Here is a 121,896-nt window from a genome sequence, read left to right as displayed (position 1 = left end):
GCCTTCTGAATAAAACAGTTGGTTTGGTTTTTTTTTTTAAGAGTAGAATTCGTTTTTTTGCCATTTAGGTGCTGGAAGTATGAATTTTCCGTTGTGTTATGGAAATAAAGATTAAAAAACCCAAAGAAAACCAGCTGTAAATCTGATGTGACACAGTAATTAAACTGATAAATGAATTCTGGCCTAAACACAAGGCTCATGGAAAACATTGAGAAACCACAATCTGATAGACCGTGTGCTCAAGAAGAACCAAAAACATACATCTTTTTCCATTCAGCTAGCAAAAGGCTGTAAGAAATTACTTCAACCAGCACTTAAACACAACAGTTTCAATAGCCTCTGAAATGTTCCTGTCAAATTATTTTTAAAAAAGCAAATAAAGCACTTTGCTTATACTCATATTTATTCTTTGCTAAAACAAAGAACACTTTTCTCCCCCATTTGTTTTTCAAGCAAGAAGTCACTACAAGCAACAAAAGTTACAGTCTTTGTTCCTATTGCCATCATCCCTTTACATACATCCTTTGCTTAATAAACGGCTAGAGACTGGAGTTTCATATCATTGCCTTTAAAACCAACAGGTGACTAAAATCGCACTAGGTCAATTCCATAGTCCCACCTGGTCAGCATGGTAGACACTGAAATCTTGTGGTTAACTTGAAAAGATCTTAGTAGTCTGACTATACTCCCCATCGCTTTTAAGCATTACTATGTATTTCTCATAGTTCAAAGTACCATGTGTTTTTTTCCATTTTTAAATCAAAAAACGAATTGGGAGGAGCAAAAGCTGATGCACATGGCTGAGTGTCAGTTACATGTACATGTAGTTTTATGACATAAACCTGCCTTTCCATTTAAGAATGGCATTAAACGATGACAACAACGTGAACAATTTAAACTTTTCCGGGACCTTCCTGTTAGACACAACTGCAGATAACCAAATGACAGCAAGGATATACAAGCGCTAGTAGTATTAAGCTGTAATTCTTGTTTTGCTTAGGCATGGAGGATTACATTTCTTGGCTACCAGGGCAAAGCTAGGGCACTCACAGAGTTAACCGTGCCCCGCCCCCCCCCCCCCCCCCCCTTTCATCACCCCCCTTCTCCCCCATCTCATTCATGCCACATTCCACAGTGGCAGGGTCCAACAACAATATAGGAGGGTACCCAAAATGAAGAGGCAGGGCCTTCCATTCTTCTGCCTCTCTTGAATTAATTAACTGGAAATGAGTTTTGTCAATGTTTTGGAAAGGCAGAGGGGTGAAAAGAAACTGCTAGAATTAATCACAGTGAGAAACTACCTCTTCAGCAGTCTGCCAGAGTTCAGAAAACCCATGAGAAGTGCAAAATAAAAGGAAAGTGGGCTGACTTACCATCCAAAGGAACAAATAAAATTCAAACAAACACCCAAGTCTCCAAAACAGAGACATGCCCCAGTGCAAAGGAATGTAGCATCTGTTGCCACAACAGCTTCAGCTTTGTCTTTAATATACTTGTCATGAAGACTGAAAGGTAACAAGGTAGAAAAGACAATTTACTAATAATTTAAATACACAGAAGGCATGTTGTGTTTAATTCACTATTTATGTACATCCAGTGTTCCACTGATCCTTATATAAGCAGAGATATTTAAGCACTATGATTGAAAACGAGTAACTTTCATTGTTTAGCCCTGACTCAGCATAGATCTTTTAAATGGAGAAGGCAGACTGCAAAGCAGTTATTTCTTTGTTGAGTTTTTAATGATAGTTAACTCCAGGTTCAGCAATGGAAATTATAACAACTCAATACTGCACGCATGACATCTTTCTACTAACAAAACAAGAAAGTAATGAAATTTCAACCATCCGAAAAGAAGGATTTTTTCCATAGGTTAATTTACCTAGGTATTTAGAAAATGCGTAGGTGTCCTTTTGTTTACAACAGTGAGGCAGAAGTATCATTCGGCAGTTTTTCTGAGAATGAATGTAACACTTCAGCAGACTGGAACTAAAACTGAAGAAATCTTGATTGCCTGAGCAGGGAAAAATATGTTAAAAGAGAAATCCTCTTTTAATGATTTGACTGTTCTTAATTTTTTGTTCACGAGGGCTTTTTCCTGACAGATCTCAGAATTAACTTGTCATCTCGTTTCTCTGTCTCTAAACCCATACTCTCAAGGGCACAATTGTCTGCCAGCCCCTTCTCCTCCATCTGTGCAATAAGCTCTTGGTTTCTCTCATTCTGTTCAGTGAGATTTCGGATAGCATATACTGCCCACTGGTTCACAACTGTTGAACAAAGTTAAGGATCATTTATCTATTTAAAGATGAAGCAATGCTTATTCTAATTTATTACTGCATTCCCCTCCCCCTGCCGCCCCCCCTTCCCCCAATCCCTCAAACCCAGAAAAACAGTAGAAATCTAGGGTTAGAAAAAGTAAGACATTTACAGGTCATGACTCTGAACCTGCAAATACTTGCATATGAGGTAATTTAAGTTTAAATGAGGTATGTCCATTAACTTCAGGCAAGTTTACTAGGTTTTATCTTGAATTAAAAAAACCAAACATAACACAAAGGAACTGCAGGAATTAAAAGGACATATTGTTTTAAACCAAAATTACAGTTAATTGAAATGTTCCAATGATCTTCCTAGTGAGATTAAAAAAAAAAGTCAGTCACTGTGTTTACGATCCGAACACTTCAATACTACACTTCCAAGAACTGGCAAATAAAATGAGCTGTAAACCAGGTACAAGAAAGAAAACAACTATTATTTTCACTGTACAAGTTGAAGAAATGTAGTAAAAGAGAAACACATCTTATCCAGGTTAACAACTGAAAATGGCACAAATAATGTGGGAGACACTTAAAAATACTTAATGTTACCTAAACTCAGTTCTTTGTGCCTGGGTGCTTCTACAAACTTGCCAACAGAACAGACAGTAAGATCACCAGCAGGTAGCTCCTGCTCATGTTTAAATGGGCACAAGCTGCAACTCATTCACCTTCTAAGGTGGTCCCTTGAGGCCAGGATTGAGGCACATGTCAGGGCCATAGACGAAGGATTTAAATTCCCAGGATTATCAGTCAGGCATCTTCCAAGTGAACTACAGTGTTCATTTTATGAAGCGTCAGAGATGTTAGCCCCAATTCTGCAGCTGAAAAGCTATGTTATGATATAATCTTTCCCAAGTCACCCAAACGGGAGGCAAGCCATTCTGAATCACACAAAAGTGCTTTTTGCCTGCAGGGCACCAATTATTTACTACATGTAGCTTCACATCCAGTAGAAGAATATGCATAATTTACTCATCTCCTTGACGTCTTTTGGGTTGGACAGTGCCTAAGCACAGAGATAAGATAGTGTTCTTATGGGCATTTGCCAGGGGGTGACTGGAGGGGAAAACTCCACACTTGTGGAAGACGGGAACTTCAGCCAAAACAATAAAATACAGGAACTGGACTTTCTTACACAATCTATTATGACAGCATTTGGAAAATCCTGTACCACTACATGCACATTCTTACAGTAGCAGTCTTGCCATTTTCTCTGTGCACCTTGCACTGGCTGTTGTGCCTACCTTGCTGCCACCTCCAACTACCGCTTAGGCTTACACACTTTCAGCAGAGGCAGTCTTTCATGCTGGGTTGTTGGATGCACCAGGAAATGTGGATGAACAACAGCACACAGCAGAAGCAGCTTTCTTAATATAAGACTAGGTCCCGCCTTCACAAGCTTACATTTTAAGAGAGGGGAAGTAATAAACTGGGAATACAGGAGACAAAAAAAAAAAGGTCTATGACCATACCTAACCACAGCGCTACTTAGATGCCAAAAGAGAATAGAGAAGGGACTGAAATAAAAAGCACATGAGGAATCCTCAACAGAGAGAGAAAGGTTTAGATGAAGTTTGCCTGGACAAACATCACAGGAAACATACATGCTAGGGAACAATCCTGCACTGGCATGCACCACTGAAACAGCCCCCTGCCTTTCAACAGCAGTTTATATTTATTTTCACATTCAAGCAGCCCAGAACTGAAAATCCAAAACAGCAAAGCAGTAACAACTATAGGGCTTTTTTCTGACAGAGTTCTTCAGACTTCGTCAGGAAACATGCTGCACACCTCCTTCATTCAAAAAATTCTGGCATGAGGTAATGACAGAGGAGAGAAGTTAAAAAAAAATAATAATTATGTATCACATCAAAGCCTTAACAGGTGAACATGACAGAGAATATAAATGTATTCTCTCCTGTCAGTGCATCACTACTATAGTTAAGTGAAAAGACAAGTGCCAAGCTACATTTAAGTTACATAAACTGAATATTTCCACTGAAGATAACGTTTGAGTATATAAAACAACAATAAAATACCAAAGAAATAAAATCATATATGAGCAGAATCTCACCCATCAGCTCCAATGGTGAGAATAAATTTCAGAATAGTAAAGTATGCAAGCTGATGAATGCAGATGAACAAAGGCTGATACCTAGCAGATCTTTCTGAGGTCTGATTTAGGGCATTTCACGAGTGCCAGAAAGTAACATGAAGTTCTCCCAATGGACTGTGAGAAACATGCTACCACCCTCCCTGGCTCTGCTCCTGGGATGAGGAGCAGACTTCTCTTGTTGTGTTCCTAAAACACAGCTCTGCATAAAATACAGCGCTTGCATAAAAGAATACCTCCTAAAAAAATAAAAGTAATTTTCAAAGAGTGACAGTTCTCAATCACGCAAAGTGCCACACAGAGAAAAAAGTACTCTCAGAATTTTTTTTTTTTTTGTATTAGCCTTGGGAATAATCCTGTTACCATCATCTTTATGTCCTTCAACACAAAAACACTGCTAAACCCCACAGCAAATGATGTTTTCCTATTATCATATCCATTCATGCTTACATAATATCTAAGACATTCCCATTCTCTTATGAACTCTATCATCATTATGGCATTTATCATTATTGACTACTGTAGCTGAAGCTGCAAAATGGTTTCAATAACGTTTTCACTCATTCAAAAACTCCTTTCTGTATGTAGGTTTTCCATTGTAAATTCAGTCATGAATATGCATGATTTCCCTTGTTCGCATGCTGTGTGGGGCTAAGACCTTTGGATGGCTGTGTGCAGACCTAGACAGACTTAAGTGTCAGCAGAGATTAAAGCTAGTCCCCAGCTAATATTCACATTACCCTCTTGCTCCTCTCCAAAGATAGAGACACAGAGAGAAAATTAAACATATTCTAGAGTCTCTAATCCTACCAACACTTTAAGCACTTTATTGTATGCTCAGCTTTAGAAAAAGAGCTTCTAAAGTTTCCATAGTTACTACAAATAAGAGCATGAGCCTGTTTGTTGTGAAACTGCATAGAAGAAAAGAAATGCAGCAAGCACAGCAGATCTGATTGCATAGATCTCTCTCGGTTTTTCCAACAGGAGATACTGCACTCTCAAATTAATTAATATTATAGACAAGTGAAGATTACAATTTCTCTGTCACAGTGCAGAGTGCATACAAAAGAAAGAAAAAATTTAATTTTATTTTGCAGGAGCTTCATTACTAGACCACCTGTGTTTAGGGAATGAAAGCAAACACTTGTATGCATTTATAGCAACTTTTTTTCAAAATCCTTCAGTACTGTATGCTATGGGATTCCTATCTTATTTTGACTTATACAAACAATAACAAAACTGTATCAACTTGCCCTGTGTTCCATACTTGTGTAACATCTTCATACAGCAATTTAAAATTTATCATCTAAACTCCGCTGGGTTGTAACTTCAATTGCCACGGAGGGGGGAGTATGGGGAGAAAGGAAGAGAGGTGGAGAAGATGCGCTAGCAATCTGCCCTAAAGGATGAAAAATTTTACTATCTGGAATCAACATAAACCATGAAAATCTATGCCACTAAAACCTGTGGAACTTTTGCCATTGATTGCAAAGGGAACTTTTCACAATTCTCTTGTTTCTTTTCATATGGATTCTGCTACAAGAGGTTGCTAGAGTCAATGCTAGCAATAGCACAGTGATTTTTTAATAAGTTTAATGACTTGTGAAAATACAGCCACATACTGTCAGGAGTGGCTAACCAATATCCTATTGCGATACATTACTGGAGAGGAGGACTTACAAACCATTTCCCAAAGAGAGTATTCCAGCTTTGCATTCTCATATTAGGAGGTCCAATTTGGACTAAATGTTATTGGCAAGTCTATTGCAGCCATCAGGACCTCTATGAATTGTTCTATAAAACAATTTGGATTCTATGGATGAAAGACAGTAGACATAATTATTAATGAGGTCTGAATCTGACGACGTAGATATACAGCAATGCATAAGTAATGTTGAAAGTATGTTGCTTGAAAAAGGCAAGTAACTTAAGTTTTAAAACTTAAGTATTATCATTAACTAATGTAGGATACTGAAGAGTGGTGACAAGGAGAATGAAATACGTACATCTGTTTTCTTAAGTCCCCTTGATATTTATTGTAACATCCTTGCTGGGGAGTTTGATTTATTACCTAGCGTAGATACTTTTTTTTTTTGTTAGACCATTTCCTGCACTACAGTTATTTTCAATAATTAAATGATTACTTAGGAAACTCTCTTCCTTAAGAGTCATTTGGCCTAATGAGAAAAAGAGGATATTCTTTGTCCAATTCTAGTACCTCATTTAAATCAGATTTTTTACTATTTAAATATTAACTTCATTTCAATCAAATATAGGAAGAGATACAAAACCTTATCAAGAGAGACAACTCACACGGCTTGGAACCCTAGTCAAACGGGCTGTTTATGCAACAGCTAAAGCCACCCAACTTCTCTAAGAGCTTTTCTGGAACAGGTCTATAGGGCTAAAAACCAGAGAAAATGAAAATACAATTCTTGTTAATTACATTTCTTTCTGGTCTTCAACAAGTAATCCAATTATCACTAAAACTTCTGTAGACAGAAATGAAATACTAAAGCGTCACGTTAGAAGAATCATTTCCACTTACAGGCCTGGCTGGACCACACTGAAAAAACATAAACCATTTCCCCTTCAAGTCTTTCAGTCCTTTTAAGTACTTTTGTTTCACAGCCACTTGAAGATAATTCTTCTCACCATTAAAAGAGGTCTCTAGACAGCTACCACAACTGTTATTCACAGTTCAGAAGATCAATGTGTCGTGATTGACCACACGTAGTAGACAGTCAGGATTTTGGTCCCTCACAGTCAGCCAAATTGCTTACAAAGCTCTACAAGTTTCTTCCTGTTGGGGCTTTTAGTAGTTTTATGAAGTCCTAGAAGCTCTATAAAACGATAGCAATTCCTTACAAATCCTCCTTTACCTTTTTTACATAACTTTTACTTCTGTTTAAGACGTAACCAAAAAAGTAATCACAGAAAGTGTAAAAAACTAAATGTATTATCTTAATTTATTTACTTATTTTAAAGAAGCTAATTCATATTTTTAGAATTAAAATTTTGGATTCTATTTATTCCCGACATTAAATTATCAGCACCAGAAAACTTCAGAAATTCAGCCTGTACAAACTTAAAATACTCTGCCTAGAAGTTAGAATAAAAAGGTCGAAAATATTTTGGTTGCCCTATTTTTATTTATTCCATATCAGCTATTATCATCTATTATTGCAGTCACCACATTCTGGGTTTAAAGGCTAGAAACAGGCAGTGTCGTTATCAGCCGGGAATGTTCTTCCTTCCCCTGCTTGACCTAGCTCTTGCAGAGCAGACACAGCACAACTGCTCTAACCTAGAAGCCTCCAAAATGGAGAGGCACCATTGGATGCTGGAAGAGGCATTTATTCCTGATCACACTTTTTAGGGATAAGATTTGTAACACCGGGGAACCTAAAGCACAGGTTCATTTCTGCTACAGGTACCTGGTCCAAGAGATCAGTAGGAGGGTTGGACCATCCACCGCCAAACAAGCTTCAATCTCCACCACTACGTGGCAGCAAAGCTTCACTGGACGTGCATGAAATAAGGTGCCTGCAGCCAGCACTTTCCTACTCCTTACTGGGACAGGAAGACTAGGGTGGGCTGCTGATGCTTACTGCAAGCACTCCCCATACAAATTTGCCTCCACAAAATATTTTGGTAAAGGCAGAAAGCCTATCCCCAAAACCCCGAACTGAGGTTTGCAGCTCGAATTCCACTCTGTAGAAGAACATTGCTTTGCCAGAGAAAGATCTCAAATGACACCATCTCAGAACAGACAAACGGGCAAGACTACTCTCAGTTTAAAGTAATCAAAATAGTTTCAATACTAAGGCAACATTCTCTGTAATTCACAGCCTACAGAAATCAGGAAACATCCGTAGCAGAAAATAATTCTACATTAAATATTTTTTTCCAGTTCCCACACCTTCACTAACCTCCCACACCAGTAGTTATCTCTTCCTCTAGCAGACAAACACCATCTTTCTGGCTACCTGCATTTATACCAGTCTCTGAACATCCTACCTATCATTTGCAATGATGAATCCATCTCCTACAGTGTGCCTTGTGGGATACAGGTTTCTTTAAAATGGGACTGATATCTTCTGCATAATCAGACAAGCATGTTATATCTTATGTATAACTTTCAGTGAAAGTTTGCCCATTTAAGTATCTGTGGCCAGCAAATATACTTTAAGACCAGAATGGATGATTATACCTCTTTTGCCCAACAGTTCTGCACAGAACACAGACGATCAAAGGTCAGTCACTCTTGAAATCAAGCCTCTCAATACTGTTTCATGTACAAGACATTTTCACACCTTTTTTGGAAAGACATCCAATCTTGACCGGGAGATTTCACTGTGTCCCTAAATAAACTGTTCCAGTGTGTAAATATCTCAATCATTACAGCCTGTGATTTATTTCTGGTTTAGATTTGTTTAGAATTGTTTCCAAGCACTGATTTTCATTACAGATTTTAAAAAAATAATTCACAGATCATAATCAAGGCACTTGGTAAGCATCTTTTGCATGAACTAAAGAGAGAAGCTGAGGGAGATGTTCCAAGCTTTGCATAATTCTTCCCTCCATTTGTGTTTTTCAGCATCTCTTTTGAAGCATAGGCACCAGAGCTACGTAACAAATTCTTCCAAAGTTTGCTATATGGCTGATTACAGATACAATGCAGTTGCCAGCTCCTTCTGGCTATTAATAATTCAGAAAAAGCGAAAAAGAAAAGCTCACAACACTCAGCTGCCCTCTCACTCCCAGCTACACTCCTGCAAGAGTCGTCCCAGCTCTTTCTCCAGGTTACTCAGAAACACATTTTCAGCACTGTCTAATTCTGACACCCAGACCCAAATAATGAGGCTCATTCTTAGTTCCAAGGCTTGACTGTTTTTAACTACATACTCACTTCTGTGACGTCCAGCTAAATGGTACCCAATGTTTATTAAAGTGCTGTTTACTACTTCAGCAATTTGGGTTACTAAGACATTTCTTACCTAGGGCAATGTGGGGATTTTTCTCCCCAGATCACTCGTATTTCTAGGTTAACAGATTACACAAGACACCACTGAACAGTATTATATACCCGGATTGCTATTAGTTTTTAATGTCTGCCAGCTAAACAACATTTAATCCATATTCTATGTGCCTCCTTTCATGCTCTGTGGGATTTAAAAGCACAGTGCCAACACACCTTGGTGTACTATGAAATGAAACACAGAACTTCGGTCAAGTACTCCAGAGCTACAAAAGCCATAGTACATGCTTAGCTATGTCAGGTTATTTTTATTATAATGTCTCTTATGCCAAAACTTACAGAACTTTAAAAAAAATTAAGCCATAACCTCTAGTTTGTTTTACTTTTTCCTATACTCAGACTTGTAATACTAGCTTAAAACCATGAATATGACACATTCATTTTCGCTGCTTAGGCTGCCAATTTTTTTTGAAATTATGACTTTCATTTTTAATAGAAACCCGTAATTTATGAGTAACTATAAATCATCTGGTTTTAAAACAGAAAGAATCACACTCTTGATCAATCTCAAGCTAATGCTCCACAGTTACAATAGTCTGTTTTTACAGTCCCTTCTATTACGCTAATCCCATTTTAAGAATTCATGACAACTAAACCTTAGTTATCTATAAGAGGTACCAGAGAGTTAGCAGGTTGTTACGTTAAAAAGCAAAAGCTTCAATTGCTGTTACCTAACTGTTAAAAATGCCTTAGCTTATCTTCTTTTTCCAGGTACAGAAAAAAATGCAAAATTACATTAAGTTGAAACTCGTGTATCAAATTACTATTAAAACCTACCGCAAACATTGAGATGTAAAGCACTAAAGCATAGGGGGATGGTAATTGTGTTCACAAACTGATTAGATATCAGGCAGACCATAGTCATTTTAAATTCCCTTGGACATGTAAAGAAAAAAGATCCACCTACACACAGAAATATAGTCATGTGCATTTATATGCATACAGATAGAAATAAACAGCTTTTCCAAATCACTTTAAAATGGAAATTACAGAAGTCAAATAAAACTTTCAAAAATTTGGCACTAGACTCAAAAACCCAACCTAGTTAATATCTGAGATGTGGTCAAGCTAATTACAAATCATCACTCTAAGGTAGATGGCACGATAAGCTGACTCACAATCTGGACAGAAGCTCTTTTTCTATTTATAATCTCTGGAGATTAAGCTATTTATATAGATTCAACAAGGATCTGTATGCCATCTTATCTATCAGCATTGTACTTGAGTATTTTATTGACTCAGGGTCTCTGAATTACTTATGTGGCATAACTCCCACCCCTGCTCTTTTTGGTAATTTCAAACGTCACTTCATGACAAATAATCAAAACAACGAAGGTAAATGAAACTCCAGTTCCAGTCTCATAGACACCAGATGATGCCCAGTGTGCATCCAAAAATAACAACGGTTAAACAAATGGGTGTTTTGAAAGATGCAACTAAATTATAACCAACTAAGGTTTTTCTCCCATGTTTTGTAAAATAGCCATTAGCCACAATTATATCTTCTACAATTTCAGGAAATGGTTGCATCTCCTTGAAGAAATCTCAGAACACCAAGAGACAAGAACAAATCAACAAGGTCAGTGGAATGGACTGCAAACACATCCTTAGTGAGAAAGGAAAGGTTGGATTTTGGAAACCATTTTGGAAATAGAAAGAACAAAGTCTAAACAAAGATCTGGGGAAGTGAGGGAAAACGATTTAAGGATCAGGAAGGAGCTACATAGGACAATGCATTCATCAGCTGAAGTTACAGATTGTTTTAATAATAGAGACCAAAAATGGGACAACAGAAAAATGTCAGAATAAAGATATTATGCAAAGCATTGGCCATATGACATCTGAATATTCTTTGGAGGCATGCAAGAAACAATGTCAAGAAGACGGACTGAAATATGATAAGGCGGTTGTAGAAGGCATTCCATTCTCAACAATATTTTTGAACCACTCCTAGCTTTATTTAAAAAAAACAAAAACCTTTGGGTCTCAAATTTCTAGTGCTCCGTCTCAGCCCAGAGGGGAATTTTTCAAAAGAAAGTCTACAGAAAAATCAAGCAAGCTCTTGAGCTATAAAAGCAGTGAAATATTATATTTTCTCAGTTTCTTTTTTTTTTTTTTTGGTGCTCCTGGTAACTAAAGATCTGCTTTCTTTCAAGAATTCAAGCCTGTCATGGATTTAAATCCACCGAGAGGATTAGGGCAGAGGACAAATATGACAATATTTGGTTTAGAAATAGAGTTATTAACTTTAATTCCTCACTTTTACATGCATGAGTTGGTGCCTACAGAGATTACTCTTCTCAAGGGATTAGAAATATTATAATGTAACATTTGAAAGAGCCTTCTTGCATTCTGTATACCTCTGTTAAACTTTCTCCAGCTCTAAGAGGGACCCTGTACATCACACAGGTTTCTTAATGATGGTAGTTGTCACTTACTGGAGCTGGTTAGAAGTGAGATACTGAAGAATAGACTTCATATTTCCATCTCTGCAAATTTGCTTTAATAATTCATATACTCTCAAGAACATTAATAGTCCCCCCCCGCTGCCCCAAACTCTGAATTTCAGTATTTTAATCATCCTGAAATTATGGAATCAGCAACCTGAAATATACCATTAGGAATTATCATTTTGTTAAATGTCCAAACACGAAATTTAATCTGTGGTCATTTCTGGAAGAAAAAAAAGGGACAGCGCTTTCATTTCCCCGAGTATCTTTTCCTGTACTGCACACTGCATTCCTCCTGTGGTCTCAGTCTTTTTCATGTTAAGGAGAACTTTGTATTTGACAAGAGAAAATTTGTTCTTGGGGAACAGTGTGGATTACTGATATAGCTAGTAGATGTAGAATATCTCACAAGAAAACTTCACTTTTTTTTTTTTCATTCTAAAGTAAACATTTTCTTACAACAAACATTTCAGAAGTGCAGTCTGAGTCAGAAGCTAAATCTACCAAATATGCTTAATCCTGACATGGTAGGTTTTTTCCCTTGGTTCTTCACCTTTAGGTGAGTTCTGTTCCAAAGAGTTTGCAACATAGAGAAAAGATAAACAATGGGTTAAGACATGGAAGTTGTATTATCCCAACTCTTCAGATGTGAAGCCAATGTCAAGAGAGACTTAAAATAGGATTACATTACACGAATGCCTCCTGTACCCTTCTCAATAGAGACCATGCACCTAGTTCCTCCCCCTTCAGAGCTTTACAGTAATCCCACCTTGGAGACCTTACTCAATATTGTATAGAAAAAAGCCTACTTAGAATGAAATCCAGACCTCTTTAGTCCATTAATGCTTCTGTAAGAACAAGAGCAGTTACTTCCAATGCTTCTTTCAAGAGTGTAAATATGATCTGATGCATAGTGACAGAAATAGGCATTGGTGGGCAGATGACCTTCCCGAATAAAACCAAAAGCAGTGTTTGGGAATAGCTGTGTTTTTCCCCTTTCACCATGAGAAATAACAAGAAGGTTGAAGCATCTTGGGAATCATTTTGGGAAACTGGCCCACCACTGCAGCTAAAAAAACCCCGTATCATACAACACTGAGGGATTCCCTTGTGAACCATACAGACCCCTAGGCTCCATTAGTGTCTAACAAAATATAGCTACAAAGCATTCACAGCAACTTGCAGGAACAGGATAGGTTTTGGTCTGCTGAATAAGGTGGAAGAAATAAGTCCCTCTCAGAGACTGTTCTTGCTCAATGAATAACCACACTTGTACCTGTTCCAGTTTCTAGTCTGACCAGTTCATCTGAATAGAATTTTAAGATAGAGAAGGAGCTAAGTTTTGTGCATATGCCACGAACCAAAAATCCTCCACTCTCTCCAGGGTTTTAGAGACGAATTCTCAGCGTGTAGGAGTTGGATTTGACTGAATTGGAGTATGGCAATATAGTGGTTTCTTGACCATTTTTTTCATTCTAGCTCCATCTGTGGTAGTTGGCTGCTACTCAGTTGATATTTTGTATCGTCTTTGGCACTAGGAACCTAAAGGTTCAGGCCAACACATTTCTGTTCTTTACCTGTGCTGACAAGTCCCATTCTTCCACTGCCGTCCTCAACCACTGCTGGGTCACTAAAAGCTTACTATCTACTTTTTTGTTAAAGTCATAGTGACAATCAGTACTGGTTTACAGAAAGTAAGATTCTAATAGTGCTCTGGGTCCGAGGATAAGGGCTGCAGCAGCAGCAACCTGTGATAATGCAAAACTTTAGTCATCTACCAAAGAATACACTTCCATTTGGACTTTGGACTTAATTGTGCAGCAAGGCAAGTGTCAATGGGATGAGGAAAAGGGTAATTTCTTCCAAGTGAGCAGAACACGACTGGGCACGAGGAGGTCATTACTGTTTTCCTCAGTAGTCTAGGTCCTTTGCGCTGACCATATCCACTGAAGTAACATGATTTTATGTCTGCTAATGAAAATACAGAATCAAATAGGTCACCTCAAACTACTAAATGCATTGGCAGTGCCTAAACTGAGCTTTCCAAAGAAAGGCAACCATTACTGATGTAACATTATGCTGTATTTTCTTGCCAGCATACATGAGATAGCCGCATTTACGTGAAAATGCTCAACTGTATGATGGTTTACTCTAAAAAGTCCACTCTCACTCCTATTTTTGCTTTCTACTGGCTTCTATTCAGCTGTGAGGCTTTTTTACAGTATGTGGCCTGTTTTAGGTTGCACTCTGTAACTCAGAAATAAAATGTCTGTCAGCTCCCCCAAAAGCCTTTGCTGGCATCTCACAAAAACAAACTGCCATTGTTGTAGACCATAGCAACTTGATTTCTTCTAGCTTTCGCCAGAAGTTTCATGAACCACAATTATACTTGCTGCTGCCATGAAGTCAAAAGTATTTTCAATCTACCTCTCAGATGACTTTCAGACTGAATATAATAGAAGAAGCTTAGGGAAGTAGTATCTGAAAATTAACTTATATTTTCTACGTTTTCATCCATTATTCAAACTAAGGGGCCTGTGTATGGATATCCACAGCAACCACAGGTTTTCCTTTCACAAATGCTGAAAATTCTTACTCCTAAAACATAGCCAGCTGGGTGTTTACTCATATATATAAATATCTGTATGTGTCTGTACGTACACACACTAGACAGCAGGCTATTTTTTCTTCAAGTATGCACTTTCAGCTAACAGAAAAACATGCTTGATTAGGGGTTAATATAATATGGACACTCATATATGGTCATTCCAATTAAATTCAGACATTCATAAAATCAATTTATCAAGAGACCTACTATAAGAATCTCAAAAGGGTAAGACTGGCAAGCATCCTGGAAAAACAAGAATATTCCATCTTCAAAACTGCATTTCACTTCTGATTTTCAAGTGTTACCAGTTTAACTAACAGCTATTACATTGTAGTACTTTGGATAATATGTTTTTCCCTAAAATAGTAATAAATATTTTTAAGGACAGCCATTAAATTAAAAAATAAAAAAAAAAAGAGAAGGCACATCTTTGTGTGTTACTCATGAGCCTAAATGTTAGGAAGGAGCGAAAAAACACAACTTAAGTAAACTGAAAAATCTTCAATAATAAACTGGTTAGTTTATTTAAAAGTCTTTCATAAGCACCTTTTTTGTATGATTAGGGTCAATAATCTTTTGATCAGAATGGGCTGGCCTCCCTCCTTATGTTTGCCTTAAGCAAGTGGAATCTGTGAAAGGTCAGAAATGAAGCTGGAAGGAGCAATAAGAGCTTAGGATGAGGTGAAAGTCAGGAACAAAAAGAAGGGCTCTTGTCTGATGCTACAGCCTGTCAGAGATGAGGGAGATGGTGGCTCAGAGAGCAAAATAGAAGATATTTTAATTTAGAACACCTTTTCAACCCAAATAACCTGAAAAGCAGGATCTGGAGTAAATTTTTTACTGGTATTATCCAGATAGGCATCTCCAACCCACTCTGCTATTCTGTGGAAGGTTTAATTTATTGGTTTTTAAACACAGGTTACATAAGTAAAGCACAACACTCCCAACTCTTCAGAAGCAGAACAAGAAACTGAATTTTCAAAACCAAAAACTTATCTCATGAAAGAACCTCTCTTTAATCTAAAGGCAAACAAGCCCACTTGCATTTTGAAACACCCTTTTTTCTTTTGAATACAGAAGAACAGTTATGATTAGGATACAGCCAATTCAAGATGGAAGATTTAAAGGGAATAGAAAAAGTTAAAGTGACTTCAACCTTCTCTGAAGTTTAACTCTTCAGACCCCAAGGGCTATAATGAACTGCATCTCCCCGGTCTCACTCTATTTACCTTTTCCCCTGTGCTAAAAGCCTGACAGCTAGCAGCTGAAAATCTAGCATCTTTCAGCATTTCTCCATTGAATTTACTTGGAAGCATGGAAAGTTACGGTAGCTGAAAATTTAAAATACTAATTCAAATAATCTTTGCAAGAGGTACAGAAAATTTATTCTTAACTGTCCATAATCATCTTCATGTCTGTTACTAACAAGGTTTTTTTTGTTACTTTTACTCATAAAATATCCTGAAGGAAAAAGTACTATTTGTTAGTATAAGTGTAAAAGATGCAAGTCTGCCCGAGACGTAATTCGACAAGATAACAGTTCTCCCAAACTGGGCACTGAAAGATTAATTCAAACCTAAAAAGCTAAAGCAATGCAAACATGTCAGTTGAACTTCAGCTAGCAGCCTCAAAAGTGATGAACCTCCTGATATTTCTATGCACGTTACAGAACTGTTCAGGACCTCAAAGGATGCAATTTTAAGGTAATGACAGGTTTACAAAGGAATTTATTTTAGGATAAGAGCAGACCCATTTCCTCTTTCAGTATGCTTCCATACGCTACAAATAAAAAGATTTATCAAAGGATTTCTCCTCTCAAAGGTAATAAAGAGCTCTTCTAACATCTAACATGGCAGTCCAGCTTCTCTTGATGAATTGCATACTTTAGGGAAATTATTTTTTTTTCCATCCAGAAAAAGAATCCCATCACTTTTATCACAAAAGTTACATTTTTCTTTGGAAAATTTTGTTTGTGTAATTTGGAGGCAGAACTCAGTTACTCAAATGTAGAAAATCAGTATATCAACTCTGTTTTCAGTAGAAAACATAACAACACCTTAACTGTAGAGCTTGGGTGTCTCTGAAACAGATAAAGCTCAAACAAAAATGTACATCTACAAAGACTATACTAAGAAATCTAAGAAGTTCTTATAAAAAAGGAATCTGGATGAAACTTTTTCCAGTCAGCTTTATCCAAGGAGAAATCCGAGTAACACAGCCTGAAACCACAAAAACAGGCATTAGAAACAAGAATGTAAAGAGAAGTTTCTGGACATGACTCCCCAAAGGAACCCTGGCTGAAGAGCTACACCGAGCTGTCCCTCGCAGCTTTCTACATCACCTTGGCAAACTGCAGCACCACTGAGTGATCATATTCGAATTTCAGCAACTCTCTCAACAGCCAGCTCAAGAGCTGCCTAAATACTTCCTTTTAATTAATCTTCCTTGAAAAGAGAAAAGAGATGAAATATATTCACTCTGGATCACAAAGTTACAATGCAGACAATTTTAGGATGTTTCAATTTTGAGCAAGTAGGCTTTCAAATCTTAGTAAGAGCATTGCTCTGGTTTACAAGCATCACAAAATGGATTTGTGCCAGACAGGACTGGGTGCACAGAGAGAGGAGAAAAACAGTTGAATCTCTTCAGAGGAATGTTATGCAATGGAGTCAGGCACCTACATGCTACTAAGGACTTGGTTTGTGGTGTCTAGAAGTAGCAGAATATGCTGCAAAGCAGGTGAAAGTAGAGACAGATACAAACTGCAAACTCCTCTTCTGCTTCCCTGCATAAGACATGCTGAGAACGCAGCAGATGAAGAACAATAGAGGCAGGAGAGAAGCAGGGAAGCATTAACTTCATGTAGCCCAAGAGCACCTGGAACAGCTCTAGGTCAAAACGATAAACCGAGTAGTAGCCAGCAGCTGTGCTCCAAAAGCTGACACAGCAAACTTCATCACAGCAGGCCGGTCCCCCCTCTGCCCAAGTGCTACTACTTTCTCATATACCTGAATACTGTACACTATGGATCAGTGGTGAAAGCTCATATTAAGAGGTGTCTAGTAAGTCTTTAAAACCAAGTAATCAAAGTTTTATCTTCTGGTAAATAGTTTATAGTTCAACCATAAAATGTCAGCCTGTATCAAAAGGTGTCAGAAGTTCCACATTGCCCAAAATGCAGTAAAGGCTCCTGTGGTATTTTATTTTCATTTCATTCAAGATCGTAAATTACAACTCTACCCTTTGGAGGCCTCAAACTTTATCCTCTTTTACTAACAGCTAAAATGAAGGATTGATCCTAGAAAGAAATTCTAAAAGTCACTGCACAGCTGGGCTTTCCAGCAAAGGAAGAGTTACTTGGGATCAAAACTCCTTACTAGGTTTTCTCAGGGCTGCGCTTCTGTTTTAAGGAAAGGTAACTTTCCCTGCCCTTCTCATCACAGCCAGCAGTGCCCCTTACCAGAATCGGACCATGGAAGTATAACTCTGCTATTCGGTGTGCGTCAAGAGACACACTGTCAGGTCTCCAACTATAGGAACAGCGATGAATGTAAAAACCTTGCATATAAAGCAACAAAGTGAATAACTCACAGGATACTTAACACCCATTGCTCCTCCACCTCGTTAATATTTTGCTATCACCTGTCCCTACATTATTTCATCCTTTTAAGAGATGTGTATACGTAGATGATGTTCTACAGCACACAATTATGAGAATATGTAACATTTTCACAACTTCTTTTTTTTTTTATGATATTTGTTAAAAAGTGAGCTTTTTCTGACAAATTAATTTAAAAAAACCTGTTTCATGTGTTCAGTATAAGAAAGCTGAGATTTCTCTAGACAGGAAAGGCATCTGATTTCCAGATGCACTTATCAGAAACTTACAAGGAGCTAATGATTAGATGACAGAAAATAATAGCTCACCCACTGAACACACCAGCAGGATTACTACTGTCATGGTTTAATCTCAGTCGGCAACTAAGCACCATGCAGCCGCTCGCTCACTCCCCCCCGGTGGGATGGGGGAGAGAATCGGAAGGGTAAAAGTGAGAAAAACTCGTGGGTTGAGATAAAGACAGTTTAATAGGGAAAGCAAAAGCCACGTGCACAAGCAAAGCAAAACAAGGAATTCATTCACTGCTTCCCATCGGCCAGCAGGTGTTCAGCCATCTCCAGGACAGCAGGGCTCCATCACGTGTAACGGTTACTTGGGAAGACAAACGCCATCACTCCAAACGTCCCCCCCTTCCTTCTTCTTCCCCCAGCTTTATATACTGAGCATGATGTCACATGGTATGGAATGTCCCTTTGGCCAGTTTGGGTCAGCTGTCCTGGCTGTGCCCCCTCCCAGCTTCTTGTGCACCTCCAGCCTTCTCAGTCGGCAGAGCATGGGAAGCTGAAAAGTCCTTGACTGGTGTAAGTGCTACTTAGCAACAACTAAAACATCGGTGTGGTATCAACATTGTTCTCACCCTAAATCCAAAACAGAGCACTGTACCAGCTACTAGGAAGGAAATTAACTCTATCCCTGCCGAAACCAGGACACTATGCAGTTCATGAAGAGATGGGTAAGTCTGCTTAACAACTGTTTATCTTCAATATAAAGTTATTTCTCTCTAACAGCAATCTATCTTGGAAAGTCTCTGCTCTTAAACCCCAGGAAAAAAATCCCAAATATGAAGCACAATACCATTTATATTAAAATATTCCCAACATTTCAGTGATCTGCATCATTAATTCTCTCAATTATACACGTTTTCATTACAGCTTGCTAGCCTTGTCTCTGTGCTTAGAATAAGTTCTCCAGTCAGATTTAATAAGCATGTAGAATTGATGGGGTACTTATTTCAGTCTACTGAAGAGATTTCAGTTGAAGCAAAAGCTCCAAGATCTGATACTATGACCAAACACAGTCTTAATTCAGATTTCTATCACAGCTTGCTCTCTGAATTGACGTTTGTAAACCAGTAATATTTATAATTTTAGGAAACAGAATATAACCACAATTCAACTTACTTAGAATCCAGTTCATGAAAGCATATTTATGCGTTTGCTCACTTCTGAGCCAAGCATTTAAATACAACCTAGAAACTCTTGAGGCCAGTTAGACTTAGGTACCAAGTGAAAGCAATGCTGGCATAAATATATTAAACCCCCACACCTTTTCTTATGAGGCATATTCAATAATTAGAATTCTTTTGTAAAGGATACAAGGATTGTTGTCATCAATGCTGCAGTTGTCCAGGATCAAAGGGATGCCATCTAACTCATAAACCTAAATCAAAACAAAAGTTTAATTTAACAGATGTCTCAACAATACTAATGATGCTTCATGCAAGAAATATGTAAAAACATAACAGGGATGTTTGTTTCATCAAAAATATTAAACTTGTTAACATAATACCAGATTTACTCTGCAATTTATCAACAGTAAGTATCACAAAATAGTAACACAAGCAGACATTAATTTCACATTCTTCCTTCATTTAGCCTGTGTTTGACTGAGGTATTTTCTATGTCATGCTTCTCACACTGAGCTATGTCAAAAAGCTATGCTTATTGACGGTTCATGCTTGCTTCCAGAAGGAAGAACCACAAAAAAATACTGAGTGAAAAAAATAGGAAAAAAAAAGTTGAAAAATATTTATACGCATGCACACAAAGTTAGCATGGGGTCACGTGTCTTCTGTATCTATGCAACCTTCCAAAGCAATGTGTTACCTCTATGTACCTAAGCACCAATTCTTTACATCAAGTAAGAGCCACTGACTTTTTTCCTCTGATAAGGTGTTCATTATGTTATTAGGAAACCAGCAGAGATGACATCTGTCATTTTTTATTTCCTATATATACATACACATGTGAATTCACAAATTACACTAATACATTTGTGTGTGTGGATGAGATAATAATGTATAATCCTAATAGACTCATACATACATACACACCCACACTACCGAGAACTCAGGACAAGCTGATATTAACAATAAATATGTAGCATAATTATCTTAAGTATATTCCATAAGAAATTCATCTAGACTTCTAAGGTACACAGTAACACCACACATCATGATGCATACTTATAGTTTTAGAAAGTGCTACTTATTTAAATGAAAATCTTTTCTAAATTATCAGCAAAATTTCAGCCTTTGAAATACCTTAAGACACATAAGCTTTTTTTTTTAAATTACAAAAGTAGTTTTAAAAAGACTTGAGAGCATGAGGATTAATTGTTTATATTCTTATACCCATATATTATTTATATTCTTTAAGCCATCTGGACATGGTCCTGGGCAACCTGACCTGCATTTAAGCAAGGGAGTTGGACAAGAGGTTCCTCCAGAAGTCCCTTCCAACCTCAATCATTCTGTGATAGCCAAGCCATACTTGTCCAAATCTTAAATTCTTTAATTCCTTAAAATTTAATTTCAAACCAAGAACTGGTGGGCAAAGGAATTCAGACAGAACGTCAATTTAGCTTGTGGCTTGATGATGGGATTCTCTCTTTCCACCTTTTTTTTCCAAAATAAGATGCATTTTTATGTACCATGTAAAACAACAAATCACAAAGTTTACACTGCAGGACGGATCGGCTTTCTGAAATGCAAGTTCTATGGTAAGAGAGGAAACTTGGGTTGGAGGAGATTTAGATGTGAAATCCAAAACAGACTATCGATCAGTAAAACTGAATTCAGAGACAAATCCCTCTTACAAGTTCCTTTTCAGATAATCTCATTGCAGAGTCTCAAGCTATAACATGAGAAAGTAACAGTAACAGAGGCTAACATGTAAGAAAAGCAAGAGCATTGCTAGCTCTTGAGACCTAACCAGCACATCTGTGCTAACATGCATAACTATACCTACATGAAATACAGTTAATAACGCAAGTTTTAAAATATCCATTCTTTCCACATAATTTTTGTGTGTTTTCCAAAGGTCATGCATCATATATGATGTCATACTTCAAAGCTTGAACAAGCAGTGACCTTTCCGTAATACAGTACTTGCGCGTGCTTGGGAAATGTTAGTTCTTTAAATTTTACGCTGTAGCCAAACTCTGATATGCCTACAATGTTACCTTTTATTTTCCATCAATGAAATGCTGAATAGTACAAATTAATCTAGATTAAGTACTGTCAACTGAAATAAACCATGCAATCTGTTCCAGTTCAATTCAAACGAGACGTTCAGTTAACAGAGTAAGTATTCGGGGAAAGTAAAATTTTAATTAAAATCCACACATGCTTCAAAATGTTACTGTGGGAATATAATGAGATTCCTTCAAAGTTAAGTGAGAACAGAGGCAGCAAACCACAGCATTAGTGATACCTTAACATAAAAACCAGTTGCTAACTACCACTGCCTTACACACCCACTGAGAGTCTCTTGAACAGCATACAATTAAACTGCACATATAATTTGACCAGGTTAGGTATAGCTTTTGTCACCAGTATGCCAGCTTTAGTATGTCACCTGTGACTTACTACACAGTGAAATGAAGCAAGGAAAAGAGACCTTACAATATACCCACCCAAGGCAAATCTATATACTTCTCAGAAGACTCATGAGGCGAAGAGCTCCGATTCCTGAGCAACCACTGCTAGAGAAGTTCCAGTCCATGCCAGCTGTTCGTGAACCACCAGTGATCCACCGAAACAGCATTTTATGGTAACCTAAAATCCATGCCAATGTACTGTAATAATCTGGGCTGCAAAGTTGAGTGTTGTGGTTTAACCCCAGCCAGCAACTAAGCCCCACACAGCCACTCGCTCACTCCCCCCCGGTGGGATGGGGGAGAGAATCAGAAGAGTAAAAGTGAGAAAACTCATGGGTTGAGATAAAGACAGTTTAATAGGGAAAGCAAAAGCCGCCCACGCAAGCAAAGCAAAACAAGGAATTCATTCACTGCTTCCCATCGGCAGGCAGGTGTTCAGCCATCTCCAGGAAAGCAGGGCTCCATCACGCGTACCGGTTACTTGGGAAGACAAACGCCATCACTCCGAACATCCCCCCCTTCCTCCTTCTTCCCCCAGCTTTATATGCTGAGCATGACATCATATGGTGTGGAATATGCCTTTGGTCAGTTGGGGTCAGCTGTCCCGGCTGTGTCCCCTCCAACTCCTTGTGCACCCCCAGCCTACCCGCTGGTGGGGTGGGGTGAGAAGCAGAAAAGGCTTTGACTCAGTGTAAGCACTGCTCAGCAATAACAAAAACATCTCTGTATTATCAACATTGTTCTCACCCTAAATCCAAAACATAGCCCCATACTAGCTGCTATGACGAAAATTAACTCTACCCCAGGCAAAACCAGCACAGTGAGCCAGTTCAGTAATTGCTCTGCATGTAGCGGAGCCATTTCTGCAATAAGAGTGGCACAGATAGTCAAAGGAAGGAATCACTGTCCCCCACCAGGCTGTCCCACTTGCACGCTGAGTCTCTCAAATCTTCTCACTCTCATATGCCTGTAATCTCCCACACCAGCAGATTTTGTAAATATTGAGAAACCATCACCCTAGGACTCAACCTCTTGCACAGATTTACTGGAACTATAATGCCCAATACAAAGGAGGTTAGTGAATTTTTCCAACTAATTATTGGCCTCAGAGTTTTTCCTTTGAAGAGAAAAGCCTGTGAAATGCACAGTGCAGAGTAAGGCAGCGGACCTTTTGCAAGGATCTTCTGCGGGGCTTGGGAAAGGAGTTGATATTGCATAAGCCTCAAATCTCACTTTAAATAAGGTGCAAAAATATCCTGGGAAGAAAACACGTAGTGGCTGGTGTGAAACTGGCCGTAATCCATCCAGATTTTGGGAGAAATCAGAGACAGAAACTAAGGAATAGGACAGTTGTGGTGTCTGTCTGGTAAACATAATTGCTCATATTGGCCTGTGTTACAAAAGATCACTAAACCTATTCTCCATTTACGTTATCGGCAACATAGCTGACCAATAACATGGAACTGCACTGGACTGTAAAAAAACTACAAGGTTATTTTATTATGAAGAACTACAATGCTTCATTCTGAACTACACTGAAACAATAAATGAAGCTGCAACCTATGTGTAGGCTGAAATCTTGACCACATTTACGTTAATTACAAAGGTTACTTAAGACAAGTTAAAAATTAAAACCATATAGCTCTGCGCTAGTGATCTCTAGTGCTTCAGTCAAGTCAGTACCAAAAATTTTGCCCTAATGTTATTGTGTCAGTTTCGCAATCTGTTTTCTAAAAAGCAGAAAAATAGAACTTCCACCATTCAAAGGCAGGTGTCCATCTCCACCAGTTAAGAAAGATATCTTTCACAACATAGCTTTATATTGCTGTCCCACTTGTTTTCTGTACTTGCCTTTGAAACATAATGAAGATCGGTATTGTGCCAGTGAGACATTTAAATGTATTACACTTAGAAGAAAATGCCTTCCCCTGTGACAAAGTGACTGCTAGGTTTTTTCTCTTTGTACCTGGAATTTAATAATCTATTTCAATTACTTAAACCAGACACTAAACAGAAGCCCATGTAGGCAGAGATGCTATATAAATATGAAACAAGAGCTTATGAAAGTGACCAGCCCAGACCATATACGCCCACTGCTCTCACGGCCAAGGAGCAATATAGCGTTTTATTCAGATGGTTTGGGACATGTCAGTCCTGAGGAAAAAGCTACGCTTTTTCTCTTGATAATCAGTGAAAACATTCAGACCAAAATTAAAGCTTTTATGTTACCTTATAGAATTCACATTTATTGACCAATATACAAATAAGGTCACTAGCATAATTAAGGATTACCTGCTTGAACAGAATTACCTCTGATAATCTCCCAGTATTTTCTTATGAAGTTCACAGAAGTAATTATCATTAACGTAATCATTCACAGCAGAGCCCAGAGAAAGCAGGAATTAACCGTAGATGGTTTCTTGAACCTTTCCCTCTAGCAGCAATGGAGCCAAGCTCAGGGGTAAGAATGCAAGTTCTCCAAGCATGACAGTGCTTGTTGCTGAACAAGAAATCTGCATACATCTAGTAAAATGCAACTACAATCTCCAGGTCCGGCAACTACACAGACAGTAACAGAAAACCTCCAGCAAAAATACTCTCTTCAAAGAATCATTAGCACTTCAGGCATTAGAAACATTACCTAGTCAACTATAAGAACAGTATTATGCAAAAAGTACATTTATGCCTTTAGATAATAACAGCTTGAACGTAAATTGTTCTTCTACCAGAATGCAACTGATTCTCAGTCTCCAATCAATGCAGAAGGCAGAATGAGAGATGTGTTTGTTTCAGCCACAGAAATACTTCTATTTCTTAGAAGTTTTGTTTGGTGTAACTATAGATAACAAAAGGAAGTATGTTCTCACAAATAGAAGTGGACTACTAACAGTTTGAGTAATCCATGCTAACACTTGTTCTTCTTTTTCCATGTTACTGACAAATACATTGACATATAGAAAGACAAATTTCTAATTTAAAAAGCGGTTGGGGGGGGGAACACTCTAGAAACAAGTCAAAAAATGGGAACAAGCAGGAACCATTTATATGGAAAAATTCCAGATATGACATTCTTTACAGATCACCAGTTTCCTACCAGAGAAAAAGTCTGTCTCCAACCACATTTAGCTCCAGAGTATTAAATTTCAATTCACATTATGGAACTTAAAAGAAAAAAAGGTTTCTGTGAGCAACAAAACTGGCAAACTTCACGTTTTTATGGACTCGGCTCCTTCACTTCACTCTTTGCAATACTCCTAGTTCTGTCACACAGCTAAAAGTGTCAAAAAACACGCAAGTAGCAGCACATGGTTCATAGGTACAGGTGTGCTGACTGGTTGCCAAACATCAGCCTTAGTTTGCAGTGGATCAGGGATTAAGCTACCACCACCCAACTTCCCCTCTTCAGGAGCACTACTTTGGGTTTCCCATTTACCTATTTGCTGATTCTCATGAGGCAAAAAGTAGGAGTATAACAATATTTCTGATACCCATATTTCTCTGACAAATTTGATTTAAACTGGCTAATGGATATAAATCTGGAAGAGGTAAAGTAAGGGGGAAGGGGAAGAATAACACAGCTGGGATGGCATGACCACAGAAAACCTAAAGAACGTATTAAGGTTGCAGAAAACAAACCTATTGACTATATTTTCTGTTTTCTCTTAGTACCATAGATTACTGAAATTATCTTTCAACATACCTCTCAAGAGCTGAATCATCAAGATATTAACATCCATCTTACATGAAACAACAGTATCCTAAGCTGTATCAACAGGAGCATGGCCAGTAGATCAAGGGAAGCAATTACTCTCCGTGGTACTCATTAGACTGCAACCTACTCACAGGGCTGAAGCTATGCCACGTGAAGAGAGATTGAGGGAACTTGTTTTTTTAGCCTGGAGAGGAGAAGGCTTCAGGAGAACCTCATGGCAGCCTTCCCATACCTACAAGGAGCTTACTAAGAAGACAGAGCTGCTCTCCTGACTTGGGTTCACAATAGTTTAAATAGAGAAAATACGGTCATAAAAATGAAACTGAGAAGGTTCTGACTGGGTAGAAGGAAATTTTTTTTACTACAAGGATATGGAGCAGGTTGCCCACAGACACTGTGGGCTTCGTGGAGGTCTTCAAGACTTGTCTAGATAAAGCACTGAGCAACCTGCTCTGAATTCAGCTTTGAGCAGGAGGTTGGACTATAGACTTCCCAAAATCCCTTCCTGCCTGCCTGACTGTGCAAGTCTAAGACTTTTCCATCTCACTCCAACAAAAATGAAAGGGCTAAGACCATGGAAAGAAGCATAAGTCCATTCTTTTCCTCACATTAGTTCAAGACCAGATTCTTTCTACCCTAATATGACCTTTTCTTGGTTATAAAGCTGGAAAAAGTTGTCAGAAACAATTTATCAGAGTGCGTAACAAACAAAGAGTTCTAAAAAAAAAAACAGCTTCAAGGAATAAAGTATGATCTATTACCTATATTCAGGAGGACGAGAAGTAATGGGCCTAATGAACAGAACATTCACCTTACACATTGAGAAAATATTTTTAACAATAATGGTTAGTCAAGCACTGCAATACACTGAAACATGAGTCTCAAAGACTCCTGGAACAGTCTCCAATATTGCAAGTCTCCACAAATGACCTAACAAATCTCAACCATGAATACTCTAACCAGTCATGCTCTGGACAGGTGAATCGTTATGAACCTTTGAGTCCCTTCTGTCTCAAAGTCTGCATGACTTTCTCAGACAGAAAATCATACTAGAATAAATCATGCCAAAGAAAAGTGATCCAATGAAATACACATTGGGGATTTGTTGCCAATCTTTGGTCATCATTAAAGATATATTTAAGTCTTACTCCTTCTGATGTACCACATGAGGGCTACACAATGACTACATAATGAGAAATATATCCTTCAGGCCCTGCCACTAAACAGGCTGACCAACAGGAGTCAGTTTTCCTCGAAGACCTGCTCAACAAGATAGGTAATTAGTAATTAGACATCTGGGCAGAATCCAGCATTTGATTTGAGTAACAGAGCAGCTTAATAAGAGTAGAAATATATTAACTGGTTAGGTTCACAAATTGGCTCCTCTGCAGCTATGATGATGCTGAGAAATATTATTTCATTTTGTTCATTTGTGAGTCTCGGTTTTGGGGTTTTTTGTTTGTTTTTCCAAGCAGCAGAAGTGACAGGAGATACACAGGAGATTCTACTTCAAAGGACAAAAGAATACTTTAATCCCTTAGTGCTAGTGGATTCCTAGGTCTACTGCAGACTGCAGGCACTTTGGCTTAGAATAGAGGCAGCTGTGGCTTGCGGCAATCAAGTCTATTATTGGAGTTCACCACATCCTGTAGATCTACTGAAATACTTGTGGACAGAGGCTTCTTCTCCAGGACATCACAGCAGACTTGCTTAGCTAGTTTGAGAGCTCCTTGCACCAGTGTGAATGACTTTGAGAGCTAAGAGAGATCTTTATGTCCATTTCAGCCAGGGCAGTGTCCCCAGAATACTCTTCCACCTACTACACTGTTTAGGTAAGCACATATTTAACATTTTAATGTTTGAAATTCAGAAATCATGGCAACAGAACTTGTTGCTCCTGCTACATTAATTTCAAATACCTTCTCCCTCTTTCAGCTTTATTTCCGAGAGAGACACGAAGTTTATTTCAACTCTCCCAAAAGAGGTGACCCTTGCCTCTTTCTGGGAGATTAAAAAAAAAATTAAAAAAAGAAATCTTAGAATCTAGAAGTGGGATTCCTTTGTGATGTCCTAAAACTCTCCAAAGAGAATTGGTTTAGAAGATGAAGGTTTTGGCCTTACTGAGGGGGAAGGGAAGAGAAGAGAACACGAAGGTACCAAGCACACAATCATGACCGAGCCAAAACAAGCAGAAGCTAGAGTGTCCAGCTACTAGGAGAGGGTAACAAGCCATCTCAGTTGCTGAATAATTTTTTCCACTAGTCTTTCCAAGAGCAAAACACAGGAGTTTCCAGCCATTGAGATGACAATATAAACACTTGAGAATTCAGAATAGGTTCCCGCAAGAGACAGTAACACAATTGATTCATTTGTTTTTTAAACAATTCAACTTTCATCATTCACTTACTTACAGTTCCTGAAACAGAAACCACTTTTCAGTAACAAATAGATGCTGCTATGAAGAGCAGGCTCTTAGCTCTCTTTAGGTTTAGATCTGCTACTTAACATGGATAAAGTAAGGTCCAACACAAGACGGATTTCACTTGAAACACCCACTATTTGCTAGTCTGGTCCTTGCCTATCCTGGCAGCAGCAGTAAGAGAAAACAATGGTGCTAAGCATCATCCAGTATTAAACCCCTCTGCTTTCTATCAGTTGAATTTGTACAAATTTGCATCAACAACAGATGATATGTTTCTCTACTTCTAGTCACTCACTATCTTATTCTCAGTCCACTAAACCCAGTAATCAGACGGTCTTAGTTTGCTGATTTTCAAATCATTGTTACAAAACAGGTTCTCTTAATTTTCTTTTTCTTTCACCAGAACAAAAAAAGAAAGTTAAAGGAAATTAAGTGTAAGAATTAGCTATGTGACCAGAACTGGACTGCAGACACAACTTATACAAGATCATCAAAATTTCAAAATTGTATTTTGTTCCAAAGCAGAGTGAAAACTGAAGACTTCAAATTACTCCAAAGTCCTGAAAAAATACAGAGATAAAGGTTGGGTAAGTCACATGATTCATTTCAGCCGTTATAATCACCACTGCAATAGGAAGTTCCAAGTCATTCCGGCAAGCTGCCACTGTTTTGGTGGCTACGGTATTTTTGTCTTCCATGTGAAGCTTAACAAAGCATTTTAAGCATCTCTCAATTAAAATGAGGGACTTTGTTTTGTTGGTTGTGTGTACTGGGGTTTTTTTGGGGGGGGGCGGGGGGGGGCAGGGGGTGTTTGGGTGGTTTTTTTTTTTTCTTTGCAGTTTCACATTTTATATTATGTTGGAATAGCTTTCCTTCTGGAACAAAATTCCAGGCATTCCATAAAATATCCCAATTCTGAAAATCATTGACATTGACAGAAAAATAGATTACCACAGAATGTTTCTGTTGAAGATTTCCTCATTACCGTTCTACACATGATCACACACTCTTCTAGCCAAAAATCAGCACAACAGTCTTGTGACTCTCTATTAATCTCTTCACTCTATTACTCATGCCAACTTTGGTACTTACTTCATTTTTACCCCAACAGCCTGCATACCTGCTTTGCTGCTACCTTCTCTTAATATTCCAACTGCTCCTTGAAACTCAGTTCAGCTGAAATATCCCCCAAAACCGCCAGCTGCTTACAACTTAGAGTGAGCGGGAATGGAAAAGGAGAAAAAGCAATTCAAATTCATACCCTCTTTTGCTGAATACACACCCTTACTGAGGCCACGTGTCACCACTCTCCCACATTACTACTGTATTCCAAAATTGCTTCCACTCCTAACATCAGGGATTACAACTCTTTCTTGGAAACTTCTGAATTCAGCAAGCAACAATAAATGCCAATCAGATGTTCTGTGCTCTAATGATGACTTTTGTTGCGTCCAGCTTTACTTAGCATTCTCCTTTTATTTCACTTTGAACCAAGGGTTTAAAAAAATTCCATGTCAGACATATAAATTCATCCATGGCAAAGATAACAACACATAATACTCCAATGATGAAAATAATGTGTGAGAAAAGATCTAGGATGGTTTCAAAATGTACAATGTTTTGTGCTGGTGATTGCTGCATTTCATTGTAAAATTCTGCAGCTAAATACAACAGCATGCACTTGGAGTGCACTCTGACAGACTCAAGAATAAAAGCAAAGTACCACAACCACCCAAGTGGTGGCAGTTTCCCATAATTCCCCAGAGCTTCCTATTGCAATTATGAAGTGATAAAATTTTTTAAGGAACTGTAAAGAATAAGTTATTGAGTATATTTTTATCACCCCAAACTTCACAGCCAAGGGTGGTGGTGGGAAATAAAAGGAGAAAGCTAGTAGGCTTGAAGATTGAAAACAGCACACAGACATTATTAATGGCATTCACTACTATTCTCTGTTTCCACATTCCCTCGTATGCAGAGCTTCCAAGATTTTAGTGACGGGTCAAAGAACAAACCATTAATTTTCTAGTATGTGTGTAAAGGACGTGCACTCCATTACACGTTAAGTATAAAGCTATCCTTGATGCTAATTACATTTTTCACTAGGTTAAAGCATAGTAAAATAAAGCAAGTGTTTCAGGAAAGGACTGTAAAATGCCTTTCTAGAACTCTACAGAAATTGTAAATGGTAGACTGCGGGACCCGGCTGACTACTAAAGCCGGAAGACAGTTTAATGGTGTTTGCTGCTTGTGTTTTAAATCAGAGCAGTCAGGGAAGCCTTCAGAAGTCTGCAGCCAGCCATACAACTCCATCACTTAATACCGCAGTAAATAATACTTCTCACTGAGCAATGCCAATTTCACGCTCCATTTTATATGAAATGTTACATTTTTCAAGAAACATATAAATAACAGAATTACGGGTCCTTTCGAAAGAAAAAAACCCAAAATCTTGCAATTAAAATAATTGCTTTGTTTCAGGACCAACAGATGCGGTCTCAATTCACTGCAGAGCCATACATAGAGCTTACTGGGGATGGTTTCAAAGGAGGTTAATGCAGGTGCAAATCAAGTCTCCAGTTGGGAGGAAAGAAGCTTTAGACATACACTGTTCTGTGTGAACAGAATAACTTTTTCCTTTATGATACCTTCAAGTCACAGAATATTCTTCATCCAAAATAGAACAGGTGGCACGTCATTTCAAATACAAAGCCAAGCAAGTACACTTTCTTTCATTTTTCAGAAGTAATTCATTGGCTTCCTTTTTATTTTATAATCCTGTACAAAATACCAATCCTGATATAAGTAGTTCCCTGTAAAGCCCTTTCATTTCTTCCTCCAAGTCATTTTTATAACCAAATTCAGTACAATTTTTATTTATTCAATGCTCAGTACACAAATAAATCCCAACAACTTTCACTGGAACATTCAGGAAAGGTCAGAGAAGGTTGAAGTGTTCAGCTTAACTTCATAACAAGGACTAGGTCCTCTTTTAAACATGATCAAACACCAAGCTGCTTTCAATCATCTTTCACAAGGTCTATATACTCAGCTATCGGTTTCTGGCCATATTACCTAGAAGAACAGCAATCAAAACCTACCACATTTGCTTCATATGTGCCAATAACAGACTGACAGGTGCTGGTGTTCACATGTTTAATTTTCTTATCTCTCTTTTTGGTATTGTGCTTTTGTAGAGAGCATCTACTGCAAAGTAAAACAAATTGTTTGTAAGCAGTGTCAAAAGTAAGAAATTACCAGAAATTGATTATAAAATGAACAGAGTAACTTTTGGTTCAGTTTAGCATTGTTTACAAGTCAGACTGAATTTACTTCTTCATGACTGAAATAATGCCACAAACTACTTCAGCCACATTTTTACTAAGACAACTATAGTCACACATTTTATGAATAAAAAAATCTTGTGGTTAAGAACTTTGCCTTAAGAAGATACTCTCTTGAAAACAGAGTATCCCAGACAGACTAAATGATTTCTCACACGCTGAAACCAAACATTAAAAGAAAACAGAAGACTTTCATTCACATATTTAAAAGATTTCAGAATATTAACGCAAGGGAAGCTGTGGCATGAGAGAAACACTTTTATATGGAAAAGGTGTTCAAATACATTAAGAGAAGCTTTATTCAAGTTAACAATAAGTAATATGATGCGTCCGTTCTTCTCACTTTATGGCACCCTGTGAAAAACAATGTCTATTTCAACAAATGTTATTTTATAAATTTTTTTAAAATCAAATTTGGTTTGATTTCTCATCAGCTGTGTCATATAAACTAGTCATTTCATGAGAAGTAGGGATGTACTAATGAAGGTGTTTTGAATTGCCAACCTATTATGGAGTGGCTAGCAGCACTGTATGCTAATATGAAGCTTGGAAAAATATCAACGTACAGGAAGATGACAAACCAGCCTTTTCTGTCATTTAAAGAGAAAAATATTAACCTAAGGTTTGTAAACCAGTATAGTTGCATTAAAGTGTTATTCTCTATCAGCTTAACTAAATAAGCGGGGGAAATCCCTGTGCACGCATACTAGTCAAGCATTTAATGTTCCTCACATTGCAGAACAAAAAGGGTTTTACTTTGGTTTGGGGTCTTTTTTACAGCTGTTATAAAAACAGAACCAAATCCTCAACAATTCCAGGATTTTGCTAGTGATGGTGTTTCATTTTTAACTGAAAAAGAAATCTGAATGTTGATCCTGTAATGACTATTCATCATTCTTGATACTTGCAACCCCTTTTGCTAATGTAACTGCAGTTAAAAATAACTGCTAGAGAGCTTTCCCACTGACAATCATTACAAAGTGTGATTCTGGTGGCATAAAGTTTTCATAACTTTTCCATTACAGTTTTGGAAAGTCCCAAATTGCCAATGGCAAACCACAAAAGGATTCAGAAAGCAAGCCAAATTATACTCTAGGTTACACTACTGTAGTAGTTCACTTGGCCCCTTCCAGCAGTTATCTGCAAACATACCAATATGTAAGAGCGGAACAAATCCTTGCACCTTACACTAGACCTCCATGACAGCTGAGGAAATCAGTTATCCAATGACATAGTCCACTTGCTACATAACCCAGCTCAACTGCATTCTGAAATGCCACTGCTGACTCTGAATACCTATCCCCCGGAGCACCCTTTGATAAACAGATAAATACCATTCTTAACAAACCTCTTCTGCAGGTTAAGAGCTATCTGTGTTTTTCAAGGAAAACAAACTACTGAAAAGGTTAGGAACTAGAGAGTGTCATGAGGTTAATACAGGAGTAGGGCATAGCAGCTTCAAAACCATGTGCTGCAATTCAAGAGATCTGCAAATGAACTAGCAATGAGTTGTCAAAAGTTCACCTGCACAGAACATCTTGAGGTGGGGGTCTCCATGGCCCAAGCCAATGGGACCCAAGGTCTAATTCCTCTTACTGTGATCAAAATAAGTACAAGAATCATTACAGGAGATGCAGAACATAGGGTGGAAGAAAGGAAAATCAACCTCATCTTAGGTGAACAATACACTAGTGAAGTCTGAGGGCTGCAACAAACTTGGGTAATTCCAACCCATTTCAACAGAGCTTCTAATTGCATTAGTAAGAGATGCAGAGCCAGGATGCCGGCCTTCAGCACTGGCTTGCGGTTGCCCTTTCTTGCTCTACTTTTAGGATGGTCCCCAGGGGGCTGCTGGCTCATGACAACTAGCACTCCTCTGGACATTCAGGAATGGTTGGGTATATAGTGTAGGCTACGGGCTCTTCCCAAGGAGAGGTATGGGAAAGGCAGTTCTATGATTTGATTTTGGTGGGGGAAGATGAAGGAGGAGAAGCCCATAAAGGAGAATTCCGTCACGCGGATGTGAGCCATGCCAAACTCTGCAACTTGCCCTCAAGGCTAGAAACGGTCCCTAACACATTGTACTTGCTGTACCCACTAGGGACTGTCCCAGTCCTCACATGACATTGTGTGTCTTTGCTGACTATCCAGACTTACAGGAACTTGAGCAATTATTCTCTACATTTACCTGAAATTCTAAGAATATGCATTTTCTTGTAATGATTCACCAAGCATAACCTTTGCACAGGATCAGATTCTCTTATTAAAATAAATTTAGCCACCTTGTTGAGATTAAGATCAACTTTACATTTAGAAAACACAAGAATCCTGATGTTGTGATTTATATGTCTATAAAAGCCATATATTTAGTATGCATGATATACAATAACTCAGGTATGCATTCTCTAGCACTAAATTTCATGCTGATAGCTTGCTAATGCCTCAGGCGATTGAGCGAGATGATACATGAAGCTGTACATAAGGAGATTGCATACTAGTTTCTTAATTTACCTCTAAATTACGACTACCAGAGGTTTTTTTGAGTATTTGTGTCTCTAAATGTCTTGCTGTCTGGTAGTAACAACTGCAGGTACTATGAAAGGAAAATTCCCAGCTTCTAGCCGAACTCATATATCCATGATGAACAGAATTCTAAGATTTTAAATTTGTAAAGATGTTGTTCAAATTGTTTTAAAAATTCCATAATAAATGTATCTTTTCATATGGTCAATTTACATGAAAATATTATTGTGCAAAACAAGATGCGTATATATATATCCTCAGGCACTAAGCCACCTGTTCATAAAATTTTAAATATTCTGTTTAGTTTTATTTATATTGTTATTTCCTTTCTTGCAACAGATCATTAATTTGATTACAGGTCTGTACCCATAAAGTCAAGACTGCAGGTTCTAACTGAAAACTAGAAAGAGTTCTTGTTTCAAGACACAGTTTCATTACTCTACATTAAGTATATACACCATGCTATTAAAACTTCATTAAAGGAAACCTACACATGCACAGCAACTCTTCCTAGCAAGTCCACTGAAGAAAAAAAGATCTCATATGAACAGTACATTTCAGTAGCTGAAATTTGTACCAAAATAAATGCAATCATAAAATTAGAAAAATTTTTTTTAAATTCTTAAGATCAACTAGTCACTATTTTTTATTACTTTTTTTAAAGAACAAAGAAAACTTCTATAGGAGTTTATTAATAAACACTGTTTTCTTTGAAGTTGATTTTCAAAGGGACAGGTCGAGACTTTTATAGAAAAGCCTGCAGGAGCAGGTTGACAGTAATGGTGGGTCAGAAGGTGAGAGGATACAAAGCGTTGAATCAGAACCTCAATCAGCTGCCACGAGACTGATCTATTGTAGGGGCATTAAAAATGACATTTTTACTTTTAAAATTAAGAAAGCATTTTTAAGCTTTTTTCCTCAGCAGCTACAAATTCTAAAAGCACTTTCAAAAAATGCATTAAATGGTGAGGTGCTCATGAAATTGTAGACTCAAGAGCTGGAATTAAAAGAAGGTACTCCCAAGCACCAAATACTCCAACTGGATTGCAAGTTCCAGAAGACCTGGCAGTAGTGAATGTCCTCTCAAACTGCATCAGCTTCTCATGAGTGGAGCTGTGGGGAACAGGCAGAGCTGAGACACCTAAATAGACCTGGTTGAAAAATACCAAGGTAGTGATGTCTAATTAAGTTCAAGGGAACATAAGTTAGACACAAGTTCAAGGGAACTTGCCAGTTTATTACTGATTTTCACTGAACTGTTTCCATTTTTGTTGCAAGCAAAACACTGCATTTCTTTGTTTGTTTGTTTGTTTTGGTTTTTTTACTACAATACTGAACAATTGCCTGAAATAATGCTCTTCAATATTTCCAAAGCCAAATGCACAACCTTAACTTTGCTGGACTAAAGGGTGAAAGGATTTTTAGACAAGTTGGAAAATGTCCTATGGAAAATTCCAAGCCCTGAACAGCTCCATGGGTAGCACCCCTCCTTTTCTAAAAAGACAGGAAAAAAATCAATTTGGAGGTAAATGTTGCAGTTTACCCTTACTAAAACTCAGCAGAAATGTCACCAACTTCAACATGAATTCACTGAGCTCCATAATTGTGCTCTAGAACAGTTATTTCTAGACCAAAGTCTAAACCCTTATTTTGTCACAGTTAAGACTAATGTCAAACCAAAGCAGACTGTAATGCTAAAACAAAAAAAAGAAAGCAAGCAACTAGATGCTTATTTTAGTTTGTGAATACAAAAACTTTTTATTTTCAAGATGAAGGTAATCCTCATATTAAGTCCGGTTTCAATATTTCACTTCAAGTATCAGTCAGATTGTAGTAACTTAAAAATATTAAAGCAACCTTAAATATTGCACATATCACCTCAAAAATTATTAGACTGAAACGAAGCACGCTGGGTATTTTTACTTTAGAGGCAGTCAACTATCTAAAATTTTTTGCTACACTTAAAAGCAGCAAAATTATTACTGAAGTTACACAAGCAGGAGGAATCTCAAACTCAAATTAAAATACTGCAACAGCCTTGGCTGTACCCAGTCATACTGCAAATAGATCCCTTACACTGGGTGTTCTGTTCCTCAGGAAACCGTCATCAGGGAAATATAATTTCCATGGTTTGTATCGTATCTAAATTGCACAGTGGGATACATACATTGTTCAAGACTCACACATTTTTTGGCATTCATAGTTTTCAAAGTACTGCTGGCTTGCAAAGTAAGATTTTTCAGCCTCTGTAAATTCATATAATTTATGTTCATATGAAATTTTTCATGTTTTCAAGTATCAGTGTTGTTTTTCTTTTTTCCTTTTCACATCATTAAGACTGCTCCATAGCTCATTTTTTAACAATGTTCACCGAGAGATGCCAAAAGACAACATCTTGCCACCAATGAAAAAAAGATCTAACAAGGTACATAGAACTTATTCTATTCTATTTTTTTTTTTTTTTTTAAATTTAACAATGCAACTTTTTTCCCCAGGAATGGAACAAAAGTTATGATTCTTACTCGAGAGATTAATTAGTCTCATATTTGAAAATCTCTTTCACAGTATATATGAGTAATACAATCTAAACACTGCTTGTGGGAAGATTAGTAAATCAAAGATGTACAATGCAATTAATTTCAACTAAAGTAATACTCTTCTGTATTTTTTCCAAAGAAGCCCACACACAGTAGTATATTGAGGCAACTAATCAGTCTCTGTGTGTGTGTGTGTGTGTGTATGTACATACATATACCTATGTGTGTATGTATATAGAATCATAGCATGGTTTGGGTTGGAAGGGACCTTTTAAAGAGCATCTAGTTCCAACCCCTCTGCCATGGGCAGGGACACCTTCCACAAGATCAGGTTGCTCAAAGCCCCAGCCAACCTGACCCTGAACACTTCCAATGATAGGGTATCCACAACGTCTCTGGGCAACCTGTTCCAGTGCCTCACCACCCTCACAGTAAAGAATTTCTTCCTTATGTCCAATCTAAACCTACTCTCTTTCAGTTTAAAACCATTAACCCCTTGTCCTTTCACTACAGGCCCTGGTAAAAAGTCTCGCTCCATCTTTCTTGTAAGTCCCCTTTAAGTATGGAAAGGCCACAATAAGGTCTCCCCAGAGCCTCTCTCAGCCTGTCCTCATAGGAGACGTGTCCCAGCCCTCTCACCATTTTTGTGGCCCTCTTCTGGACCCGCTCCAACAGGTCCGTGTCTTTCCTGTGCTGGAGGCCCCAGAGCTGGACGCAGGGCTCCAGGTGGGGTCTCACGAGAGCAGAGTAGAGGGGGAGAATCACCTCCCTAGACCTGCTGGCCACACTTCTTTTTCATGTATGTATTTATATAGTACATATTTATATATTATATATAGACACAGGTGCCTCCATATATATATATAAAAAAATACACATACACACATGCCTATATATATGTATATATAAAATTATACAGATTACAGATAGTAAACCAGAAAATAGCTAATTTCTATTGATTATCAATTTCGCTATTCCCTAGAATTATGGACAATATTCCATTTCATAAATGAGAACAATGAACAATATGACAAGAACACTACCTTGACAGAAAGGCTATATTTGCAATTTCAGAAACAAATTGTTACAAGTATGCAAATTTAGTGCTCAAAGTACCTGCAAAACAAAGTACAGCTGTCTTCTGTACCTCCTCCTCAGATCACTATACTTTTACACCTACAGGACATTTATGATAACCCACCAGAATGATTACATATTAGTTATTATATTGAACTTCAACCTTGCTTTATCTTGCAAAGAATGACTTTGATCAAAACTGTCCCTTATTTGTGTATCACAACTACCAACAATTTCTATACCTATTTTAGCCATTTGGAACCTGCACACAGACATTTGTTTTCTCTCAATCCTCAATCAGTGGCAAAAAAGTGCATTTCAGAATTTCAGACTGTGAGGATGCATCTGAAAATTTAGTAAGTCAGTCTTGGAGACGAGGATTGTTTGGGCACACTATGTTTGTATTATCACTGTTCTTTTCCAAGCAGATACAACCCTGCTAGAGTCCACAGGAGCCTGTTATCAGTGCCTGGAAGGTGGATAAACAGATGTGCAATGCTGTTGTCTGTTCAGTTACTCTCTATCACGCTAAACCCATGGGGATCCTCTACCTGAATATACACTGATTATTAGCAAACACTTAATCTTACCCTACTGAGTGATAACCTTACAAGCAAGAAATAGAATCACATTGGAGGCGCAGGTTTCTTCTTTCCTTAGAGAAGAGCTTAGCATCAGGATATGTGATGGAAGCAACCAGTCCTGTAGTATTTTCTGGTGGAAATGCTTAGAGGCAAGATGGAAGGGATCTCGCTAGCAGTCTCTCATCAACTAAAGCTTAATACATACAATCCAGCCTTGGCTTTTGCAAATCTAGCTCATTCTGCATTTCACAAACAGCAGAGGATTAATTCAACAGCTTCTTGGTGCTCTGACTTTCAGCACAGCGATCACTTGACATAGTACTTCGATGTTCCTCCCACTGTTGCAATATCAAAATATAGGCAGTGCTCCATTCAAGGAACTTAAACTAAAACCCAATTGTTTTTGCAGTATCTTTACTAGATCTTCGGTCAATGTCACTTTGAAATCCTTCCAGCAAACCACTTCTGCCATAACAAAGTGAACAATTGCAAACTGATTGATTGCAATTATGATGTGTGAACTTGGAGACATGCAGTTTTAAACATTTAAATGCTCACTAATGAGGCAATTTTTATCTTTGCCACTTCTTTATGGAAATACTGAGCTTTTTTGATTAAAGAATAGAAATTTTTCAAAAAGCACAGTTAATGCGAATTGCTAAAATAAAGATATCAATAGACTGTAAAGGGAATATTAAGTCTGTTCTCCCTCAAAACACAGACAGAAGATCCTCACTATTTATGAAGTCCTTAAACAATGTGAGAACTGAGATGCTTTTCTAAAATCTCCTTAGAGATTACAAGAAGTTTTCCTCTCTTCATCTGTTCTGCCACTGCACAGATAAAAGAAGGCATGAAAAGCTACATAGATTTCTTCCAATCATTGGCTGTTGATAGCAAGGAGATTAGATCACCTATAGTTAATAAAAAGGATGCAAAAGTGATCACCACTTATTTTTATATTATTGCAGCCCTTTAACAACATCAGGGCTCTTCAAAGAGCCCTGCATTTCAAGCAGAAAAGATAACTGAATGGAATCCTGCAAATAAGAGCTGAACAGGTAGAACCTTTGCCTACACGGACATATGCATCCTCACGTCCAGTCCCCCTCCCTCCTTACCACATGCAAATGAACATGCACATGTTCACCTAGTGAAGACAATACTTAATACCTAGTTTGTGACAGTGTGCAGTGGAAATCTCTCTCAAATGTCTAGTTTAAGAACAAAAAAGCGAAATGTGGACATGGTGAATACTGAATGCTAACTAGAAAGCATTTTGATGCAATAGTATTTTATTAAACCTTCAGCAATGGGCAAGGAAGGACTTTGGCTTTCATAATATTATTTTGTAATTCTGCCTCCTCAGAAACATCTATTCTTATTATTCATTCCTAATAAATATCTCAATTCATTTATCAGAGTTGACGTAAGAAAAAGAAAGGATGGGGATTTCTACCCCTCTCTCCCTCTCCCCCCCCCCCCCCCCTTCTGGTTCTGCAGCCTTTAAAAATGAGACTATTCAAATACTTTGGTTCCCTTTGGGCACCGGCATCACCAAACTTCACTCAAGCATTGCCACACTGAACAGCAAGGAGCAGAATAATGCTCCTTGGTCTACAATTTAGAACAAACAGCATCACCCAATGGCAGAAATTCAAAACTGCAGATGACAGTCACTGCAGTTTCCTTTCTCTTCCCAAAGACACAAAGAAAAACAGGAGAAAGGGGGGAAAAAACCTAAGGAAACCAAATGCTTGGTCTCTATCTGAAGACTAGGTGTTCTGATATGGCCTCATATGCTTCAATGGGAGTTTTAGCAAACAATTTTCAGGGCTGGTAACAGAAGTTATACTGGCTCGAAGGCACACAGGCAAAGAGAACTGAAGGCTCACAGCTGCTTTTTTGATAAGGCAAAGCCAGGCTGAAGCCTGCAAGACATTACACCTCTACTGAACCTGATGATGAGCTGCCACAGGAGTGGAGGGAGTTAAGTAACTGAACCCCACTTCGATGAAACAGAAACTGGACACCAGACTTCTGTAAGCACATTTGTAAGCTGTCTTCTAGCTTGATGCTTCTCTGATTTTGGTGGGAAAGTTAATGTCAGGACTCAGTGGCATGCGTTCAGCATCCTGCTTGCTGATCAATGGTAAGGGATCTTCCACCAACCCCTTCCACAAGCCTCCACAAAAAGTCTCCTTCATGTCCTCCTCACCCTGAATGTAGCACAGTGTACCACTAAAACCAAGAGTTACCGCAGTAAATTCATCACAAAATGTAGTCTATCACATACGCCATGTTTCATTATTTCCTCAATGAAACTATTTTACTGGTGCTTCCAAAATGTGAACTGAATTGACAGATTACAAGTAGCGATCGCCAAATCTCAACACCCAACAAAACAGAAAAATCCTTTTTTTTTTGCTTGTACCTATGTTTACAAACTTTAGGATTGCCATAAAAATACAAGCTGAGAAACTTTAATATCTCACAGTAACCAAAATTTAGTAATTACCCAGGAAACAGATGAAAAGATGACTGATTCCTGTGCCTCACAGGGTAATTAACAGCAAACACAACCTCTTGTAAGTAGAAAGGAAGAGAAAGTTTTATGTATCCAAAAGGGATCATGTTCAACACTCAGAGCGTTATAACATCAGCCCATTGTGAAGTCTGGTGCAGCTTTAAAAAAAAAAAAAAAAAGAAAAGAAAAAAATCTGTACGTGGGGTGGCAGCTAAGAGAAGACAGGGAAACTCAAAGTTCATGCTGAGGTTAGAACAATGAAAAACAACATCGAAAACTAATGAAATTCCTTGTTATAGTAATGGAAAATATATGTCACTTGTATCTGACACCAGTAAAATTGGAAAGAATTTGGATTAACAGCTCACATCTGAGCTGGAGAAAAAGTATTCAGAAAGGTAGACATTCTTCCACATATGGTGGTCTTGCCCCCAGCAATCAATAACACTGGCAAAAAGCAGGAAACACAGATAAACCCCCTTCCTGCAATACAGGGTACTGTATGTCTTCTGAGCCTTTGTTTTAATATTGTATTAGCCACATCAGAAGGTGGTTATTTTAGTAACAGTTTTCCTAACATTGAGTACCCCAAACAAATTCAGTTCTTCACCACCTAGTAAGCTAGCAAGACACATTTTTGGTTGATACGGTGCTCTTAACTGACAACGATATATGGAAGAACAACAACAAAAAAAAACCCCATCTCTTAATACCTCAGAAGATTTAGCAAGCTACTAGAACTTTTAACAACCCATGTCTTACTAAAGGATCTGAATCCAAGCTGGAGAAAGGAAAAAAAAGTTGTCATGACTCCCAGACTCCTTTTTCTAGAAGCTAGGTCACATCACCTCCCATTCCTTATAGGTCTCAAAATATACACCCAGAAAAAAAAATGACGAGACTGATTGAGATCGCTGATCACATTTTCTGATTTCAGTGGACTTTAAACCAGGGCATTTGCCCAACAGATGCTGAGGCTACTTCTGAAGAGAGAAAGCGCCTGCAAAGCCCAGGAGAACACTCGTCTGTTTTACAAAGGAGGTAACACACTAAGAACCACCTGCAATACCCGCAGTGCAGCTGTAACCCCCTCATTATATAGGTACCGGTTCATTACAGAAATTACTCCAAGCAGCAAGGACTGCCACACAATACACCTTTCAGGTAAGTACTACATCAGGCCATTCTGCAAACCAACAAGTCTAGAAAGCCTGCAACAGCACGGAACACACTCTGGTGAACACCAAGTTTAATTCATGTCTGCCACATATGTGGTAACTACTACTCAGCCCATCGGACCAGGAAAGGAGTCGCAGGAACCTCTGAGAATTCTTCCATATAAAGGTCAATATCTTATTTTTAGATTTCAGTCTGGCTTAAAATGAGTATTTTTACATGAGCTGCTCATCTTAAATGGGCACATTAAATATCAATGCTATAGATGCAGTTTCAACACTTAGAATAAGTGCTTATTGTTGAGTTTGAAAAAGGTCTGGAAATGGCTGTTTGACAACGGCGTGCTGAGCTTTCCTTTAAAAAGGGATACAGTCCTGTGCTGCACCGCAATGGTAACAGGGTTCAACACCAAATAGGGTTCAAAAAACCGTTCAGAATCAAGAAGAGGCCAACAAGCCTGTAAGTTGGTACTGACTGTTTGGAAATGTATGCAGAGCCAGCTTGTTTTAATTTTGAATGTTAGAAGACATCTAGTCATCTTAGTCTTTCCTATCTTCCCTCGCCACTATAAATCAAAGCAATTAATTTAATTTCTAGAGCTATCCAACATCTTAATTTAAAACACTATGAACTTCACAAGAATAATCCTCCTCCCACAATCCTTCTTTTACTCCAAAATGTCCAAGTCCTGTTCTTGCTTTTGGCAAAGGTATGTTGCATAAAATCATCATTCTACAGACATCTTCACATTGGCAGAAGCCAATGTAGTTTACATTTATGTATATTCAAGGTTTGGTCAAAGTCTGGTCAAAGTCTCAGCCTATGATTCATGAGAACATAATAATATACAGATTGACCTTTATACTCCTTTATCTGTTAGATGGTAATTATGATAATCCTCCACATGAAGCAGGCCAATAATATACTAGAAGGGAAATATGGTACTGTGCGTATGTCAGCCTTCACCCAATCATTGAGGATATCCAGACAACCAATATGTGAAGAGGTCTCTATGTAGTATGCAATTTAAACATCAAATGTAAGCTGTTTAAAATAAAACCTCAAGAAAAACAAAAAAATAGCTTATGCACTATTAAAAGTACCTTTAATATGAAACTTTGACTGTACCTAAGTGCATCTAAGTTCCTTACAAGAGAAAACTTTCTGTGCGTTGTATGATCAAGGCTTCAAGTGAAATTGGTCAAACTAGACAAGTCACAAGGAACAACTGGATCAGCTGTATCAATTGCCAAAAATTGGTGGGGTGGAAGGGGGAATAGGAGCAGGACAAGAGGGAACATTAACTCATTGCCTATAAAGGGGCAGCACAACAGAATAAAGTTTTGTATTATTCTCTAACAACAAATGAATCACATTGTTATAAAAATAATTCAGCGCTTTACAAACTATACTGCATTAGACATGCATCTCTGACCTCAGGGCAAAAAAACTCCACACTAACCCCTTATTACTCATATTGTCCCACCACTTAGAGATCTCATGATTCTTTTTTGTTTAACAGTCTCTAGCACTTCGATGAAAATCTTCACACTTCATTAAGGATTCATGATTGTGACAGAGCTGAAGACTAACATAAAATCCGTATGGGACCAGGACTAGAGACAGTTACCTTATATGTCACAACAGATACTTTTAAAGACACTCTTGAACCACAGATGCTTTTCTACTTGGGGTATCTCTATACTAGTTAGGTAGAGATCTCATTTCCACAGCAAAACCTAGGCTTTTAAAGCACTTCTGTGAGAAAGTCCATTTTAAGCTCTACTGCTGACTTTTACAGTGCTATACCTAGATAAAACTTACCAATTAAAGGGCTCAGTCCTGCAACACCCTGAATGTTTTGTCCTTATCTAGCAAAGCATTAAAACATACAGATAGCTACAACATTAGAATAGCCCCATCCAAACAGTGGAACCATGGAGTGGTGTGCAGGAGCTCACCACTTCAGAGCATCCAGATCCAAGAGGCTCCTCTTTTGCTCAACTCTAAACCAATAATCTCTTCCATTTTAGGCTTATGTTTAAAATCAGGAAAATATAATAATCACAATTATGTAGGTTTCTAATGACAAAATCAAAGTGGTTTATTTCTCTCCTCCCTCTCTCAACAGCATATGCAGATAAATGTGGGATGCTCTTCATTGCAAGTAACTCCAAATCCTGCCGTGCCAGGAAGAATGTAATTACTTTAAAAAGTTAAACTAATCCTGAAGAAAAAGAACAGATAAGCTCATACAGTCTTTCTGAAAATCTTAGGTGAGAAAGAGCCAATTGTTAAAGAAAACAAAGTATTTGTCTTTAGTTTGACGTTTTCTATTTTGTAATCGCTACAGCAAGAAGATTAAGTTAAGGAGCTGAACGGTGACAATTTGATCTATGGATGCTGGCACCTTTTTCTAACTGTATTCTAACTGGATTCATTGCACACCCTGCCCCAGTGAAAAAAAAGAATGGAAAACTGAATTCCAAACAAGTCAAACCTTGTTCATACTTTCAGGCAGAACAGTCTTCAAATTAGGGAGCTAGTCTCATATAAAACAATTTGGCTTAGACATATATAAAAAAAATCCAAGTTACATTAAACACATTAAACAGTATCCAGATGTTTTACTTGCTACTTTTACTAAGATGAATTTTAACTGTAGAAGCTTTTTTTTTTCCCTCCCAGAAGACTTCTTTTCTCAACTCTGCATTGACAAAAACCAATATAATTGCATTAGAGGAAGCATTGCTGCCACCTCAGATAAAAAACAGGCACATGAAAAAATTTCCCTTATAAATTGTTCACCTCATTAGAGCGATTCCATTTAGGTAAGAAGGTGCCAGGTGCCAGTACCAAAGACAATTCTGTATTTAAAATTTTTTCCCTACATAAACAACAGAACAACTTTACCAATGAAACACACACATTCCGAGATTAATATCCTATCATTGGGTCCATCAGCATCCCCAGTATCCAAAACGTCCTTGGCATAAGGATTGCTTTCTTTACCTGAGGGGATCGGTTTTGCTTTTAACAGGCTGATTAAGAAAAAGAGACACCTCAAAAATATACTTGTGCGTATTCACTTAGAGATCTCTCAGCGTGTATCAAACTGTCCTAGCACACTAACTGTATTGCTAGACAAAGTAAGCAGGTAGCAATAAACTACCTATCCTATCAGTAACAAGAGTCAGTTAAAGGTGGCAAAGCAAATGCAACCAGATTACAGCACCAAACCCAAGCTAAGTGCTTTGTTCTTACTGAGTTAGGCTTAACTTTGCATTCAGAAACGTCACCATTTTTCCCTTCAGGATCCCTCTCAAAAGGCAACAGTACAGCATGATCTCAGCATGCCGATGTTCTGCCAGCTGGCTGCTCCCCCACTGCAAGGAACACGGCTCATGTCTCGCATCTAGCTTGTTCCAGACAACGCTGCGTCCTTAAGGAACAGTCTTCACTGGACAGAACCCCCAGGCAATTCAGATTCCCCCATTTGATCTCAGAGGTAATAGTGAACAGTGAATAAAGTTGTGAAATGAAATGAAATAATGAAATAAAATAGTGAAAGTGAATAAAGACAGCAATTAAACTTTGTCAAGCTTTCTACTTCCTTTCAATTCCCTATTTACTAACTCCAGCCAGGTTATGTGATTGAAGTCTATGTAATTCCTCTCTCTACAAGAGAGGAAGGGAAACAATGCAGAAGCATTGTTGTAACAAAGCAATTATTCCGTTGCTTATTCAAGTACTGATGACACTTGCAATTAAATCAAGTATTTTAAACAAGTCATACTGCACAAACACCTCACAACATAAACAACAGTTTTAGGGAAAGGTAATAAGGTTGTGCAGAGCAGTGCGATCTGTCACAATAAGGCAGAGATTAGTCATCTCACCTTCCAGTACATATTCTTGTAAATGAACAAAAAAATAGGGGTGCAGACTAATTGCTATGACCTATTTTGTATTTGTTTCATTTCGACAATAAAGGATTATATCCTCTATACTTCATTCATTAGGTTTCTTTCATAAGTTTTATTCTTTATTAAAACAGTTCTACTATACTAAACAAGCAGAAAGAGCTGCACTGAACCCATCACTCATAGCTTTAAAAGCGAGAGTGGAGAGTAAGTGCCTAAAGCCTCCCCCCAAGAAAACAGTATAAATTCTGTCCAGATGATAAAACTGAGGTGTTCAGAAGGCAAGTCAAACAAGGTGAGGGGAGTATGGAGGAATTTTCACTTTTTCCTTCTGATAACTTCATTCATCAACTACCAGCCAAAACCTCTACTCCTTGCTCTGCCTGAGAACCTGCTCCTTCCTTCCAGTATATTTAATAAAAACATACAATGCATCTTTGTGAAGAAGACATAACAAAATACAAGCCACAGGACTGCCTTACATGTATGACAATAACTCTTGACAGCTCTTCCTCCTACAGAGAGAGAAAGCACAGGAGAACTGCACATCCATTGCAGGCCCTTGGCAGGTTCAACACGGAACTAGCTCAACACTTGGTGTCTTAAGTACAGCACTTTTATTTGTTCTTCTCTCCTCTTCATGCAGGAGTGTGTGCAACTCAGGACATGGATGTACCCAATATTTATCAGTCCAAAATGAACATTTTATCAGACACTTTTCTTACAAATACCAACCCATCCAGCCTCGCAAAACATGCAAGTGGGCAGTAAGCCTGTCAAGACCCATTTTAATAACTGCATCTCAGTTTACGGCTTGTCTGCCCACTCCCTTGTATCTTAAGAACTTATCACAACAGTGTAAATAAAACTATGAGGAAGAAAAGATGTAAAGAATACATTCCTAATGTTAAGAGAGTACAAGCTAAAGAATGCTTTATTAAAAACAAAGAATGGTTTTAAACAGAAAGTGAAGAAGCAATAAAGCACTAGTAAGATATTTCTCTGTTCCAAAGCATTACAAGATTCTTCACCACTGCCAACAAACCAGTGCACTAATCCCCTGAAATTATTGTTCTTATAGCAGGTGGAGACCATAAACAGACATGGAGAAGCAGCCTTTGCGGAGCAATTATCCTCCCACTCCAGGCATTCTCTGTTGCTTTAACTCTGTCACTAGTGGCCCATGCAGTAGGACTGCACCATCATACTTCAGGAGACATGCACTGCATGAGGTGTAGGCTGGCTCAAGACCCACCTCCCAGAGAACAAGCAGGTTGTCACTCAACTCTTGAAGAAGCTCCTGAAGACAGTGATATAACTCTGTCCACTCAGAAGGCTTAGCCCAAGTCACCGTTTGAGCCCCAAGTCTTTTGGGACTACTTATGGTTTTCAGAAAAAGTCAGGCAGACCAACACCACGCACTAAGGTTATATTATAAAAATAGGGGCTATATTTTTTATTATTTATTAGTAGTAGTGTGCTCTTACCCATTTACTAATGCATTATCATTGTTACTGGGAGCTCTACTGGGACTGGAAGTTACAGAAAAATACTAGAGAAAACAAGTGTGAAAGCCTCATTAAAGAGTCAGAATACTAACAGTGCTGTTCAAGAGCCTTTGATAACTGTTGTGCAGCCCTCTCATGCCAGGCAACCAGCTAAACTGACTGAAGAGAAAGCCACTTTCCCCAGCTTGTGCCTACAATTCAGACGGTAAGTCACACAAAAGCAACAGCCAATGTTAAAGCCCAAGGTGTCTCAGATGCATTGGTCAGTTGGCTTGTTATTTAAAAAACACAATCTACCCTGTATTACATTACTTTTGATTGAATAGAGAAAGTAAACTCTGTGTAAACCCAATAATGGATATAAAATAAGACCTCTATTGTGAGATACTACTCTGAAGAGAGATGTGGGAACTAACCCCATTTTCACTGAGTTCTAGGTCTGACACATGCACCACTTTGAACAATTCACTCCCATCTCAAAACTTCAGTTTTCTTATCTGTGCAATGATATGGGCTGCTTGCCCTGCCCTCATAAGCATGTGTTTATGTATGTAAACTGCCTTAAAAATGACAAGTGCATTTATTAGAACCAATTTAAATGTATGAAATAAACTGAGGGTACAGACAAGATATCATGCTATTGGCATTTCTAAAGTTTCAACGGCACTTAAATAATGTTCCATGATATCGCACACAAGAATCTAAGTAATTTTCAAGACAGCATAAAGCAATAATATTTGCAGGCAGTTTAAGGCAAGTTAATACCCAGCTTCCACTGAAAACACTAAGCCTGCATGCCTAATTGCTCCAGGGGCCTTTGAAAATCCCAGCGAAAATGAACAATAAGCACTAAGTCAACCCTTTCAAAATGAAAGCAACCCCCTCCACTATCATAAAGTATTCCACAAAAATGTATTTCACGTACATAAACACATATTATACATCATAACGGGTCACAGCCAGAGCTATGCAAGAGTGATTAATAGGATTAATAATATTTTTCAGAAATATTAAAACCTTTTATTATATACTGTAATATGAATGGGGAAAGGAAGGATCATTACCATATTTCACATCTATATGCCCATATTATTAGCATTTGTCAGACAAAGAGGGTAGCATTCCTCAGATCTGCCATTTCTCTACCCTGCAGAAAAAGAAAACCCAAGGAAATGGGAGCGCTCCCCTCATACACTATGAAAGTACCCTGCTGCCATTATAAAAGTCTAACTTGGTAGACAGTGCAGCAGTTGAAACCAGATTTGATGGCATCAGTACAAAAGAATCTATTATCTTTGTAAAATCAAGTAATCAACAACAAAAAAAAATTTCGGACACAGAAGCTTCTAACAGATTGATTTTGCAGTACTCAATGTCTCAATAGCTCCGTGGCAACACAGAATTAGACTCAGAGTATGTCATCACATGTAACTTCCTGTGGAGTAACCAGTATTAATTACTGTATTTTTGGTACTTGCTGACATGGGCCTCACTTGACATCATAAGAAAGAAGTAAAAATACTCCATTATCTCCTTTACTCCTTCTTCGGATACAGCCTTTCTTCTATGTTTTTCATTTTCCAGCCTATAAATTGCTTCCTTGAAAGCAGGTGAAAACTTTTGATTCAAATTAATGAAGTAAAGAAAGGAAAACAATCCCAAATTTCCCTATTCAGTAACAAAGGCTACTCAAGACCATTTCCTTCCAGGACAAGGCTGCCATAAGGAAAGACACTTCTAAGAGAAAAGCAAGATACGGGAATCAACAGAGGGTTTCTCTACAACAAGAAACTCACAAGGAAGAACTAGAGAAACAGAAAGCTTTCGTTAAGCTGAGGCTACTGTAATACACTACATGGTTGCTTAGGCCAAATGAAAAAAGTAACCTTGATTTTTGGAAGTGGTCAGATGAACCGTAAGACAATATTATTTCATGACTGCTATTCCTGCTGAAATTAGGTTAGTCTAACAAGTCCTGGAGGAAAGCCACATCTTTTATCATTCTAAGAAAAAAAGGTTTCATATTTAAAAACATGCTGCTGTTTCCTCTTTTTCCTCATTGTGGAAACAAAACTAATTTTCCAATTAATTTTCCAAAACTAATTCCAATCCATTTCCCTTCAAAGTGAAGATGAGGTTTAGTCTCAGACATTCTCTTTTCAAATAAAGTGCAAATGTGAAAACAATAAAGGAATTAGGCACTGGCTTGCATTCTTTAGGACGGAAGTAAAAGGTAGGCAGGCACACATCACACTGCTATTAAAAAGTTAGCATACCTGTTATAGTAACTCAAAGACACTAAAAAAAAAATTACCTCCTTTACACGACCAATTCTAATCTCTATTTGTAGAACAACAATATATTTTCGTCAGTAAAGTCATGGTGAGGCATACACGGCTGTTCGCATGTCAGAGTTCTGCCAGAAAAATATAAAAACTTACCTTGTCTTGGTTTTCCTTATTTTTGTAACACAAATTTCCAATCAAACGAATGAGATGAGATTTAAAACCCACAGCTGGGTGTGAAATTTCTTCCTGCCCTGTCATAGCATGTGTGGCAGTGAAAATATTTACAGCCTGTTTCCCAGCAAGATGAGTTAATCTCAGGGTATCTACAGAACACAAGAATATTTCAATTAATTACCACATGAAAATTAGTATCGCTTTGCACAGAGCTTTACTACTAATTGTTAGGTTCAAAGTTAATCAACATAATTTCAGATATTCAGCAATATGTCAAAAGAACTTTAAAAGTTTTCTTAATTTCTTAATTTGTGCTAGTATAACCATAAAAGGCTGTCCCAAGGTCAGAAGGTATTTTTACATCCTTTTTACACACTTAGATTGTTCAGACATGAAGTCTGAAGGCTGGTGCTATTGGTCTCTACTTGAAGAGTCAGAATTTGTAGGCTGTTGATGATTCTGGCACCGCAAATATATTTCTAAAAACAAGGTTTTTAGAAAATTTCCTTTAGTTCAAACTTGTCACAGCAACACATACTAATCACAGAATTCCTTTTTTCTCTCTTCTCCAGTCTGTTCCTAGCTCTGTAGTATGAGAAAAGATTTCAAGTACATCTACCACCTTGACACATCTTTACAAATCCTTCAGTGCCATAATCTTGTCAACGGAGAAATACTAATGTCTCTGTATGGTAAATGCTAGTTTACAATGCTCGAGAGAGAAATCAGGGAGAAGGGAAGCTAAAATCTGTGAAAACAACATTCCACAAAGAGACCACACCCAGAAGAAAAGTTGAAGTCATATGAACACCTGAAAGCCCATACAGCTGAGAAGCCAATTCACTAAAGGCTGTGCCTATATTTAAAAATTAACAAGTATTTCTCCTCTAAGCAACGTGCAATACTAGTAAACGGCCTGGCATGCCATTGTCCCCAAGATGCTTCATGCAGCTTACACTGGAACAATAAAGATGTAGCAAAACCGGGTTATAGCACAGGGCAGTAATTAAGCCCTATGCTCCTTCTGCTCCAGATATGACAACATCCGTAGTGGAATGGGCACTAGATTTCCTGGATTTAAATTAAAAGAAACTTCATAGGTCCTCATATTATAGTTTCATTCCCAGATGGCTGACATAGGAGAAGGAAAAAAAATAAAATCTCTGTGCTGATAAAGTGGTAACTACATTTTTGGTAGTTTTTTTAAGAGACGAAGCTATAACAGGGCCTAGAGGCCTCCCGTATGAGAGCTACCACTTGTATTTGTTCATATTTTGAACTAGTAAAAACCAGCCAATCTCCTGATTGCCCCTAAAAGATGTCATCATAAAATAGCTTTTAACACAATCTTCTTCCATAGCAATTTGTTTGCTTTTGTAAATTCATAAAAATTGTCAGCGTGTCACATCCTTCTCATAGCATTCACTTTGTGTGCTTCCTTGCCTTATAGTCTAAGTATTTTCCCACACACAAACACGTAAGAGGGAATTCCATGGTCTTCCCAAACCTTCTGCCTGCCCTTAAGAGGGACCCTTGAACAAAAGGATTAAAAACAAAAAATAAAAAAACCCCAAAAGACCCACCCACCAAAAAAGTAAACAAAACTCTTCAAATTTTATTACAGTGCAGATAAAAATGCAATGAGCAATGCACCTACCTGGAAAGAGAGGTACAGGAAAAGGTGGAAGAGCAGCAGCGACCTTCCATGCATGATGCCAACCCAGAGAGAATAGTGCTCCTCTCAAACACTGCACATCAACACAACACAGCAACTGCTCCCGGGATGTCACCCATGCTCTCAACTAAAGGACGCCTCAGTCTGCCATTCTGTCATTATCCCAAAAAGCAACTCTTCCAAAATGCCCCTCGATCCAAAAGACCATTTACCTCCCTGGTGATATTCCCCAAACACTGTGCAATCAAGCTGTTAACAGTGCTAAAGATATTAGTAACACTGCAGTATTACTGTCTAACTTAATCCAACAATTACTGAAAATAGCAAAACACACTCCTTAGTTGATACTTAAAAGATCATTCAGATATTTTTCAGATCTTTCAATCAATCTTTTAGTAATTTCCAATAGGAAATTTCTCATGATATAAACTGAAGAGTAGAACTGCTTCATCAAAAGATCTATTAGATGAAAATCTTTTGTACTCTCTATCCTTATTCTTCCGGTCTTCAGAACTAAATACTGAAGGTGATATAACACATCAATACACTTTTTCGCCCTTTTTGCTAATCCAGGATTAAAGGAGTCTTGTAGCCAAAAGGTAGTCTTAAAGAGAAACTACGTAAGTTGATAAATTCTTGTTGGCTGAAGGCATGTGGGAAATACGTAGGAGGCACATGGTAGCAACATTCTAGCCTGCACCTGTTTCATTAGCCTGGAGACGGCTGCAGAGAAAAGTCAGTCTGGGCGCAGCTAGAGAAAGGAGGACTGGCCTACAGGCCTCTAAACTTAACTGATCTGCAGCTCCTTGAAATTCTCGTTTAAGTTGAAAGACTTATACAAACATTCAGATGATACAATGCATAACTTTTGAGTTTCCTCAAAACACACAAAATAGATCTTGTTGTTAGTCATCTTACTGTAAGCAATAAAACTATGAACCTGTCATCAAAAGTACAGGTTTGGTCGTTCTTTGGTGTTTTGGGTTTGGTGGTTTGTTTTTTTTTAATCAGCAAGGACCCTTCGAACATCTCAAAATAGTCATAGTTAACAGCTGTTTCAGCCTTTTTCTTTTTTAGCCAAAATATTACATATTTATCTTTAAAATGCATAAACTTTTACAATTTTCTCAGAAAATGGTGGCATACATCAGTCTCAAAGTGCAAAGATTCAGGAAGGCACAGGTCAGTATATATATATATATACACACTTCTTCATCCTTCCTCCCTGAGTATATAGTGTCTCTCTGGACCATCCTGGCTTAATTGTCTTTGTGTACAGCCCTTTGCTTGTTGCTTCTTAGCAGAAGAAAGCTTCTTTTACACTGATCTTTAAAAGTCACTGAATTTGGTTAAGAACATTCAAACTGTACTTAGTTTTAGTTTTCAGGAATTTGGGAAACAGAGGGGAACAGGCATGGAAAAGTCCTTTTTCTATTTCTTGAGGAAATTCTTCCACACACATTCAGCCAGTGGAAGAACATAGGAAGCAGCTATGTTGTCCTTTGCACAACTCTTACTGTATAAATAGCACATTGCTGACAGTTGAATCAAGGCTCTGTTGGGTAATAGGAGCCAACAGAGCAAGTAGAGAAGCAGAAAAATTCCAGGAACAAATCAAATATTTGAAAATGTAGATTAACTCAATCTCCTATTTATTTGTTTTATTAAAAAGGTCAGAATCATAATTACCACCAGTTGTGAAAAACATGTTTTCATTCACAGAGCAACATGATTTGGAGCACACCAACAGTTAATAAACCTGGTAGCTTTTCACTCACCTATGGCTGTTTCAAGAAAACCAGGCAAAGCCTGCAGATGTTCTAGCTGTCCGTTGTTTGATGTCATTTCACAAAGAATGTCAAGAAGACGAATTGTAACCAGTGCTTCCTGTAAATGAAAATTACGTTTCTGAAAATGGCTTATGAAGGATACCATAGGAACATAAAACTGACGATCTAAACAGAGGACAGGAACTCTCAGCACCTCAGGTTCTTTGCAGGTCTTCTAGACTGCCAAGAATAAATTTATATAAAATGACGACATCTTTCTACAATAGCAATAGTGTATTACACTGCAATAATTTCTTTTCTACAGTCAAACAGTGTCATATGTGCCCTGAAAAATCATGGGGAAACCAAAACAGAGCCATAAGGGATAAAATTTTAACAAAAACACAGTAGCTTCCAAAAGCAGAAATGCAGAAAATTACTAGCTGAGAAAATTATTTCTGTATAAATGTTTTCTTTGAGTTTATTCACTAGGAGCGTCCCACTTTAAAGACACAAACACCGTCTGCAAGACACCAATTTGTTATCCGCAGGAATTCTGTAAAGTTCTGTGGTCAAATGAATTTTGGCTGCGAGAATTTACATTATTCTTGGGTAAATAGGATTGGGATCATAGATGCAGCATTTTGGTTAGGTATGAGACACACAATTTTATTTGCATATTATTTATTCAGCCAGAGAACTATTTTTTCTCACAGACTATGTTGATGTGTGCTTACAATGACAATCCAGCACTTACAGAAACTACTTTAAGAGCGTATGGCATAATTTGGAACACCACATATTGCTCAAGAACCAGACTGTGACCGCAAGATGATTCCACACAAGGTGTGGTAGGTAAACTGCAGGTAGCCTTGAAAAGGCTCAGACACAGGTCACAGTAACTATTCCTGCCTTGTCTGGACCAGGACAAAGAGCCATTTACTTACCAACAGTATAATATTTTTGAATCCATATTAATAGAACATAATTGAAATCATCAACAATAGCGTTCAGTAATTAAATACTATGATTATATCCATTCTTTGCTCCTTCCTATGCTCCTGGAAAACAACAAATTGGTATAGGATCCAGGTCCTAAAAAGCTGTATTTTCATTTTTTTCCTCACACAGGTGTAGGAAGGTGCAGGTCTCACCCTAAGTTATTCAATAAATTGCTTTCAACAGCACAAAACCAGCCTCTGAATACATTGGTCATTGTCCTGTTATAAAGTAAGAATACCCTAACTGTATTTCACAGACAGTAAGCAGGTATTCACAGTTTTTAAGCCATTTTGCATTGTTACAAGACAGTAGCTTAACCAAAAACCTCTTCAGCTCATACACTCAACACTTACTTTTGCACAAGAAAAGGTTACACGCTTTACAACTGTAAAGGAAACAAGTATCAATAGACAACTATAAATCACACCAGTAAGGTGCAACAGCCCTTGCTGCCCATGTGTACCCCATTACCCACGTACATAATGAAAGCTCTGTAGCAGCGGATACTATGAGGTGTGGCTTTTTCCTTTCTCAGCCTTATCCTTTTTCACACACACCCCTCTTTTTTTTTTTTAACGCCTTTCTTCACTGTCCTCTACATATTTCTTCCCAGGGTTTTATACTACCATCTATCCCTTTCTCTTATCCCACCAACTGGCTCAGTTCAGCAACTCTTCCATCTAGATTTGAGAAGAGGAACAAATTATTTAAAAAGCACAGAAGAACCCCCAAATTCTTATCTATATTTGAAACTTGATACTTTCAAAAAACTGTTTAAACACCTCTGGTTGGGTTCCCCCCCACCCCGCCCCAACGTTCAATTTTTTTTTTTTTTTTCCCCTCCACCTGTACAAAAGAAAGGCAATAAAGCAGAATACTTCCTTTTTAAGTTCAGCAACAAGATGCTGTTCAAACCCCAAAATATTTTTAAATCTGACAGCCATCTTGATGTGGATATAATCTCATAAGTAAATAAGGAAATAATTGAAGAGTTTTTAAATAAACATATGTCGAGAGAGAGACTCAGAAATGATGTTCCTTATAAAGAGATTAAAGAAGAACTTAAAATCCAGGGAAGGATTTTATTTTGCAAGTATGGTTGAAAGTTAGTGAAAGCAAACTGATGTTCAAGTCAGGCTTATAATGGAAAAGCTATTTTAAACATTAGTTTAAGCACTGCAGAAGCATATGATTAGCTTTTCATTGGTTTGAGATGGAAGCTACAAGACCTGAGGTTCCTTAGGGAAAAAAGGCAATGTCTACATATAATAAATTAAACCGTGGATGGGACACCCAGACAACATTTTGGGAGTCAGGCCAGTTCAAGGACTTTTCCCAGAAGAGTTTTCAAATGTGGCCTCCCAGTGTTGGAGGCTAAGACAACTTACTAGCCTGACCAAGGCATTTGGCTTCAGGGCCACAGAAAAGTCCAGGCAGAGTTTAGTTTAATATCACAGATGTTGCCTAAAACATTTTTAATGACAGACTCTATATGCACAATTGCATTTTTTTCAGTTATGTACAACTCTTACGCAAAAACTAAAATATTTATATAATCGAGGAGAAATTGGTGCAATTTTTGATCATTTCTAGGAAGAAAAGAAACAGTTTTATGAATTTAAGCTGGAATTTCTCTTTTCCCATGGCAAGCATATGTTACAAATAAATGTATACACACAATATGCATATACACACACTTTTTAAAAACTATTCTTGTCATTGCTCTCCATTTATTCAGCTATTATGACTTATATTTTGTGCTCATTAAATGATATTTCCCACCAAATAGCGATACTCAATTTATCACACATCATGTTTATGTGAGAGAAGGATAAAAAGTCAGTGTCAAGGAGGGCAAGGTATACAGTAATATTCTTAATACTGCTGTCCCAGCACCTTCAAGTTGGACAGAGATCGCCTTCTGCTAGGCACAAACAGATTTTTTTTTTCCCAAGAACTGAAACCACAGAATACTTGGAAAGTAACCACACAGAATAAAAAAAAAAAAGGGGGGTGGGGTGGGGAAAGAGAGCAATTGGGGGGGGGGGGGGGGGGGAGGGGGGAGGAATTGTCTCAGCGTATGTCCTCTTCCTGCCAAGCTGATACCTTTTCCAGAAGTAGTCAATTAAGTTTTCTAACATAACTTAGACTAAGCAGTTGAGGGGGGAGGGGAAGCTGTCCTTCTTGGACAGGTAAGAAGGGATTGCTGTGTGGTGGGGTTTTTTTTATGCATCCAACTATCACCTCCTCATAAAGTCATTTTTAATATCTTCTCATAACACCTCTCAACATACATTTAAAATTCTTCTGCCCATTTAAACAAACAAACAAAAAATTGACAAGTACAACACTGTAACATTATCATATAAAAGCATGTAAAGATCAGTATTTTTTCACTTTGATAGTAAATTAGTTATGACAGCCATTCTCAAGAGTTTTTACAAATGAAACTATTACAGGTTACTTTTGTTTTAACAATAAAATCCTTCCGACTACATGTATATTGGGTAACACAATTTCAACACACCACTGTGGTCACTTGGCAAGATAGAAGCCAGATGTAACTTTTTTTTAAATATCCTTTTAAGATATTAAGAAAATACGTTAATTACACTTCTGAAACTAACCATGATTAATCAGTGAGAATCAGCGATTAACTAATTCTGTGTTTGAGTAAAACATATTAGATTTCTCAGGCTTTTAGTTTTCTGGCTAGTTGTCTTAAAAAAAACCCCCACAAACAAAACCAACTCACCCCAAAATCATCTGACAACATTAAAACTTTATCTATATGAGAGGGATCAAGAACTGAGACCCTGAGACCAGTATGACCTGGCACTGCCTGCTCACAATACAATGACCTAACAGCACAAATAAGGTCACTGCAAGTTATGGTGCAATTTGCTTTCTGTATTCCCAAAGGCATTGTTAGATCTTCAAGCAGCTTGTGGAAAGTAAGAGGAAAAATAGAACACCAGATGGTTTGAAAAGACCTCTACCCTTAGATGGCCTAAACCTCCTTACTGCACTATATGGTGTGGCAAGTACCCAGCAACTCTTGGATACTTCATAAGGAGGAAATAAAGTAAGGCCATGCAGGACTCAGCTCCGCATCAGAGGTTCCCAAAGTGCAACCCACAAACCATCTGTGACCCATAAAAGCCTTCCTATTTAGCTTGCAAAGGGACTTCATTGTGGTCATCCTCAACAGAACCAGTTCATTAAGTCTGAAGCAATAACAGATTTCTTCCAAGTGGACTGGAGTTGGGGCAAGTGTCTGGGTGCCCAGGAGACAGGAGCCATCTACGACTAAGAGCCCAGCAAGCTCTGCAACTTGATGCTGTGGATGCTTGTGGGCCCCAGGAGTGCCGTCTTGTCAGAGCCATGCAAGGTCCACCAAAGCCCCAAATCACTGGGAAATGGGGAAGAGTCAGTAACAAAAGCCCTCGCTTGCAGGGAGGATCACTATACATTTCAGACAGCTCCCCTGCACTGAGCCAATCACATACACACCACAGCTCTCCATGATCAGAACTTGATGTTCCAGGTCCCAAACAGATCAGGAACACCTGTCTTAGAAGTAGCCAAAATGCATTTTCAAAGAACTAGTATTTGGGACCTTAATGATGTATTAATTATCACGTTATCATCAGTTATTTAAGTTTAAAAAAAAAACCCCAAGATTTACTCACTTTAGTACTGCTAGAAAAAAAAGCATTTACTCAATTTTTACCCCAATTGGGGGGGGGGGGGGGGGAAGAGATGCTGCTTCCCACCTATAAATAAAATAAGTATTTTAAGTTTTGATTCATATTTGAATAAAATATAATTCACAACCCAAATAAATTACAGAAGTGATCCTTAGTAAGAACATAATAAACCATCCAAACATGTGACAACTTGAACATTTTAAAAATTTTGAGATCTTTAACAATGAGAGGGAAATAAATCTACCACAAAGTACCGTATTCTTCGTCATCCTCAAATTAAAAGCAAAATTGGGCTGCTGTCTTACAGATTCTCCTGTGAACTCTTGTCACTGCTTTCCCAATACAAAGTAAACTGGGAATGTACACAAGTGCCACTAGGGTAATAATGGCAATGAAAATTCACCACTTCAGATTCTAGTACTATGATGTTTTTTATCAGTCGTACCTCATCTTCTGCACCTGCTGCAGAAGTTAACTTGAGCACAGCTTCACGTTTCTCTTGGAAACACCCTGCAAGGAAGTCAGCATGTCTCATGAACACATTCATTTCTTCACTGGTAACTGGGTTCTTCTCACTTACTTTCGCCATTATCAGCTCTAACAAAGTAACTCTAGAATGAAAAAACAACTTGTTAATCAAATTCACTAAGCCATATAGAATTAACAGTAGAAAAAGCAGATACAGTTGTTAAAATGATACAAACGATTAGCATGCTAGTAACAGAGCTGATTTTTAAAAATTAAGAAGTCTTATGAACACTGGCAATCAGTTCCTGTTCGCTGGTTTATTTCTGCACACCATTAATTTCATTCATCATTCAATTAATACAATCTGGCCAGACAGTCAAGTCAATATTTTTCTCAAGTCTATTTCAATTTCAAATTTCTTATGTCCTAACATAACATTACTGTGACTGCATATTCCATATGTCTAAAATTTCCACCAAAACAGCTCTTAAAAGCTGTTGTTAAGTTCAGCAAAATAAACACAGACTATTTGACAGCTTCCATTTGAAAATACCAGCTTTTCACGGCCCTTGCCTTGCACGCAGTCCTTTACTAATTCACCTCCCTAACCCCAAATGAATTCTGAGCAGAAACAGGGGAAATAAAAATTGATATGCACACTCGGTTCTTTACAGCTGTTTTATAATTGCCACTAGATAGACTACAGTAAATCCAAGTTAATTACTCATATACCCAGTAAGAGTTATTCAGTGTATTAAACCAGCAAGTAAGTGGATACATAATGAAGCTGCTCTATAAAATGTACTTGGGTCATTTATTTTAACAGCTTCAATGTCGTTTTATTTCCGATATCCCTTCACGTTTTTAGGGCAAACTGGGAGTATTTTGTGGAAGCAGGACTTTAACATGGCAGAGGCCCTCCTACAGCTTCCCTGTTCAACTCCAGCGCAGAGGAGCACATGGGTTAGTGAAGTCCCACTGTAATTCTCTCAACCTGAAAGAGCGCTATTATTGAATGAATTCAAGTGCAGGCTCAGGGTTTTCTTTCACTAAAATATTTGCAATTCAGATGGAAGGACTGACATTTAAACATATGGAATAGTTCAAATGCTTTTTCTTTTTTTTAAATTTACCAAGCAGGTTGTCACAAGGGGAAGAGAAATGTCTTTTTCTGTGGAAAAAGCACGGTCACTGCTTTATTAACCTCCAAGAACCCACCCCTATTAATCACGTAACAGCTACTCAGTTCTTGCTTAACTCAACCCTCAGTGTCATTAATACGGCTGCATTAAACAATTATCTGAATGAGGACAAAAAGCTTTTTCAACACGGTAGCACAGAAATGCGCTCAACACATTTGGGAAAGGGTGGACTCCAGACAGAAGGCTGTCAAACACTGGTAACCTCTCTCACAGGCTTTGCTTACGTATGTGACGGAGCACCGACACAGAACAGTCGTTCTGTTTGTTCTTCGGGTTACAGCTGGGTACCACAGGCTTGCCCATCTACAAACTACCAGAGTCCAGTTACCCAACATCCCTAACTGAACGAAGGCTTTCAATTTGGCATACTATACAAAAATCAAGTTAAGTGCACAGACATGTCATTCATCCCTAAGATAGGGCTAGATTTTACATGCCAGTTTTTACCAAGTTTAGAGCCTTTCAAGCATATGCTCAGCTAAGAAAACAGGCTGCTAACAGACTTTATGATTACAGGAATTATTCCAATAAAATACTATCTCCTGCGTAACAGAGTTTCAGTCAGCTATTGTTGCACCAATAGTCCAAATAATACACGTTTAACACCAACAAGGAATCGTTCTGTAAAGAAGCTGGAGAGTTACCACATACGTGCATAAACTGTATTAGTGAGATGAAATTATTGCTAATAGGGGAATTTTTTTGCATTACTCTTCCTCTTGCAATATAATTGGGTGCCCTTTTAGACAACCATAATCCTTTCGGAGAAACAGGAGTGACATTAAAACACCACCTGTATGTAATTTCTTTTAAAGTTTTCTGTTCTCTTTAGGCATTCATGTCAAAACTGTTTTCCTTAGTTTTCTTCCAGGCACGGTCATTCAGGACATGCCCATCTTTCCCCTGAATTTCAAGCAAGTCTTGCCATTCAGCCAACAATTTCCTGAGAGCAACGCTTTTTGTTCTGGTGCAAGTTCCCTTACATTCCTTTCTTCTATTGTTTCTCTCCGTTTTCTTCCAAGACTCACCCAAATTTTTCCAAGTTAGCTCTCCCACACAATGCAATTTGCTCATTTCTTTTAAACAATCTCACAACTGTTTAGCCATTCAGATGACAGAGTTTGTTCCTACTTGTTTGCCTATAGCTAAGCACAACAGATATGACAACTGTTAGTACCAGTTTTAGCCATCTCATCATGAATTTTTGTAACACTCAGTTCAATATCTAAAATACAATTTTGTATATTATTTTTATGATTATATTTCTATTTGGAAATGATCATGCCGTAAGTGTCATCTTCCTTTTCTTTAGGCACCACTCAGGAAGACTTTTTGTCAATCTCTTGCTTTTTTTTCCCCTAGCCAAATTTAAACCCGTTCTTCCTGAAGCTGACCAAATTGGCAAGAACTTAGAACAACTACTATGAAGTATTTGCAATCATCAGTAAAACACATCTCTGTCTCCTATAGTCTGCAAATAAACCACAGCATTAAAGTGCAATTTAAATCTGGAAGCTCATTGTTGCAAATTAAAGTGAAGTCCTACTAAGCCTCTCTAAAAATAGTATTGTAAAATTCTATCAATTTTATTATTGCCAAATAATTTTTTTATCAAGCGTGCTTGGTTTATAACCTTTTAGGAAGTGCCAGACACTTGGGACGTTCTTTCTCTGTGACTGGGACTTCTCTTTCCTGAAACATTTCACTGACAGCAATGGTTCTATGAGACAAATTAGATCCTTCCTCAAAATTTTCCAGTTCTTTCATCTTTGAACGATACTTGTAAGCATCCCGTTAAATGAAAAATGGTAAATGTGTGAAGGACTATAATCCAACGCTACCTTCAGCTATTCTGTGTCTGTGAGCATTACCAAGAACAAAAACCCACCACAACATTGACATTAGCAGCCCTGTAGCTGAACATAAGCAAGAAGTGGTGCCACTTACACTACTTGAGTGCCCGTTTCCCTGCTGGCAATTCAATCAATGGCTACGTCATTCATTGAGAACACTTCACATGAAATAACACAAAAATCAAAACTAAAGATGCAAGTAGCTGAGCATCTTAAACACACCTGAAGCTATTCAGTTGCATTTTTGTTGCTGTTAATTAAAGCAAGACCCCTACTCATTTTGAAGATTTTACAGTGTAATTAAGACTATCAAGGCATTAACTTAGGTTGTCCATGCTCAAGGCTAACTTGGATTAAAGCAAAACAGGCTTTTTCTCAATACTTCTGCCAAATACTCGCACACACGTACAGGGAAATCTCAAATCTGGCAAAGAATTAAAGAATTTACCGTCTTTTGGCTCAATACCATAGCCATATGTTTCTGCAATAATCACTTGCAGAGAAACAGCAGGCATTGTCACATCATCATACACTTTTCAAAACCAGAATACCATTAAAAAAGCTGATCATATTATCACAGTATTTATTTCAGGCCATTTGCAAACTCAGACATGCAACACCAAAGTGCTTAAATTTGTTTGGAAATGAAAGAGAAAGTTGTCCAGAAGTCAGGAATTTGTCTTTTAATTGAAAATTCAGATTCCAGATCCACTTCTACAACAAGAACTACTTCATGGCACGCACCATGGCCACAGCATCACAAATGCACTAGATTTCAGTTACAGGAAATACTTTGAATAGTGCAAATACTGTGAATAGTGCAAATAACTGCGGTTATGCAACTGCATATACTTTGGTTATCTAAGGCAGCTGCCAACTTTAAGTCACCGCTAACGTATGTATTCACAAACTTTCTCAGCATAGGTAATTTCGTTGCAGTAAATACACTTAAAGTAAGTGTATTTAATGTGCATGATAGAGAATACTGTAACTGAGAGTTACCATATATTCATGAGCCCAAACTGCTTTCCCCAGACACCTCAATACCACATCTGTCCTTTCTTCATTTATATGACTTAGTCAGCCTTATTGGACACCCAATGCGGCAACTCTTGCGGTGAAGGCTCTTTGTCTTGTTTTGAAACAATGAATTCCCTATGCTTTGGTTTATACTTTTTTCTCCAGTTAATGACAGTCAAAATGTTTTTATCTGAATTGGATTTGTCTCCTCATATATCTCAAAAGAATGCATTCTTAAATATGCTAACATTATATAGGAAGATGCCACGGCAGGGTTTTCTTCTATAACTCAGATGCAAAAGGACTATTTCTACACCACTTCCATATGTTTGACAGTAAATTAAGCAGTATCAAATTCATAATAAACTGTACCGTGATTATGTCTTTGAAAAACTTTTGAAAGTTTACTTGATTTGCAGAACTCTTGGGTTTGATAATAAAGTCAGCGAATATGCTGTGACTAGCCATCCCGCATGTGATCATCCATATGATGCCTACACCAAAAGCCTTCCAATCGAGGTAGCTGACCACCATCTGTAGCACGGTGCGTGCAACAAATCCAGCTGAGACCTTTCTAGAAACTGATCACGTCTATTGCTTTAAGTACAATTGAACAACCTAACCCAGTCCTGGCTGTCCTCAAGGGGATTACAAAAACATACAAACAAACTGCCATACATGACATCCCCCAAAAGAATTAAATCTAGCTCATTCACATAAAACAGTCTTTCCTACTAACTGGTTAAGGAGCCCCTACCTCCAGGTACAGTAAGCACACAGCTCATATTCGTTCCCATTTGGTCAGCCTGAATAAAGGAAGAAGACAATACTTCCCTCCTTATCATTCCCATCCCTTGTTTTCCATCCCATACCTATACATTAATGATATTTTATCTCTGGTTCTCAACCTATCATATACTCTTTCTTTGCCTGCCATCCCTTTTGTTTCTTTATAACCTTTGATCAGCGTCTGTACCCCCATTTGTAATAACACTGCGGCTTTAGTCACAGCAAAAACCACAGGAAAAAAAAAAAAACATTAAGGGACTGCTTTGTTTACTGCTTTGTCTTTCACCTGCAAAAACTATAGGGGGAACTTGCAGTTTCCCTGGGCAAGTGGGGAACAAAGTAGCCATGTTGAATACATAAACCAGATCACAAGATCTTCAAGCAGTAGGAGGAGCTGTAGAATTATAGCACAGGATTTCCCAAAGTTGATTATTCTAACAAAATAATTTTTTATCTTCCCCGATTCTTTATTAAAGCAATTGTAAATAAGCATTTTCCCAATTATAGCAATGGCCATTTCCCATCATTTCAGCATATATTTACTCACACGCTTGAAGGAAAACTAGCTAGTTTCTTTCAAGGTGAAGGTTTGTTGAAGCATTGTATATTTTCAATCGTGGAAACACTAAAAGATTAAGTAATCATGGGCATCTGCACATCTATGTTTTTTAGGTTCTGGTAACCACTATTAGATACACTTCCAACTTTAGTAAAGCCTTCCTTTTAATTTCTTGTAATTACAACAGGGATATGAACAGCTGAGGACATTTCAAATACAGCTGTAAAACACTGCAGGGTGTGGTGCTCTTACGAAATCAAGACACAGGCATGAAATCTTGTCTCTTTTTTTTTTTTTTTTTTTTGAAGTATTTCTTTACCAAGTAATGGCGCCAACCTGGATTCTGCAACCCTACATAAATCACTGCCAGTTGTGGCTAAGCTGTAATGTTAACCAACCAATTTAAAACCATTACTGACATAGAAACATGTATTTAGAGATTTTGTGCCAACTATGAAACCACACAGTTTTTCAATCATGTGAACAGGATACTCTATATGGAATGCTAAATACTAAAAGCCACACTGGTTTTTGGGGTTACCTTTCTTGATTGCTCAGTTTGGCATAGAGGGCTTTTACCAACTCTGGACATTTCAGCAAATGGTCTGTAACAATCAAGAACCTAAAGGAAAAAAAAAGTGTTACTGGTGCTACAAAAACAGCATCTACATTTACTCCAAATGGTGCTGGTTATTTTTACTAGTAGATGACTGTGTGACATGTTTCTGGTCCTATTTGCTAATAGATACAAATTGTCACAAATTAATTGCACATTGTTGTGCAGTATTTTTCCTAATGCAGCAATGGCTATTTCCCATCAATTCAGCACACTTTTATTCAAATGCTTGAAGGAAAGCTGGTTTAGAGTCTTTTGCCAGTTATACAAAAGGTACACCACAATTCAAATAATAAAACACTCACCCAATTGTTTATGCATCTCAGCAAAAAGCCACAGTTCAAGCTTGAAAACTATTATGCTACTCGTCACAACACTGTTTTTAAGCCCACCAAACAGTCAAAAAAGTGCTCAAATAATTTCTCTCTTAAAGAAATTCTAACAAAACATCAAAGCAAATGGAAACTTCTTTGTCAGATGCAAGGCAGCAAAATACTCGTCTCAACTTACAAAAAATACCCTCCTTGTGTAATAGGAACCTAAGCTGATAACCAAATCTAACTCCTTGCTCTATGAGGCAGGTAGCTGTGGTCAGTCTACCCTTGTGCTAATGCCAGTATTTACACTGATCACTTTCCCAAGCACCATTCACAGCAGTCAACAGCAGATGCTAATCATTTAATTTCAACCTAGACACATACTCTCAGCATTATGGGAAAAAATGAAGTATGTAAAAATATTTTTCTCCTCAAATTACATTCCTAGGAGTACTGACAGTGTTGTGTATGCATACTGAACTATGCATTTTTAAAGCAGTGTCTAACTACTAAATATGAAATAGTTACAGGTCAAATGTCAGAGCATCCTCTGAGCTGATGAAGCTACTGAGAAAGAATAGCTAAAATAGTATGAAAATCAAGTGATTTCAATATGCCCTCCACCTCCTCCTTACTTTTCACTTTGCTGACAGCCTTTTATTTTGTGTATCCGAAATCCACTACATAGCTAACAGGAAGATCACATAGAAGCCTTCCAGCTACAACAAAGTATTTTTTGGACAAATGCTCAATGACAATTGGGGAAATAAGAGAACAAGAGGTCCAAAAGATTAATAGCTATTCTATTTCTAACAGTAACTGTGGACTTAGCCAGCATCTGGTTCAGTTACTTTAAACTACATGTTTTTAAGAGGGGGAGGGAGAAGAAAAGCTATTTTGTGCTGTGCTTTTTTTTTTTAATTGATATTTGTACACACGTTCAAGGAAAAAAATAGTATAGGTGTAGGGAATCATCAGCTTAAAATTGGGATTCTGAGCAGTGTAGCATTGATTCAAGAGTTTCTCACCACAAATTTAAACCTACAGACTTCCCCAAAGTCAACAGTACAAATGTATGCCAACTGAGCAGCGCAGACTCAGCCGTAACAACTGAATCAAGCCATCAGCAGGGCAATCAAGGGGAACACTTTTACAGTTCCTGAACCAACAATTCATGGCATACGAGCCATCCACAGTTAAACCTTCAACTGACTTTATTTTTTAAGGATTTGAGTAGAAACAAAGGCTTTTATCTGAAGCTGCAAAAGAAAAAAGCATAATAATCAGAGTTGTGCAGAACACAGTACTTAGCCTCACAATGTACAATTTCAGCTGACAACGAATTATGGTAAAAGAGCATTTAAGGAGAGAATCTGAAGCCCAGTTTTGCAGTTGGGACTATGAATTTAAATCTTAATTTTCATGATTATCATTACTTTGAGGAAATCTTCTTGACTATTTGCCTTGTAGTTAAAAAGCGATCAATAATTATCACAAAAAGATCTAATGCTACTAGGTGCACATTAGTGATTACTATTGCAAAGTGGAAGACCTGTATTTTAGTCATTACTTGGGTCTACACTCTTGTATTTATTCACACACCTTTCACGTTCTGTGGACTAGACCTCTACTGCTTGAGGAGTTTGCAGTATTTCAGAATAAAATTTCTGCTTATAAAGGAGCATAGACTTCCATACACGCTTCTTACCCTTTTAATTTCATGACATGAGATGTAACACCTCAGAAATTTCTGCTTCTGTATTTAAGTTTCTCTTCTACCTTATCCACTTCCTGCATTACAGTATCATAAAGAATAGAGCACTAGCATATTTTACAAGAGCATCACCAAGAGAGAACAGAGATTAGTAGTGGAATAAAGCACTTCAAACTCTTGCTACCATGCCCAGAAATTTTGGTGGTAGTCAAGCAAGGATGCAGCACATCAAACCTAATATCTTTAGTCCTCAGCTCTCCTGTTTTTCATTTGGGGCAGGGGAGAAGAGGAGGAAAAGTAAGACCATCCACAACTCTAAATAAAAGAAGACATTCAGTTTTGGGTTACTGACTGAATATGGCATTTCAGATGCACACAAAAGGCTTTGGTAGGAGATTTTAAACTCTCTTTGGGGGCCAGCAGCAGAACCACTGGGATAAAGTGAGGACCACTGTAATTTAGTGAAGGAAATGGTGAAAATTAAAGTTGTTATGCAAGCGTAACACAGTAACAAATGAACAGTGTTAAATATGCCAATTTTCTTGACTTTTTAAAAATTGTTTGGCTAAAATCCTAAAAAAATCAAGTGCTTACATAGTAGATAAATACAGGAGATGTTCAGTTTGAAGACTTTACAATAGCACAAGGGCTGCATTGTACCAAATTGAACTTGAGAAGCAGCCAAGATGAAATGGTATAAGCTACATTTGCGCTCAGTATATTCTAAATGACCACTAAGCTTGCTCCAATCAAAGCCGGGTGTAAGCAATCAACTTTATGATAAAATGTCATGCTCCATATTAAGCTGATTTGATCCCATTACCAAGTTTAGAGAACAGTGTCCTTGGACTCAGAAAATGAGGAAGAAAATCCCCACAAATGTTTTAGAAGAAAGAAGAAAAAGACGTGGTGATTCACTATTTGATCAGCAAACTTCTCTTCCGATCTCAAAACCAAAAGCATTTTTCATCATCCTACAATAATGCCACTCTATGCAAAATATTTAGTAAGAATAAAATAGCTATTTTTACTGTAGTTTAACAAACAAATGTAGCAAATCATCCAGATTTTGAAGAAAAAAAGAAGAAAATTTAGACAGCTAACCTTTCAAAGCCATATCACCAGCCTTTTTAGATGCTAAAAAAGCAGTATGCCTCAGGAGGAACTGTTTGGAACCAGAACATATTTTAGAAGCAAAAGTATTTTTTGTCCTTGCACAAGAATATAAGCACCCTATCAAAACTACTTAAAAAACAGTTACAAGTATAAAGCTATTTAATAACAAATGGAACACGTGTTGTCACAAAGACCTCTAGAAAGTAGATAATTCATCCCACTGAAACACCAACAATTCTCACTCAAAAGAAGAATAAGGAAACACATTTCCATATTTAAGGCTCAACCCCAAGTATCAAGCACCACAATACTCCTCTCCCGAGCTGAATCAAGCACAACAGTGAACATCCTTCCATCTTCAAAAGGCATTACCCATAATGAATGCATCCTCCTTATAGGCCACAATACTGTCCACCAAGGCAACTTGCAGGTCTAGAAGACTGGGTCCAGATTACCTGTAATATTTCTCTTATTCAGAAGACACTCTCATTCAATTTGATAGCTACATCTGAAAGGGGCTAAAAAGAGACTTATTTTTACTTATGAGCAAATTTGGAATAATTTTTTTCTGAAGAGCTACCAAGAAAACCTGGAAGATGAGTAGCAACACAATCACTTCCTGCTCCCCCCCCTCCACAAAATATACAAGAAGAAAGAGGTGACAAGATAAATAAATGTGTGAGGCTGGCCTTTGAAAGATTGATGAAATCTGTGCCAATACACTGCTACTGCAAATAGAAAGTAGAAGCTACTCAGATCTCTACAATTAAGGAAACTTTTCCAATTGTCAGTACTATTTAAAACCACAGTTGAACTTGGAACCTGCAACATAACTCCAACTTTCCTGGAATTAAAAATAAGAATTACTTTCTGGAGAGTAGAAGAAGGGGGTGGGGGACACCCTAAACTGTCAGAGAGAAAAGACAGAGTTGCCAGCCCAAAATGAAAAGAAAAAAAAAAAGGTAACATTTTCTGGTTTCTGCACCACATGCATACCAATTAAGCAACAAGCGCTCTACTGAGGAGTTCCATCTTTGCCTTTAAATCTGTGCCCACGGGCAAGACTCCTTGCCACAGGAGCACTAGTTTCTGTCCACACTTCTTTCCATAAGCCAGGACAAAATAACCAAAGGCAAAAAATGGGGCGGGGGAGCCCCACATCCTAATCTTTACAGTCATCATTGAGCTGTGGTTTCAAAAAGAGAAAGTGGATGTTCAGAAAATCTTGCTTCCAATGCCAAACAGCTGACCACACTCCTAATATCGTTTTTCTGGAAACCAAAAGGCATATTATGCTTCTTATTTTAAAATGGAGGATTTTTGTTCCTTGCTCTTCAGGAATCAAAAATACAACCTGTTTTTTCTTTCCATAGTAGCTACACTGCCCCATGCACACACTTGGAAAAACTGATGACACAAGCTATACTCTCATCTTTAATGGAACCACCAAAGTATTTCTAAAATAAACAGCTTTTAGAATACACATTGGTCTTGGTTAGGATAAATTATAATGTAATTTTGTACTACTTTTTCCTAATTATTTTACAAAACACATATGTTTGCAGGTTCAATATTCTAAAATAGATCTCACGTGGCATTCTGTGCTGGTTTCTCTTCTAAATACAGTAGCTTCTAAACTGTGTGACACACTTTTCTGCTGTTGATTAATACAAACCCGAAAGGGAGTGGATGTGTATGTGTGGGGAAACACAGAGGAATGACTTTTTATAGGCTGCACAATTTTCCAGAGCCTAAGGCATAGTTCTCTGCATGTTTTAAGCAAAATCTTTTACTGAAAAAAAAAAAAAAAAAAAAAAAAAAAAGAAAAAAAGAGAAGGGCAGTGCTTGGCAAGCCTTTTCAGCATACTGCACATATGACAGGAGATACTGCTTGTGCTTTCTTCCTCCTTTGGAACTGCAACGGAGTTTGTTACAGAGGACTCTTCAGACCTTGGTAGTAATCACATAGAAACAGAGTGAATAGGAAATACATTTCAGATACTGAACAGTGTATTCCAGCTTTGTTTCCTAAAGGAAGGGTATGTCCAATTCCCAGAAAGCATCCTTTCGTAGGCAGCAGCTGTTGAAAGAAAGCAGCACTGGAAAAAGAGTATTAGCTTATGGAGTAAGTATATTTGCTTACATGTTTAAGATATGTTCAACTTAATATGTCAACACTTCAGAAGAATTAAATCAGCATACCATTACAGAGGCATATTGGAAAGATGGAAGATACACAGAAAATAAATTGTCTCACAAGGGCTTGAAAACCATGCTCATCCCTCTGAATAGAAACAGAAGATGGAACATAGGGGTGGAGGAAGCAGAACCAAAAGATGCATAATGCAGAAAGACCAATCACAGTTTAAGAGACAGATCTTCTGCTCTTAGGAAACAGAGAGAAAGGAACTAAGTAATACTAAAAGAAAAAGAAAAGATCACAAGAGGCTGGAAGCAACAGAACTGAAGTTGAGAGTTTTAAAAGCTTTCCATGTGCAAGGAAGTATTTGAGAGGGAATGCTAATCCCACAACTGTGATCATGAGCAGAGCAAGCTGGAAGCAACAGATCATAACCAACCCCTGAAAGGGGGAGCCTGTATTAAAGGACAAGGTCTCAGGACTAAAGATAGTACAGGAACAGTCACTCATGCACCAGGCTGTAGCAGCATGGAAGTTTTTCATCAAAGTTAGAGGGTATTAATTCTTAAGCTAATAGCCTAGATAGTAGCTGCATGTTGCAAAGAACAACACGTTTTCTAGAAGACAACTGCACAGCAAAGAACCATCAAGCAGATAGGATCATTTAATTAGTGTATGCCATAAATCAAACCAAAGAAGGGAAACTAACTTGTTTCTGCAGAGCCAGTGTCTTTGCAAAGACATACGCTTTGAAGTATATTCTGTAACATCATACTCCTTGAAAACTTTCTGAGAGCAGCAAGCTCTGGGCAATCTTCACAAGCCCAACTACAGATCCAAACATTCAGGACAAGACAGGTAAGTTTCAACGGCTTTCAGTCCTGAAAACTTCCAGTTTCTTCTCGCTCTAAAATTTTAGCCAAAAGCTACAAAACAAAGGGGTATACAGCCAGTCAGGCAATGTTTTGAAGAACCTCAGTTGGAAATACACAATCTGCCTGCTCAGATCATTGCTCTTGGGAGTTAGACCAGCAGCAGCAACCTCAGAAGAGCTCCTAGTATTCAAGACTATAGGATTGCTAGCCTGAAACAAGTTCAGGAGCTGTGTTGACTAGAAGTTTAGAGGCAGCTTAAAAATACATTGTCTAATATATGTTACTTAATACTATTTTAAAATGCCACTCAGCATCTAGTATTAAAGATGGCAAAGGCAGCAATATTAAAAAAAATCTTGGAGCTGTTTAGAGGATCAAGCTTCTAAAAGAGAAAGAGGAGGAGGTATCAGTTCTTAAATCAAGAGAATATTTATTAAATGTGTGAATTACATTCTGCATCTTCACAGATTTCAGAGACAGAAGCATTTCTGATGCTTACAAGTAACCACAAGCTTAATGAAATGAGCCTTCAGACCATCTGGTCTGGATAAAAAGGTATGATCATACAAGGACTGAATACAAACGTTGACCAGGGCATTCCTTATAGAACTGACTTCCTTCTTAAATTTATTAACTATTTCTTAGCTCATAGCATGCCACAGAAAATACTTAATAAAAAGTGTATCACTCATGAAGACACACTTAGGTGTGCATCACAGCATTGTTACCTCCCTTTCTTCCAAGTTCTGAGGCAATTTTTGTTATGCTGTCAATCTACAAACATGTTTTAAAAATGCATCAGTGCTTATAGTCTCAAAATATGCTGATCTGCAAAATAGCTCTCCTTTGTTTCAAAAACTGCTTAGAAAGTGAATGGCTTGGCTTTCCATCACTGATTAAATTCAGAAGTCACTAAACTGAGGCCTTATCTCCCATAACCCACCCCTCCCAGGAAGCATAGCCAACACATTAGACACTCCCTCTTCCCCGACAGGAGATCCTTGTCTTCTACCAAACATCTTGTGATTTGAAAAGTGCAAATGTGACAGGAAAATTCCAGAAAGCTAGGTCCTGCCTTTAAAGATGCTTCCTCCACTCTCTTTAACTGGGAGAGGGGTTTACGGCAGACAGAAGAGGAATCGCAAAAGGTCCGTGACCAGCAGCTGCTTCTAAAAAAGGAGCTCTGAGGAACTGCTCAGAATAATCTCAGATTTCCTCTGACAAAGCCTTCTCCCTATAGAACTGCTGCGAGACTGGAAGGAGAAGCCAAAGGCGTCACACTTGGAAAGAGGTTCCCCCTGAACTTTCCTTAAGGACTCTTCCAGCTTGGAGATGGAAAACTGGACTCTAAACATGAATGTGGGATCATGAACAGAGAAGGAATTGCAAATTCACCAAGAAAAGATTTTAAAGATGCGCTTGCCCTCCTGTGATGCGTGAAGAGTAGAAAACCCAACATGTACTAGCCGAATGCAGTAGTGAGGACCCCATGGGAGACACTACAGTTCAGCCAGTGGCCTTAAATCCAAATATTTGTCCTGGATGTCCTCTCTCTGTCCTAACGGTTCATGGCAGCAACTGCAAAAATAACTTGAGCATCGTAAGTGTTTATTTGTGGAATTCATTGGATACTAACTTAGAGGAACATTAAGTCATAAATTTCAGTGCACAATAAAAGAAAAGGGAATAAAATCGTGAATAAAAGTTTTCCCTATAACCAAAACTTGCCTGGTTATTCAAAGAAAGTTTTTCAAAACCTAAAAGCAGCATTTGACAGCAAGAAAGCCCAGCCAAGAGGAATAAACACATGTGGCATTCACTTTTTATTTGATGTAATATGAAACCGGATGCTCCAGCTGAGAGACAAGAAGGTAGGCAGGAATTAAGTAGTATTTTTAACTTTAAAAGTAAGAACATCTTCATTTCAGTCAGTTGTGAGTCCAGCAGTGAGCATAACCTCCTGGAAGAAGAATAGTTTGTATTTCAGCTCAGCCATATAATGCCATAACAGACACTTTAAAATGGTTGCTGTGCACTTTGTTAGCTGTGGCACAAGGGACCCAAATCTTTACAACAGAGTACTGGCTCTGTTGCAAATACCGCGGCTATGTAAATTCATTTAAGCAATCCTAGTGGTATGTACTTCAGTGAGAGCTGAAGTACAGCTCCAAATTTTTAATGAATTGCTGACAAAATATTTTTTCTACAGTCCAGCCAGAGAGGCATCCAAAGCTTGCTTAGCTTCAACTTCATAAGAAAAGGGACAGAAATCTTTTTATGCAATTTTACATGATTATCTCTCACGCATACTCTTCCATATCAGAAAGTAACCTAGTTCCTCGATGGGAGGCAGGGGGAAGTGCTCTAGTAATGAACAGGAATTAGTTCAAACCAGGAAGATTATATGCAATGATAAAAATGGACACCAAAGCCAAAGCAGCAATACACCAAAGTTGAAACTTATTCTAAACGTATCATCAAAACAACATCTGTGTCTGTCTTTCACACACCTAACTGCAATAAACTCAATTCATTCAATAGCCAAAAATGTTTTAGAAACAGAGGGCTCTAATGAAAGAATAGCTAATATCGGCATAAGGCACATGCAGACCTATAAAATTTCAAAAGCTGTCCTAAAGAGACAGCATTACTACATGTAAGGAACTACATGTAAGGAACAACGCTGACCCAAGGACAAAGCTTAGCTTTTCACTTATCATTGTCAAAAAAATGTTCTTATATTCAAGACAAGAATCTTCAGCTTTCATCAGCCAAAGTAACATTACTTCTACCAAAACAAGAAATCCTGTCTACTGTTCAGCTTTTCTGTTCACAGCGAAGTACATGTTAGGAAGCCATTTCTGCACACTGCCTGCTCCATCTGATCACAGAAACAGAGCAGTGCCTTACGCTAGTAAACGGAGAGCGGTGAAAAGTTCACCAGAGTTTCCTACAGAAAATAGATGCAACATGGCTGGCATCAGTAGAGCTTTCACCTAAATTTGGAGAACCGGCAGACAAAACTGCTCGAGTAGGCAGGACACAAGAAAGTCAGCACAAGAGCTGGCTAGCTTGTTTCCTGCTGCTCAGCAATAGTAAAAAGGAAAGCAAGCAAGCAAGCAACAGAAGGTATCATCATACATTACACAATTGTATCTATCCAAATTTATCTCACAGAAGAAGGATTAGTGCTAATAAGAGAAACAGGCTTTCAGACCCAACTCAAGACTACCCTCAAACCAATTCTAATATTCTAGAAAAAAGAGAAAACTATTTGGACTGGGAGGTTCAGCTGTGTGACACCAGTTGTGATACTCATAAACACACTTACAGTATGTGCTTTACAAATGGAAAAAAAATAGAAAAATGCAAAGAAGAATCCAAGATACAAGCTGCAGGTACCTTGTGAAAATGTAGTCAGTTATTCATAAGATGAAGCGAATATCCTCTGTAATTAAAGCTAAAGTAAGAACAACTTGTTGCCTATGAAATAGGCTGTGTTAATACTGCCAAGGTAACAAGAAAAAACTCGGTAATTTGCAAAAAGAAAAAAAAAAAAAGATATTGCAAGACTTTACAATGATTGTTCTACTCAAAAACAAAACTACTATCTTTGTAGGCTCTTCCAAACCTTTAACTACACAGAAATACTTTATGTAGTACAGGCTCACAAGATGCATGTATGGTCTAATATAAAAGCATTACATTAGTGTAACACACTGACCTATGGCTAACTGGAAGAGGAAATGAAAAAGAAAAAAAATCATAACCAAAACCAGAAAAAAAAAAGACTTTGTTTAAATCAGTGTTGCGTAAGGAAGAGTACATACTAGCAGGTTTCCATTAAAAATATGAAGAACAAACCTCTTACACCAACTTTTTTTTTTTAAATAAAAAAGCATGTGAAAATGTTACTTTCTTACCTCCCCCTCCGCACCAAGTAGACTAAAGATACTACATGTATTCTAATATATAAATATCATAGTTTCCTTCAGAATGGAAATCACGTTTGTTTTTTTTTTTTAAATCTAATATGAAGAAAGAACGTATTTTGCCATTTAAATTGCCCTCAGCCATTACAAATATTACCTCACAATAAGAACAGATGAACATGAGGGAGAACCAGAGAGTAAATGTGTTTCTTGAGATGGGACATACAACAAATGGAGTATTAGAAGAACAAATGAAGTGCGGATCAAGAAATGGGAGGAAATAGGTACAAGATGAATCAGAAAAAGGCTCTAGAGCTACAAAGAGACAGAAAAATCAGTCCCGTTCTAGCAAGGAATCATCTTTTTCACTTTCAAGGTAATGCTGTTTGAATACCTATTCAATGCTTGATACTGCACTGTTGCGATACACTTTTTGGTTTAGATTTTGCAATTGTAAACGCGCTTTACCTGTGTTGACTTGAAAACAGTGACAACATTATTGAAAGATTTCCATTTATAATTCAGTTCAAGACAACTGTATAAAATGCCAAGAAACTTATGCTACAACCTCATTACTTTTTCTTTCAGTTGGGAAAACCGATAATGAGCTTTGAGTACTTTAACATTGGCTAGTTAAGTCTATGAAAGAAAAACAAATGTATTATTTTCTTAACACCTGGAAGATATTCCAATGCTTTTTGTATATTTACTGTATGAGGAACTCAGCATTCTGAGAGGAATTAGAGGGCAAACATTCTGCAACTGCCTTACAGCAGAACTAGGATTACTCTTTTCTACCCATCTCTTTTCCTTCATCATGGTCTTATATCTTGTATAGAAGTTTGCCTCTTTTTAATTTCAAGACTACTCTGAAGAGAGACCATTTCCCAACCACATCAAACATCCGTAGTGGAAGTAAGACATTTTCATTGTAACATCAACAGAATGCACTTCAGAAAGATCAGGGAAATGGATACCTCGGCATTTATTTTGATGCTGCATTTATTCTGAAATTACCTTCAAAATACAAAATTAACAGCATGACAACCTCTTCCCGCTCTCCCTGGCTTTCATATCTCAGTCAAAATACATTTCAGCATAACTTCAATACATAAAGAAAATGAAGGATAATCTAGATAATTATCTGAAAAGCCATCTTTCACATGTGTTTATATTGACAGATGCCAAAATTAAAGATTCAGTTTGTCACTTTTGAAATAGAAGTCTGGTCGCCTGACCCTGAAACTTTAAGTTTGCTTTCTGAAAACTATTTATGTCCTAAGCAAATTGACCTGGTTATGAAAAAAGCCCAGCCACAAACAAATTTTAAAGTAATTTTTTCAGTACAAAAGCAAACTATTGAATGAAAAGCAAATGTCATTTAATCATCTTAACTCTGTTTAGAGACTTTCCAAATAACTAGTAAAACCCTGACAATTCTTCCTAATTAAATTTTGAATTTATACATGACCTTCAAAAGAATGCTACAAAAACATACAAACTATCCTTTTTTTTCCCCTTGGAATGCTTCATATAACAATTAACTGAATGTGTATCCTTGCTGATGCAGGGCAGAACATTTCTCAAATGTATAATTGACAAGAATATTTACAAGAATGGCCAGCAGCAAAAAATATAAAAGCTCAGTGGAGTAAAACCACTGATTAGGTGCTCTTAAAGTATGAAAATGAAACGTGCAAGACTCACACACAAAACATCTTCTCTGTTTTCGTATAAAATGATTGCATGTTGCACTAGACAACAGATTTGTCCAAAAAAAAAAAAAAAGAAAAAATCCCACGTTTTATGTAGTACTCACAAGCATTAGTCATATAAGTCTTCCTAGCATGCCCTAATAACCAAAGTTTGTAAGACTATATTCTGCATTAACTTTATTTCAAAAATCTCCACAAACCAGCACACAAGTATAAATTAGTTTGCATTCTAGAACCCTGTTTCATTAAAAAAAACCCCATGATTTCAAAATTCCTGCCTATACTATATCCTCAACAAAACTGTAGTCTTATTTTAAAAGAAATCAAAACAGTCAGTGAAAGTATCATGAAAATTACCTCTATACCAAATTACTAACTTCTAAACAGATCTTCATTTACTATTTAGCAGTGTCACAAATTTAGACATTTTAATACAGAGATTTACACTAGAAAAGCACCTAATTAAGGGGGGGGGGGAGGGGGGGGGAATAAATCTAAAGATACATACGACCACTCAGACTCCAACTGCTCTTTGTAGACTTTCAGGACATGGAGAGCCACAGTCAAGTTCTCAGGATCCAGTAGTTCTCTCACTTTCTCTGAATTAAGGCAGGTGAACAGGACCATACAACAATAGGCAACAATTTTCTCATCACTGTACATTAGGCATGTCCTTCAAGAGAAAATAAGGAGTTAAGAGAGTAAGTTAAAACCGACCCTGGAAAAACAGACTAGTGACATTCAGCTCATTGAGTTGTTGTTCTTTGCTGACTTTTAGAGAATCGTAAGTTTGTCATTGCCTAAGAGGGATAAAAGTCATCTGAAAAAAAACCATCCAACTCCTAGCTAAAGGTCAAACTTACAGGCAATTTACAAAACTAATGCTAAATTGGAGCTAACTGGAGATCTACGGATTGGGTGAAACCATAATAATTATCTGCTTCTATTATAAGGTCTTTCTACATCCAGTGCTGACAAGTGGGCTCCAAAAAAACACACTCAGAACGAGTATCAAATTGAATGAATGTGCCTTTGTTACTAGGTCACTACAAAAAATGTGGCCAAACACATCAACAATATTGTCATGTGTCTACACAAAACCGTTTATGTAATATTTCATTACACATACGTCATCAAACCTCCAGAAAGATATTTTGGTGATGTTAGGAGGAGGGCAAAAGGATTGGAAGACGCAAAGATTAAGTCACTTTTGTAGATTCCATCTGACCCACAAATACTGAGAGGTCTGCACAGCAGCAAAGTGAATAAAGAAAAAGCTGTGTTCTTGGAAATGAGTATAACTACTTGAAAACACCTCTGAAATAAAGCTTATGTTTCAAGTTCATAATTTGAAATAGAGTTTTCTTCCAGTTTCTGTTAAAATCAATTTACTGTTAGTTTAGAACAAGCAGGTTTTTAAAGGTCCTGACCCCTGCGGTTGACTAACAAAAAAAACATCTACAGGATATGGTCTCAACCGTCCCATTCTCCCCAAAGTTATTTTTCAGAGCTTCATGGTGCTACTAGAGGCACAACTATCATGTACAAAAGATTTGAACATAACCACATATATTACATTATTAAAAAAACCCGCATCCATGCTTACAAGAAGAGATCTGGGAAAGCACACTTCCAAATGCTGTTCTGGGAATCTCCGTTTCCTGCTGCAACGTTTCCAAGAAACTGGAGGCTACAACGAAGAGCTGAAAAAAACCCAGAAAATATATTAACAGGAATTCAAAGAAACACTAATAAATGTCATATAAATGGCAAACTTTTCAAGATGACAGCTATACGCTGCAGAATCCATCTCAATTAAGCTCTGGGTGCAGTATTTTACTGTTACTGTACATAAATATTTGTTTTCTCTTCTAATGCAAAGACTATTACAAAGTATTCTGGAATTATACCCAAAACAAATAAATTTTTTTCCTCAGTTAGACTTACATGAATATCAAACATTGGTTACTGGTGATTACAACAACTTATTGACTCTGCCAAGGTTTAAGACAGATTGAAATCAATGAAAGCTTGGAGCTACAGTTCGCACAAACTAAAGCAGACCCATACTGAAGCAGTGGCTGCAACATGGCAGCAGCCATTTTGCCTCTTCCGGATCTGAGGTGGCTTTCGTCCTCGTATTAAATTAACGCAAATAGGCCACCTGTCATCACCTGAACTCTGCAAAAGCAGCTCTGCCTGCTACTAAGAGAGCTCCCCAGACACCCTCCCCAAGCTGGCCAGAGATGGCTTCAAAATTTTGTTGCAGCAGGTAGAGCCAGAGCAAGAGAACTGAATCTGTTCCCTCACTACCCACAGTAAATTCTATTTAGCTGGACATATCATTATATAATATGATGATGTGCTCAATACTTTCTGATTTCTATACCAGAAAAATGAAAGTCAGTACTCCAAGTAACTTTGTCTCCAATTTTAACACTGAATTCAATACAGCAGATTTCTTCTATTACTACAAAGGATTTATTCCAGCCTCCTCTCAATACAGACTTAAAATATGGGCAGATGATATTTCATCATACAAGTTAATATCCTAGAGCCCACCAAAAGATGTAAATTCATGAAAAACAAGAGCATGAACCCACAGATCTCACAAAATTAGAACACTTCTTTTGGCCCTATTGACAGCTCTCAATAGCCTGGCCCTTATAAATAGGTTGGCAAAGAAACTTAAAATTAAACGTTAAAATGCAGTTTAACAGATATTACAAACAACAGCCTATTACAGATGGAGGTGGCTGATATTGCCAGGCTCTGAAAATATAAAATTAGGCCTCTTTGAAAGGTGCTGTGCCAGCTGGCAGCCAGATTTCTTACAGAGGTCTGGGCATATGTCCTCTGGGGAACAAACAGAAAGCAAGTCTAAAATGAGGTCACTTGGGCTTAGGGAATAGTAAATTTTTTTTCCATGTATATTTTTCAAGCCCAAAATATATATGTCCTCTCTATAATGCATTTTGAATCATCTTCTCCTTTATGCTTTAGTTCTCAAGATCTCTGTTCCCTCTCCCTGCACATCTGCACTTTTTTATTATTTTCTGCCCATCATTATGCTTCCGCTTCTCTCATCCATCTGGTTCCCATCCTGCTGACTCAGAATTTTTCTGAAGGACAGCAAGCATGGGCACGCGACTTTTCTAACAGTCATTTTATGGAAATACTTCCCTGCTAGAAAAAACAAGGCAGTAAATCCTAGGAATAGGGTATTATTTCTCTTGGTGAACTCCTTACCTGCTCTACTATGAGAAAGATCTCTCCAAGAGACATGAGGTTAGTTTGATTATACTCCAATCTTTACCTGAAATTTGCTTGACCCTTTTCAGCTATCAATTACATTTTGGTCGTTAGAGAGTAAGCTGTTAAAAAAATACTACAGACTAGGGGAAAAAAAAAAGTTAAAGATCTTTTAAAAGTTGCCACTCTTACTGTAACAATGATGAAATGCTATGAACACATTTGCAGTACGATAATAAATATCTACAAATTCTCCATTAATCACACACTGGAGTCTTAACATTTGTGAAAGCAGCCAACACTGTCCTTGTCCAATCATAATGTCCTGAACAAGCAAAAAGGATCCAGGAAAAGGTCACGATTCTGTGGATGTACCATGGAAAAAAACAGTTTTATTTGTAAGTGCTTGTTTTTAACCAGGAATGGTTAACATTTTTCTTTTAATTAGAGGACACAAATCAATATATGGGCAAGCAGATAATCTGTGAGACAAAAGCAACTGTATCTATCCACAACTAAGCAGAAAAAGAGGATGTCTTGATAATGCAACATCTCCCCATGCAAGTAATCTCGTGTGATGAATCTCTGCCATTCAAAAGAAAGATGTGATTCTACAAACACCTGAGGTAATTGAGCTACGCCAGGAGTACAGATTACACACAACAGGACCTAGCTCACAAACTCTCCAATCAATTCATGTGCTCTGTCACGACTACGCTGCAACTGCTGCACTGCTTCTGCAGTGCCTGAACTCCTTTTCCCTACAAAAAAAAAAAAAAAAAAGGAATTCATATTACAAAAAAATGTAACTAATTTCAGAGTACTTAGTGTGATGTCAGGTCAATGACATATGCCAAATACGGTTCATACACTGCAGTGAGAATACCTATGTTTTGGCTTCTCTGATCACAGATCTACCTTTGAGAAGCTGGGTCTGCTGGGAGCTGATGAGATTCACCTGACCAAGTAGGACAAGAGGGTCTTCACCAACAAGCTGGACAGACTTATATGGTGAGACGCCACCCAGAGTACTCCATCCAGCTCTGGGGTCCCCAGTACAAGAAAGACATAGACTTGTTAGAGCAAGTCCAGAGGAGGGCCAAGAAAATGGTCAAAGGGCTGGAACACCTCTCCTATGAAGAAAGGCTGAGAGAGTTGGGGTTGTTTGGCCTGGAGAAGAGAAGGCTCCCAAGAGACCATATTGCAGATTTTCAATATATAAAGGGGGCTTATAAAAATGATGGAGGGAGACTTTTTACCAGGGCCTGTAGTGAAAGGACAAGTGGCAACAATTTTAAGCTGAAAGAGGTTACGTTTAGATTGTATATAAGGAAGAAACTTTTGATGATGAGGGTGGTGAGACACTGGAACAGGTTGCCCAGAGAAGCTGTGGATGCCCCATCATTAGAAGTGTTCAAGGCCAGGCTGGATGGGGCTTTGAGCAACTTGGTTTAGTGGAAGATGTCCCTGCCCATGGCAGGGGGGTTGGACTAGATGATCTTTAAAGGTCCCTTCCAACCCAAACCATTCTGAGATTCTATGTGCTATGTCCAGCAGTCACAGATGGAAAGTCAATGATGAAGAGCGGCAAACAGCACTAAAAGTAATTATAGCACCACAACTAGCTCATCACAGCATGTTCTCTGAATCACATCACAGTAGTATCTGCATGGTTATGCTTAAAAAAACCCCCAAACACTCCCCCCCAAAACCCCACAGGTGCACCTGGCAGTCTTGGAGTATGCAAATGTCTCACATGCAGTGTTTCTCTCCAAAGATGATTCCAGATAAAATGTACTAGCCTAGCACCAAGCTACCAAGTGACAGTGAATTTTGATATAAGCATTGGAAATCTATACTTTGTTATTGAGGCTTTAAAAACAAAACCCCAAAAAAATCCAACTAGAGCTGTTTATTCACAGCAAGGTATGCATGTGTTAAAAAAATGCAAATGCTACAATAAAAGTGAAGCATTGCATTCCCAACTATGGAAGTCTCAGCATTCAATTTCCATGTTTCTCTTTTTTGTTTTACCTCTATTGGACTTGACTGCTGCAACATATGATTCAACTATGGTTAGAAATCTGTAGAATACAGACACTGCTTTTCTCCTCTCCAACTTCATTGTCATTACAGCAAAAGCAAGAAAAGCTAGAAGCCGATTAAGACAGACTTCATTGCACAGTATACCAGCTGAAACCATTTTGCCATCCATTCAGTAAGGCATGTACTTTCTGAAAAGGGGAAGAAAAAGAGGGAGAGAGGGGGAGAGGGGGACTATTTCATTTTTTCCCTGAAAACTTACAGATCTTTATGAAGCTAAAAATAATTGTCAACCACTCTTTCCAGCAGCATTAGCTAGTATTTGGGAAATACAATTATAAGAAAGTATGTCTTTTCCATAGGACTGATTTATTTAATATCTTAAGTCTATCCCCTAGCTGCTGGTGTCTATAAGCACTGACTTTAACAAATAATTCTGTAGCTATCGGCACAGCTAAATTTTAATTTAAAAAACGTTACGCTGTGTGTGGTCAACAAGACTATTTTTAACCTGATGGTCAACCACTGTGAAATTACATGTACTAAGATGTAACTTCTGATACACATATCGACCCTAGAGCTGAAGAAATTTTTCCCCCCATTGAGATTTCAATGGTTCCTATAAAAGCAGGGTGTTCTTTAGCAAATGCAAATACTCAGATTACATGTTGCTTTCACAACCAGCCTGCAACGGGTTATGGAGAATTTTCTAGGTTTGGCAAAAATAACCTCTTTATACAACAGGACAACATGTACAAGGGGAAACACTGACTCCTCCTAATGAATTTTGGTACCTAAATGTTTGTCTACACGTAAACTGATCTTTTAAAGTTGCTCAATGCCACTCATGCAAAAGGCGAAGCAGCCATTACTTTATGGCCCTGCATGAGGATGGCTTAAATGCACTCCAGCAGTTCAGTACCTTCAAGATCACAGCTCCATTTGTTCCTTTCAGTCTCTTATGATCACACACTAACTGAACCAAGCTCTAGCACACACTTTTCATTTAACAATTATATTGCAGTACTACCCAGATGGTCTGAAGGACACATGCGAACCTTTCACAGGCCTGACCCTGCGTCATGCTCCTCATGAAGATGTAATTTCACACAGTGTCATTTGCAGAATCAGATTGTGTATTAGATAAAAACTTAATTCCTTGAAGTTATTAGGGCAAAGATTTTAAGCATTATGGTTTAAAAATGCAATACATTGTTTCCTTCTGCTTTACATGGTTAGATGATAATATTTCCAAAAAATTTATTAAAGTTCCAGTACTAAAGTTAGAAGAGTTTATTGCTGGTAAGCCTCTATCAGCATGATTAACTGCAATTTCTCCCCCCCAGTATCTTTCCTGATTAGATTGCTACACGCAACCATTATGTTATTACACAACATATTTTGCTGTAGTGTATATTATTTAAATGTTTATATTCATACACATTTTTACATCTTCCTTACAGAACATGAGTTTTTTTCCTGGTGGATAATCAGACTTATCTTTCAAACTCCTACTACAATTTCTCTAGTCAAGAACAGGAGTGAACTTGCTCACCAATCACTTTGAAAAACCTTGACCTCAGCTGCAGAGGCTTACAACAGTCATAAGAAGCTATTTCCATTCTTTTTATTTGGGGCAGACAGCACAGAGATAGTTATAAGTACAATCCTTTGCCTTTACTGGAGTTACATAGAGATATAAAATAATTCCAACCAAAGCATGTATGAAGCTGTAAAACATCACTTGCCAGACTGCAAACATAAGGCTAGCAAACTTGCACATCTCTCTCTAATGCTTTGCTAACCATTAACTATGCATGAAAGATATAGCTGGTGTGCCTCTTCTACACTGGGGGCATGCACAATGGTTTACAACTACTTAGACCAAATCACAGCCTCCCGACAGCCTGTACACCTTTTAAGTCGCCTGTGAGCTTTGCAAATCCAAATCGTGGACTGCAAACCATTACACAGACCACCTTTGGATGTTTGTAAACAATGGCAGAATGTTTTGTGATATATTGCCATCCCTGGAAAAATAAAATCTTCAACTCAGCATAAGGTGTAGACCTCTATTACTATAAAATGTTAGTTTCCACCACTATCATCCGGTCATTGACTTGTTTCCTTGTGGCTGCAAGTTAAAGCAACTTCCAGTCATAAAAAGAGTTATTTGCCTCTTCACCACCATGAATCATACCACAAATGCTGATGAAAATGTATTTTCCTTGGAAAACAGTCTGTCTAGACTACTCAAATTGAATGTACAATACATATATGGGCTCTGTCATTTAAAGTTATTAAAACAGTGCTTAGTATTTTATTTCTGTAAATAAAATGAACGTCTAGCTACCGATTATATTTCTGCCTTGATCATACTGCACTTGCTGCAGTGCAGACTAGTAACCCATTTTTACCATCTGTGGAATACCAAGAATGTCGTGTTTAATAAGTTTCTGTTCCCACTCCTCATCTCCTCCACCTCCAAAATAAAGTAACACTCTTAATTTTTTTTCTTTCCCTTCAGAAATGCCAACTCTAATATTAACAGAACATTATGTGCAGTTACTGGACAACCATTCTGTCCTTGGAAGATAAATGTCTAGGCAAAATATCAACACTTTGTTCTTACTAAAAAGGAGAACTTGACTCAAAGACAAGAAAAATCCCCACCACACTATTAAAAATGTGGAGTTACAAGTGAATTAGAAGAGAGCCGGAAGAAACCATCAGACCACTCATCAAATTAGCCTCTGATGCAAATTAAGTTCTAATGAGATCTCATAATGGTAGATTAAAAAAAAATTATTTGTGAATTTACTAGTAAAGGAGTCAGTTTGACAGCCCACTGCCTGACATGAGATCAGTTTCATACTGATTCTGATTCATACAGCATCAGCAATGCTTATTAAATACAGTAACAGGACCATTCTCTTTATCTTCTGGTATTTTAATTATTTTCTAAAAATAAAACGATGCAAACATCATGTGTTCATTTCTTTAATAAATTATCTATCAGAAGTCTAGAGGCATAATAAATGGGACTCCTGTTATATCCCACAAGTAGCAAAAACACATGCCTGAGATTACTCTCCTATGTGAAGTAAAACACGTGTAAGTGCTTGCAGACTTGGGAACTGCATTTGTAAGCTTCCTGCATGCGTTAGGATGTAAAAATCTTTTTCTTGTATCAACCTAAAAGTTGAGCCTAAATCTAACAGACAACGTCTCTTTAAAGACCCTGCTCTAGCAAAATCAGCAAGTTTGAAGTACTGGGGAGTCTCAACCTGGACTTAAACCATGCCAGGAAACCAAGAAAAATAACAAAAAGGACTGGCCACCCACTATGCGTTATTCATGGTATCTAACCATATGACACACTACTACATGATACCTTGTACACGTCTGAAAAAAAAAAAAATTATTAATATGTAAAATACTAACCAAGATTCTGAGCAAATTTCTCCAATTATTTTTGATGGCATACTGTGGATGTTGTTTCATTTAAACCAAAATTTCCACTGAAGTGCTTATATTTTCCCTAGAAAAGCTAAATGACCTTTTTCTGTAAGTCTGTGGAAAGGATAACAGACTTTTTTTTTTTTCCTTTGGACCATTTATATTCTGTATCTGGCTAATTATGGATCATGGTCCTTTTGCAATAGACAGAGATCAACCAGTAAACTTACATTTGGTATTTTTACTTGCATATGCACATTAACATACAGCAACAGTTTTAGCGTCCACGTTTTTGGGCAGTACCATTTATTTTTATTTATTTTTTTATATCTATAAAGGCAGCTTGCCTCTTCTCATTGCCTTGTTATGGTCCCCTCCGTACCACACGTGATGCATGTCCGGAGGATGGAAGAAAGGGAAAGACCTTGATGTCTCCTGGTACAAATCTTGTAACTTTTTCCTTTCTACACTGGCAATATTCCCTAAAATCCTATCTGAAAAGTGAAGGATAGGCATGAGGCATTTCTCTCCCAGCCCAAATCTGCTAGCAAAAAGGATACTGCAGATGGAAAGAAAGTCTTGTAGCTTGTGTCTGGAAAGCCACGATTACAGATAGCCCCCTCCTTTTTCCTTTTCCTCTGTAACTGGAGAGTCTGGAAGTTGTGTCACGGCAATGATAATCAAGAGGCTGGAAGAATGCCATGGTGAACTTTTACATAATCATAACTACTTGGATTTTGATCCAAACAGGCAACAGTTTACCTGAAGACAAGCAGATGCCTCACATTATTCTCTTTGCCTGGATCTTCCTCCAGTTCCTTTCCATCCCCTTCCACTCCACTTTCCATGGAGGAAGAACTATGGCACTCATCAGCCTCCACGGGAGACTCTTTAGTAGGGGCATTTCCTCTCAGTACACGTGAAAACAGCTAAGCTTCTTCTCCCTACATTAAATTTAGGATGCTCTGTCTTTAGGAAGCTCTCTGCATTATAAGGTTTGTTTGCCCCATTCTTCCCACCTTGATCCTGGGGAAAACAAAAACAACCTAGATCTGGTCATATCCCATAAGAACATGATGTAACCTTTACAATTATTTATCCTTTATCTCTTCTCCTCCTTCTCCTCCATCACAGCCATAAGACAGGGAAGAAGCATGTGACCTGCACTATGCCCATCATAGCCAATAACCACAGGATCTATTACAGACGGTAAATAATTGGCAAACCCAATTGATACCTGCCCTTTTCTGGCCAAAGTCTAGCTGCAGGTTATGAGATAAAGACTGGTTCCTCTTCCTGCCTTTGATGTAGAGGGAAGCTAGGAACAGCCACGAAGCAGCTGCTGTGAGTTAAGATGATCAGAATTATGATGCCCCTGCTCACACCAGAGCTGCCCTGTGCAACTGCCAATTCAGCACAAAATGTCAGAGCAAAGTAAAAACACCGCAGCCTTTACATCAAAAGAAAAAGGTAGGCAACAAATTTTCCATCCACAATAGAACAGAATTTTTTTTTCCCCCCACACCTTTACAGTCAACCAATGGCGACCATTTTAAAATATACAGATATTTCTGCAAGTTTCGATTCACATATATTTATGTAGGTTAGAAACCTGCCTCATTATGAATCTTGTTGACATTATTTGCTGGTAGGGTAGGGGACAGTAAAGAGCAAGGAAGGAAGGAAGGAAGGAAGGAAAGGGCTTACAGAACACTGTATTTAAAGGTCCACAGAAATACAGGCATTACTGTTAATTTCAAGCCTCAACCAAAGTAACCAGAAACCATTCTAATTAAATAGACATCAGCAAACTCTCATTTCCTTTGTGCTCCGAGTGGATATCAGTCCACATTATAAAACCACTATGCATGTGTCATAAATCAGCAACATCTTGGCAGGCTGTACTAGAAAGCCTCCAAATTGCAGGAGCAAGAAAAAAAACCAAAACAGCTATACACACTGCCTAAAAGCAGTATCAGCAAATAGAAAAGGGAACCCTACAAGGCAGCCCATTGATCTACTAATTGTAACAACTTAAGGATATTAGCCCAGGTTAGTCTCTCTCCTAGAAGGAGCAGAATGATTTACATTGACTCTGAGGCAGTCACCGCCTCTGTCTCCCCGTACAGCAATCAAAAATTTTTTCCGTGAGTATTATGGAAAGGACAATTTTGATCATCAGTGCAACAAACACTGAACTGTTGGAAAGCACCAGCTTTTTTGTCACTATTCCAAAGTCTGCTTCCAATGCCATCCATGTCAACAGCATCAGACAGGTAAACCTCGCTAGGCAGAATCTAGTATCTAGTTCAAACTGTACCTCAACAAGCCACTGCAATAATACACTTTTATACTCACAGTTCACGGTAAATAAAGTAATTCAGCTCAGCACAGCTTAAATCAGTCACTGCAGAAGCAACAGGACTCAAGTAGGGAGTAAAGCCCAAGGTAAGAAAAAAAATACTATCAAGAACCACTGGATTCAAACTTGGTAGGACATTTTGTCCAGAGTTAGGAAAAGGTTTTTAAATAAGAGGGGAGTGTAACAATCTTCCATAGGACTAACAACGGGTGAACAGAGAAAGCTGGAGCTTACTGTATTTGGACACAAGATCCTACATTTGCCTGTGGTATCAAGGGTCTAGTAATGATGATGCAGGCCCTCCTCAAGCTTTTATTCTCAAGTTGGAAGCCCCACTACTACCCTCCTCTCCCCTTTTCCCGCCCCCCATTAACATAAGAATATGTTGCATTTAAATAGCATCCCTTGTCCTAAAGCTGCCCTTCTTCAATGGATCTGAACTTGATCTCATCAAACCTCATTCCACTCCAAATGTTATGAAATGAGAAAAAGAAGTTAAGGCATGTGTAAAGTTTCCATATTAATACCAGAAGTCACAGCCAAGCCATGTGTGTGAACACAGATGTGTCAGGCTGAAAACAATAGTTAACACTGGCTTTTACTCAAAACGACAGCTACTGCTGTATTACATAAATATAGTTTACTATACTAGCCATGCAGGACATAGTTATTAAAAAAACAACCAGGAGAACGGCAGCAGTGCACAGTTAGTTGTGCCTGTACACACCACACAAGATTCAAAGTGTGGGAGTCTCAGTACATGGGGCAAGTGTTAACCACTGCAGATAGGGGCAATGCTACAGACACAAGAGCTAAAGAGAATTCAGTGTTTCCGAACTCAGGACAATTCATCGGTTTGACTTGCCTTAGTCCAGGTTTGGCTCTTTTCCTTCTGCAGACAGCTGAAAGAGGTGTAAAAGCTGGCTCCCTATTTTGCAGTTTCTGAAAAAAGGCCAAAGAACAAAGACCTGGAACAAAGCCCACCCAAATCAGAGTCTTTCCACGGCCTTCAATGGATTTTGGACCAAACTATAAGGACCAAGAGAACCTTCTCATCCACAGAAGGTGGCATCAGGTTGACATACTTAGGAAGGGTGAAGCTTGCACAGCTGTAATCCTTGCCGTAGATGTTATGAAGACAGACAGTTTATTAAAAAGCTGTGGCAATATTCACCAAAACACAGCAGAGACAGAGCAGTTGTAAAGTTAAAACCGCAGTATAGGGCAGGATTGAAGTATTTTTACACCTGGTAACTTACCATCACCCAGCAGCAAGAACACCTAAGTCCTGTCTATATCATTAACTAGCAAAGGGGCAACTGCCTATTAGAAAACTTCGTACTTGCTTCCTAGCATAGATGTTTCTGGGAGATGCTCACAGTCACCTTTCAAAAGCACTCAGACTCACTTTCAAATAATAAAAAGAAACAAATTAAAAAAACCTAACGAGCTAAACACAAAGAAAGAAAAAAACCCAAACAACCCCAAATGGTACCAAGAGAACAAACCAATTACTTAAAACTTTCCTGTTTGGTAAAGTAGTAAAATGCTCTGAGCTATAATAATTAGGGGATAGCAAAACTCAAAGAAAACACAGGATTTTCTTAAGCTATGGAAACATGAAACCAAAATCCCAATACAAGTGCAAATAGCAGTTTACTTCTACCAGATAGTGTATCAACTGATTGTTAGGGCATACACTCTGCAAATGCTACAAAGACCATGAAAATCCCAATATTATTTTTATGGATTGGAAAAACACAAAGGCCAAAAACAACACCAATAACTCAAATAAAAAACTCACGCTTATGTTTACATAAAAGTTTGATGAGTATAATATATTCGTCACACTCCCACAATTATTCCCCAAAAATACTATAAATATTATTTTGACAATGTAATTATAGTTTTTACTTTAACAGCGGCAGCAAAGTACTGGCACCAATCCCCCATACAAAAAGCCTAGACAGACAAAGCAAAGATCACACATGGAAACTGGCAACTCTTAAGATCAGGGCTGTCCCTTATTTATATGACTAAAAAAAGTCTGTTTAAACTAGCATCTGGTTTATTTAAGCTGTAAAACATAAGTAGTTTAATTATGCTAACAGTAAGCAAAAGGAAACCCCAAATACAAAAATAAATGGAGATGAAGATTTTTAAATTCTCTTTTCCTCCAAGCAACTGAGGCATGCTCCTTTCATGCTGCTTTTTGGGAATTAACCCTATGAACTGTGGGTCCATTCAGGAACCGCTCTCTCCCACTTCCTCTCCCTTGAAAGACAAGCTAATATGAATATGAACTTAAATTCACAAATGTCACCTATTAACAGTTCATGATGTTTTGACACTGTATGACAAGTAAAACGGTTCAAGCTTTATAACCACTTACTCTCTCATTCCACGTAAATCAGCATGTAACATATGACTCTCACAACGAATCTGCAGTGTAATAATTTACAGTATTTGCTCACAAAAAAACCAAAAAACCAAACCACCAACAACAAAAACAAAACCCCAACAAAACAGATTGCCTCCTCCTCCAGAGATAAATATAGAGGGCACTGATGTGGGAAGAGAGGAAAGATTAACTTTCCTTCCTTAGTCCTGTTGGTTTAAATTTAGTAGCCATTGTGTTTGAGAGTCTCCAGGATACAATTTAAAAGTTACCTCTTTTCCAACTGTAGTCACATTACAATCAAATCCATACAACCAAGCCTGTGTGGAGACACTTGTTGTTCAGACAGCAAAAAAGACCTCTGTTTATAGGCAATAAAACTTAGCAATGCTTTCCCAAATGCATTAGGTGAGCTCTGGATATTCGCTCTGCTATGATGTCTGTCTAGTAAAACTTTACTGTTCCATCACACTTTTCAGGACTATTTTAAAATATTTATGCCAAGCCACTTTCCATCATTTATCAGCAGTCCTGGTTAATGGGGGAGGTCCCGGGTGACTGGAGGCTTGCCAATGTGACACCCATCTACAAGAAGGGCCGGAAGGAGGATCCGGGGAACTACAGGCCTGTCAGCCTGACCTCAGTGCCGGGGAAGATTATGGAGCGGTTCATCTTGAGGGCGCTCACAAGGCATGAGTGGGACAACCAGGGGATCAGGCCCAGCCAGCACAGATTCATGAGAGGCAGGTCCTGCTTGACCAACCTGATCTCCTTCTATGACCAGGGGACCCGCCTAGTGGATGAGGGAAAGGCTGTGGATGTGGTCTACCTGGACTTCAGTAAGGCCTTTGACACCATCTCCCACAGCATTCTCCTAGAGAAGCTGGCGGCTCACGGCTTAGACAGGTGTACTCTGCGCTGGGTCAAAAACTGGCTGGACGGCCGGGCCCAGAGAGTTGTGATGAATGGAGTTAAATCCAGTTGGCAGCCGGTCACGAGCGGTGTTCCCCAGGGCTCAGTTTTGGGGCCAGTCTTGTTCAATATCTTTATCAATGATCTGGATGAGGGGATCGAGTGCACCCTCAGTCAGTTTGCAGATGACACCAAGTTGGGCGGGAGCGTTGATCTGCTTGAGGGTAGGAAGGCTCTGCAGAGGGACCTGGACAGGCTGGATCGATGGGCCGAAGCCAACTGTATGAAATGTCAACAAGGCCAAGTGCCGGGTCCTGCACTTCGGCCACAACAACCCCATGCAGTGCTACAGGCTTGGGGAAGAGTGGCTGGAAAGCTGCCCAGCAGAGAAGGACCTGGGGGTGCTGGCTGACAGCCAGCTGAACATGAGCCGGCAGTGTGCCCAGGCAGCCAAGGGCATCCTGGCCTGTATCAGAAATAGTGTGGCCAGCAGGAGTAGGGAAGTGATCGTGCCCCTGTACTCGGCACTGGTGAGGCCGCACCTCGAATACTGTGTTCAGTTTTGGGCCCCTCACTACAAGAAGGAAATTGAGGTGCTGGAGCGTGTCCAGAGAAGGGCAACAAGGCTGGTGAAGGGTCTGGAGAACAAGTCTTATGAGGAGCGGCTGAGGGAACTGGGGCTGTTTAGCCTGGGGAAAAGGAGGCTGAGGGGAGACCTCATCGCTCTCTACAACTACCTGAAAGGAGGTTGTAGTGAGGTGGGTGTCGGTCTCTTCTCCCAAGTAACAAGCGATAGGACGAGAGGAAACGGCCTCAAGTTGTGCCAGGGGAGGTTTAGATTGGACGCGAGGAAAAATTTCTTTACTGAAAGAGTGGTTAAACATTGGAACAGGCTGCCCAGGGAAGTGGTTGAGTCACCATCCCTGGAAGTATTTAAAAGACGTGTAGATGAGGTGCTTAGGGACATGGTTTAGTGGGCATGGTGGTGTTGGGTTGACAGTTGGACTCGATGATCTTAAAGGTCTTTTCCAACCTTAATGATTCTATTCTATGATAATACTCTGCCTGTGTCACTTGGATCTTTTTGAACTTGAACTTATTTTTCATATATAAAACACAAGCAGTAATTTAGAAATGCACAAACCATTCAGTGCAACATGATTAAAGAACTACAAAAAGCAGTGAAAGCAGAATGCAATTTTTTTAAAGAATAAAACAGAAACATGAAAGATATTGGACAGGAAATAAAAGAGAAGCACAAAAGATAAGAGACAGACTCCCTTGGTCAATATTGGCATTTGTTAAAGAATATTTAAATTCCATAGCTGACCACTCTGTTTCTCTGTCCTGTTAATTTAAAATACATTGCTGAATGACTAGTCATTCCAAATGATAAGGTACAGAAAAGAAGAAAGTATCAAAAATAGGCCACAGATAGTTAGACTCCTATGCCAGTACATAAGCCCTAAATGCCTTGATTTTCAAGCTAACTGGTTCTGCAAAGGTACCACTCAGATGCATTCTGAAAAGGTCTGAGTACTTACTTCTAGCTCATTTTCCTATTGCCAAGATGTAATCTTTTTAATGGGACCAAAAGTAACAGTGCTGCTGTTGCCACTGCCTTCTAGGGGAAGAAAACAAATAGATAAATAAATATTGACAAGAATCAAGAAGGTTAAGGACACATGGCTGCCCATTTCCAAAAGAATAAAGGAAAAATCAATTTAGTGTTCTTGGGCAGGTCTGAGAACGTCACCTTCCCCTGCTTTTCCATACCCTCAAAATTAGCCAGTCTCGGTTTTCCACTGCAATTCCAATTTGCAAATGGTTGAGTGCAGAACTATGAACAGGTTCAGAGCAAAGAAACATCTTATGTTTCGTTTCACTGAGTGAGGACAGAACTGAAAGATTTATTTCTCCTAGCCTCTCTGAGGAAGTAGAAATCACTTGAATCACTTAACTGGTATTCATTCATTTTTGTTTTCAGGAGTACTTTTGCCAACATTAACAACTCAAAGCTCCCTGTTTTACTCAGATTCTTCTTCAGGAAAACAAAGACATTTGATTAAGCATCTCCTTTTCTGTAAACCCTTGAAAATGACTTCGAATTAAGAACTTTTTAGAAGGGATAACCTACCCAGTGCAGCTCCTGGGAATTTCTGATTTCTTTTCAAGGATCTCTTATAACGAAATGTCAACACGATTTTCTAGTACTACATGAACAGGTACATCTTATGATTCAGTGGCTTTTTAAACACAGCATGCCTTCACCTTCAAGAGTTTACAAAGAAATCAAGTATCCTTTGCTCAATCGTGTGATGTTCTCCTGCAGACCTCAGGAGAAAGTTTTTGTCTTGTTATTTCATCAAAGATGAAATGTTTCCCTCTCATCTGGCTTTTGCAAGAAATAGTATCTCTGGAAGCTATATATAGCCTAGGTTCCTTACCTCTTATTTTTGAAGCACACGCATACCCTTATGCTTTTTTTTTTTTTAATCTCTATGAAGGAGCGATGTTGTTTTTATTTTTACAGAGTTTTGAATTCTAAGGTTACTTATTGCCATTTCTTCTGCAGAGTACTTCTCTTCCACACCGACAGATTAAAAAGTACTTTCCAACGCACTTTCTTCCTAGACCATAATCATCCTATAAGGCAGCAATGTGTCAAGAGCAATTGTTTTTTCATTAACTAAAAGAAAATATGCATGATAGCTGATCAGGTCCAAATCAGTTTGAGTACTTAAAGAACAGTGACTGAAGCTGAACCCAAGTTATTATTAAGGTTGCTGGCAGGCTGCGGGGGGGGGGGTGGGTGGGGAAATGCACTGAAGAAGTTTCAGATTCATCGAGATTGTCTTTACCAGAACAGCATCACAGGCTTTCTCCTCTTCTGCTCAAAGCAAGAAACATTTCTTTATAGCTCCCTTGTAAGTACATGGCATTTGGAGCATTTAAAAAATGTTTACAAGATATTCCATATTTTCCCACACATCCTTCCTCAAGAAAGGAGGTGTGAACAGGTGTTAGACATATGATATTCGTGTTGCTGAACATCCTACCAGAAAATGCTCAAGTTACTATAGTAAGCGCAGTATTAAAAAAAATCTACATAGAGTCATCTTTCATCACTGCTTTTAAAGGAACGTTTTAAGTTCTGTTCTGAATAGAGTGTCTGTAGCAGTTTAACTACACCTGAATGCTTTTCAGAAAATTGGAAGCAAAGTCAAATTCCTGTTCAAGGATTCAAGCTTATCACCCGCTATAATTTACCCGTTTCTGGACTTCATAACATTAAGAGCAGTGAATGACCAAAACCTTTGTACAACAACTAGCACATCTGGACTCTGATTTTGACTGAGATCTCTAGGAGCACCCATGACATTAACATATGCTGTTAATATTCTCCCATTAATGCATGTTTATGCAGCTTACTCTGGTTAGTTAAAACCCCTAAAAACTTAAGAAGCATGGCATCAGCACAGTATAACAATAACAATACCCGTGCTACTCAGTTTAAAGCTAGCTCGACTATCACCAGCAGCCTGGAACCGAGGAATGCTGGCGTGATGCTCAGAGCACCTCTCTCAGGCACACAGAAAACAGCACAGTATTGCTCTGCGGCTGATACGGTGCCGTTGCACTCAGTTCTGCTCAGAGAGGACAATCAACTCATTCAGAAAACTTGCACAACAAATTGTCCCATGCAGCGCAGCTATCAGGCATTCAATGCCTTTTCATCCTAGAGAAGAGAAAAGTATTTTGGCAGATAAATACTTTTTAAGCAATTAAGTTGGAATTCAAAGCACATTCTTCAGCATCGGCAATATTTTGAAGCGGTGAAAGGTTTGAGAAGATCTATTTACAAACAAGAAGATTAAAGCTCCTTCTGTCCAGGATGGGGTGGGGGTGGGAATCAATGAAAGGATCAAATGGGACACTGCCTATTGAACATAAGCTTGCTTCAAAGCAGGCACGCCCTCACTGCAATTTATTAAGGAGAAACAAAGCTATCTATTTTTTCCAGATTTCAGAGATGAATCCTAAATTCAGATCTCACACTCTGGAATCTAAAGATCCATCATCTTGACAAACCTCAACGTACCTTCCCAAAGGCCTGATAGATTCTGCTGAAAAGCTTAAAATTTGCCATAGGAAAAAGGAAAACAAAAAACCAACCCCACAACCAAACCAAGACACATGCTATGAAGTGAAGGAGATTTTCTATGTGGGCTTCTGACAAGGATATTTCCTATGTCTGCTGCAATGCCTAACATACTGAACTACTTCTTAGCTCTTAAGAGATCTGGGTCTGCTTTCAGTTCAGTTAAAGTTCATCTGACAGCTTCATCAGCTTGCTCCTCTGGCAAGTGTTCTTGGTCTTTGTACCCACAGCACAAAAGAAAAGCTTGCTATGATGAGGATTTATTTTTTTTTAAATTAAAAAAATAACTAAAACAAAAGGGATGTGGAGAGGGTACTATGAAAATTCCATTAAACCTATATTCTGCAGAGACTTAATTTTTTTCCTAAGACTCAAAAGTAAAAATTTTAGTATCTTATTAGCTATTTGTTGCAAGACTGTGGTCTCAAATCAGTTAACAAAGAAATGTAATGGACCTTCTTGCATGCAGCATTTCCGCACGAGTAGGTACAGTTCCTGCATCTTTAATCCCTATTCAAATTAATTCTGAACTGCAAAGAGGGGCGCAGCATTTGTCATCATCTCTGTCTTCCCACCAGGAATATCCAAGCTCCATAATCTAAAAAGTTAAGTACCTCCTTACACAATCACCCACTTCCTAGACTTTCAGTGTGCATAGTTTTAAGAACACTAAGGTGAAGTCCAGTTTTCAGATACTGTCCAAGAAGTGTAGCACTTGAATTTTTCTCTACTTGACTGGGAAGTTCTCTCTCTTGCAGAGAGAAGGAGAGAGGACTGCTGGAGCAATAAGAAAACAGAGCACATTTACAAGTACATGTGACTTATCTGACACAAATCAGTCTTGACGCTGCCCAGAAGAAGAGCTACAAATTGTTAAACACTTGTTAAGCATCATTGCCCGTCAACCCCCTGCACTCATCTAGCTGTTGGCTTTCACTGTGCAACTCCTTAAAGCAGGTTCCCTTCTCTACGTACTACAGAATTTGAATTGCTCAAGACAAATTACTACTATGTATTGTAAGCAATTACGAGCAGAGAAACTAGGCTATGGAATGCAACTAAAACTAACCTGGGAAGTAAGAAGGGAGGAAGAGTGGGAACAAACAGCTATCTGCAGCAACACCATACAGGAAAGGCCTAAAAATGTTCTTTTAATATATGTATTAAAAAGAAAGAAGATTATTATACAGGGATGGCTGGTTTGCAGGTGGGGTTGGACAATCTTTAATGCCATATGTATGAATTAACTAGTTATTTTTAAACCTATCTGAAGCCTTAAAGAGCTATTCCAGGACAGACATACTAACTCACCTTCAGGTTTCCTGGCCCATTGCCTTAGTGGCATATCGTGTACTCAAAACAACAACTTCTTCCACAGCTGGCTGGGACAAGTACATTAGAAGCATACAGGAATTTATCTAACTTTTTATAGCATTAAAAAAAAAAAAAAGGAGAGATGCTGAAAACTTGCAGTAGAGTTGTTTCAGTAAATATACTGAAGTGAGGAGCCAAATTAACCATGTATATAACACTTGGGCCTAAGATAAACTATTAAAAAAGTATTTCTCCTAGCAGAGAAGATGTAAAGGAGTCTGGATTTCATTAACTAAATCTTAGCAACAGTTTTTAATCACACCACTGGCACAGCACCTCCTTTTTTGCTGCTTTGTTCGCTAATATATTGTTAGAACAGGCAGTTCATCCCCTCCCTTAGAACCACCACACTGGTCACAGTAGTGGCCAGAGAATATATACTTTATTTCATTTCTGGTTTTATCCATTACAAATTGTACTACACTGAACTTTCCTACAAAAACTACCACACCACTCAGACTTACCAGTCTTAACAGTTACCAACAGATAAAAGAGTGAAAACATACCACAGATCAGGTTAAATTAAGCCTGCATAAAGAATTTTCAATCTCTCATCTTCATAAATATAACAATGTTGGAACTTCAAATTTATTTAGCCTGCAGTGACTCGCTCTGGGAATTTTTCTCAGGGACATGAACTGAAACATTAGTGCTGTTCACTGTGCAATACAGCATTGCCTCTTTATCCATGTATTTTGTTGCTATGGAATCAACATGAAGGTATTTAAAATGCCTTAAGGATATAAACAGGCACCAAGAGGGATCATCAAATCCAAGCAGCCATTTAAAGGAGGAAACAGGACACATATCCAAATGAACAACTTGAAATATTCCACTTAACACCTAATTATCTGCTAGAACAAAATACACATGCTGCTCTAGCCTTGTGACCTGATTTCCTATATGAAATATGAGGAGGAAAATCATGAAGCAGAAATATAGTTAATAAACACAGTAACATTAACTAATTTCATGTGTTTCTTTTGTTGCAACAGTGCTATCCAAGTCCAATTTAGCAATTTACCTTGCTTTTGAAAGTACGACTACTAATCCACAGTTGAATATAACTGTTAACTTCTGAGGTATACCCTGTAGAAGGAGCTCCTCTAGGCACTAGCTTAATTTTCACTTCGAACCAAGTTCATCAGATCACTCAGCAAGGAATTAGCAACACTTGCTTGTCTGGTTTTTTTTTTTGTTGTTGTTGTATTAACATAAATGGAATACCTAAGCCATGCTCATCACAGATGTTTCCCAATGAGATCAGTACTACATAGAGTATCAAACGAACCATCTATCCTGGGTCAATACATCAAATTTTAATTACAACTCAAACTCATTTGTTGAACAGGTATGTAGAGTAACAGTGTCAAAACACTTTTTATTGAAATACTGTTAAAAACTTTCTGGTCAATGCTCCCCTTATTTTTCAATGGTGATAGAGATTTTACAACATTCTCTCGCTAGGAAAAAGAGTCTGAAGCAGTTAATCAAATTACTGGGTTCAACCCCCTCCTTTCTTTTTTACTGAGTAACATTCACTGCTGCTTCTTCAGATCCCAGCAGCAGGAGAACAGCACACATGCATATGATAACCCATCAAGGAGGGGTCAGCAGCCACAAGACTGAAGGGGAAACCTCAGGCCATGCGTGTAACCAACAAGGGGTACATCCCGCTCACTCTCCTGCAGATGCTGGGAGGCACCACTGAAAGGTGGTATTCTCACACCGCAATTCCTGATGCTTTGAATAAGCTGAAGGTGGGAAGTCCACTTCCTCAGGACAGCCTTTCGAGCCTACTGCTGTCAAGGACCCCAGTAGGGACAATGTCAGGCTGGACAAAACCAGCATTTTAGTTCCCATCGCTTTTCCTTTTCTTACTGGTCTATGAAGGGGTTCACAACTGTGGGACAGGACATTCTTGCTCTCCAGTCATTCTTGCCTTTTCCCAGTCCTCCCTGTCTGACCCTGTGGCACGGCTTGAGAGTCACTCCTGTGTGCTGTCAGTTCCTCCTCTTTATGGTCATTGAGCAAGCCCTCTTTTTGCCACCCACAGGATTCAGCTCTGGTCCTCCCACACTGAAAGGCTGTGCTAGCATCACTGATCCTTCCCTGGAAGAAGGATTCCAGCAACGGGTGAGGAAGTGAACGTGGCTTAAGCATAATACCATCATGTGCCTGAAAGGCTTCATTCTGAGCCAAATATAGCAGCAAAAGGAAAAACAGTATCCTGGACTTCACTGCTCTTTCCCAGCTTCATAAAGGTGTTTGAGGGTAAGTTACTGTATGACAGTAGTTTCATTTGCTTTCACAAAATGATAGAAAAGCAGCAACAGGAACCCAGTAAAAACCTCATCCAAGTAAAGGGAGTGAAAAGAAATAAAAGTAGCAAGAGAAACCAAATGTTCCCTACTCTCTGCAACCACAGACGGTAAAGACTGAGGTCCAATGCCCTGTACCAAGCTCCACATGCACACACAGTGAAACACAGACTGTGAAGGGAATTACTGAAAATGCCTTAATATCCAGTGAAACGAGTTTGGTAGAAATCGGTAGCAGTAACTGCCATTAAAGAGGAAGGATACTATAGTCAGATTTTCTCTTCACTGCATGAAAAGAAAAGAAAAAACTCATCCATTAAGGAAATGTGAACACTACTCAAATCAGTACTTAGTTCTTGGCAGATATTACCCTGACAGGCCAGCAACCTCAGTAAAGAAATGAAAATTAAAAAAATAATTTTAAAAAAGTCACAGCCAAAATTTGTTTCCTGGAATCAGATAATTTATTTCAAGTGTCATCAAAATAAAAAAAGGAGTATTTCTTCATTTCACTATGTTCACAGATCAAATAAAAAGACAGTAAAACAACAGAACATATTTTGAATGGAGGTATTACAGGAACTTTTCCTTTTTGCAATTCAAATATCCTGGTTAATTTTAAAGAAGTTTCCACATATCTTTCTTTTAACAATCTACAGGGAACGGTTGAGGGAAAATACAGTTGAACTAGACTTGGGGGCAAGATTTTTTTCAAGCAGCATAAGAGAAGGCCCCCCCAATCCTTACATGCAATTGAAGAAACAATTAAGCTTATTTATGAAAAAATGCATCAGTAAGGTGCCATAATATCACAAGACTTCCCACGTAAAAAAATATAGTGCAGGTTATATATTTAACAAAATCCACAGCCTTACCAGTCAATAACAATTCTTCTTTGATTTGTATTCCATGAAGCAATTTGATCAAATGGACAGATGTAGAGATGAGACCCAAGTTCCTATCATTAAATTGGAAAAGAAAGAAAAAAAAAATCACTTGATATGAAATACACTCAAATAAAGCAAAAAGGCTTTTCACTGAAGTTAACAGCAACTCTTTAACATCTTCAGAACCTCTGATGTAAAAAGCAGTTTCTCCCACTTAACTGTGCCTGACTATCAGCTGTGCTGTGCCACACTACTGCCATCAGAAGCAAAAGGAACAGGTTTACTGCATCAGCCTCCATATTAACAGTTTTGGACACAGTACCTTCGGAGCCAAGTATCCTTTCCTCTCTTTTTGCTATTCTTCTAAATCAGATGTTAAAAATTAGCAGGTTATTCCTGTAATTTAAACAGCTTTATTTGTGTAAAAACTTTGCTTTGTCTGAAGTTCAAGTGTTCAGGGAAAGTGTCAATGTACATTACATAGTAATAAACTTTGAGGATTTTAAATACCAACAAAGTGATTAGTGACGGCCATCAAATGAACAGGGCCAGTTCAAAGGAAAACATACAAAACTCTCAGAGGGAAGCAGGGAAAGTCAAGTAATCATTTATCCTTTCTACAGTGAGAAGGAATCATAGGTAGAATCTCAGAAAGGTTTGGGTCGGAAGAGACCTTTGAAGATCATCTAGTCCAACCCACTGCTGTGGGCAGGGACAACTTCCACTAGACCAGGTAGCTGAAAGCCCCATCCAACCTGACCTTGAACACTTCCAGACATGCAAAAACACGGTGATAGTAAAGATAAACCAGTGAAGTTAAGCCATTTGGAATGAAAAACACCAAAATAATTCTACAGCCGAAGATCAGCAATCCTGGAGGTAGATAACATACATGCCAGGATGAGCATGCAACAGAGTAAAAAATGAAAGTCAAAGAATACAGTATAAACAGATGAAGTTTTCAGCTTTTAACTCATTTGTACTTTAGTAGTCAAGCTTTTTGAGAAGAGATCAGCCAAGATAGACTGGCTGAAACTTCCTAACACGGCAATACCATCTCTACCAAACCTCCACACCCATGCACGAGTTACTTAAAAAATATCGTATCATCACATATGAATGCTGAATAATTGTCTACTGCAGATGTTTACTAGACAAACATATACTCCTTCTCATTAAGTTCCAACACAGAAGAGAAGCCAAACGTACATTTATAAATATATAATACACACATGCACACTGGTATACATACAGTCTATTGAAATCAAAACATTTCCCATTCCTTCAGACCCTAAATTTCTTCACAGCACACAAAGCAGAAAAACTGACCCTGGAAGGAACAAAGCTTCATATTCCCCAATAGTTTAAAAGCTGTTACACAACCCATGTGTTTACAATCTTTGCATTCTTTCCTAGAAACAATCAGTTTTGACTTTGATCAAAAAATTTGCAGTTTGGGGGTTTTTTTGGAATGTCTGAATGTTGCACACTTCAAACCAACATCAAAGGCACATAACTTTCCTTCCATTCACAACTTTTGATCATTCAGGACATTTAATTCCTAAACAAGTTGTGCATTTGCAACTGTTTAAAAGCAACACAAACATATGGCTAATATACAGCTGGCTCAAAGCACCCAGTGCGGTATTAAAGGGAGCATAAATTCTTATACTGCTACAAAGCCAAAACAGTATTCAATGAGTGACCCACCGAGTCCTTCACTGTTAGAAACGTGGTCAGAACTTTCTATCCACACAGGCCTTTCCCCTCCTGCAGTCTACAGGAAAGCACAATTATTAGCATCCAGCTTCCTAAATGAGCAAGGCTATGCTAACTGCCTAGGGAGGGCAAGTATGCAGCACAGGTATAACCAGTGCAGAGCACATTTTTGTTCAGAAGCAGGTTGGATATCTGAATTCCATTAGAAAGTAAAAACTAATTTTTTTACTTTCTAATGGAATTCAGATATCCATAACTAGGTTGTATTTGTCATGCTACTAAAAAGGGCAATCCTACCAACTCCCAGCCACGCAATTCTGTTCCCCCCGTTTTGTTAACATGAGTAACTATGGAGCTACAGTAAGTTACAATAAGGAACCCAGTCTGGCTGAACATCCACCCAGCAAAAATTTATAAACAAGCATATAAGTTTTCTGCCTGATCAGTTCTTCGACCTACAACATGATCACGAGTGCTAGCAGTGCCAGGAACAAAAAGGTAAGAGCCTGAACTTAGATTTACTTTATTCTAAAACTAACGCCTTCTACGAGAAGTCCTGCAACTTTTGTGGCATTAACAAAATTCTGCCCCAGCACAGAAGTTGTGACTTTGTCCCATGTCAAAATTATATTTAGTTCAATAAACCAAATTTGACAAATCCCAAGAAACCAAATTTTAAGATTGTACTCCACAACAATTCTTTGTGATCTAACAAACTTGTAACAGGTTTTTGGGGGAATTTTTTGGCTGACTGGTTTTGGGTTCTTGGGGGGACGAATGGATGTTTGTTATTGTTTTGGGTTGTTTTTTGTTTTGTTTTTTAAAAACAGCAGGTAGACTACCAGGTTTTCAGTAACTACAGCTGGTTGTATCCCAAGCATCCCTTCAATGTTGCAACAGACACAGGCAAAAAAAAAAATAGAGACTAAATAACTTAAGGAGTCAGACTGACTTCTTATTATCCATTAGTATCAGTTTACCTGTATATGTATCAGAGTTGATATGTACAATTCTACACACTATACTTTGCCATGGGTGCCAGACAGATCTAAATGCACCTTAAAAAAATACTAATCCTGTAACTGATAATTAAGACTATCTACTTACTCATTATGTTAGCCAAAAAATTAAAGAAACAAAAGAGAAAAAGGGTAGTTCTATATTCAGACTTCCAGAAGGCTTACATCACTTGCATAATCAATTCGTACTAAGGACACAAACACTGTGTTCTATTATTCAGCAGTGCCCCAAACTCTGACCTACAAATAGGTCAGCTATTTTTGTTCCTTGCATACTTCATTTCAAGTGATTGCATCAAGCAGGAAATACCAGTTAATAAATCAACTAACACAGCAGTGTAAAATAAGAATCTCTATATAAAACCACACAAACATCAGAAGGTTATGTTTTTGTATGGGTTAAAATGGATCGTAACTATACCTCATGACATGTTGATTCTTGGCACAGTCAACACAGGCATTCCTCAGACATCTGAAACACTCTGCTATGAGCAGCAGGCAGGTGTCTAGATCTACCAATTCACAGGAGTCCTTGTAGGCCTGCTCAATTTCACTTGAGGCACTCATCAGGATTTCCAGGAGATCCCGAAATATACTTTCTTTTGCCATTTCTCTGAAATAAATAAATTTGTAGTGAACAAAAAAATGTACTGCTATCAAAAAGCCTCACATTATGACAATTATACTTCTTATTGTAAACCCGAAGATGTTCTGCAACAATCTTTAACTATCCATAATATACAAGGTCTTTCAAGTAGAAAGAGCAAAATATATGCACACAATCACCCCACCAGCCTTTTCAGAAAAGGGGCTGAGAGAGAGTTGTGTTGCCTTAGGATTCCTCACAGCTTTCCAACAGCTCTTTGGAATCTTAATTAAAAAAAAAAGTCTCCCTAATGCATATAGCTAGCATGGTTATACATGACACTGCATGTTGTTTTCAGAATTAGGAATTGATTTAATTAATGAACAGAGTTTAGATGTCCAGCACTAGATGTTGCAGAAAAAGAAGGTATCAGAAGGTCCCTAATAGCCTGCCACAAATTTCACCAGAGGGAGAAAGAGAAGTCGTGAAGAAAGCCAGTGGCTGCACTAGCATCATTCCGAAGTGTGTGAATCAAAGCCACAGGAGAAAGTCAACTCTGTCTACTTCAGCAGACAGCTGCCCCAACACAAAAAATACCATGCCACTTCTTAGAGTATCAAGACCTAGGAAAACAACACTACAAAACCATAAGCACATAGACAGATACTATATGAATGGATGAGAGACCTGATGCTGCTGCACCATATAGATTCACCAGACTCCCCAGGACTGACACGCACATCTACAGATGACCCGTCACACAGATATGCACAACGCTTCCAAACTACAGCTATTCACATACTCTCTCCCCTGATTTTATGTTCAGAAAGAAGATGAGGGCAACACATTACAAACATTGCTAACTCAGTTTTGATACTACATGCTGGTGAAAAGAAGCCACACTAAAGAGTGTTTATGGCATGGCTACAGGAAAGTTCAAAAAATTCACTCATCCCATACTTCTGACCAGAGCCAAAAAAGGGAAATCCAGACGCAACCTCCTTGAACCTTAAACAGACTTCTCATGTACTCAGGAAATGTAGGATCTGAGACATAAGGTTGAGAAATACCTCCTAAGCTATGAACAGAAGAAAAGTGAGATGAAATGGAGAGTAATATTAAACAAAGTATGTTCACACAGAAAACTATTCCTAAAGGAGAATTTAAAAATTTCTTGATCAAACATTAATGGATGATACAGTACTACCTGTGTTCTGCTGCTTGCTTTAAATGTCTAAACATTTGCACAATTAGAAATTCTACCTACTCTTTATCATAAGTGATCACACGTCCATAAACCAAACCACAGAATCATAGAATCATGTTTGGAAAAGACCTTTAAGATCATCGAGTCCAACCATTAACCTAACACTGTCAACTCTACCACTAGACCATGTCCCTAAGCACCACGTCTACACGTCCTATCTGTAACACCCTTAGACACGTCTGAAGACTATCATATTTCCCACCTCTGCTCCTGCCATGTTCTCTTTCCTAGACTAAACAAAACCAATTCTCTCAGCCTTTACTCACAGTTCCTGTTTTCTAAGCCTCTTATCACTCGTATTGCTCCAATCGTGACACTTTCATGTTCATCTACATCTTACTGACAGTGTAGTGCATCCAATATTGAGGTCTGTTAGGCTGTGGAGTAGACTTACAAAAGAAGGAAGAGCACTTGTGCTGTAAGAAATACAACAATGTAAACAAATATCATTAAATTACTACAACATTAGATTTCAGATCTCCAGGAAATATGTATTTTATTCTACAACCTCACAGTTGATCAAGACCAATACACTTACAGAATCTCCAGCTACATTAAAACATTTAAAAAAAACCAAACCACCACAGCATCAGTGAGAATTATCTACAGCGGGAAGGGGGCGCGGTCTGAAGCTACATTTTACAGTGGTGTAGTACTGAGGGGAAAATACTAAAGTGGCGCAACAAAGACCAAAAGCAGAGCTGGCCCTCAGTCATAAAGAAAACAGTGGAGCTTATGTAACCAGCAAGAAGGTTTGGAATTTGGTTTTGTTTTTAAGACATAAGACAAGACATTCATGGGACTTGAACCTTTGACTTACAGGAAGTAGTGCAGCTCCTGCTGCTGATGTACCACAGTACACATGGTAAATGCATCTAGACACATTTTTCTAAACACTAGAAAAGCTACGGTCTGGTAAAGGAGCACCCAGCCAGGCCCGGTCCCAAATACACAAAAGACATGTTTTCTCTACTGAGTGAAGATGCCATACAGAACCATTAGCTGAGTTTTTAAACACTGAAATTATTCTAAACTAGGAAATCTCTCAATCCAATTGCAGTTTCCTTTATATTTATAATCCAACACATGGCCTATGCCTATGTGTTGGATTATCACATGAAACTGGACATTTTCCTGACCCAACTTCAAGATACAAAAATCAGTGATCAGTACAAGACATGTACTACTGTACAACATTCAATTATTTGAAAAAACAGAAATGAAAAAAGCTGCAAGTATTTTTGTGTGCATCCTCGTGACTCTACTGTTAAAAGGACATCTTAAAGTCATGCTGATCCTGGAGAAGCTTCTACTCTTGTTACAGAGTTACACTGCAGAACAGAACTTTTAGTCAGATAATGGATGACAAACATAACGGGCCACTGTGACAACTTTTGTCTTAATATTAGATTGAAAGTAAAAAAACCTAAGTGTAGACGTTTCCAGTAAAATACGAAGATGAAACTCTTGCCTGTCCTAACAGAGCAAATGTGATGTACACAAGGGAAGTGCCTGTCCTCATTGCGAATGTGGAAATAGATGTGGATTTTTATGTATCAGCAAGGAGACAGACCTCCAAATCTCTCTTGCACACTATGCAAGAAAATCAAAGTGCTCAAGCCAGATGTTTCTGCCCACAACAACTCTCTTCCTACAGCAGAAAAGAAAAACCTAACCAAACAAGCAAAAGTTATTTCAAACAAACAAGGAATGACTTAAAGGCTGTTTGGTGAAGCAGGATTTTCTTCAGAGAAAATTTAAATGTGACTCTTGTACTTAAACATTTATACATCATTGCAGTTTGAGTGTGTGCTACAAAGGAATTTTAATTAAAATCATCCTTCTGCACAAAAGCTCTAAATTCTCAAATCAGTGAAGAGAGCAGAAAGTGTTTAACATTAAGAAATCAGTCAAGAGTGATTTCAGGTAACTGTTCCACAGCAATGCTTAAAACCATTTTTTAAAAAATAATCTTCTTTCCAGTGGTACGTCAAAGATTCACATACAAATAGAAATAGCAGCTACAAGTATTTAAAATGTATTTTTGAAATGGAAAAAAAGGAAAATATTTTCCTTCCATAACCTTTTCCCTAATCTTTAAATATTAATTTATAAAATTAGCAAGGAGACTGTTTAGGGGCTTTTAGGTGAAAAAATATCTTCTATTGTAAATAGGCCTTGACATTCATTCAGAACTGCTCTGTGGATATTCCAACAACTTCTGTTTCCTATGTTTTGTTGCTTAAGACAGGATCTTCACAATTTGCTGCTGCCACCTGTCCTCGATTTCAGCATCAAGTATTCTGCAGGAATACAAGAGGAAGGCAAAGCAAAGGGTACAACAGCCCAGCCCTCAGACAAGGAAGACACACACAATTTCTTGTTAAGTCAAAACAAAGAGTTAAAATTCATGTACCCATGCCAAAAGGAAGATTACTGTCACTCCTTGTACGATTTAAGTGCTTCATTGTTAAAAATAGAAACTGTACAAGATAACATCCTAGTGGACACAGAGTTAAGAACATTAATGCAACCCTGTTCAAAAGACTAGGGCTCCAAAAAATCACGAAACTAGCCAGGCATTATGAGAACAACCCAGAAGTTTGCAATTTTATATTTCTACTCTATGTTTTAGGTACTTACACCATTCTACTCCTGTAAGTGGAGTACCTAAAAAGCCTTTAAAGTATTTATCTTCACAATATTCCTGGTAATAAAGCCATTTTCTTCCTTTTGTAGATTAATAATGGAAGCATAAAGAAATTGCGTCATCTGTTCAGAAGCACTGGAAGTCTCAAGTAAAGCACACAGCTGAATTCAAGTCTCCCAAATTCCACACCATGGTCTCATAGTTGAGGCATTATTTTCCTCACCTTATTTGCTTCTGAATTACAGACCACTAGAACTCACATTTTTCAATTATTTTGTTTCCACAAGCACTGAACAATCACGTAATAACAAGAGACTTGTCACTGAATATTGCAACTTTAAATACCAAACATCCATTGGGTTGTGTCTTCTGGTTCAACTGCACCAACAACAGTATTTTCCACAGTTGGCAAATTTATTGCCAGAGTTGCTCTCAGATCCATTGTGTGATGTCCTATAGGATGTAAGCTAACACTACAGCCTTGTCCTTCTGGAAGGGCAATTACAGTGTCTCTCTTCCAGCCCACCTGCACCCACAAAACTTGGCTATTTTGGGGAATATCTACTCCTCTGTCAAACACAGTGGCAGAGGTTTCAGGGAGGAAGGCAAGAAACAGGCAGAGAAAGCATCAGCATGTAAGCCCAAAATTTGCACAGGTCCTCCTCTCTTCCTAGAGAAATTGAGATGAACACCAGAACAAGGTCTCCTGTACACACAAAGATCACAAGAGAATATCTGGAAGTACATCTTTCCCCCTGCCCCTGACTTTTAAATGTGGATTTAATTAACAAAAATAGTATTGGGAATTTAAAAAAAACAAAACAAAACACCACCACAATTTTATGCTAAGCTAAGAAGTTTGATTTCTTCTTTCTTAGGCGTTATAACCTTCAAACAGCTACTGTTAGGATGAGCGAGCACGAGCTTCACACCAACCTATGCTGCCTCCCTCCTTCCAGGAAGAGCGGAAACCATTACTGTAAGCCCAGTCACGCAGCTGAACCTCTGCATGCCCAACCTTTGCCAAAGCCAACAGCACTGTGCAGTATTGCAGAGGTCCCCCCCACCTTACAGGAACAGCAACGCTCCGTACCAGCCCCTTGCTTTCTCCAGTAACCCCATGCTTCCTTTCCCCATCTTAAAGCTACTAAGGGGCATCCAACCTTTCCTCCCACTGAAGCCACTGCAGCCCATCCTACTGCACAGCGCGTGCCCTCAGCCACCAAGGCCTACAACCACCATCCTCATCCCAAGGCCTTGCCCTCACACGGGTATGAAACTGTCGCCCAGCAGAGCCTCACATGGGCACGTCTTACCCACTTCTACCCACTCTGCAGGGCTCACCATCGCTTTTTGCCCCACAGCAGCTACTCCCACAGCTACAACCCACCTGAGCATACCTGCCTAGAAGGGCAACTGTTGTCATCTGCGACTGGGAGACGCAAAGCTTTCCTCCCTGCCCTGGGCCTGCCACAGGCGCAGGGACACGAGCAGACTGCCAGCTCCCCATGGGACCCCGGGACCCCAAGGGAAAGGAGGCGAGAAGGGACAGGTAATCTCCGCTGGCCCCGGGCCCCACCGGTGACCCCCGGGTTCCACATGAACAGCCCCCCGGGGGGGGGGGGGGGGGGGGGGGGGGGGGGGAAGGGCAGAGATTTCACAGCAGGAACCGGCGGCACCCGGCCGCCCCTCTGTGGGCACTGGGGGCCCCTCTGACTGCGGAGCCCCCGGCCCGTAGCCGACACCCCGAGGGGCAGGACTGCGCTCGGAGCAGAAGCGAGCTCTGCCTGCCGGCACACGGACGGGCAGGCGGGCGCGCCAACGCAAGGACCACCCAGGCCCGCCAGCACCGCCGCTTCCCGCGACCGGAGCTCCCTCCCCCAGCCCACGTGGCCGCGGGCGGCCCCTCCTCCCCGCTACCTGGGCTGCGCCTCCCGGAACAGGCCCGCCAGCGCCCGCACGCTCTCCAGGCGGGCCTCCGGCGCGGCCGCCACGGCGCGCCCCAGCCGCGCCGCCGCAGCGGGCAGCGCTCCCACCGCCGACGCCGCCATCGCCTGCACCGGCGCGGCCCAGCTCCGCCCACCGCCGCGCGGAAATGGCGGCGGCCCGGCCCCGGCGGACGGGCGGTGCGCGCGGCGCGGCGCCCCGCAGGGCCGGCCCCGGGGCCCGGCGGTAAAATGGCCGCCCCGCTTGTGGGGGTGCGGGCGGGCACTCGCTCGGTGTCGGGCCCCGCGTGGGGCTGCGGGGCATAAAACCATGCCTTTGCCCCCGTGAAAAACTAACCGTGGGGACAGCTTTCAATTCTCCTTCCGTGGGCCCACGGCGGCCTTCGGGGCTGCCCCTCGGCTCTCCTCCCGGAGCAGGGTGAAGGCAGGCTGCGCAGCACAGACCTGGTTCTTCCCCTCGTCCCATCCACTTCTGGAGATGCCTGCCTCTAAATGGTCCAAATAAATATTTCAGCATGTCTTAAACATATGTATAAAAAGTTAACATATATACACTGGGGGAAAAAAATCAAGCTTCCCATGAATAAAAAGACTAGCTGTGGCCAAATACTCTAGAAAGCCTCGTTAGACTGGAACTAAACTAAACTCACCAAAGAGTTGAAGGAACCTGAAAGCAATACTTCCAACAGAAAGCATGTGGCAGAAAAACCCATCAGTGGTTCATTTCTCCTCATTCACGCCTTCCTCAAGAGTTTCCTCGTGTCCCTGGTACCCGAGGCTGCGTAAGCAGCGCCTGGCGCTGTGCGGGGCGGAGGGGACCTTGCTGCTATCCCAGAGTTTGTCCCTACACAGCTGGTGTCTGAAGGCAGTATCCCTCTTTTGGAAATAAACTTGTGTGTCTTGGGTTACCAGCGGGGCGGACTTTTTATTATGTCTGCTGTCAAACTTGTTCGTACATTAGTAAGTGCCATTTCCAGGCCTCTTCCTGGTGATTATTGTGTATTACTAATGCACAAACAGCCAGTTCTTGACAGCTCTATAGCAAAACCAGCTTCAGATAATAAGTAGAAATTAGGTAAGTAAAAGATGCCAGGCAAGACCCCTTGCGGTCATGCAAGTTCTTCCTTCTAACAGTTCCTATTACTTTTAAAAATTGCCTGTTCATGAGTAAAGAGTAATTTGTTTCAACTGCAATGAAACTCGAGACTAGTGAAGAATAGTGAAGCATCAGAAGTGTCCTGGCTCTGGCTCAGTGTGTTGTTCCCGGTGGTGATGACTCTGGGGAAGATACGGCTACAGCACGTAACAACATTGTTCTGCACGTTTGCGATGACTGCTGATTCAGTAGGTCTGGGCAACCAGCAGATTACAATTTCAGTGAAGGAAGCAGTAGAGTACACTGAAATCCAACAAGATAGTCACACGTGCTCTGTGAAAATTACCTGCAAATATGTAATTGTGTATTCGGTTTTATCCTACACTGTTCGGGAAGGGACACAGTATGCCCAGCAGCCCAATTTTATTCAACCTTTATTGTCTTTTACTTGACATTTTGCCTGTCTTTTGTCAAACATAAATCTTGTAAGCAACAATTTCTTGTTTACCCCTCATACACATTTCTCTTCAGGGATTTTTTCAATGACATCTGATGTTTCAAGGTGACGGTTAACCAGCTTTTACTCCATTAAGTATAGAGATTTTTCATGTAGTGTACTGATGTACACTACAAAATATTTCAAATCAAATAGCTGAAAAAACAGACTAGATGCATTAGTTCTCTAATTCAAACTAGTACATTGCTAAGGCTTTGACTTAACCCCAGCTGACATAAAGGAAGACAAAAGTAACTTGTGCTTACCCTGGGGCAAGGTTAGATAGCATACAGCCGCTCCACGTATAAATATTTTCTTTTTAAGAACACTTAGAAAGCAATGCAGAACAGAAGAGTCTTTTTCTGGCAAGTCCTGATCTTGGTGATACCTTCTTCCAACAATTTCCATAGGCCAGCTTTATCCTGTTCAGATTTGCTGCCTGTTTCATCAAATGCCTCTTGAATTGGTATTATTGATTATTACTCAAGGATCCTTGTGAAAAATAGTTTTGCCTATGCACGTGATCTCTTTTGAAATTTTTTTCTGCCTTAAACAGCCACAGTGTTTTTGGTTTTCCTCATTTTAGTCTTTCCATGTTTTCATTCATTCTCAACAACATACTCAAAACCACCTTTATTACAAGGCTATGCAATACTTTGAGACAGGCTTCTCATAAGGGAGTTTTGCAGGGTCTCAGGGATATCAATTATAGAATTTAGTCATTTTTACCAGATTACTCACAGATGTTATATCTTGAGCTCATCTGATCTACCTGATTCTGTGAAGACAGGCAGATCCCTTAAAGATCCTGTTTTTCCCCCAAAGAGCTTACAATCTAAATAAGATTAGTTTTTCTTAGCACAGATTTAGAGAACTACAAGAAGGAAAACGATCCACCTAGAGCTGACTACTCCATCTGAAAATAAAATGATGCAGAACCTATTTTTAAGAGTTCTGCATCAAATTAAGAGGTAGACCAGTCTCACCAGTCTCTTGAGGCACCGGTGTTTGAGGGTGGATGCAGAGAAAGATCCGTCCCAGCTGAGGCTCTGGAGGGAGACAGTTCCCTCGTTTCAGCAAACACTGGCTCTGCAGGAGGCAAAGCAGGTCAAAGACTTTGAATCCCTCACATCTCAAACGTTGAGAGTTGGCCGCTCATTTTAATCACAAGATGTATACTAGCCTTGCCTTTTTTTTTATTGGAGGTAACTTCCATCAGAAGATAAAATTTGGGCTCTGGAAAAAGTTACTTTACACTAAAGAAGCAAATCCCACAGCATGTTACATTTCCGGCATAAATATTAGTTTTCTGTCTCTTATTTTGGGCCTGTATTAGATTAAGTATGACTTGGGCTAGAGAGCTTTGAAGCTATAGACCAAAGCTTTTATTTTTCGTCTAGTATTTAATAGGATCCAGTGAAATTGATTGATGCACTTGGGAAAATGCTTTTGATTAGCCTCTGTGGCTGAGCAGTGAGTCCCACGGCGGATCCACTGAGCTGTGGAGCACACCGCACCCTCACGCCGGTCCTCAATTTCCCACTTATACCAAGCAAATTACAGTAATTAGCCAAGGAATTATGCACACCTATGTTAAGATGAGGAAGCGCTATGTTAAGATGAGGAAGCGCACATCTGAGAGGAGATAGCATCATTTTCTTAACCACCAGAGATGGAACACAGAACAGCTTTTATGTTTTTTGGAGGTATTCAAGAGCAATGAAGAATCCATATGAAACGGATACTGCAGACCGTCTTAATCCCAAGAATAGCTATCGCAGTCCCAAGCCAACAACTCAAGAGGTTATTTGGCTTCAGAGGAGATGTTACACATGTGTCCGAGGGCCATAAAAGAGCGGTTGCATTTGATGTTGAGATGTACATGTCACTCCTTTGTTATGTAATAGCAGAAGTAAATTTAATTTTTCATAAGAAAGAAATCCCTCCGTCTGGAAAGAAAGCCCGCAAGGCCCTGAGATGTTCAAAGCGCTTGCAGTTTGTCATGGAAACAAATGGTGTCTTCCAAGAAGTAAATACGGATGAAATGCTGTCCGCTGTACAGTTGTCAGGCTCAGAGTCACTGCAGATATGGTCGCCTCATTTGTTAGATGAAGTCCAATTTCCAGAGTGAATGAGGAATTTCATAACTGTCATCTGCCCTTCACAAAGTTTTTATGCCACATCTGCATGGAGTGGTTTTGTCGGGATCAGCATTATCATCATCATGGGGACAAACTTTATAGCAGGGCCTGTTGCGACAGGACAAGGGGTAATGGCTTTAAACTAAAGGGGGGTAGATTTAGACTAGATACAAGGAAGAAATTTTTTACACTGAGGGTGGTGAAGAACTGGAGCAGGTTGCCCAGAGAGGTGGCGGATGCCCCATCCCTGGAAACATTCAAGGTCAGGTTGGACGGGGCTCTGAGCAAGCTGATCTAGTTGAAGATGTCCCTGCCCACGGCAGGGGGGTTGGACTAGATGACCTTTTGTCCTGGTTTCAGCAGGGATAGAGTTAATTTCCTTCCTAGTGGCTGGTACAGTGTTTTGGATTTAGGATGAGAACAAAGTTGATAACGCACCCATGTTTTAGTTGTTGCTAGGTAATGCTTACACTAGCCAAGGACTTTTTAGTTTTCCATGCTCTGCCGACTGAGAAGGCTGGAGGTGCACAAGAAGCTGGGAGGGGGCACAGCCAAACTGGCCCAAGGGACATTCCATACCATGTGACGTCATGCTCAGTACATAAACTGGGGAAAGCTGGCCGGGGGGGCCGCTGCTCGGGGACTGGCTGGGCATCGGTCGGCGGGTGGTGAGCAATTGTACTGTGCATCCCTTGCTTTGTGTATTATTATTATTATCATATTATTATTATTATTATCATTTTATTTCAATTATTAAACTGTTTTTATCTCAACCCACGACTTTTTCTCACTTGTGCTCTTCCAATTCTCTCGCCCATCCCACCAGGTGGGGGGGAATGAGCAAGCGGCTGCGTGGTGCTCAGTTGCCGACTGAGATTAAACCACGACACCTTTAAAGGTCCCTTCCAACCCAAACCATTCTATGATTCTATGTTGGACAGCTGCACGAGCATATGGAAGGACACAATCCTTGCCCTATTCAGCTGGATCAGAGAGATTCTACTTAGGTTATCTGGTACCCAAAGTCTAGTTCCTTCATAAACTGGGGAATTTCATGGTACATGAACTGCACGGTACATGAATTTCACCTCATTCATGTACCAGTTGAGTTATATTATGTAGAATTTAGTGTCAGGTTTTGGTCTGGTATGGCAGGAAATGCAGCTGAATTGTAAGAAGGCTGGTGCTAAGTTAAAGGAGGCTATGTGTACGCTAACTTACATAGTCCTGCAGTTTTCTGTGTGTAAGGGACACAGAGATTGTCTTACACATCAGTAGAGTACGTGTCAGCCCTGGGAGTGTGAGTGCTGCATCCAGCCCTGGCTCATCGCCTCTGCACTTCTCCATCGTTCTGATTTTAAACAGTGTTGACCAGGAAACACCCAGGGAAGGGTTATTTTTTTTCTCTGCTTGTCATTAGCTTTGCCCTTGGCAACAGCTGCCTCTGAGGACAGAGGAAAAGCTCGTGCTATTTTACCACCTCCTCCTTTTCCCCGTCCCAACCCATATGTGCTGTGCGCGGCTCTGCCCGCACCTTCCACGCATTTCCCACGCCTCTCCGTCCTCCAGCTGAAAATACCTCTTGAGCTGCTTGAACTTGGATGCGAGCTGGCCGGGCATGCTCCGGAGATCCTACCTAACAAGTGCCTCTCTCTGCCTGCCTTTCCACTGGCTCCCTCCCTTGCCGCGGTGACCTCTTCCCTCCCAGTCGTTTTGTAGTTGTGACAAGAAGCAATTCCCATGCTGCCAGGGCACAAGCAAAGCAAAAACCTTGTCCACGGAGAGGCCTCCTGTTTAGAAATTTATTCTCATGGACAGAGAATCTCCCTATTACAGGTTTTGACAGATTGTTTGGGATTTCATTACCAGGACTGGAAGGATCCCAGTGGCAAAACCCGTACTGACTTCTGTGTTGCAGGAGCAGCATCGCATACAGGGCTTGCCTGCTTAAAACCCCAGTGTCTGACGGGCACAACAGGATCCCTTTTGTCTGCAGCACACAGCACCCACCGCTACAGAAGTGGACGTCCTCTTCAGTTTGTGCATGCCTGCATGTGTGTTTGCACCTGCTTACATGTATAAAACCGTGGCATGTGGCATATCAGAGACAGGGAGACCTGTAAAAAGCATGGGGAGTTATTCTATGTTATTGTACAGTATACACTAAATCAGGACTCAAATTGGCACATGGGGAGTGATGTTCTCATTTTTGTGAGAGCCGGGGTAAGTATGGATTGGGACGACTAAGGAGGTGAGCATAGCCAAAATAGAAAATGGATGCATAGAGAAGGTGAGATACAGTCCACTTCACTCTCAATCAGACCCTCTGTATGACTTTTTTTTTCCTGTACATGGAGGTAATGCAAATTTGGATAAAACTAAACCTTAAAAAAGTCACTGATTTTTCCTCTTTTTGGGTGTCAGTTGACAATCGTATAGTTTAACACTGTGGCAGGGAAAAAAATCGGTTGCCGCAATTTATTGTCTGTAGGAAAGGACAGGGATGCTCCAGGCAATACACAAAGCAGGGAAGGACATCTCTCTCCACAAGGCAGGCTGCCATTGACACTGATCCTGAGACTAAAGAAGAAAAGATGGATGTGGGGAAGGTGACAGTAAGCAGTGGGTTTACCGAAAGGCATGCCCAGAAATGGATCGTGCTGCATAGAGACAGGATATCTGAAATAAATTGCGAGCATTTTGTTTAAGGTTTTGTGGGAAAGGAGGATTCTTGAGGAGGACTGTGAAGGTGGGAGTGTGCAGTTACTAGTCTCCTTTTCTGACCTTTTCAACTATCCAGTGTTATTTTAAGTCCTAGACTCTCGTGTGAAAATGCTCCCACGAGCAGTGCTAAGTTTGAAAGTTGTGCCATATAATACGGATTTCCCATACAAATACAATCGGATCTCATCTCTCATGTGAAAATCTTGGCTTTTCCTGTGTTTTGATAGCAGCAACAGTTTTTCTGAACTTCAGCAGCCTGGACAGCTGAGCATCCAAAAATTTGCTATTAAGTACGTGCACATAAATCACTCCTGTGCTCTATACTGAGCTCATCAGGCTTTTGTGTATACACGGAGTAACTCTGTGTCACAGGACAGAGAGTTCAAGCAGGCTCACTGCCTTTGCATGCAGTGTGTAGTCACTCTCCCCACGGACATTAAACCTGACATGCTGGGCTTGCATGATGTTTACAGAGCTGCACATGGAAAACTTACCTTTTCGGGGCTGCAGAAGCCACCGGTTAGCATCTGTGCGCAAAATCCCCCCAAATCCTGTGTACAGTCCTAGAAATATTATCCTGATTCTGCTGCTTGGGGAATTTAATTCATCTGCTAAGCCTGCAGCCAAGCCTGGCTCCTTCAGCTGTCTTATAAAGATACTATTGGAGTGGTGAGAATACTTTCTGAAATTATTGCTTCTTCCCAGAAAATAAAAATAAATATCCCTCCTAAGGAACAGAAATAACCAAAAAGCTCCTCACCACCTGGTCGCTATCAGCGAGTAAAAAGGCATGGACTTAAATATTTTCGAGGAACTCGCAAGCAAAGTAGTCCTTATGAGTAGATGTGTCAAGCCTGGCCCCTTATGAATGGATGAACGCAGGGAAATGCCCACAGGGAATCCTTCGTTACTCGGCGCTGCTCCCATTTATCAGCATTGGTGGACCTTGTCAATGCTGAGAAATTTGCTGGAGGGAAAAGACAGGGGCTAAAAGAGCAAAGAAGAAGAAAAACCAATATAGTGACTCAGAGTATATCCTACTTTGGGTTACTGCTGGTGGTTGGAAGTGAAGAATTGTAGCCGTAATCCTGACTATGCTCCTTACTGTGAAATAGGGATTAAACCCCTCCAGCTCTGTCAACAGACTGACATCTAGTGGAGGTAAAATGATGGGCTGCAGAACTCAACCTAAAATCATCTCTCTGAATGACTATACTGAGTTCATATTACTCACTGCAGATGTTCAGCTCATTTAATTTGTTAATTCCATTTGTGAAATATAATTTCATGAGTGAATCTATGAATCTTTATTGTAAACTAAAATCACAGGAGATGATAGGTAAACTTGCAGCATTTCATTTAGCCTGCACAGAAATAAGATTAGGATCTAACTAAATCACATAAAAACAAGACTTAAAAGGTTTTCCGTACTTACGATACTGTGCCAGCAGGTAAGCTTTATACGATGAGGGCAACAGGACTGGGATTTGTATCTTAGGTGTTAGGAAACAAATACATACAAAGTTTGGTTTCAGAGCATTTATGAAAAGTCACCTTAGGAAATACTGCTTTAGAAGATGCTATTGGTAACTCAGAAGTTGCCACATACGTTCTCTGTCTCTCTCTAAAGACAATATATATCCAGTTCTATAGAGGGAGCCGTTAGACTGACTGACAGATACAGAACTGAGAAATAATGGGTTCAAACTTCAATTCTCCAGAATCTTTTTCTTTAGGTTTTTGTTGATTTTTGCAATTATAAGCACTTATGAGAAAAGAGTACTGAAAATTAGTGAGTATTAATTTTCATATAATACTATGAAATACATGAAGATCTTGTTAAAAATCTCAGATCTTATTTTCTTGGAATTGTCCTACACCAGCTTTATATTCCTTTGAAAGAAACATGCAACCTCAACTTTAAAAACGGGAACAAATATTGCTGCTAAAGTAACATCTTCAGAAGATTTCAGAAGATTTGTGGATATGAGAATATTTTATTGCCTTTTAATTTCAAAACCTTAACACACCAAAGAAATAATCTGATTAAACTTTGCTGTCATACCTGTGGACCTAAAAAAAAGAAAATTATGTTTCTTTTAAACCAGTATGTAAAGGCTGTCCAAAAAGTTCATCTAATTATGTATGTGAAGGGAAGCTTTGATCCATTCATGTTTTATATGTTTTTTTGAACAAGATCATGTCAGTAGACTAATGTTAAGTGATACATAGTTTATTATTTTTTAAACCACCATCTTAACTTCCTTAAGCAGCCACAAATATAAATGAAATTAGTTTCCTTCTGCATATGCGGATTATAAGATTCGGCCTCTGCAGAAGTCATTATTGGATGATATGATAGGATGACATGATAGGATTCTGATTTTCTAAATTTAAAAAACCCACACTCTTTAATGACTGGGAGCAGTAATGCTATGGAGCTATGAATTTCCCAGCTCACATGGAGATAAAAGCAAATTTTGAAGGAGGGGGTTGTCCATCTGTTCACCTGTGCAGTGTGCTCCTGAAGCCCAAAACCCATACAAATAAAATCAGCCCACTGTGTCTGCATCTGTCTGCCACATGGTATCTAGACTACATGGGTTTTATTAGCCTCTCCCCACATAATCTACCAGCCTCTGGATGTGCCTGGTACCTCAAAAACACTGCACGCAGTTATTAAGTAATATAAATTAATAATTAAAATAAATATTAACTATTAATACCGTGCAAACACAGACATGTTCAAGACACTGTCAGGGATGGGCGAGCCTGCTTTTTGATCTGAGCAAGTGCTGATATTCACTGAACACAAATACCGGTTTCACTGGAGGGGTAAATAAGGAGAAGACACAGTGGTGAGTTGGAGGTGGAGCCTCGGTTGGCAAGAACTGGGTCTGAGATTATGTTAGTCTAAAGCCCCTCCTGACTCCTCTCTTCCCCTTTCTCCTTGCCCAACATTTTTGTTACCTGGGACTCTGCAATTGCACAAGACTCTGGGTCTTCCCATTAGTCTTGGGAAAACATCTTGTTTGTCTCCCTTTCTGTGTTGTGTGGTTTAGAGGCAGGATGAGAAGGGGAATAAAGCAGAATATGGCATTCATGTCTGCTAGAATTCATTTTTGTCTTTTACCCGCGCTCGCCCCGCACTGATGAAATAGCCATCTTTGCCTGCTGGGTGAATCGGTATAGCAGGCTCATCACATCCCTGGGGCTATGCTCAGAGATAACAGGCATCAGGATTCACGCTGTTCATCGCCAGTGCAGGGGAACAGGCAGGGTGGCTGCAGGATCGAAAGCAGGATGAGATATTTTTTGTATAATTAATACAAGGTAAGAGGCCTGAACTCTGTGGGCCGCAATCTCTGCTCTGCTGCTTCTGTTTTATGCCAATGTCATCGAAAGCCAGAGACGTATCGTACACAAAATCTGTTGAGTTGCTTTCCCAGCTGGAAACTCCGTCCAGCCACACCTGGTGTAACTTCCCAAACTAACATCCCTTACCCCCTGAAATGTGATTTACACCTGCACACCCCTGACTTCTGAATACAGGCTGTAGATTCCCAGCACCGTCACGCTCAGTTGGGCAAAAGAGGAGTCACTTGGTAAATCAAAAGCAGGTAAGAGAGTCAGTTTTTCCTAGCAGAAGACAAAGGTTTCTAAGACCATCACATTAGGCAAAGAGCCTGAGCATGGTGTGCACCTTCATTCCTGAAGCAAGGAGTGCCTGTACTGAGGAATCTATTATAAATCACATTTTTAGTGAGACTGGCAAAGCTGCATAACTCTGGCCTCAGGGAATCTGTCTAATTTGTCAGCTAAAATTCAGTCTCCTGATAGAAAACTAGTCCATTCATGCTTCTTGAAGGCTAATTACGCATGGAAGGAATCTGCTCAGGGAACTGTCAGCAGTGATGTGGTGTGGCACCATCACCCGGCTCGGAGCTTCCCAGGGAAGGTCGGTGGAGTTCCCCCTCCTCCTTGTGCCGTGCCTTAGCCATGCAGCGGCTCTTCCCCGTCTCTCCTCTATACGTGCACATCACTTCACAGCACAGTCAGCAGGATGTCCCAAGAGAGAAGCATCCCGATGTGGCGCTTTTGTAGGGAAACCACTTGCTCCCAGTAGCAGGCTGTCCTCTGCGTCTGGAAGTAGTGGGAGTTTGCTGTAGTCCGGATGGTCTAAAAGAAGCAAGATTTGCAAGAAAAGGTATGTTTTATTAGACCATTAACAGAGTTGCAGAAACCACAGGAGTTCTTCAGACCTGCAACAGAAGCTGCTTACGAACTCACTGTCACTTATGTTTCAACACAGAAGGGACACAAATAACGTACAGCAAATAGGAGCTTCCAATAATAACCCTGAGAGGAAACACTACTTAAATTCTTAAGAATTTATTTTTTGTAATCATTCACGTACATCATGAACTGTAAAAACTCGAGCATTGAACAAATTGCCACAGATTTAACACTTCCCATATCAGAGAAGAATTTTCTCTACCGGGCTAAGGAAAGTAGTTACAAAGATTTTCTAACTACAGATCTTAGTTTAATTCCCTTCCATAATGTTAGGTGTGCAGTGTATTTTCTTTCTTCCGGGAAATAATCCTCTGTTGTTGGTCCTAAACTTTGATGAGCTAAGTACCCCTAGCTCTATTTGTTCCATCTTAGTAGCACTTTTAAATGACCGTGTTTTAGCACTGCTAAATATGTAGCCCAAACTTGTCACTAGAAATGATGAAAATGGGAAGAGATGCTGGAACAATGGTTGGATCTTGGGGAAAAAATGATAATTCATAATTATTAGCAACCATTAGCAACTAGAGGTTCAGTACCTCTCAAGGCCAAGTTGTGATCCTGTAAGAAATCTCTTCAATTGAGTGTTTAACTTAATTTAGGAGTTATTCATCATGCAGTTATGAACAGGTCTCCTGGACTGAGTTAATTGTATAAGAAAAGGAAAATAGTATGAATAAGAAGATAAGAATTGCTTGGGGAAAAGTTATGTGCAGCCCCAAGCTATCTATATCCACTTTTTCATTTGTTGTTATAGAAAGGCTTAGTTAAAAAATAGTTACCAAAAATTGTTCGCTGCAATTAAAAAATATAATGCAGGTTGACCGAGTAAGCCTGAATTCAGCCTGAAGCCAATGCAAGTTTGCAAGAAACTGAGCAGTCTTGGGATGATCAGCAACCTTAAAATAATGCCTGTGTTTAAGTTTCTTGATGTACCAAGGCCCCTCTGTTCTGTTTGACTCCATCAGGTTTGTGTGTTTGTTCTATTAGATGACATCAATAACCAGGCTCTTCTCAGAGTGCTGTGTAGAAAAGGGAGCATAATTGTCTGAAAAGAGGCCTATTGAGTGTTTGCTTTTAAATCAAAGAACACTTTTGAAATATTAAATAAAGAGGGACTACAATATATAAGTCACTCCAACCCATTTCAAAAATACTGATGCACATTAATGATTTACTTTTGGCTTCTACATCTATTTGCTTTCATATTCAAAACGCATTGTTACCTTGGTAACACTAATATCTCACAGAATTTAGCTTATTCTCCATCTAAAGTACACCCTCTTAAGGAAATTCATACAGGTTCTCATGAGAGCACTTTTCCCTTTTTTCCCCATTGTTTGTGAAGGAAGAAATAATGACTGGTTTTGTCGTGAATGGGCCATTTTTGTCTTTTTTTTTTTCTTTTCTTCCTCCCCTTTAAACACGACGGCAGACTCAGCGACCGTGTTCACTGTTGAACAATGTTCCTGGTCTTAAATGAGGTGGGCTGCTTTACTCCCATATCGATGCATATTGATATGCCGCAAAAAGCCTTTCTAAGAAATTCCTCTCCTTATTTTAGAGGATACCTTGGTTCTCAACAGTCTGGCCTCTCCTAGATTCCTTTAAACAAGGGCAAGGCAGCTCTGCTCTGATAGGCTGGTATTTTACTGGGGTATCATTAACAGGGGCATATTTCAGCCCTTCTTAGCATGCAGTGGCGAACATGAAGAAGAGGTTGCCAATGAGCTTCTGCCCCATGGCATTCCCTGGAAGGTAGACAAGGATGGGGGGAAGAGCAGTAAATACCCTGTGGGAGACTGTACCTCTCAGAAGTCAGAGATGACTTAAATCGTCTGCCTTGAAATTGTCTGGCCTCCCTCCTGCGCTGGTGGTGATTGCCAATGATCCAGCTCAGGGAGTTGAGCCAGGCGAACGCGATGGCTGCAGACTGGTGGTGGAGCTGACAGCTCTTGGAAAGGGGCAGTCCTGCTTTGCCCCGGGTGCCAGTTCCCACCCTCGCTCTGTTGTTTGAGGTCTAGCAGTCACCCGGGGGAGGAACGAGCCAATTCAGAGGGCTGATCCAGCAGGAAGGCTGGAAGCCAACTCGAGGGCTCTCTGCCCTCCTTCCTCCTGCCTGCTTTTGGTTGCTGGTGTCCCACACCTCCCCGCCTCCCATGCTGTGCTGGTGCGAGTGTGTCTGTCTGTGGCCACACATCCATCTGGGTTGGTGACCTGATCTGACTGTTCCACTTTTGCCACATCATATTCATATTCATATTCATATTTGTATTTGTATTCATATTCATGTCATTGATTTCATTAGTTCCCGATGCCAGTCCACCATATGGTGGCTCAACACTCACCTTAACACAAGGGAGGAGATGGGGACCTGCAGGAATGATGGACAGGGAGCGTGAGAGGGCAGGATGTGCTAACTGGCATTGCCACCCTTCCCGCAAAGCGTGACAGGGCAGGTGATTTTGGGGAGGTAGGTCAGAGCTGGAAA

The 121,896-nt window shown here is 39.0% G+C and overlaps 1 protein-coding gene across 1 annotated transcript; it reads right to left on the bottom strand.

Moving 5' to 3' along the window:
• Positions 1-1,115: 1,115 nt before the first annotated feature.
• On the bottom strand, positions 1,116-108,760 carry ATXN10 (ataxin 10). Its single transcript, XM_076332786.1, has 11 exons — positions 108,630-108,760; positions 102,628-102,819; positions 99,457-99,539; positions 77,905-78,001; positions 76,807-76,971; positions 64,415-64,495; positions 58,428-58,593; positions 53,280-53,388; positions 49,806-49,975; positions 19,748-19,811; positions 1,116-2,270 (listed from the first exon to the last, which is right to left on the bottom strand). The coding sequence occupies exons 1-11, from the start codon at positions 108,758-108,760 to the stop codon at positions 2,083-2,085; spliced, it is 1,446 nt and encodes a 481-aa protein (XP_076188901.1). The 3' UTR covers positions 1,116-2,082.
• Between the last annotated feature and the right edge of the window lie 13,136 nt (positions 108,761-121,896).

This window comes from Aptenodytes patagonicus, chromosome 1 (assembly GCF_965638725.1).
Source record: "Aptenodytes patagonicus chromosome 1, bAptPat1.pri.cur, whole genome shotgun sequence".
Classification (NCBI taxonomy): Eukaryota; Metazoa; Chordata; class Aves; order Sphenisciformes; family Spheniscidae; genus Aptenodytes; species Aptenodytes patagonicus.
The sequence above is the reverse complement of the archived record's forward strand: the minus strand, read 5'-3'. Positions and strand labels throughout refer to the sequence as shown.

Bases quoted from the DNA above. Each gene is read 5' to 3' on its own strand.
- ATXN10 (XM_076332786.1), bottom strand. From the start codon at position 108,760: ATGGCGGCGTCGGCGGTGGGAGCGCTGCCCGCTGCGGCGGCGCGGCTG. The intron at 19,812-49,805 runs GTAAGTTTTTAT...GTTTTGATTTAG, and splicing joins ATAAGGAAAACCAAGACAAG to GTTTATGAGTTAGATGGCAT. The intron at 2,271-19,747 runs GTATCCTTTACA...TTTGTTCAACAG, and splicing joins CATTGATGACAACAATCCTT to TTGTGAACCAGTGGGCAGTA.